Source organism: Culex quinquefasciatus, chromosome 2 (genome assembly GCF_015732765.1).
Source record: "Culex quinquefasciatus strain JHB chromosome 2, VPISU_Cqui_1.0_pri_paternal, whole genome shotgun sequence".
Classification (NCBI taxonomy): domain Eukaryota; kingdom Metazoa; phylum Arthropoda; class Insecta; order Diptera; family Culicidae; genus Culex; species Culex quinquefasciatus.
Genome location: NC_051862.1, coordinates 93,513,591 through 93,637,142, shown reverse-complemented (window position 1 = coordinate 93,637,142; position 123,552 = coordinate 93,513,591). Strand labels below are relative to the sequence as shown.

General features: G+C 39.2%; 3 protein-coding genes across 3 annotated transcripts; 1 reads left to right on the top strand and 2 right to left on the bottom strand.

Annotated features, from left to right (window-relative positions):
* The first annotated feature begins 2,786 nt into the window (after positions 1 to 2,786).
* Positions 2,787 to 11,564, top strand: LOC119766970 (integrator complex subunit 8). Its single transcript, XM_038253738.1, has 4 exons — positions 2,787 to 3,018; positions 3,076 to 4,485; positions 4,544 to 5,414; positions 10,899 to 11,564. The coding sequence occupies exons 1-4, from the start codon at positions 2,901 to 2,903 to the stop codon at positions 11,467 to 11,469; spliced, it is 2,970 nt and encodes a 989-aa protein (XP_038109666.1). The 5' UTR covers positions 2,787 to 2,900; the 3' UTR covers positions 11,470 to 11,564.
* On the bottom strand, positions 11,488 to 13,024 carry LOC119766971 (flap endonuclease 1). The gene is made up of 2 exons (XM_038253739.1): positions 12,899 to 13,024; positions 11,488 to 12,640 (listed from the first exon to the last, which is right to left on the bottom strand). Exons 1-2 carry the CDS (start codon positions 12,978 to 12,980, stop codon positions 11,574 to 11,576), a joined length of 1,149 nt encoding a protein of 382 aa, XP_038109667.1. The 5' UTR covers positions 12,981 to 13,024; the 3' UTR covers positions 11,488 to 11,573.
* Positions 13,025 to 20,735: 7,711 nt separating this feature from the next.
* LOC6051429 (MOXD1 homolog 1) lies at positions 20,736 to 121,250 on the bottom strand. The gene is made up of 6 exons (XM_038254823.1): positions 119,957 to 121,250; positions 36,956 to 37,108; positions 22,977 to 23,269; positions 22,235 to 22,913; positions 21,648 to 22,178; positions 20,736 to 21,527 (listed from the first exon to the last, which is right to left on the bottom strand). The coding sequence occupies exons 1-6, from the start codon at positions 120,260 to 120,262 to the stop codon at positions 21,357 to 21,359; spliced, it is 2,133 nt and encodes a 710-aa protein (XP_038110751.1). The 5' UTR covers positions 120,263 to 121,250; the 3' UTR covers positions 20,736 to 21,356.
* Between the last annotated feature and the right edge of the window lie 2,302 nt (positions 121,251 to 123,552).

Below are 123,552 nucleotides of genomic sequence, written 5' to 3'. Positions count from 1 at the left end.
GTAACCGCACTACTACACACTCAATCGCGAGTACCTTAGGTAGAAAGCCATGCACGCCGCGCAGCATTTCTGAGTGTGCCGCAGACACTGTTGCCAGCGATTTTCTGCACTTTTGATGCAATAAAAAACATTACCGGCAACAATGACATGCAATTCGAAGAAGAAGGTCAACAAAAACAAAACGTACGGTATGGGATTTGACAGCGCGCATTTGCCGAAAGTGCGGCGCGTCGTTTAGAGGCTGGTATGCCGCGTGTCCTTTTCGGGAATACGCACAATAAGGCTTTCTAGTCAGAAATTATTTACCAATACATTCAAAGTATGTTTACATTACAGCTGGACGATTGTTTGCATCAGGTTTCCTATCTCTTTCTAGCAAAAGTTTTTTGTCAGGCGACTTTTAGCTGGTTTTTTTGACTGACCGCCCGATATGTCAGCCAACATACTTCGCAGGGCTGTGACAGCTCGAGCTCGATCATTGTTTGCATCAGGACACTGTGACGAGAAGTTTGTCATTTTTGGGTTAAATTAAATTTTTTGCACTGGGCCTAGAAAGCCTTATACCCTTGGTTTCACCCACACTGTATCTGAAAATGGTTTCACCCCACTTTCACCCACACTGTATCTGAAAATTGCACTTTACTGAGTTTAGCGAAAATTTTCTTAAGTTCCCTAATTTTGATTCTAGTTTCACCCAGGCCTATACGGATTAACTGAAGACACAGTTCAGTTTGACAGTAAAGAATTACTGAAAATTCAGTATTGTTTGACAATTCGTCCTTACTGAAAATTCACTTCACTTTGACAGCTTATCAATTACTGAAAATTCAGTTTTATTTGACAAGTCTTTTTTTTACAGAAATTTCAGTTCAGTTTGACAGATCTTCGATTGCTGAAAATTCAGCTTTTCTTACATGACGTGACATTTTCAAACTTATGGCCTACCTACAATCACTTTACTTAGAAAATTGTACTTAGCGTAGGAATTTGAATCCATGCAAAGGAATGTGATCTTCCACAATGATAAAGTAAGCAAATTGGGTACTAAAGCCCTATGTCAATTTTCATGTACAACGGTAAAAAACACGATCAAAAACAATTTCTAATCACTTTTTTTTATTTTAATGCAAATTTTTTTTTTTGTCAAGACAACATTTTTTCGATGGACTAACTATGGTCCCCTTGGAACGAGCTGTCAAGTAGGAGCTTTTCTGTCAAGAAGGACCACGAGGTTAATTTTTTAAAAATTGATTTAAAAATCCATTTTAAACTCTTTGTGGTCATACAAAGGGTCATTGTACTCAGAAAAATAAGCTTTATCGCTGTAAACAATAATATCAGCAATCTAAGCTTCATTTTAGGACCCAATTGGTGACTTGACGTATGGTTTGGAAAATTTCAAAACCTACGGCAAGTTGACGTTTCTATATCAAAGGTAAACAAACAACTGCATAGCAACGTATAACAGCCCAGCAAGTTTGCTAAGTTGATTGTAGATGACGACAGTAAGTTACGTACTATTTCTAAGCAATTTATCTGTTCTACGCAACTTAACTATTCTAAGTAAAGTGATTGTAGATAGGCCATTACTGAAAATCCAGTTTACCATCTGTTATCCTGATTGGTTTCAGGAAACTGAAGTTTCAGCAATTTACTATTTAATGAAAAACTTGCTGAAGATTCAGTAGTGCAGATTTCAGTAAATTTTTACTGAAATTCAGTGTAAGAAAGTTGCTGTGATAGACTCACCAGCACCACCCGACCACTTGAATTTACGTTTAAAAAGTAGTGTATGTTTTTGAGGTGATTTTTCTCAATTTATGTGCCAGATTAACTGCTAAAATTGAGATCTTTTAGAACACATTTGGCCGATGACCTCATTCAAAGTTGTACTTTTAATCACATAAAACATTTAACTTAATTACTGTGTAATTTTTGGTGTAGTTTGACATTTACTCTAGTGGGGTGCCACTTCAGGTTTTCGAAGCGGATTTGGATCCGCTCCAAAAACTTGGGACTCGCTCTCTCTATTTAGCCGAATCTGTGTAGATTCATTCAGAGTGTTGGTTTACTACAGTAATAATTACAATTGGGTACTAAAGCCCTATGTCAATTTTTATGTACAACGGTAAAAAACACGATTAAAAACCATTTCTGATCACTTTTTTTCATTTTAATGCAAATTTTTTTTTTGACAAGACAACATTTTTTCGATGGATCAACTATGGTCCCCTTGGAACGAGCTGTCAAGTAGGAGCTTTTCTGTCAAGAAGGACCGCGAGGTTAATTTTTCGAAATTGATTTAAAAATCCATTTTAAACTCTTTGTGGTCGTACAAAGGGTCATTTTACTCAGAAAAATAAGCTTTATCGCTGTAAACAATAATATCAGCAATCTAAGCTTCATTTTAGGACCCAATTATTCAGAATTTTTGTTATAAAAAAAAAATAAAAAAAAATATTTTTGATTTAACTGTGCGCAGCTTGTGCGTGATATTAATTTCAACCCCCAAGATGGCTGCTAATGCTTATGCTAATCCCCCAGGAATATTCACTAACACGAACTTTAGTGAGTATTCGGACATTCAAAGTTAGCAAAATTCAAATGAACGAAATCATCGAATATGCTCCACTCTGCTCTGTATCCATTTTATAATTCTCTGCAGACTTTTACGCCGACTTCTTATTTGACCAGTCACACATCTTTTCATTGGCAAGTCTTTGGTAAAATTACGCTACAGAAAAATGTCATCACCTTTTAATCTTGAATTCAAAACAAAACAAACTCGCAAACGTCAAAATTTGTTTTGATCTCTTTCGCGGGGTGCGTCGTCGACACGGATTTTTCTCCTGAATTTTCGGAAATTTCTCCAAGAACTCGCCCGCTTCGGTGCCGCAACCATGGACGTGCTCAAACCGACACCGGTTCCACCTTACTCCGCGGACGAAACGGTGCTGTGGTTCGAATTCCTGCTGAAGCCCGCCCTGCTGACGAAACATCTCTCGAAGGCCGCACCCGGTACGGGTTTGTTACCTCCTTAGGTGGCTTGTTTTAACTAGTTTTTTGTTGTTGCAGATCCGTCTCCGACGGAGTTGATCACGCAGTTTCTGTCGATTGCGCCGGAGAATCAGAACCAGAATGAGTTGAACTCGCCGGAGGCGGACAGCATGAACAAGAACGAGGGCTTGAAGTACAGCAAGAAGCAGCTGGCGTTGAAGATTTTAGCGCTGAAGGTGGCGGCTTATTTGCGGTGGGATTTGGGGGTTTTGGAGAAGAATTTGCCGCTGCAGCGGCAGGTCCAGCTGTTGAGCGATTTGTGCAGCGTGACGGCAGGGAAGGCGGTCAACCTGCCGCTGTCGCTGGTGCACGAGTGTCCGATAATTGGGCCGGATGGGTCGCAACATTCGTTGAACTTTGCGCTGACGCTGTATCATCGGTGGGTGTTGAGGGCGCAGGTTATTCGGGGGTCGGTGGCCAGGTCGAACAAGCCGTTCGTGCATGTGGCGGGGGTCGCGGACACGACGCCTTACTCGATGAGGGACGATTCGTTTATCAACTCACTGGAGCCGTTTACGAACATCAGTATTGACTTTTTGAACCAGGTGATTAATGATGTCGAGCCGTTTCGGATTCTGACGTTTGACTCGTTTGTCGCGTTGGACGCCCACACGGACGGGGTTCAGCAGCGGTTCGATTTGGCCATTCCGATTTCGAAGGCGGAAATTAAGGCGCAGATTTACTACGATCTGTGTTTGTACTATTTGTACGTGCAAAAGTACGAGCTTGCCAAGCAGAATATCGTGTTGAGCAAACAAAATTTTGACCAGATTAGACAAGAGTACAGCGTGAAGCCGAACAAGGTCTTCTTGTATTGTAGCGTCGACGAGGAACAACTCCTCGGGTACATGATGGCTTGTGGGGTCACTGGAGAACCGGAAGGCTTGCTTCAACGGTTGAACGAATCTGTCATTAACCACTACTCGGACATTGTGGCGATTCTAAAAGAGGACAACATAAAACGGGAGATTCCAATGACCCAGCGGAAAATCCTCGAATTGAATGTCGAAGGTTTCGTTTCGATGGGAAGTCCCGAAGCGGGTACAAATGACCAGAAAGAGTTGGAACTTGCCGTTGTGGCGCTGAACGTAATTCGCCACGTGCTGGACGGCGACAACATCCTCGGCTCGAACGTGGCTCTTCAAAAGTACAAACAGCAGCAGTTAAAACTGATCGAGTTGATGCTCCAGTACGGTGACGAACAGTTTGACGAGTTGAGTCTGTCGGACCGGGAAGTGTTGAAAAGGTACTTTTTGCAAACGATCAACCTGATGAATAACCCCAGCGGGATTGAGCCGATCTTGAAGAGCTACCAGAAGCTGGTTTCGCCGCAGGAGTTTGACGACCTGAAGCGGCAAAAAGCCAAGGAGGACGTTCAGTTCTCCGGCATTGGCGTGCAGTCCGATTGGAGCGTTTGCGATTCAAAGTGTAGGGTTTTGTTTGTTTTCTTCCTTGATGCCTAGCTAATTAAAATTTTCCTTTTCAGTGATGCGCCTCGAGGTCGGCACGTTCGAGCGTCAACTAATCACGTGCACACATGCCAGCGGCGTCCGCAAGATGCTCGTAAAACTGGCCGGAACGAACCCCACAAAGCCACTGTGGAGCATCAACCCGAGCTGGTCGATTCCGATGCCGATGAAGCAGCTGCTGATGTCGCTGCAGCGTGGCTTTCTGCAGGACTTTGCCTACATTCTGGTTGGCAAATCGCGCGAACTCGCAGCGAAAAAAGACTACTCGGCGGCAATTGCGCTGTTGACGTGCTTGAAGAGCGAGACTACGCGGCAAGACTTGGCCAACAATCCGCTCGTGCTAAAGTTGGGCAAAATGGCCGCCTGGGAGGCGCTGCTCATCCAGATCCAGCAAGTCCTGGACGAATGGCCCAAGAAGCCAACCGACCAGGTCCAGTTCTTGCGCAACTGCAAGCAGTGCCTGAACGCGAGCACCAGCAACGACGTGGCGCCGCGCCCCAAGATCCTCGAGCACTGCGCCGTAATTCTGCTGAACCTGAACGACTGGAACAGCCTGCTCAACCCGGACAAGCGCTACCCCACGCTGGAACTGTGCGCCGCCATCGCCCAGGCCTACCTGGACATTGAAAAGTTCAAGGGAACGAAGAAGACGAGCCGCGAAGCGTGGGACCTGATCCTGCCGATGTTTGTGAGCCAGCAGTCGTCGCGGCAGCGCCACACGGCCGACACTTCGGGCATGCTGCAGCTGTTTTTGTCCAAGTTGCGCGATCCGCTGGTGATCTCGATCGTGCTGTCGCTGCTGGCCAAGCTGCACAACATTCTGAAGGACGAGACGAACCTGGATCTGAACGCGGAGTACATGTTCCTGTGGCCGACGAATGTGAACAAGTAAGTGGCGATCATTATTTGCGTTTGTGAAAACAAAATCGGTGAAAAAAGGCTGATTTCTAGGGGAATTGCTCTTCTATTACAGACGTAACATTCTAGGTCCTCCCAATAGTTTTGCTCTTAGAGGATTGGAGTGATAGACTTGGCTGTAACTGCTTTCATCGTTCTTCACATGATAAAATCTGCATTTGCAGCTCCTGGAACTGCTGCATGTGTTAGAGTAGCTGTTGTTTAAATGTAAATACTCTTCGTACACCTTATGCCCTGTGTACCTTCACGTAATATTGGCATTTTTTGGTCGAGCATGTGAACAAAAGCCTTGTTCTCCATTATCCAGCATCGCAGTTCAAACTCTACAGTTAAATCTGGAATCGTACATCCCGTCTTTCTGTTTCCTCGTAAAGCTGCAGTGTACGAAGCATAGTATAGTAAGACCCCAGAGAAAGTTGTCGAATCTTCCCTTTCAACCGCTAATCCAATTGTTATCGAAAGGACCATGGTTCTGATTCAAAGGACGATTACTTTGCCTACCACGTTATTTTTTCTTTTGAGTTTCAATTCCAAAAAACGCAACTTTGACGGTTTTGTTCAAATTCACAATCCAAACAGAAGTTTTTGACAGCTACCGTGATGCCAGATGCTCATCTGCAGTAGAATGTGGAAAAATCTGTAATCAATTTCAAAAGTATTTTTATCCGTCGTCACCCTTCTCAAAAGGTCTAAACCAAATTTGAGTGGAGACAAGAACTTGTCTAAAATTGTCGTGGTGATTATTGAATTCGATCGTAATTTCTCCACTTATGATTGAGATTTCTCAAATTTTTTGATTGTTTTGATTTTTTTAATTGTTTGAAATAAAAAAAAATAATTTCGATTTTTTTAAATATTTCATTGAATAAAAAATATTCAAAAAAAAAAAAAAATGGTATTACAAATTACGATCGTAATTTCTCGATCGACGATCGAGATTTCTCAACAGAATTAAATTTGAATTAAATATACTTTATTGAATCTTTCTTATAATAATTACATTTGGTTTACATAATAAGTGGTCAGCTGTGGCTCTTCAGCTTTAGTTTGCTTTTCGTGATTTAAACACTGTTCATTTTTATAACTTTAAAAGTATATGATTTATCATTTTTGTAACACTAGGTACAATGAGGAAAAAAAAATGTTAAGAAAACATAACCTAACCTAAAACTAACTTAATCTTACCATAAACTAAACCAATCCTTGAATCAAGGGGTATTCAGATATAGCACATTTTTCCCTGAATTTCAAACATTTTTCTTGAATCTTCTGATCCAACATTTTTACTTCTGCTAATTCATGAACCTCACTTGATCTTGTCCAGCCAGGAACATTCAAAACCATTTTGAGTACCTTGTTTTGGACACGCTGGAGCTTCAATTTATGAGTTCTAGCGCAACACTCCCAAACAGGTACTGCATACTCAATAACGGGGTAAATTATTTGTTTGTAAACTGCTAGCTTATTTTTCAAAGATAGCTTTGATTTTCTGTTAATTAAAGGATACAAACACCTGATGAGAATGCTGCACTTGTTCAATATTTTATCTACATGCTGCCGAAACAATAGTTTCGAGTCAAGTATGAGACCTAAATAGACAACTTCCTTTGACCAGGGTATCGAAACATCATTCATTTTAATCAAAACATCATCCTTTGGGACAAATCTGGCCGATTTGGAAAGTGGAAAAATGATGGTTTGAGTTTTGGCTGCATTTATGCGAATTTTCCAGTCGCCAAAGTATTCGGAAAGAACGTCAAGACCCTTCTGAAGACGGCCAACTAAATATCTGGTTATTTTACCCTTATAAATAACGGCAGTGTCATCAGCAAAAAGTGACAACACACCATTACCAGGAAGAGTAGGCAAATCAGATGTAAAAATATTGTACAGAAGTGGGCCAAGAATACTTCCTTGGGGAACCCCAGCATCAATGTTGAATAATCCAGAAGCAATCCCATTCAGAAAAACCTTGAACGATCTCTCCGAAAGATAGTGCTGGATAATTTTGATAAGATACATTGGAAAACCGTATAAATACAGTTTATGTATCAAACCATCATGCCAAACATTGTCAAAAGCCTTCTCAACATCCAACAAAGCCATAGCAGTTGATTTAGACTCAAGCTTGTTCTGCTTGATGATTTTAGTTACTCTCGTAAGCTGATGAGCAGTATTATGTCCCTTTCGGAAGCCAAACTGCTCATTCAAAATTATATTATTATCGTTGGTAAAATCCAAAAGCCTTGAATAGATGACCTTCTCAAAGAGTTTGGACAGACTACTCAAAAGACTAATGGGACGATAACTTGTTGGCGATGTTGGATCTTTTGAGGCTTCAAAATTGGTATGACTTTGCCCAGCTTCCAATTGGTGGGGAAGTAACCAAGTTGCAAACATTTATTGAAAATATTGGCTAGATGTTGAAAGAACTGATCACTCTGTTTTTTCAACACTAGATTAAAATGTTATCAAAGCCTGGAGCTTTCATATTTTTCATTTGTTTAACTGCAACTTTGACTTCCTCACCAGAAACATGGGAATCTGCAGGAAATTCAAAGGTAGAGTCATTGATTGTTGAAATACTATTGGCAACTGATGTTTCTTTACGGCTGGTCATGGAAGCGCCAAGATTATGTGAACTAACAAAATGAAGCCCAAGTGCATTTGCCTTTTCCTCGGATGTAATCAAAGGAGAATCCTCAACAATAAGAGGAGGAATAGGCTTTGGTTTGTTTTTAAGAACTTTTGAAAGTTTCCAAAATGGTTTTGAATAATTCCCAAGCTGGCTTACATGTTTTGAAAATTCTTGATTTCTGATATTGTCAAGTCGGTCTTGTATGATTTTGTTCAAATTGTTCACTGAAATCTTTTGTCATAGTCCCCAGTCCGTTGATATTGTCTCCTATAAACATTCCTAAGTCTAATCAAGTGTTTAGTATCTACGTCAATATCAGTTACCTTAAAATTAACAGGAACCTCCCGAACGTTGGCAGCCTCTGCTTGGTTGATAGCCTGCTGGATCACCTCCAGCGAACGATCAATATCAGCAGAAGTTTCCGGGTGTTGATCATAGTCGATGTTGCTGTCGACCACTTGCTGAAACTGCTGCCAGTCAACGTTGTGGTAATCTTTCCGGGTTGGTTGCCGCTGCGGAGTAACGGAAGCTCCAACCTCCACAACCACCGGATAGTGATCAGAACTCAACTCTTCAAACACCTCAGGATGAGCCACGTTCTCAGCCATATTGGTAATGAAGAAGTCGATGATTGAGTGATTCCCAGACCGAGCCACCCTCGTTGGACGATCCGGACTCACAACGTTGTAGTATCCGTTTTGCAGATCGTTGTGCAGAATCACTCCGTTCCGATTCCTCCTGCTGTTGCCCCAAACTTCATGCTTCGCGTTGAGGTCACCAGCGATGATGTACTTTGCGCTCCGCCGTGTCAGCTTCTGGATATCGCTCTTCAGTTTTGCTGCTGAACCATCTCTGGCATTCACCTGACGTGGGCAGTATGCAGCAATGAAGAGTACTGGGCCAACCGAAGTGGGAATTTCCACCCAACGGCCTCGATGATGTCCAGCTTAAAGTGTGGCAGCCGGCGTGGCTTGAGATCACGATGAACAGCGACAAGCACACCTCCTCCTCCAGAGGTGGTCCTATCGAGCTGCGTCGCGATCTTGTAGTTTTGCAGATAAACTTTTTCACCGGGCTTCAGATGAGTTTCCGTGATGGCAGCTACGTCGATCTCCTTCTCGCGAAGAAAATCCACCAGCTCTAAATTCTTCCTCCTAATGGAGCAAGCGTTCCAATTCAGCAGCTTGAGGGACCTACGATCCATACTGGATGACGAACGAGGTCAGCACTTCAATCTGCTGGGTCTTGGTTTTGCATCCACGCAGTGCAGCGGACATCTGTTTGAAAATATTGAGGAGTTCGGTTGAGGTGTAAAGATCATTACCATTTTCCTCAACTGCTGGTTCTTGGGTTGGTCTTGGCTCCTGGCTGAAGCCCGGTGGTGGCGGTCTCGGCTCCTGGCTGGAACCCGGCCGTGGATGATTCATCTCAGCTCTCTTCCTGGGATCCAACGGCAACGGTGCCAAGTTCGGGACCTGGCGTCGCGGTTGAAGAGGTGGAAAATTTTGCTCCACCAGGGCTGGAGGAGTTCTACGACGCTGAGGCTGATTCTTCGTCGATGCTTGCTGCCGAATTTTCACGAACTCAGCTCTCTTGGGGCACTTTCGGTCGGTTGACGAGTGCTCACCGTTGCAGTTGAGGCACTTCACCAGCGAATCTTGGATGCACTGGGATGTGATGTGCGCATCGGTACCACATTTGGCGCAACGACGCTTCAGGTGGCAGTTCTTACCTCCGTGCCCGAAACCCAGGCAGTTGAAGCATTGTGTGACGTCACGATGCACTGGTCGGTATCGCTCCCACGACACGATAATGTTGAAAACCGCTCGAATTGCCTTCAGCTCAGGAAGCGTCGTCGATCCCTTAGCCAAATGCAGCAGGTAGAGCTGGTCACGGTACTTGATGTCTTTGTTGCGTCGGCTCATTTTGTGCACGGCCAACACATCCAGTTTCAAAACTTTTAGCTCGGCAGCTAATTCCTCCACTGGCATGTCGTACAGACCTCTGACGACGATTTTGTACGGCTTATCCATGACGACATCATGGGTAAAGTACTCCGCCTCGTTTTCGGTCAAGTAATCCTTGACCAGTTGATAGTGCTGCCTGGATTGCACCAGCACCTTAAATCCGTCCTGACACAGACGAATGTTGCCTTGGACTTTCCCAGACTTGATGAGTTCAACCAGCCCCGCACGAAAGTCGATCGTTGCTGCTGATTGCCGCACATAAAAAGGAGGCAGTTTCTCCTTTCGCTGTTTCACTTCATTCTCCTTTGCTTCCGCTACCTGGTCCTCGTCAGGCAGTCCAGCGAACTTGTTGTTCTTCAATAGCTGCTCCTCGTGCGACGAAGAGTTCTCCTCCTCCTCATCCATCGGTACAGTACCGTCGCTCTTTTTCGTCTTTTTGCTGTTCGATGTCACTTCCAAAAGCACCTTCCTTTTGGAAATCCCCGGTTTTTGGCCATCAGTTGAGGCCTCAACCTTCCTTTTGGAAATTCCCACTTTTTTGCCTGCTTGAGCCGCAGGTAGGGCAATATTGCCGGCGTTTTGCGCCGGGACGCGACGAGTCATGTTGATTCAGACAACCTTCACCAACGAATGCTCGGATAACAATGAGATTTCTCAACAGTAAGATTACGATCGTTATTTCTTGATGGTAAGTCGTAATTTGCCGATGGTAGATCGAGATTTGTCGATGGTAAGTCGTAATCTCACTATCGAGAAATTTCGATCGTGAGTCGAAAAATTACGATCGTAATATTACGATCGAATGCAATAATCACCACGTGTATCGACTCTCTCCCTCTCTCCCCGCAGCCCCGCCGTCTACAACATCAAGGTGGTGTACGAAATGCTGAACCACCTGCTGGCGCAATCACTGCGCTTCTACCCCAACAACATTCCGTGGATCAAGCTGAAGGGCGACATGGAGTTTGCGAACCTGAACCACGAGGCGGCGATGCGAAACTACGTGGGCGCGTTGATCGCCGGCTCGGAGTACCTGCAGCGCCCACTGCTGGACGACTTCATCATCCGGCGAATGATCAAGTGCAGCTCGAATCTGGGCTGTTTCATGCAGGCGGCCGTGTTGTGTCAGTTTCTGGACGAGACCGACTACGGGCTGGCGTTCAAGAGCGTCAGCGAAAAGACGGCGAGCTTCTCGGACGCGATGGACTCGTATTATGGGTGCATTTGGGATCCGACGCTGCTGGAGTTTATCGTGAATTGGCACTTTAAGAAGGGTGAGCACAAGCGGCGGCTGCAGGCGATTTCGTACTTGAACCAGCTGGAGCTGAATGCGAACAACAACGAGGAGATTAAGCGGGAGGCGGCGGCGGTTCGGAAGACGCGATTTCTGCGATCGCTGGCAAAGCAGTACATGTTGTGAGTTTAGAAGACGAAGACATTTCGAGACAATGGTCAGTTTATTTGAGAAAACAAAAGTGAGTTTGGAAAATATACAATATTACGAGCGACACTTAAGAGGTAGTTTTATTTGGGCTTACGGCCCGGCTTGCCGCCGGACGTTTTGGCCTTCTTCGCGGCCGGAGTCTTTTTGTCCTCGGGCTTCCGCTTCTGGCTGGAGGACGGCGTTGACGGGAGCACCTTGAAGAACGAGTCCAGTCGGCCTTGCGTGGCGGTTGATTTGGTTTTCAGGATCTTTTTCGCACCAGCGCGAATACGATCCTCGTTGAACTGCCGATCTCCGCACAGGAACTTGACCAGACCCTCCTCGTCCGGTTCGCCCCACTTGAGCTCGATCTGCTCGGGGTCGGTTACGTCCGGCGTTATGAACAGTTCGCGGGCTTGTTTGTAATTCCAACCTTCCGGAACGATGTACTTCTTCGTGTCGATGTTCTCCAGGATCTTCTCGATCGAGCGGTGCTTGTTTATAAGCTCAATTGCCTTCTTCGGACCAATACCTCGTATTGTTTCGCAATAGTCACAACCTAACATAATGCAAAGGTCAATGAACTCGTCCCGGCTTAACTCAAATCCCTTCAAGATCTTCTCATAGTTGAACTCCTGCACCGGCATCTTCCTGGCCTCGCTGAAGGTCAAGTGCCGCAGCAGAATGCTAGAACCGAACGTCAACGCGTCCATATCCTCGGTCGCCGTAGCGTAGATCTTACCACTCTTGACCAACGCCGCGCACTGCGCCTCGGCCTCACACGGCGCATCCACGTACGGAACTCCCATCAGCTTCAGCAACTCTTTGGCCTCGTTCGAGTGCTGCTTCGTGACCTTCACCAACCGCCGGTTGAACTTTTCAATGTCCTCCGTGGCTCCCGCTTCAGTCGCCCGGTCCAGCGCCTTCTGCGCCTCGTCCCGCTTCTCCGCACGTTTCGACAGCTCCCCAGACTTCATATCCGGGGGCTTTCCGTCGAACACGTACACCGGCTTGATGCCGTTCTCCAGCAGCCGGATCGTCCGGTAGAACGTCCCCATCAGGTGGGAAGTGGTCTCCCCGTCCACCGACGTCAGCTGGGCGCCCTCGGCGCGCACCGCAATCAGGAACTGGTACAAGCACATAGAGGCATCGATGGCCACTTTTCGTCCTGCAAACAAACGAAAAATCGCAAATTAATCAACGTAAACTACTAATTCAATTCAATTAGTGTGTTATTAGAATAATTATTTAACTGAGATTAATTCATAGGCTATTGCAGGGAGGGTACACATTTCTAAGTTGAGATTTTGCTAGCTGAGTGCTGCTTTTAGGGATAATCCCACAAGAAGTTCTGAAGGTTCTCGTTGCCCTTTCGATGCTTGCGACGATGGTGTGGTTCAATCGTAAACAATGTTCCGAAACTTACCGAAAAAGTTTTTGATTTCGCCCTCCTTGACCGCGAACGGGGCCACGTCGGCAATCAGCTGGGACAGTCCCTTAATTCCCATGGCGAGAGATCGAAGTAACAAACGTAACTATTGAAAACAATTATAACAAGAAACAAGACACTTCATGAACTGCTGCAAAAGTGCGTGTGGAATGAGAAAACGAGAGAAAGCCGCGGTCGGCGATGATGTTTACGCGCCAAAAATAACAACAAAAATACGTCGTTTTGACGTTACGCAGGAAATGTTTCGGAGGGTTGAAGCATTTCAAAGGAAGGAAATTTTTCAAGCAAAGTTGCATACAAGCAGGCATCAAAGCTTTTCATGTGTTATGTTAGTTGCAGACCCATCAGGCGCAATAATTAAAAAGGTTGTAGTTTGTTTATGGTAAAAGTTTACAAGCAATGTTATACAAATCAACTTTTTGCAGCCATTTAGGGGCTTTTTCGTTGGCCCTTCTGAACCCGAAAGTGGGAATTATATTTAACCGATAAAATACTTTTTAATCATATAAAATACCCCTCTTGCCGAATAGTGTAAAATAGTGTAGAGGACAGTTGATCTTAAGGTCGTAGATGATTTCATTCACTCTTGGGGCAATGACTGTCAATGATGCTTCGGAATTCAGGGTCCAGAAATATTAAATTGAAATGAACAATAAATCACGATATGTAAAATACTTCTACTAACAACTGTAGTAAACACGTTTTTTTTTAATTATTTTATTCTACACTGCGGCCATCTTGACGATGGAAACTGAAAATGTCGTCAAACGACCATTCACTGCAAATTTCCAAACCAGACTGAAGACCTGGCCCTGGCCACGATCATTCCAAGAGCGCACACACACAACCGACTCTCTCGTGTGCATCGCAGCAATCGATGACTTTGTCTTGTCGCGCGCTCTCTCTCTTTTTCCTCAACGACGCTTCGCGTTGCGCAGCAGACAAGCGTGAGGCACTCACACTCAAACGGTCACTCACGCGTTGCTGGCTAATTTCACTCAGCAATCAACAACCGTCGAGTATCGACTCTAACATTTCAAACGGCCATACGTATATGTAGCATTTATGTTGCTTTGAATATTTCAATCGATGAAGTTATTTTGCTATATTGACTATCCTCGTCTTATTCTCTACATTCTCCCCCTTCTCTACTCTTTTCTGGTTATTTTGGATATTCCCATTTCTTTTAATCTGAAGTAGCAAAAGTTAATATTTGGTTGAAAAGTTACATAAAATTTCTTCAATTATATAGCATGATTACGTTTTTCTCACTAACATTAGCCCTCAAGGCGGCTGCTGATTTTTTTTTTACAATGAATTCTCATGCCTTTCCTGAATTTGAAAACGTTTGCTGTATATTGTTTTGGCTTTTTTTTTTATATTTTTTTTTGCATCTGTTTTTCATTCCAAATCAATCAATTCTCAACATTTCTCTTTTCTGTTGTCGTTCCAAAAACAATTCAGACGTTTGTAAAGAGTTTAGCCGTCCAGACTCATAAACGAACTAATTTTATTTAAACAATTTTTTTTTTATTTTACCTAATCTCTTCTCTTATTTTTTTTCCCATTCTCTTATTTTCATTTTCTGAATTATTTGATAATCTGAAATAGATTTTGAAATTCGATAAAATCATTGAGACAGTCCCTTTCTTTCCAATTTTTGCAAAAAAAAACTTAGTCCAATGATCACAATTTCAAAACTAATAGTTTTACATTTTCTCCTCTATATTTTATAGATCTTGCTTTTTCCTCAGAAAAAAAAATCGTTTCTTATATTCCCTCCAGAAATCCAGTTCAATAATAAAATATAAGGTGTGCTACATTTTTTTTTTAACAATCAGCAATCTTTTTTTTTTAGTTTTATTAAAGACACTTTACCATTACAGTGGCATTCGTGTCGTGATCAGCAATCATCAAAAATTTCCTTGCGCTTTAATTTCCTGTAGAAAAAAACCCCCTTTTTTCTCCGAATTCAGCACAGAAATTTCTAAACCCATTTCACATTATGTTGTTAGTATTATCTTGAAAAAATCTCTTTGATACAATTTCAAATAATTTGGTCCGTTCTTTCCCAGAGGAAAAATCACTTTTATTTCATTTCCTACAAATATTCACTTTAGAAACTTCCAAAATTATTCAATATTATTTTGTTTCTGATTTCTTAAAAAAAAACTTTTTGTTTATGTAGAAAAAAATACCTAATCCAATTTTACCGAAAAAATCAGATATACCACAGACAAACAGACTCGTTTATAAATCTAAGTAATTTTACTCCTTCTTTTGAGAAAAGAAACAATTCTTCTGTTCTTCTATTTCTCCTAGAGATTTAATATGTTTCGATTTCCAATCTACCATTTCTTTTGTTTTCTCCTAAAACATTCTTTTTTTTTCTCTTGCATCCTCTCTTAACTTTCTGTTTCCGTTCGTCGATTCCATTTGAACTTACTTTATTTTAATTTAAAGTGCTAATAATTCATAGATTCAATTATACTCTTCTCGAATCTTAAATCGATATTTCTTGATCAAATCGTAGAAGGAATTACTTCAAATTATCCAGAATATTAATTCCAGAGTTGTCGTAGTTAAAAAAATAAAATGTCTATTTTTTTTACAGTCAAAATTATGCTTTCTCGTGTTCGTATCGTTCTGTCAAATTGTTTTTTTTTCTTTTGTATTTTTTTTTATTTTACATGTTGTATTTGGCTTTTTTTTTTTAATCCTATTGTATTTGAAAAGTATTTTAATCTTTTTCTATTATTACTAACTCTTTGGTCTTGGTTTTTTTTTTATCTCCAGATTTGTTTACTGTTAAAATGATAATAAGCAATACATGTGTAATAACGTGTAACCTCTTTTGTTTCAATCATTCTGATTTTCATTTTATGATTCAAGAGTTGAATATATATTTTTATTCTTTTACTCAATAAATTTGGAAATGACCAATAAAACCCCTTTAAATTTTCCCTTTTTAAATCTGGTTACTTTTCTCTGGTTTTCTCTTATTAATGTATTTCCACTTTTTTCACGCTTGTACTCTCCTCTTTACTTTTGATCTGTTTTATTCAATTCACTGAATAAGTTATAGTTAATATTTTCATCTTTTTTTTTAAACTCCATTCATTCATTAATAATATCTGAATTCTGTTTTTTTTTTAAATCATATTTGATAAGAACTTATTTTTTGCATTTTTTACCACTTTTTTTATTTTTTTCTTTTTTTTCCTTTTTCTTTTCTTTCAAGTTTTTTTTTACTAATTTGATCTTTTTATTTTATTTTAATATTTCATCTCATTATTGTTATTTTTTTTTGTGACGCACAAAATTTTCTATTATTCTTTTGTTCGTATTTTTTTTTTGTTTCCATGATTTTTTTGTTTGGATATTTGGTAAGAATTTTTCAAATTCTTAACACCTTTTCTGTATGTTAACCAATTTTATTTTTTTTATATTTACAGTTTTGTTTTTTTTTTTTGAACACATACTTTCCTCTTTCCTTTAATTTTCTCTTGTTGTGATTTTGTTCATAAATTATATTAGATAACATTTTTTTTACGCACCAAACTATTCGTTATTTTTTTTTTGTTTTTTTCCTTGTATTTGATAAGAAGTTCAATAAGAGCATTCCTTTGTGGATTTTACTCTTCAATTTTGTTTACCTTTTTTTCATTCAATTTATTTTTCGCTCCAAATTTATGAATCAATGTATTATTTATTATTAATTTTTGCGATTTCTTGTTCTTTTTATCATTTTTTCAAATCAAATTTTATTTGATAAGAATTTGATAAATTTCCAAATTATTATCACCTTTGTCTATTTTACACTTTTAATTTTATTTATTTATTTTATCTATTTTTGCCGGTTCTTTTTTTTCATCTCTGAACGATGCTGTGCATGACCAACCAAACAAATAAAATCACTTTAATTTTCCTCTTGCTTTTAATTCTGTCATATTTAGATTTTGTTTATGGTTTGCAATTAATTATAGTTTTTTTTTTTTGGTGATACACCAAACATTTCTTTCTTTTCGGCAATTTAACAAAAAAAAGTCTTGGTTCCTTTTTTTATCTCGTTCTTCTTATATTCGATAAGAACTTCAATAAGAACTGATTTTCTCAATGAAAATAACTCTTCGATTTTTGCTATTCTCTTCTTATTAATTTTGTGTTCTGTCGTGCTTCTCTTTTCTGTCACTTAATCAATTTGTGTATGAGCAACAATTTTTCATAAACACTTGAACTCTTCTCTTTCGTTTCGTTTTCTTGTATTCGATTGTATCAATAAGTTTAAGTAAACATTAACTTAAAGTTATTCACTTATTCATCACATTTTTTTTTAACTCGTACTTTTCGCCATTTTATTTTCAGCCATTTCTCTAAACAAAATTGTTTCCCTTTTTTTTATCAAATCTTTCGATTTTCATATTTTTACCACAGTCTTTTAAAAAGCTTTTTTTTTTTTTTGAGTGGACAACCAAAAATTTTCAAAACTACTTTTACTTTCATCTTTCATCAATTTTCTCTTATTTTGATCTTTTTTTTTTAAATGTTTTCATTGCATTCACTGTTTTTTTTTTTGTGACGTTTTCTATCTTTCTTGCATCGCAAAATATATTTGATAAGAACTTTTCCATTTTCCGAATTCTTATCACCTTTGTCTATTAAGCTTAGCTGCTATTTTTTTTTAATCATTTTGTCTGAGCCATTTCGTGAATGAGCATCAAACTTCCTATTTTCTTCATTCTCTTTTGTTGTGATTTTCTTTATAAATTGTATTGAATGTTTTAATCTTAATCTCTTATATTTACGCACCAAATATTCTTTTTCATTTTTTTTTATCTTTTTCCTTGTATTTGATAAGAACTTCAATAAGAGCTTATCTTCAACTATTTTTCCATTTTTTTATCCTCTTTCCTTGTATTTGATAAGAACTTCAATAAGAGCTTATCTCCTTTGTGGATCAACTTTTGTTTCCTTTTTCCATATGTGCTATTTTCTTTTTTTTTTCATGATTAGCGGTGATTGAGGGCATACGCTCCAACACCATATTGATTTAATATTCATTACCAGAAAGATTCAACTTGTTGAGGCATACAACAACATTTGTTTTGTACAGTTGAGGCGTTCGTCAAACTGTTTTTTTTTCTTCTTTTTATCATCAGTACAGTTGAGGCGTTCGTCAAACTGTTTTCTCTGTTTTATTGTCAGTGCAGTTGAGGCGTTCGTCAACTCATAACTATCTCACTCACTTACCCACCAACTGCGCCATGTAGTAAACACGTTTTTTTTTTAATTATTTTATTCTACACTGCGGCCATCTTGACGATGGAAACTGAAAATGTCGTCAAACGACCATTCACTGCAAATTTCCAAACCAGACTGAAGACCTGGCCCTGGCCACGATCATTCCAAGAGCGCACACACACAACCGACTCTCTCGTGTGCATCGCAGCAATCGATGACTTTGTCTTGTCGCGCGCTCTCTCTTTTTCTCAACGACGCTTCGCGTTGCGCAGCAGACAAGCGTGAGGCACTCACACTCAAACGGTCACTCACGCGTTGCTGGCTAATTTCACTCAGCAATCAACAACCGTCGAGTATCGACTCTAACATTTCAAACGGCCATACGTATATGTAGCATTTATGTTGCTTTGAATATTTCAATCGATGAAGTTATTTTGCTATATTGACTATCCTCGTCTTATTCTCTACAACAACAAAAAGAAAACCATTTTTGATTGATATAGGTTATGATTCTGAATCAAGATTTGAATGTTTTTTTTTCTAAAACGAACATGGCCGCCAAATGGCCACCGGGTGTGGCAGAAATCAGGAAACGTACCACGGTGCGGACATCTACTCGGACCACTACCTGATGGGAGCAAGCATGCTCTCAAAACTGTAGACAACTTAAAAAAAAACGACGACTTACGTATTTCAAATTCCCCAAGCAAAACATTCTGACCCAGGACAGTACAGAAATTCTCAGCACGAAGAGTGAAAATGTCAAATTTCAGACAAGGGACTCGTATTCGGGCTGTAGTGGATGAATTTGGATGATTCAAATTGCAAGAGGTGGGTTTTTGTCCTCTATCTGACCACCATAAAATATCTCTCTGGGGTTTAAACCGGTTCCGGGACAATCCAGATTGTTTGACGTATTTGTACCGATAAAAAATGAAATCAATGTATTTTTGTTGAACAAATACGGTTGAAACTTGTTCAATAGAGACTCTTACAACATAAGATAGCATTTTTTTAAATAGTTGTTTATAAACTAATGTTTTGATAAGTTTAACTTAAAACAAATAAATTTAACCAATTTTTATATAAACTCACAAAACAAAGTTATCAGAAGTTCCAAGTTGCCACAAACTGGTTAGAGGTACTTGTATTAAACACAGAAATAACATTTCACAAAAGAATTCACTTAAATCGATCGGATTTTGTTCTTTTATTAGGGGTACGGACAATGATTTGACCTCCTTTTTTTTACTTTTTTCAGTAAACTATTTTTGTAATTTTTTAAAATAAGTTTTTTACAATAACAGGATTTTAAAGAGGACATTCTGCCGCGTCGATTGATGTATAAAACTTGGTGCCAGCGGCTACATGACGAGAAGAAAGCAGCTTATCCCAGTCACGAAATATTCTAGCAGAGCTGGTTCTGCCAGAATCCTGCTAGAACGGTGACATATTTCTGCTAGAATGCTGTAAGAATGTCCAGCTCTGTGAGAACTCTGCTAGAATCCTGCTAGAACGTCGTGATTGGGATGTGGTAAAGCTGAATGCCGCAACTGATGAGAACGTGGCGCATTACAAACAAGCGCTAAAACAGCAGAGAACGGTCTTCAAGCTTAAGAAGCGCCTGCTGGAAGACCGCGATCGCGCCGAAATGGAGCAGCTGTTCCGGCAGAACGAGACGCGAAAGTTCTACGAGAAGGTTAACCATTCCCGCAAAGACTATGCGCCGCAAGCCAAAACTTGTCGGGACGCCGAGGGAAACCTTCGTATGGAGAAAGGCGAGGTGTTTGACAGGTGGCAGCAGTTCTTCAACGAGCACCTGAACGGCGATGTAGCGCATGGAGACGGCTTTGAAGTGAGAGCACGAGAGGCACGATATGTAACAGGACAGTCCAACTTCTTGCTTATGCGGACGACATTGATATTATAGCGAGAGACCTAGAGACGGTGAAGAGGGTTTACACCGCCTTGAAGATGCAACCAAGACAAATTGGATTGGCCATGAATACGACAAAAACAAAGTACATGAGAGGGAAGGGCTCAAAGGACGTTGGCCCCCAAGCTGTGGATGGCGATGCGCTGGAGGAGGTGATCGAATTCGTGTACTTGGGTTCGCTGGTAACGGCCGACAACGACACCAGCTTAGAGATCCGGGCTCGAGCGCAACGCGCCACGAAGCTGACCCTGTACAAGGCACTGATTAGACCGGTGGCCCTCTATGGCCATGAGACCTGGACGCTGCGGCAAGAGGACGAACAAGCCCTTGGAGTTTTCGAACGGACGGTAATGCGCAGCAGGAGCACAGCGTGCACGATGGGGAAATCGGATCGAGGCGGACCTAAGAAAGATCTGCAACCTAGGAGACTGGCGAGCTGCAGCCCAGAACCGAGCAACATGGAACAACCTTCTTGATACAGCACGGGCACCGCGTATGGTGTTCTAAGCTGATTGGTATGGTATGTATGGTTGTAAAACTGTTCCATATCCTTGGGCATGTGAAATTAATGAAAAATATCAACTTTTTTAACGATCACTTTATTTAATGTTATATTATTTATAATACAAATCAGTAAACAGACACTTTTCGGTAATTTTTCGATACACTCTTTACTAGCATCTTATTTTTGTTTTCAGAAAAGTTTTAGTTCATTATTGTAATGATACAGTGACAAGCGTTAGTTTTATTTACATTTAAATATAAATGCTTAAAATTAAAACTACAGAACTATTTTTACCAGTAGACTTAACAGATACACCTTTGTGATGACATTTTATTTTATTTTACTTTCATACTCTGTTCATAATTATTTGTGATATGTTATGAGAGAGATCAGATATTTTTATTCAACAATTACATTTAACATTGTACTTAAATTTATAATTACTTGAAATTAAGAATAATTACGAAATTATCGATAAACGTTTCACTTTGGCATACATTTTTCCCTAGCAGATTTTTAAAAGAAAAGAATAAAACGAATAGAATTCAAATTAAATACAAGAGTTACCTTAGGGCAACAAATCAAGAGTAGATATATAAGCAAGTGTTTCGCTTCAAATAGTTTAGGGAATAAAAGATAAATAAATAGAACATTATATTATTCTTAGAGTAGAAGTTAAATATTCTAACAATAAATTAAGGTCAGACAAAATAATAAAGTGTTTCACAAACATGAAAAAGTCCACATTCTTCTCAGCAGAATCGCCTCACAAAGAACACCACCAGCAAAAGTATCAGCGCCTTCGTGGTGGACAGCTTACGGGCTTCCGACGCCTGGTTGAACTCCATAAACAGGTGGTACGGACAGTGACTGGGTGGCTTCACGAACGCGTCGAACGTCGGATACTTGAAGATTTCCGCAGCCTGCGTGAAAGGAAGAAAGAACAATCATTTGGTTAGTTTCGGTTGAAGGTAGATTTTTTGACAGATTATTTAAATATATCAGAATAATTCAATGAATATGCGTACGAAGGTTAAACTTACCACTGAAATCGACTCGTTGGACACCCTGCAGAACGTCATGTGCTTCCCGGTGAGGATGCTCTGCTCGACGCGCCTCGTAAAGAGCGGTTCCTGCCAGGGCAGCTGGTTCAGGTGGGACAGGAACGTCCGATCGTGGAACTCGACGGGGTCGGAGATGATCAGCTTGTTGAGAATCGACTCCTTGTACAGAATGTCCTCCTCGTCCACGATGCTGTACTCTTTGGCGTTCTGCAGCGCCCGGATGGCGATCTGGTTCTGCTCGTCGTCCACGTCACCGCCGGGGGCAAAGTTGGGGAACACGGTCGTGGGGAGCAGGTCCAGGATGTTCCCGTTGTACAGAAACAGGTTCTCCACGTCGGTCATGTTCATCGAGTAGAACCCAAACACGCCAAACGTTTCGAAGAACTCCTTGACCGGGGTCATGCTGTAGCACCCGGCCAGGTCAATCTTCGGGTAGTACGTTATGAAAGAGAGGCACATCTCCTGCTTGGTGGAATACCCGCCGAGAGTGGGTCGCTTCCGGCCGATGGTCTGTGAAAGATGGAATGTTTAGTGATCTGAAATGCCACCTTCCTGACAATTCTTACCTCATACGCGCAATCCGTAATCAGATAGTCCCCGGGCAGCACCGAAGTCTCGTTCTCCAGCTGTCGGATCTGCTGGAAGTTGTGGTCGTAGTTGTCGTCCTCGACGATCCTCGGCAGTTCCTTGCCATCCCTAACATGTCTCAGCTTCATCTTCCTGCCAGCCACGTGCGAATGCAGAGCCGCTGACACAATGTTAATCCCGTTCTCCGGAAACACCGCTCCCGTACAGGAAGGTCCACAGATCCCCACATTCCGGTACAACTTCTGGCCCGGTGGAATCATCTCGGTGTCCGAAATAGAAACTCCGGAGATCATCATTCCGGCGTCGTGCTGCCGAACGTGGCGCGTGTAGTGCATTCGGAATCCGGAATGGTCCAGAACACGCTTCGCGCGCGGATTGTCGTAGTGAACCTCCAACATGTAGTACTTGGCACCGCCCTTGTTGCCGCCAATCGGGATCCCGATGTGTTCAGGCAGGAACTGACCGGAAGCGCCAATGCCCCACGTAGCTACCGGAGTGATGCACGAGTCCCAGTCGCGGGGTGTGAGCAGATTGCTGTTGCAAACAGCACCGCTACTCTTGACCCAAACGTCCCACGAGTTGGGGTCCGAACCTGGGTAGGAGTTGGGCGAGCACTCGAACAGGGTCATGTGGTGGACGAGGGGTTGCTTGGTGGAACTGAGTAATGAGGAAAATGTGTTTAATTATTTTTTAATATCAGATGTGGCAATACAAACTCACCTCTCCCGCGTCAAGATCGCCTCGTAGCCGACGATGTGATGCTTCTCGCGCAGCGTCGGTGCCTTCAGGATCTTGCACCAGTACAGCGTGTCCATGCTGGCGTCGATCGACACGTTCTTGACAGTGACGTCCCACTGGCGAATTTCGTGCCGCAGGGCCGGATCGGCGCTCTTTTTGAACATCGGTCCGAGGAAGTGAATTGATCGGGCGCCCCGATTCTTGCCGTGATCCTTCAACTCGCCGTGGACGGGGTCGCGATCGCCGTACGACCACAGGACCTTCATCGTGTCCACCTGGGGAAGAAATTGGGTTGAATGAGGTATTGTTTCATTTAACTTGTTCAAATTTGAAATAAAATACATTAAAAAACTAGTTTCATCAAATTCAGTAAATGTTCAACTTAATCCAGGGTCACCGTTTGCACTCTTCTGAGGCGCAAAGCCCCAGGTATTGAGAAGGATAATATATTGCACTCGAAACCAGGTATAGCGCAGGTGAATTTATTTCTCATAAACGTCTCCACATTTCAACCTTGCATGAAACTAAACGAATTGTACTCTTGGCCTCTACACTACACTACTAGTGCCACCAAAGTTAAAAGGTGTCCAACGGAACAAATGTGACCAGGTCTGAGCTATAAAGCTATGGAAGGTAGTCTCACCCTTAACTTTACCCAGGACGACCATTAATGTCATAATGTAATAGTTATGGCACCGCCATGTTCTATAAGCATGGACCGGAAGAAGGGAAAAATCCATGCGACTTAGTTTGAAGTCCTTATTCCTTAGACCAGTGCAAGCGAGACACAGACAGAGGGAGTGTGAGAGATGAGTAGTTTTATATTACATTTTTATACCATTTGGACGGATTCGCTTAAAGGACTGTTTATGTTATAATGTTTGAGCCGGGGCTGCTGGCCTGGCCTGGCAGTTGAAGCCATGATTACACCCCTTGGAGACACGTTCGTTGCATATTGGCGACGACGGCCAACGCGGGGTTTGTGCATGGACATTAGGAGTGACAATGAAAAATGACCCATCCTTTGCTTTGTCTTTTGCAGTTTAGCACTGCAGCAATAAATGGACCAGGATTTCCTTATAAAGTGTTGTGTTATGTCAACGTTTTAGGATCGTATTAAGGATGAAACGATAAATCAAGTTGTTTGCATTGCTGACATAAGAAAAGTTCGAAAATATTGATATTTCATCTCAAACTTGTACACAGCAAAAAATCCGATGGTAAAATCGCATGCAAAAGCATGCACATCACCTTCGTCAAAATAAACACTTAATATTACACACTGCATGCACAATTTTAACAAAAACAAAAAAAAAGTTGCAACCGACGGGATTCAAACCCAGCACCAACAGTGGCGCCTTAGCCCACTCGGCCATGAGACCGATGAAATGCTGTAAGGATAAACGCATATATGAGCTTGACATTTCGGTCAAGTAGGTTTCCCATACTGACGGGCTACATATTTTAGGGTGTAAAATTACATAAAATTGCAAAAAATAATGCAATATTTGATAAGTTGGCAACCACCGCACTCTGTTCGCCCCTACGACGCTCAAGCCCACTGGGCACACGCGGGCTGCTGCTGTTTGACAGCTGCACTTCCGCTACCAGTCTGTGACAAAACCAAACGAGAATACACGCTTTATTTTTCTTTCCGCTAAGTTAACCGCGTGTTTTATTCCGGCCTCCCCGAAACCTCTTTAGGTTGTGGGCCCAAGTCGCGTTTTTCGGTCTAACGGAAAAGTGCGCGGAATCGTCGGGCGTCATGACGGACGCAAAACCCGCTCCGGTGCAGGTGCCGATGTTGGACGAGTCCAACTTCAACCCGTGGCGGCTCCGCATGCTAGCATTCCTGGAGGAGCACGAGCTCTTGGAGTGTGTGCGGACGAGTGTGGGTGACGTGGCGGAACTGAAGGAGAAACCGGGAGAAAAGCCGGAGGAAAAGACGGCTCGGATGAAGCTGCTGGAAAAGCGCATCAAGAAGGACCGTCACTGCCGTTCGCAGTTGATGGCGCGGATCAGCGATGCGCAAATGGACCACCTGGAGGAGGACATGTCCCCGAAGGACATCTGGGACAAGCTGCACAACATCCACGCGCGGAAGAGCGTCGCGAGCCGGATGCGGATCCAACGGCAGATCGTGACGATGCGCTACGATGGGGGAAAGCTGCAGCAGCACTTCTTGCAGTTCGAGAAGTTGATCCGGGAGTATCGGTCCGCCGGCGCGAAGCTGGAGGAGATCGACGTGATTTGCCACCTGTTCATCTCGTTGGGATCAGCGTTCTCCGGTGCTGTGACAGCGCTGGAAACCATGTCGCAGGAGGACCTCAAGCTCGATTTCGTCAAGAACCGGCTCTTGGACGAAGAGACGAAGAAGGGCATTGAATCGCCCACCCCGTCCCAGAGCGATGCTGCGTTTCACGGGGCGAAGCCGCAGAAGAAGCAAAAGTGTTTCGGCTGCAACAAGGAGGGCCACCGGGTGGCCGACTGTCCCGAGAAGAAGAAGCCGCAGCAGAGCAAGAGGAAGCAGAAGTCGAAGGCGAACGTGGCGGATTCCGGCAGCAACCGGAAGGAAGTTTGCTTCGTGAGCGAGGCGAACCCCCAGCAGGCGCGGACGCGCTGGTTCATCGATTCCGGTGCGACGGACCATCTAGTGCGGGACAAGGAGCTGTTCTGTGAGCTGCATCGTCTGAAGAAGCCCATCGAGATCGCGGTGGCCAAGGACGGTGAAACGATCCAGGCGGAGCACTCCGGCACGGTAAAGGTGGTTGCGGTTGTGAACGGTAAGAGAGTGAACTGTACGATCAAAGACGCGTTGTACGTGCCAAAGTTGCGCTGCAATTTGTTTTCGGTGCTGCGCGTTGAACAAGCCGGGATGCGCGTCGTGTTCGAAGACGGGAAAGCGACAGTGTACAGTGGTTCCGGAATCGTCGCGTGTGCTACTGTGCAGAACAAGCTGTACGAAATGAACTTTCTGGCTCGGCACGGTACGGACGATTCTTCGCTGTTGACGTGCGGTCGCGTGCGGAAAGGGTTCGTTCTCTGGCACCGTCGTTTTGGACATTTGAACGAGCAAAGCCTCAAGTGTCTGGTGCAGAAGGAGATGGTATCCGGACTCGATCTCAGTACCGCCGGGACTGACGATACCGTCGTGTGTGAATCGTGCGTCGTCGGCAAGCAAACGCGGAAGCCTCATCCACCGCGTGAAGGCCGTCGATCGTCGCGAGTGCTCGAATTGGTACACACCGACGTGTGTGGTCCCGTTTCGCCGGAGGGACTCGACGGGATGAAGTATTTTGTGACGTTCATTGATGACTGGACCCATTTCGTGATGGTGTACCTGATTCGCTCGAAGGACGAGGTCATGGAGTGTTTCGAGGAGTACGAGGCCTTGGTGACGGCGAAGTTCGAGCGGCCGATCTCTCGGCTGAAGTGCGACAACGGCGGCGAGTACCGGAACAAGCGTTTCGAGGGGTTCTGCAAGCAAAGGGGATCCGGATGGAGCCTACTGTCCCCTACACGCCGGAGATGAACCCGTTGAGCGAGCGCATGAACCGGACGCTAGTCGAGAAGGCGCGGGCGATGCTTGCTGATGCTGGCGTCGACAAGAAGTTCTGGGGGGAAGCCATGCTGACGGCGGCCTACCTGACGAACCGAAGCCCGACCGCTGCTCTCGAGATGAAGAAAACGCCGTACGAGTTGTGGGAGTCCAAGAAGCCGGACGTATCGAACATTCGTGTTTTTGGCAGCGATGTGTTCGTCCACGTCCCGAAGGAGTTGCGCCGAAAGCTGGACGACAAGGCGTGGAAAGGAACGCTCGTCGGGTACTCACACAACGGGTATCGCGTCTGGGACCCCAAGAAACGGACGGTCGTCACGGCGCGCGACGTGGACTTCGTGGAGTCCGTCGCGGTGCAGCAGCAGGTCGCGCAACCCGACTCGCAGTTTGTGCCACTTGAATCCGATGAAGAGAGCTGCGTCGATGACGCGAGCTGTGCCACCGATGGAGACGAGACTTCGGAAGACGAGTTCAGCAGTGCTGCCGATGAACCCGAAGCTGAGGAAGCTGATGGCAGCGGCCGACCTCAAAGACCGAAGAACCCTCCCGCTTGGCACAAGGATTTCGAGGTTGAGTACGCCAGTTTTGCACTCAACGCGATGAACTTCATCGAGGACATCCCGAGTTCGGTCCCTGAGCTGAAAAAGCGGGACGATTGGCACGAGTGGAGAGCTGCGATGCAAGACGAGATGAACTCCATGAAGCGCAACAACGCCTGGACGCTGGTGAAGTTGCCTGCAGGACGCAAAGCCGTTACCTGCAAGTGGGTGTTCAAGGTGAAGCGGGGTGACGCTGAGAAACCGGACCGGTTCAAGGCGAGACTAGTCGCCAGAAGTTTCACACAGAAGCCCGGGTTCGACTACACCGAGACCTACTCTCCGGTGGCGAAGTTGGACACGCTGCGGGCGGTGTTGGCGCTGGCCAACGAGAATCGGATGTTCGTGCACCAGATGGACGTGAAGACCGCGTTCCTGAACGGTGAGTTAGCTGAAGAGATCTACATGACCCAGCCGGAAGAGTTTCAGCAGGGGAATGGTCTGGTCTGCAAGCTGAACCGTTCCATCTACGGGTTGAAGCAAGCGTCCCGGGCGTGGAACGACCGATTCCATGGCGTCATCAGCAAACTCGGATTCGTCCGGAGCGCCAACGACATGTGTCTCTACACCCGAGGAGCTGGAGACAAGAAGCTGATCCTGGTACTGTACGTCGACGACATCCTCCTGGCCGGAACGTCGTTGAAAGTGCTGGAAGCGGTCAAGCAGAAGCTAACCGAGGAGTTCGAGATGACGGACGAAGGTGAGATCAAGCAGTTCCTAGGAATGCGTTTTGAACGTGACAAGCTGAAAGGAGTTCTGAAGATCAGTCAGCGCGACTACTTCGATGGCCTCCTGAAGCGTTTCCGGATGGACGACTGCAAGCCGATCTCGACACCGATGGAGCACCGGCTGAGGCTGGTGAAAGGAGAGGAGAAGCAGAGAACGTCGAAGCCCTACCGTGAGCTGGTCGGTTGTCTGACGTACGCGTCCCTCACAACAAGACCGGATCTCGCTGCGGCCGTGAACTACTTCAGTCAATTCCAGTCTTGTCCGACGGATGAACACTGGGTCCATCTGAAGCGGATGCTGCGGTACATCAAGGGGACACTGGACGTCGGTCTGGTGTACAGCGACGCGGAAGTGTACAGCGACGCGGACTGGGCGAACGACACTACCGATCGTCGTTCGATCACGGGCTGCGTGGTGAAGCTGTTCGGATGTACTGTCGGCTGGTTGACGAGGAAGCAGCAGACGGTGTCTCTGTCGTCGACGGAGGCGGAGCTCGCGGCACTCTGCACGGCGGCGTGCCACACTCTGTGGATGATACGCGTGCTGGACGATCTGGGCAAGCCAGTGGACTGTCCCGTACCGATGTTCGAGGACAACCAGTCCACGATCAGGATTGCCGAGGATTCCCGAGACTGCAAGCGCCTGAAGCACGTGGACACCAAGTTCCACTTCCTGCGGGAGCTGGTGCAGCAGAGGACGATCGAGATCGAGTTCGTGCGCTCTGCGGAGCAACAAGCGGACATCATGACCAAGGGTCTACCGGCAGCTGTCTTCAAGGATCTTCGCGCCAAGCTGGGATTGGAGGAGACGTGCTGTGATTGAGCAGGGGTGATAAGTTGGCAACCACCGCACTCTGTTCGCCCCTACGACGCTCAAGCCCACTGGGCACACGCGGGCTGCTGCTGTTTGACAGCTGCACTTCCGCTACCAGTCTGTGACAAAACCAAACGAGAATACACGCTTTATTTTTCTTTCCGCTAAGTTAACCGCGTGTTTTATTCCGGCCTCCCCGAAACCTCTTTAATATTTATATTACACCCAGGCCTTTTACACGCAGCTGGATTACTACTTTTTTAGCTGTGTACAATAATTTATTATTTTTTGAAATATTTTACGATACGTCAAATAAAAGTAACACCAAACATCCTCAATTTTCTTCTAAAAATGTCAGTTTTACAATTGTGACTCTTTGAATCTCTGCATTCAGCTTTCAAATATGCGAGTTGTGGCACTCCCAACGAACCATTTCTGCGGTAAACTTGTCACAGTCAGCCTGGCCGTTTTATGAAAGGAAATGACTCTATGACCAAAGGAGTCATTTTGCATCAATCTTAAAATGATATGAATATCTGAATGATTTAACTACTTTGACAAAGTTGCGGAAAACTGTTCTGTTCCAGGAACTTTGCCATTGTTGAGGGGAATGAGAATCATTTTTTAAAACTTATTTGCAACAAAACATAAAACCTTATATAGTATTTTCATCGAGACAATAATTTTAGAACGTAAAGAATTTCGATATTCATTTCCATAAATTCAATCTTTTAATGTGTCTCAAAAATATTTCTGACAAAAACTGAAAGCTCTGAACAAAAAATAAATGGGAAACAACAAGTGTTGTGCAAAAACGAATAAGGAAGGATTCAAGTTTATATGCTGCATGAATAATTCTTTTAAAATAAGAAAAACTTTATTTCTTTAAGCTTTTTTTTATTGCAGCATTCATTAAAATTCTGTGAGTTTTGCACATTGATTGAAACATGGGCTGGGCAGTTCTTTTAAAATATGTTTGACCTAAGTTTAAAAACTTAATGTAAATTTCCACATTCATTCAAAACTAGCAGTTTCTGAAATATAAAAAAAAGATTTTCAGTTTATTAATCGTTTGAATTAGAGCGTCCAATTTCCCGTCCCAGGAAAAAAATCCCGGGAATTCCTGGGATTTCCCGAAAAAAAATATTCCCGAAATTAAAGTGGAAGTGTATACATTTTCTCAACTATTTGGCACCAATGTTTTAAAAACTTGCAAATGAACTTAGCGAGAGAACTTAACATGATTTTATTCATTTCAATTTACTGATCATATTGAACAAATCAGTTCGTCTGAAAATGTCATGTAAAGATTTATTTCAGATAACATTAATTTCTGACAACTGGGAATAGATCTTGCTTATTTGTTAAACAGAAATAATTACAGTACTTTGGAGTGAAAATTAACAATTTTAATTTTGGTAACCGTTTATAACGAAAATTGGTATTACAACATTACAAATTTTGTAAATCGACGTCGTCGTGCTATCTTGTCGCACCCGCCATTTCGACGTTCCGAGAAAAATGCGTTTTAATGTTTGACCTTGAATAAACAAAAACGAAAACACGCAATATTTGGCTGACCATTAGATGTATTCTTGTCCCGAAGTTTGGTTGAAGTTGGTTGCTGGAGTCCCGAGTTATAATTACAAATGTTTACGATAGTCTAACTTGTACGGGCGTCAAACGCGTTCTGACCTAGACAAGACAAGATTGAAATTACTTTCACATGTAAAGTGACAAAAATGAATGGAGTTTATTCGGATTTTGTTGAATATCTCAGGATTGAAATCGAATTTTGGGGATCTGTAAAGGTCAAAAGGTAAGGCATTGTGAGCTGCACAAAATGGCGCTCTTAACTCAATTTGGTCCAAAATGTACGTACGACAAGTTAGCACGACGGCGAAGAAATGGGGTATTTACCCCTTCCGGCCATGATTATAGTCGAGTTTTTTTCGTTTTTGTTAACCGCAAGGTTTTGCAAGAAGAATTTGTTAAATATCATTCGATAAATTTAATATGAAGTTAAATATTAATTAGGCATTGGAGCTACCAAAGTTGTGAGCAATTCTCTACCAAAACCGAAAATGGTCAACAACTAATGGTCCGATTTTCAATGCTAAAACATGAAACATTCGTGAAATGTTCCGATCTTTTCGAAAAAAATATATTGAAAAAAATTAAATCAAGACTAGCATTTTAAATGGGCGTAATATTCAATGTTTAGCCCTTTTAAAATGTTAATCTTGATTTAAAAATTTTCAAAATATTTTTTTTGAAAAGATCGGAAAATTTTACGAATGTTGCATGTTTCAACATTAGTTGCTGAGATATCGACATTAGAAAATGGTGGGTGGTTTGAGTGAGACTTAGAAAACTTCAATTTTCCTGTTTCTTTTTCCTTAATCCGCTGTATCTCAGCAACCAGAGGTCCAATCTTCAATGTCTATAGCAAATGGTCACTCATGGTCACTATTTTTAAAAATCGAAAAACTGCAAACATTTCGCTAAAATCAAACTTTCGGTGGCTATATCTTGAAAACAGAGCCCTTTATCAAAAAATGTGTAAAGTACTTTTCGATTGGAAATTTCAATTTTACATTAAAAACATACGTCAAATTTGTTTTTGCATAAAGTTTATTTTTTTTCCAAAAATTACTATTTTTTTTCTAAAATTCATAACTCGCGGCAGATTTGAGCATGAGCATGGTTGACTGCCAATGAGCTGCTACTCCGTTATTGACAGATCAGCTGAAGTTAAACAATGAATCAAAAATGATCAGTGGGAGCCAACCATCCGTTCACTGTTTAGCCTCTGAAGATCCCTACTTTATTAGTCAATACCGGTGCCCTCCCAAGAAGCCTGCAGTTCAACGAAAGGGAGGAATGTTAGTCCGATAGTTGAAGTTGCAGACTCATCAAGCACATAGTTTTTCGCTATATACTTGTTGATACCGCTTGAGACCGTTGAATCCACAGCATCTCCTTCAAGCATCACGTGATTAATATTTTTTTGGGTTAGTAGGATAAGGTATTAGCTTTTCGATGCCTCCCGAGCTACGAAGCTATGGGGAGGACTTTCATAACAGACCCGTCGACGAGCCTTCCGAGCAACGATGCTATGGAAGGTCTTTCTAGTTAGCACACAAAATCACTCACACACAGTTATTTTGCTCCACTATTAACTTGACGATACAAATTGTCAGTGCGTCTTTCGATCATTATATAGAAATGGCTTTTTCACCGCAAACAAATAAATTTAAACACAATCCACCCGACGCCGTGCCTTCCGATTAACGATGATATAGGAAGGGCTTTGAAAATCACAATACAATAAATTAAGACACACACAATTCACAACAAAAGGCACACAAAAATAATCACTTTTCACTCCGAATATTTTTTACACCACCTTTACAAATTATGCACTCACCCCATACGAACATCGACACAAAAGCACACAAAAAAATTAACCTGAATAATCACGACTTCGCGTCCCAACTTCCAGCGCACCAATCCATAACTCGCGGCAGATTTTTTAACTATGAAGTTCAAGTTTTTTCAAAAGTTTTTTTTCCCCTAAAACATATCAAAAAATCTCGAAAATAAAAAAATACGTATTTTGGGAAATTGAGTTTTTGTGAAAAAAAGTTGATTTAAAAATCTGCAAAAAAATTTTCCGTGTACCTATTTTTTTCTCAATAGTCCTCAACAATACCAACAACTTTGCCGAAGACACCAAATTGAAAAAAATGTAAAGCGATTTTATGGATTTGGAGCAAATATTAATTTTACTCACTGTGTAAACACTTTAATAAACAAATTACAATTTAATATTATAATTTTTTTAAACCTTCAATGGATTCTTCACAACATACATTTCTGATAGTTTTTGCATTCTTTTATGGCTTTAATAAAACTTAAAAAAATAGAGTTTTGAATATTATTTTTTGTGAGTATTGCTTTTCTTCAAATAACAAAATTTGAATTCTTACATTATCACTCAAGATTGAAATTCGTGAATGATAAAAAATCAATCTGTGAGTATTTGAAGAGAGTATGAAGTTCTTGAAAATATTCAAGGCGGGAATAAATCGAAAAAGGATGAGAAGCACTGAAGTATGTCTGAATAAACAAAAATCAATTTCTATTTCAAATAAGAAGATAATAGAAACACAAATTTTGTGTGTATTTTTGTATATAATGTTATGCAATCCAATATTTAAGCGTTCTTGCTAACGTTAGTAGAAAACAATATTTTAGTTAAAATATATTGAAATAAATCCAAACCAAAATAATGACACAATTATGTTTTTTTTCCTGATTTTCATAATATGAAATATAAACAAATTAAAATATGCTAAATAAAAAATATTGAGGTAATCAATTCCACAATACAGTTGGCATTCATCCTTGGATAGTTCAAACCAGAGCTTCATTATGCTGTTTTGCACGAACTTTGTTTGCACTAGTTAGGTTTCAAATAAGCTTGTTGATTAAAGCAATATTCTACGAGTGGGACAAACATTCCTCAACCCCCCCTAAACCCTTCCGCTTCCTCAATGTACTCGACGTCATTTTCATCCCCATTCATCCAGACCAAGAGGCCAAGCACACCAAGACGCTACTCGTTAAGCACTCCTATTCGTCGCGCTATTTCCCGGGATTGGGAGACTTTCTTCCCTCTTTCGAGGATGCATGGTGACTTTTCTCGCACGGTGCCAGAGTTTATTTTCCCTGGCGCGTAATTCAATTGTGGGACGGTGGCAACTTCTGGAATTCTTCTGCGATCGAGACCAACCAGCTGGAATCAGAGAGAGAGCATAGAGAGGAAGCAAACCAGGAAACCGGAACTTGCTCAAGCGTGGGATCAAAAGTTTCAGCTCAAGAAATCACTTTCACGCGGACTAGAATTGGACCAAGTTTCTTTGCGCGAGTGATTCCTGTACATTCCGGAGTTTACGCTTGGATGGGTGTGAAGGCTTGAACAATACAGGGAACGTTTCCGGCTTCTTGTTTCGTTCCTTGGCCAAATAAGGGCGGAGATGTATAATAATTCAAAAGTTAATGAAGTAGTAGTTTGAGTTCAAACGTATGTTTATTTTATATCAGATTTAATGTGTAAATTTTATTATATCCCCGAGATTTGTGGTATATCAACCATATGAGGATCGGTAAGAGCAAAATTTAATTTAATGTTTAAAGTAAACAAATACAAAAATCATCACTTTTTTCGTTCATGATTTGATTATTCAAAGTCTAATACAAACCTTCGGATGATCTAAATTTAATTTTACATTTAAAAATAAAGTTAAAGGATTGAGATTTTTAATTACAGTTTTCGAAAATCATGTTTTTTTTTAAAATGAACCAACTTGTACCATGAATCAAAAGATTGGGGTTTTATTTGCGCAATTCAGTTTCTTGCGAGAAAAATCAAAATGAAAATTACATTGTTTATGGATCCCCCCTGACCAAAATTAGGAAAAAATCTGAGGATGGTGGGGTCCCACCTTGCCCAACCCTGTGAACGCTAGTGGGAGGAACTTATGGTGCAAAATGTGTTCTTTGGTCATAGAAAAAGTATTATTTTGCCTGAGCCACTGAGGAAAGGCTATAATTAGGCTTAGTGATTTTACACGCTCGAAAATTGCTAATTTCACGGGGACCTCAATTTCAAAACACCAAATTTCATGCAAATTTTGCGGAACTTGAAAAATGTTAAAAAAGCTCTGAAAATCCTATGTTTAAATCACAGAAACTACTTTTTATGCTTCATTATATATTATTCTTCGATAAACTAAAAAAATCTTCACTAAATTTGAATGCGACACATAAAAAAATCTTCCAATTTAAAAAAAAATTCCCCTGGTTTATGGATGGGCACGCGTATTCTTATTTACTGAACTACTCTTTTAATAATTCGACTAATAAAGCTAAAATGTTTTCGCTTATTTGCCTCTGTTATATCATTTTACATTTTATTGAATTTCATATCAAAGCAAGACTTAACAATCTTTTCTAATCAAATTGAGTAAAATAAATTGAATTTTCTGCGACATTTAGCCTATTAAACATATTTTTAAGGGTTTTAGCTCACTTTCCAAAAACTAAATTTAAAATCAATTCGCAAATATAATATTTTTTTTAACAAAATCGATATTTTTATTGTAAATGAGAAAAGAAAACTAAAAAAGTAGTATTTTTTAACTTTCACGTGAATCATCCACCCAAATAAACAAATATCGTTACAATTAAACAGGCCAAAACAAATTTATGTGTTTTTAAAATCCAAAGATAAAAAATACTCTTCATTTTATTTTGAATAAAACAAAACATGATTCTTTTAATTTCTTCCAAAATTATACCTTTCAAATAAAATAGCAGTAAAAATTTTAATACGGCGAATGCAAATTTTACTAAATTTAGTTAGTTTCTAAAAAAACTCAAAAATCTGAACATTTCTTCAAATGGTTCATATCAACTTGACATACATATATATTCAAGCTTTTTTATTGAAAACTAAAAAAAATATATTAAATAGTCTATTTGGATGAAATATTTATTAAGTTGTTATTTAAAAAAAAATATTTGGGAAAATTGATAAATTTCACGAATTTCACGCCGTGTACGAAATCGTCAAAAATCACACGAGGGTGTTCACTCGCTTAATTTTACAGTAGCTCATAAGATTACTTTTATTCCTTTTTGAGATTGATAAATTATTTTGAGAAAAATCGTCACATTTTCACACAAACATAAAATTTTACGGGATTTCATGGAAAATTCAAATTTCGCGGATTTCACGCTATCTGCGAAATCGTGAAATTTCACTAACCCTAAATATTACATTCAATATTATTAATATATAGTTGAAATCGGCCGATTTTGTAGAGAATTGCTCAATATTCTTCATCATACTGGTCATGTCTGTAAAATATCACCTCTTTCTTAAGGGGTTACATACATGTAGAAAATCACAAAATTTCATATTACAGAAAATTTATTAAATCCACTTAAAAGATGATTTTCAATCACTCCTAAAAGTTTCATGAAGATATTTCATGATTTAAATGAGTTAGAGACGATATAAGCTCAGAATTTTGCCATGCGCAAAACCAACTGTCTAACTTTCTGAGCGTTTTTCTCTGAACACCAAGTTGATTTACGGGTGCCACGATATCTCGAGATGGGATTGACCAAATTGGCTGAAATTTTGGGTGAAGACTCCCAAGACATGTCCCGTGTGCATGACGAAGCCCGATTTTAAAATTTTGAATTTTCAAAAAATACAAAAATCAAAAACTGGCGATTTTTTATATGAAAAACTGAAAAATATTTTTATCTTTTTTTAAATAAACTTTTTGAAAATCGGCCTTCGTCATGCACACGGGATCGGTTTAACGAGTCTTTACCAAAATTTTGAGCCGATTTGGTCGAAGCAATGTTGATATATCGTGGCACCCGTTTTCTGAAACTGCTAACTTCAAATAGCTATATTTCAGCAATGATACAACCAAATGTCTTCAAATTTGTTTTGTTAATAGATGAAAATGTATATTTTAATGCCCTGAAAACAGATTTTGAAAAAGTTTAATTGTGTGCTCAAACCGACCTCTGACATTTTTGCCGATTTACATGTATGTAACCCCTTAAATATTTCTTCAAATTTCGTTTTTTAAGTTCTTTCCAAAAAATATTTAAAAGTACCTTACTTAACAGTAAACAAATCTAGCTATATGTTTTTTTATAGGAAAAATATTGCCCTTATCAAATCCAGAATTAGTCATTTATCAAGGCAAAAATGGGAAAAACAACATTTTTCACTAATACCGCGATACTTTTCACCTGTCGAATGCAACCCGGAGCGATAAAATCGATTGAAAGTTGTTTTTTGTTGTTGAAAATGTGGGTTTGTGAAAATCGACGAAAATTTACGTTTTTTGGGCCCCTTATCACGGCGTAGGCCATCTTAATGATCAAACAAAAAATACAGGTCAAATTATTTCGGCCGAGGTCCTATTTTGAGTTTGATCGGAGAAATCGTGCTGTTTCCGTATGGAATTACTGATACAAAAAGAAGTTCATTACGGATTCTGTTGGAATTATCCAAAACATCTCTAGAGTAATAACTACCAATAAATAAATTTTCCTTTCAGATTTGTTGTTCACTTGTTGTTCACCACTTATTACCTAACACCCATGGGGAGCAACGCAAGAGAAAACTCTTCCACCCACCCCGGCCCAAACTTGGCGACGAAACTTACCCCAATAATCACATCGTGCGGATCGCACGTCTCGAGCGCCCGCCGGAACGTGACGGTGGTGTGCGTCAGGTTCTGGTATCCGCTTTCCACGTGGTAATTCTGGGTGTCGTCCTGAACCGGCGCTCGGCGACCGTCCTTGCCACCGTGGCAGTCCTACAAGAAAAAGAAGAAGAAAAGACAAAGTCAGCATTATAAGAAACCAAAATCGTCGTTAGCCGGCGTGAAATATGATTACCGAGACCGAAAATTTCGGGGAGAAATCACACAAATTACATATCCGACAGGTGTTTGCTTTCCGAACAGGACACGTGTAATGTGCTGTTGGTGGTTGTGTGTATGTGCGGTGTTCCGCACACAGGATGCAATTTCATGCCGGCGAGAAGGACCAACCAAGCTGGGACATCTGTTGTTTGTCCGTTTTTTTTTTGTGTGGGGACCTGCTGATGATGTTTGTGCGTACAGGCAAAATGCTTAAAAATAGTAACGGTAATTTCCTGCTTTTTATTACATTTGGATTGTTCGGTTTCCGTTTAGACCGTTAAAGATTCTTTTTTAAAGATATTTTGTGCTTGAAAAGTTGTAGTTTAAAATAGTAAGATTGAAAGATTTGATACATTTAGAAGATTTGGAGTGTTGATCAATCGATGCTTTGAATATCACGGAGTCACAATAAATCTCAATTTTTCGTGACATTTTGACACAATCGAAACAACGAAATCAAAATTCCCACGCTGCCGGCACCCCGCACACAAACAACCATTGCATGCAAATTGGGTTGACCGCAGTTGTGGGAGTGTCGAGCCATAGTGTGGTTGAAAGGACTGCAAACAATGATTTGCATATCGTCACCTTCACCTGTTTGCCTGGTTGGTCTTTTTGTGTTATGCCAATTCAACGAATTTTCATGCATTTTTTAAATATTTATTTCATGCTGTATTTGAGCACTGGAGAGATTTTGACAATTCCAAACTCAATTATAGAATTGAAACTTCAAATAAAACTAAGCCAACCACATAATCCGCTCAAACGGAAATTGCTCAGACATTCCATTAGGGATTCGTCAGTGGCTCTCAGGAATTTTAATATCAATAATGGTAGGCAAAAATCAATTATAACTTCATCCTGAGACAGCAGCGGCAGTGACGCCGTTACCGGCTTTCGAAGATTTACCTGAGCAAAATCTATATACAGACAGTGTAAATATAGCGAAGCAACCGTTCCGATAAAGACCTCCAGCCGGATCCACCCCCGGGATTCAGAGCCGATCCATCATCCTTGATTCTTAACGACTGCATCACTGCTGCCAACGCTCTGCCGCTTCAAATTAAATCTACCATCCGCCTCTACACTTCCACAGTCCTCACCTGTTTTTAGCACGACTACGGTATTCATTGGCGAAAATCAAATAGACGTTCTCAGACGCAGAAGGATGAGCAAAATCATGGAGCTGGATTGAACACTGAGTATGACGCTCCTTCTTTTCTATCATCTCCAAAAGATCTTCAGTGGTCTTGAATATCGCTCTCCGGTGTAAACCAGGATCCGAGAAAGGCGGGCACTACATCAAACTCTCGCCTCTAAAACCATTCTGTTTTACCCATCAAGGTGAATCCCGTACCGAAATGTGCCCAGAGCAGCAACTATCACACGAGGAGGCATCCATCAATTACGTCACCGATTGTGCCAACATGATTAAACATTTCATCCATCACTGGACTCTTATTGTTGGTAATTTAAAATAAATTTGAGTGACATGATAGCGACTGCTGACGCAAGAACCAGTTTATTTTTATCTCTATTAGACAAGAGCACATTCAAGCTCATGCAACAAATCTTACTCACTAGTAAATCTAGGGGAAATATACCCATTTTAAGCCTAATAAGCGGTCGTGTGTGAATGATGATGGATTATCTGGAGTGTTCCTTTAAATTTACTAAAACCAAGTCACTAACGAGTAGAGCAACTTTTCGTGAACATTTCTGTTTATTTTCACTTTTACTAAAAGTTATTCTATTCCTTTTATAAGCAGAGCTTCTTCCAGAGCTCTTTTGGGTCTGCTTAGTGCTGCCAAAATTGATAAAATTTTAAGCGAACACTCACGAAAAGTAGCATTTATAGAGAAAATTTCTTGGCATCACTGGCTCACTCCAACAGGCGCTGCTAGTGGTGTTGGTGGCCACCCTTTGTTCTTTATTTGCCTTCGCTTCTCGCTCGGTTTTGTTCAGCCTACGATTGGAATGGGTCGTAAAAATTCAAACGTCAAAACACTTGGCGCGTTTGTTTTTTTTATGGCGCTTGCTTATTATTTACATGTTTTTGGATTATTTTTCATGTAAGTGACTAACTAATGTTCAAAAGAACATGTTGCCGGTAGTTGGAAGCAATTTCATATCTTAAGCGCTTTGAAAACGTTAGCGCAAGGTAAAAGATATTGATGGCGACTCTCATCTTGCGTGTGGATGTGTGTGCCACCAAAATGATGAGAAATGGTCTCGCAAAATAGAAATTATGATCAAAAGTGCATTAAATTTGATCTTTTTGGCCAGTAAATGGTATAAATTTGCGTGCTTACTTGAGGCGGTGCTATTGCTGGTAAGTTTATAGCCTAAATAGTATTTTTGGAGCTTTTTTTTATTGCATCAAACTCTCCATATGACGAAGATATTTGATTAGAAAGGGTATATTTCCCCTAGTTGAAAGAAAGCATTGACAAGCAATATTGAAAAAAAAAAAAACTAGAAAAACTGATTGCAAAAGGCTTGATTGTGAGAGAAAGCAAAGTTGCCCACAAGAACGTCAGATTTGCAATACTGCACTCCACACCAGTGCACTGGAGCAGAAAGGAGCTTCTGCTCTCAAGAGCATAAGAATGTCAGCACTGTAGCCAAAGAAAGCTCTCAATCTTACATTTGTTTTATTTTCTCTGAAACTTCGCTTCGCTTTGAGATGGTGATTTTAGCGGATTGCATGCTGGATTTCGTCATGTTTAAGTGATGATTATTCAAGTCCTAGTTATCTAGGAATTCGTCGCCGTCGTGCTAACTTGTCGTACGTGCATTTTGGGCCAAATTGAGTTAAAAACGCCATTTTGTGCAGCTCACAATGCCTCACCTTTTGACCTTAACAGATCCCCAAAGTTCGATTTCAATCCTGAGATATTCAATAAAAACCGAAAATACTCCGTGCATTGTTGCTGCGTTTCATATGCAAGAAGTTACATTCTTCTCGTGCTATCTTCACACATTGATATAAATGCGACAATTGGCCAAAGAGATTTCAGGTCAGAACGAGTTTGACACAGGAACGAGCTCGACTACCGTAAACATTTTCAGTTATAACTCAAATTCAACCAAAATTCAGGACGTTGCACAGAATAACCAACCAAACAAAACGAGTTTGTTGTTGTTTACATCGCGTGCTCTCGTTTTTGTTTATTCAAGGTCAAACATTTATTTCGAACGTCAAAAAGCGACGTCACGGGTCCCCCACAGACCGTTATTATGAAGAAAAAAAATTCCACCCAAACCAATTGGACATGGTTCCTGGGACCATTCTGCACCTCTGGGCCGAGTTTCAAAATATTTGCCGGCAGAAATTTCGAATACGGTCAGTTTTAGTGTTTTGAGTAGAAATTAAAGTGAAATCTCATGTAAAATGCGTAGAAAAAGATCAAAGTTTCAATGTTTTAACTCCAAAACATTACTGGTTATGGTTTTAAATTGTATTAACATGTAGCAGAATGATATAATGATTTACAGCTCTGACTTAGCCGGATTAAGCCTGAGTGAAGTGACTTAAGTATATTATTTACAAGTTTATGCCTTAATATAAAAAAAACTCCTACATCAAGTGATTTTAAGTCAAGGAAAACTAGATTGCACAAAAATAACTTAAAATGGGGTGACTTTGAGCCAAGGGGTGACATTGTACCAATAAACGCATAAAGAATGCATTGATAAGCTTGAATTTTATGTTAATTTATTTATTTGTAGACGGATTAATTTGGTCTATTTATGTTCCCACAAAGTAATTTGATGTTATTGCTACGCTAATCTGCTTATTCTGTTTGAATAAAGCCTGTTGATTCATAATTAAATTAATTAAAATAAATTTAAAATCTCCTGGAATCCTCCAAATTTGAAAATGATACTCACATTTTTCAGTTCTAAATCAATTCCTACTAAAATCAATTAAAACAATCAAAATATTAAGGAAATACATTTTGTGACGTGGCAAGTTTGTGACATTGCAATAATAATAAAATTGTTTTTTTTTGGTTTTAAATCGTTTACAAATTTCAACCTTACGAATGAAATCCGGAGAGTACTCCAGCTATCATTTAGCTCTTATATTTTTGTTGTCTTGTGTAATGATTATACTTAGCAAAAGTTTAATGACACAACTTCCCACAGGATTAATATTTCAAACCAACCAATTATTTTTCAACATTTCAGTTAACGTCATAAAATAACATTTATAATTGATTTAATTAATGTTGATACACTCATAGTTAGAATTCAATAGAACATATTGTTGATCATCAAGAACGTTCACTAATAATGTATACAACAAAACAAATCATACTTCTGCCCAATGTGAAAACACAATAAATTTGTTAACAAGCTTGGCATATCTTATGGAAATATGAAAATAGTACAGTTAAATATCAAATCAAATCAATTTGTTCGCTCTACAACATTACCAGCCAAACCGGGGTGAGAGGCAACCACGTTTAACATTCTACCACCGAACCCGGTATAGTCAAGTATGTACAGGCGAAGTAAGTTTTCAATGTGACTTGTGTCCTAAAACTCTTGTTGGGGTCAAACGGCTTATGAACGGCTTATGAAACTAAAACTTTAGGTATTTTTTTCAGTGTTTCGTACTTATTGAACTTTTAATGGCAGAGGACAACATCTAAGAACAATATTTGCAACGATTATACTTTGCAATTCAAGCTATCTGGCTATTATAAAATCGTAAAATTTGGTACAATGTCACCCCTTGGCTCAAAGTCACCCCACTTTAAGTTATTTTTGTGCAATCTAGTTTTCCTTGACTTAAAATCACTTGATGTAGTAGTTTTTTTTTTATATTAAGGCATAAACTTGTAAATAATATACTTAAGTCACTTCACTTAGGCTTAATCCGGCTAAGTCAGAGCTGTAAATCGTTTTTATATCATTCTACTACATGTTAATACAATTTAAAACCATAACCAGTAATGTTTTGGAGTTAAAACATTGAAACTTTGATCTTTTCCTACGCATTTTACTTGTGATTTCACCTTAATTTCTACTCGAAACACTAAAACTGACCGTATTCGAAATTTCTGCCGGCAAATATTTTGAAACTCGGCCCAGAGGTGCAGAATGGTCCCAGGAACCATGTCCAATCATTGGTTTGGGTGGAATTTTTTTTTTTCATAATAACGGTCTGTGGGGGACCCGTGGACGTACGACAAGTTAGCACGACGGCGTCGAATTGATAGTTGGGAGCTGGGTGCAGAATAGTTGTCCGCAAAGCGGCCTCAATTTAGAACTGTCAAAGCGGAACCAATTTACTGTTCGCATAATTATACCAAGAAGTGGCAAGTATTGTGATCGATCTATAATTTATTTAGTCAGGAATAAAAAAAAAATTGATGGCTATTGAGGTATTCAAAGTCAAAACATCTTAATAAGAGGGTTGAAATCGAGATTGGCATAATTCGTCGCTAAAATTTTATAATCGCTATGTCTCACGCAAAACCTATGTTTATGACGCTCTTTTAAATGTTAGCGACGAATTATCAATAACTATGAATAGTACTTTCCCAATAATATTGGATAATCCTACTCCGATATTATCACTACACATCAAAGATACATAATCTCGGAACTTCCATTCGGTTACTCTTCTGATTCACGAAATTCCACCCACATTTGACACAATTTTTCATCACGTGGAAAACAGAAAAGGCCTCTTTTGGCCGCCTATCGTTCAGTCTACGAAGAAAAAAATGCGAAGCACTTAATTTTTCATCGAAAACATCAACATCAACAGATCCAAAATGTTTCATAATAATTCACTTCAGCAGCAAAAAATATGTCACGCTTGAGCTTGAACATAGCCTTCTACTTTGTTTATGTTTACAGCTGTAGTGCAGTTGTATTAGTGGGGAGCAGTGGGGAGCTTTCGAAAATCACGTTACGCATTCTGTCTTTTCAGCACCCAGGTTGGGAGTAGAACCAGTTCCACTTGAGCCAGATTCTCAACACCATGTTTATATCAACACCGTTCTTTAATTACCACTTTTTCAACAGGATAAGGGAAAATCTCCTCGATATCCTCAAGCAACAACGGATAAACAACATTCATATGATTTTTTAAGCTACTAGTAAAGTTTGAATAACACGTAAAATCTCAACCTTAAATCTTCAAATCCTGTTCGTCATTTACGAACCACCCCTACAAACCCGTGGGAACCAAATGCCCCCAAGGAAGCGTCTGAACTCATCCCCCAGTTCCCGTACCTTGAGATGGGATGAACCGGAACTCTTACTGCTACCTCCACCGTAGCCGTCAAGGATTTCAACCGGTTGGTGTTTTCCCCCATCAGAGCCGTGTGTATTTACACACACACACACCAACATCACTGGAGAGTGTTAGATGATGGGAAATCGGTAGCAGTGGAAGCTTCATTATTTTTCTACAAGACGAGATGAAGAGATTTTCCACTTGATCGAGTCCCGGACTCGATTTATTTTTTTTTTCTCCTGCAGTTTCCTTTTCGCCCCATCAGCTTTATTATTTAGCGCCCAAGAGGGTTATCAACGGAGAAAGAGAGAAAGAGTCCTTGAGGCGTTCACCACAATGGTTTGGAAAGTTTGAGTAATGAAATTTCCATAGTGGTAAAATCGGTTTAAAAACCGCGAACCCTCTTTGACTCTTCGATATCTGAATCAATAAAAAAGCGATACTTATCGATGGTATTGAAAAAAATTGCGCAAAAAAGTTTCGTCGCTAGACTACACTTTGGGCAATAACTTTGCCGTCGAACGACAAAAATTCCCCGTAAAACTTTGCCCTCATGAATCAAACCGGCGTTTTTTTCTTATCAGCGAACGACCATCGTTTAAAATTCGACTTTTTGTCTGCAAAGTTGTGCCACTGCTAAATGCATTTTATTGAAAACAAATTGCGAAACTATTTGAGTTTGCTTTGCAAGCGGTGTACTTTTGCTGTTCAGGGGGGAGCGTGTTATTTCTGTATCGAATTACACACTTGTTACGACTAATCTGCCAAGAAATGATGACATAAGAAGGAAAGATATTTTGATTGACATCTGGAAGCTTACGGCTTGGGGCGTTTGATGACGTTAATTGGATCGGACGATTTCTTCGCAGGCATTATGAGAGCTAATGCTTGGTTGTTTATTTGTGATATTGAGGATTTTGCTTTGCAACATCTTCAGTTACTTGCACATTATGAAATGAGTCATTGATGGTTTCTGTATTCAATATATTTAATAAGTTGTCAGGTGTATACCTGGGACCCTTTTGTATCGCTCTAAACGCTTTGGAAAACTTTTCAACTATTCTGGAATCACATTTATGATTCATATGTAGTGATGTCCCTGGAAATCCCTATGAACTATTTTTGACCACTTTTAAGATATGCGGGGTACTCTAAAACTCTCAGGAATGAACCATAGTCGTGACCTCGGCAGAGTAACATCTGTATTGCAATACACTTTGGGCGACCTAGAATATCCCAAATGTGGTCCAAAGAGTTAATAATGATGCCATCACTGAATGTGAACCTCCATCAAAATCATAGTAGAAGTGTGTTGCTACGGTGGTAAACCCCAAGAAAAGTGTCAAGCTAAGTTTCAAAAATTTTAACCAGCTTCAAGTTCTGTTTCATTTTATCACTTTGCCTGAATGTTTGAAAAAAATCTCGAAATTGAATTTGGTAGCAGTTTCTTTTACAGTTAAAAAAATGTTAAACTAAAAACATTCAAGTTATTCTTTTTAGAACATATTTTGACGATTTTACTTGTTTCATGTGACTTTGCAAATGTTAAAAATAGTATTTCTTGGTTCTACTTTGGCCGTGTTTGTATGTCAAAATAAGCAAGCAGATTTTGTGTGTGTCTCAAACTATAAAATTTTGACACGCTTTGTTGCGCTAATGGGATAAGTTCATGCTAAACAATGTGAAGACCCTCAAAACTCGAAAAAGTGGCTGGAAAAATATGAAAATTTCCAATGGCCAAAAGCTGATGAATGTTGTTTGTAGAATAGGTCTAAAACTACCAATAAAAAAACTAAACAATATAATTACTAGGATGTAACAAAAACGACTTTTGGCGGCCATTCATGGGTTTGTTTCGGTGGGCATACTGAGCCCAAATCCAAAATACGAGCTTGATTTGACGTTACAGGATCGCTTTGCATTTGAATTTTAAATGGGATTTAACCCGTAAAAAGACAATATTTCAAAAATATCACTTTGGCCACTGAAGCACTTATTTTCAACATCACTAGCCAAAGTACCGCAAAAATTGTCATTTTTGAAACACAGAAAAAAGTAGAATTTTGGAATGTTGAAACTTTGGTAGGTTGAATATACCTCTTTTTTAAGTAATTTTAGGCCGTTGCAAATATTTTTTGTAGTTTATGTCCCTCGGCTCTGACCAAAGTCGAGGGGAAGGCAAAAAAAAAATATAAAAATTGAAATTACAAGCCTAGGTTTCAACATTTGGATGAAAAAAGTGCTTTAAAATGCATTTTACAGGCGTACAGTTGCCTTCCAATCATTAGTTTTACAAATATCAAGGTATTGACGGAATATTTTTTTTCACAAAAAAAAAACTTTTCGTGGGACTATATATTGGTATTTTATGAAAATTTAAAAATGTTTTCAAAGGAGTTCAAACATGCTAAATATGATTATAAACGCGGGAAAATGTATTTTAACTGGTTTTCAGTTGATTAAACTTTAATTTTCATTAAAATTTTGAAGTTTTTCGAAAAATTATAATTTTTGTCAGACCAACTTTGAAGGGGGAATAATCTTTGCAACGGCCTTACATAGAAAATTTGTAAAAATGTCGACTTGATGAAAATTCACCAAAATCGAGAATAAAAAATGGGTTTAGAGTCGCCACCATAGTAAAACCCAAATGAATATAATCAGCCAGTACGAGGTTTGTTTCAACAAAAATTTGGTTGAATATAATCAACGCCGATTTTTCGTTGAAACAAACCTTAATTTTTTCAATTCCACAAAAATCTTTTGTTGTTTTGAAAAAGTTGCTTTGACGTTTAGCGTTGATTGAACAAAAATCTTGATTTTCAAATCAACAAAATGTTTTGTTGATTCAAATACGCTTTATTTTTCTGCGTGTGAGTAAATAATTTCAATGGAAAGTATCGACTAAGGAAAAAAATGTGTTCAAGCATATCGACGGTAACATTTCAAATAGCATCATATACAAAGGGTTTGTTCAAATATTACGTCCAGAGATTTTCGGGATTTCAGACCCCCCTCCCCCTGTCACGCACTTTTCCTATACCTTTAACATGGGCTGTCACAAACCCCAGACCCCCCCCCCCCCTCCCCTATTCATGGACGTAATTTTTGAACGAACCCAAACCATTCGTTTTGAGAAAGACGCATTCGAAAGTAGAGCATAATTTTTCAATTCCCATTTTAACATAAAAGCAAATGAAGATAGTATAATGATAACAAACGATATTTTATTTTTTGATCATTCATATTCAATAAAACTTTATTTAAGTCATTATATTTAAGAAAAAAAAAACATGTCATGGAACATGTCATTTTATGGGAAATTTAATGTACTTTTCGAATCTACATTGACCCAGAAGGGTAATTTTTTCATTTATAACAAAATTTTTCATTTTAAAATTTAGTGTTTTTTCAGACTTTGCAGGGTTATTTTTTAAAGTGTAACAATGTTCTACAAAGTTGTAGAGCAGACAATTACAAAAATTTTGATATATAGACATAAGGTGTTTGCTTGTAAACATTACGAGTTATCGCGATTTTACGAAAAAAAGTTTTGAAAAAGTTGGTCGTCATCGATCATGGCCGTTCATGGTCACCCGCGACAGACACGGACGACGAAACAAAGAGAAACGCAAAAAGTAACTTTTTCCAAACTCGTGATGTTTATGAGCAAACCCCTTATGTCTATATATCAATTATTTTGTAATTGTCTGCTCTACAACTTTGCAGAACATTATTACACTCTAAAAAATAACCCTGCAAAGTTAGAAAAACACGAAATTTTTAAAATGAAAAATGTTGTTCTAAATGAAAAAATGACCCTTCTGGGTCAATGTAGATTCGAAAAGTACATTAAATTTCCCATAAAATGACTTGTTTCAAAAAATTTTATAGTCGAGTAACGGAAAATGGGAGGATTTTTAAAACTTTTTTAGTGTTTTTTTTCGATGAAAAATACGTTTTTTCGGAATTCTGAGTATGCCATCAAATCGGGCGTCCAATTTTACATAAAAGTTCCTTCGACACCAAATTTCTATCTCATCACCGTTTCAGGCTGCAAATTATTGAAAAACACCTCTTTTTTTGCATGTTCAAAAATGGAAGGGGTCGTACCGCCCCTCCGTCACGAGATATCAAAAAACGGACCTCGGATTCGTGATCAGGGAGAAAAGTTACCCCTTAGGACAAAGTTTCACGCAAATCGAAGAGGGGTCGGCGCAACTTTTCCCGATTTCGTGTGAGTTGGTAGAGAATTACCCTTATGCTTTTTTTTCTTTTTTTTCGTCGCAAGGTTCATGTAGTCTTTTATTTGACAGTTTGACAGGACTATACAAACAAGCACTGCTGTTGCCAGCGCTTTATTTATAATCATTATTTAACCAACTTTACTGAAGTAACTTTTGCTCATTTTTGGTGGAAAGGTAGCTTATTAAGAGTACTTTCAGAAAATGCAGTAATCCAGAAAGTGTCATAATGTAGATGATGCCTTTTTAAATGTTGCAAAGTAATATAAAGCCAATCCGCGAAATAGATGAGTTCAAAAAGAAAATTAATGTTGCCAGTTGCCAGGCCATAAGAAATAATTTTGGAAACTTTTTTTTTTTAGTTTCTTTTAAAAAGGTTCAATAAATGAAATTATTTTTTTACCTTTTCAGTGTTGTTGAATACCAATAGCGTTTCGAAAGACATCTTAAAACCAAATAAAAAAAAATGGTTGTTGGACCTCTTAAAAACAATAACTCCATATTTTCTTGTTACCATCAACTGAATTGAATTAAATTTAGAAAACGCCATAACTTTTCCAAATCGGTCTAGCAAATCGGGAGCATTTTCCTCTCTAAACATTCGCTGATAAACTCCATTCGAACATTACCCGCGCCCATCACTTACGATGAGCGTTTCTCCATCTCGAATTCGAATCTCGCTGGATAGAGGATATCTGTTTAAATGGTACCTCCAACCATACAGCATGCAGCGCGTTGATTAATATCTGCAAACCGCGCTAGAATGAATTATGCACTTAATTGTGTAACCAACCAAAACCCAGCCACTTGGCCGGACTGCAGATGAACGATAAGTGCCAGCCAGTTTTCCTGAGGCTGAGGCTTCTGATGGAATTATCTGCGCTCGGCCCCACTCTCTGTAGAAGGAGGTCATTCCTGTAAACGGGCATGATTAAATGTAATTACAAATTATTGTTTGTGGCTGCTACAGTCCATTTCCAGTAGGACGCCGGGTATTGTCGGCGTGCGTGTGTGTTTTGTCGTAAATTATTCACTCTGGTAAATCTAAGCCAGGATGGTCTACACTACAACTAGGTGTTCACCGAGCAATTCCAGCAGGAAAACGCATTTACCGACACACAGTGTTGCAAATGAGTGATAGAAAAGCTATCAATAGATTATCCTTGCACAAAAAATATCCGAGAGTATAGCGGCCGTCACTATAGCTTGTGAGATCTCTTCTTGTGTCTCGTGATTCCCAGCGTATCATTCTCTCTCTATCACTCCTCCTCTTTTCCTCGATTACACTACTCGACAAAACAAAACTTGTGTCAACGGATTCACGATATCTCATCCGTTCCTGAGAGAAAAGGCATCCCCGAATCCGATGCAATCGACAGAATTTGATTTTATGTCCACGCGGACTGATGAAAAGTTGGTACATTTTTTAACATAAAAAATCGAACAATTTAAAAAAAACCATGCGTCTCCTCCCAATTATATGAGCCATCTACAAGAATATGGAAGCGCCTGGTGCATAGCCATTTCCTTTAAGCACAACGGAAACAACCAATACAAATGTATAAAAAAGTTGTCAAGTTCTCGGGGGGTCCACAGCTAGCATTTTTTGTACGATTATAAAAAATAAATATTAAAAGTTTAAAATTAATTTATTTAAAAAACATATTTTTTGATTTATTTGTTTACTAAAATTTTATGTATCTCAAAGATCTATGGGTACTTCGGGATGTCCATGGTCATCCAAGGACTGCCTGGAGTTAATATCTACGAGTCTACCGCCGTAACAAGCAAGAGGTCGTCGGTTTTTGACCCCGGATCATGTGCGTATAGCATCAGTGCATATGGTAGACTACTGTATGAATGTGTTGGGATGTCCATGGTCATCCAAGGACTCCCTGGAGTTAAGATCTACGAGTCTACCGCCGTAACAAGCAAGAGGTCGTCGGATTTTGACCCCGAATCTTGTGTGTTTAGCATCAGTGAATATGGTAGACTACTATATGAATGTGTTGGGATGTTCATGGGCATCCGAGGACTCCCTGGAGTTAAGATCTACGAGTCTACCGCCGTAACAAGCAAGAGGTCGTCGGATTTTGACCCCAGATCATGTGCGTATAGCATCAGTGAATATGGTAGACTACTATATGAATGTGTTGGGATGTCCATGGTCATCCAAGGACTCCCTGGAGTTAAGATCTACGAGTCTACCGCCGTAACAAGCAAGAGGTCGTCGGATTTTGACCCCGGATCATGTGCGTATAGCATCAGTGAATATGGTAGACTACTATATGAATGTGTTGGGATGTCCATGGTCATCCAAGGACTCCCTGGAGTTAAGATCTACGAGTCTACCGCCGTAACAAGCAAGAGGTCGTCGGATTTTGACCCCGAATCTTGTGTGTTTAGCATCAGTGCATATGGTAGACTACTATATGAATGTGTTGGGATGTTCATGGGCATCCGAGGACTCCCTGGAGTTAAGATCTACGAGTCTACCGCCGTAACAAGCAAGAGGTCGTTGGATTTTGACCACGGATCATGTGCGTATAGCATCAGTGCATATGGTAGACTACTATATGAATGTGTTGGGATGTCCATGGTCATCCGAGAACTCCCTGGAGTTAAGATCTACGAGTCTACCGCCGTAACAAGCAAGAGGTCGTTGGATTTTGACCACGGATCATGTGCGTATAGCATCAGTGCATATGGTAGACTACTGTATGAATGTGTTGGGATGTTCATGGTCATCCAAGGACTCCCTGGAGTTAAGATCTACGAGTCTACCGCCGTAACAAGCAAGAGGTCGTCGGATTTTGACCCCAGATCATGTGCGTATAGCATCAGTGCATATGGTAGACTACTATATGAATGTGTTGGGATGTTCATGGTCATCCAAGGACTCCCTGGAGTTAAGATCTACGAGTCTACCGCCGTAACAAGCAAGAGGTCGTCGGATTTTGACCCCGAATCTTGTGTGTTTAGCATCAGTGAATATGGTAGACTACTATATGAATGTGTTGGGATGTTCATGGGCATCCGAGGACTCCCTGGAGTTAAGATCTACGAGTCTACCGCCGTAACAAGCAAGAGGTCGTCGGATTTTGACCCCGGATCATGTGCGTATAGCATCAGTGCATATGGTAGACTACTATATGAATGTGTTGGGATGTCCATGGTCATCCAAGGACTCCCTGGAGTTAAGATCTACGAGTCTACCGCCGTAACAAGCAAGAGGTCGTCGGATTTTGACCCCGAATCTTGTGTGTTTAGCATCAGTGCATATGGTAGACTACTATATGAATGTGTTGGGATGTTCATGGGCATCCGAGGACTCCCTGGAGTTAAGATCTACGAGTCTACCGCCGTAACAAGCAAGAGGTCGTCGGATTTTGACCCCGGATCATGTGCGTATAGCATCAGTGCATATGGTAGACTACTATATGAATGTGTTGGGATGTCCATGGTCATCCGAGAACTCCCTGGAGTTAAGATCTACGAGTCTACCGCCGTAACAAGCAAGAGGTCGTCGGATTTTGACCCCGAATCTTGTGCGTATAGCTTCAGTGGATATGGTAGACTACTATATGAATGTAATGGGATGTCCATGGTCATCCGAGGACTCCCTGGAGTTAAGATCTACGAGTCTACCGCTGTAACAAGCAAGAGGTTGTCGGATTTTGACCCCGAATCATGTGCGTATAGCATTAGTGCATATGGTAGACTACTATATGAATGTGTTGGGATGTTCATGGGCATCCGAGGACTCCCTGGAGTTAAGATCTACGAGTCTACCGCCGTAACAAGCAAGAGGTCGTCGGATTTTGACCCCGGATCATGTGCGTATAGCATCAGTGCATATGGTAGACTACTATATGAATGTGTTGGGATGTCCATGGTCATCCAAGGACTCCCTGGAGTTAAGATCTACGAGTCTACCGCCGTAACAAGCAAGAGGTCGTCGGATTTTGACCCCGAATCTTGTGTGTTTAGCATCAGTGCATATGGTAGACTACTATATGAATGTGTTGGGATGTTCATGGGCATCCAAGGACTCCCTGGAGTTAAGATCTACGAGTCTACCGCCGTAACAAGCAAGAGGTCGTCGGATTTTGACCCCGAATCTTGTGTGTTTAGCATCAGTGCATATGGTAGACTACTATATGAATGTGTTGGGATGTTCATGGTCATCCAAGGACTCCCTGGAGTTAAGATCTACGAGTCTACCGCCGTAACAAGCAAGAGGTCGTCGGATTTTGACCCCGAATCTTGTGCGTATAGCTTCAGTGGATATGGTAGACTACTATATGAATGTAATGGGATGTCCATGGTCATCCGAGGACTCCCTGGAGTTAAGATCTACGAGTCTACCGCCGTAACAAGCAAGAGGTTGTCGGATTTTGACCCCGAATCTTGTGTGTATAGCATCAGTGCATATGGTAGACTACTGTATGAATGTGTTGGGATGTTCATGGTCATCCGAGGACTCCCTGGAGTTAAGATCTACGAGTCTACCGCCGTAACAAGCAAGAGGTCGTCGCATTTTGACCCCGGATCATGTGCGTATAGCATCAGTGCATATGGTAGACTACTATATGAATGTGTTGGGATGTTCATGGTCATCCAAGGACTCCCTGGAGTTAAGATCTACGAGTCTACCGCCGTAACAAGCAAGGACAATATGGGTAAATATTCAGAAGAGCAAGGAGAACGCTTTCATCAAGACATGAAAGATTTTGAAAAAAAATATCAAGGGCATTACGATGCAAATATGATGGCGGATTATGTCTGGAGTAAATGTGTAAAAAATAGTGGTATTGAATACAAACGAAAGGCTTGACGAGATCAATCAATCAATCGATGTTAAGTAATCGAAATATTCAATTGTGAACGATGAACAAAAATCCTTGCTTACCACTTAAGCCAAACGGCGACCTATTGTTTGTTACGGCGGTAGACTCGTAGACTCCAGGGACTCCTTGGATGACCATGGACATCCCAACACATTCATATAGTAGTCTACCATATGCACTGATGCTATACACACAAGATTCGGGGTCAAAATCCGACGACCTCTTGCTTGTTACGGCGGTAGACTCGTAGATCTTAACTCCAGGGAGTCCTTGTGAACATCCCACATTCATATATACCATATGCACTGATGCTACGCACATGATCCGGGGTCAAATCCGACGACTCTTGTTACGGCGTAGACTCGTAGATCTCAGGAAGTCTCGGATGACCATGAACATCCCAACACATTCATACAGTAGTCTACTATATGCTGATGCATGATTCGGGGTCCGACGACCTCTTGTTACGGCGGTAGACTTAATCTGAGTCCTTGGATGACCATGAACATCCCACACATTCATATGTAGTCTACCATATGCACTGATGCTATACGCACATGATCGGGGTCAAATCCGACGACCTCTTGCTTGTTACGGCGGTAGACTCGTGATCTTAACTCCAGGGAGATGACCATGAACATCCCAACACATTCATACAGTAGTCTACCATATGCACTGATGCTATACGCACATGATCCGGGTCAAAATCAACGACCTCTTGCTTGTTACGGCGGTAGACTCGTAGATAACTCAGGGAGTCCTGGATGACCATGAACATCCCAACACATTCATATAGTAGTCTACCATATGCACTGATGCTATACGCACATGATCCGGGTCAAAATGACGACCTCTTGTTGTTACGGCAGACTCGTAGATCTTAACTGAGTCCTTGGATGACCATGAACATCCCAACACATTCATATAGTAGTCTACCATATGCACTGATGCTAAACACACAAGATTCGGGGTCAAAATCCGACGACCTCTTGCTTGTTACGGCGGTAGACTCGTAGATCTTAACTCCAGGGAGTCCTTGGATGACCATAGACATCCCAACACATTCATACAGTAGTCTACCATATGCACTGATGCTATACGCACATGATCCGTGGTCAAAATCCAACGACCTCTTGCTTGTTACGGCGGTAGACTCGTAGATCTTAACTCCAGGGAGTCCTTGGATGACCATGGACATCCCATTACATTCATATAGTAGTCTACCATATCCACTGAAGCTATACGCACAAGATTCGGGGTCAAAATCCGACGACCTCTTGCTTGTTACGGCGGTAGACTCGTAGACTTAACCAGGGAGTTCTCGGATGACCATGGACATCCCAACACATTCATATAGTAGTCTACCATATGCACTGATGCTATACGCACTCGGGGTCAAAATCCGACGACCTCTTGCTTGTTACGGCGGTAGACTCGTAGATCTTAACTCCAGGAGTCCTCGGACCATGAACATCCCAACACATTCATATAGTAGTCTACCATATGCACTAATGCTATACGCACATGGTCAAAATCGACGACCTCTTGCTTGTTGTAGACTCGTAGATCTTAACTCCAGGAGTCCTCGGATGACCATGGACATCCCATTACATTCATATAGTAGTCTACCATATCCACTGAAGCTATACGCACATGATCTGGGGTCAAAATCCGACGACCTCTTGCTTGTTACGGCGGTAGACTCGTAGATCTTAACTCCAGGAGTCCTTGGATGACCATGAACATCCCAACACATTCATAGTAGTCTACCATATGCACTGATGCTATACGCACATGATCCGGGGTCAAAATCCGACGACCTCTTGCTTGTTACGGCGGTAGACTCGTAGATCTTAACTCCAGGAGTCCTTGGATGACCATGAACATCCCAACACATCATATAGTACCCACTGCATGATGCTATACGCACATGATCCGAGGTCAAAATCCGACGACCTCTTGCTTGTTACGGCGGTAGACTCGTAGATCTTAACTCCAGGGAGTCCTTGGATGACCATGAACATCCCAACACATTCATATAGTAGTCTACCATATGCACTGATGCTATACACATGATCTGGGGTCAAATCCGACGACCTCTTGCTTGTTACGGCGGTAGACTCGTAGATCTTAACTCCAGGGAGTCCTTGGATGACCATGAACATCCCAACACATTCATACAGTAGTCTACCATATGCACTGATGCTATACGCACATGATCCGTGGTCAAAATCCAACGACCTCTTGCTTGTTACGGCGGTAGACTCGTAGATCTTAACTCCAGGGAGTCCTTGGATGACCATGGACATCCCATTACATTCATATAGTAGTCTACCATATCCACTGAAGCTATACGCACAAGATTCGGGGTCAAAATCCGACGACCTCTTGCTTGTTACGGCGGTAGACTCGTAGATCTTAACTCCAGGGAGTTCTCGGATGACCATGGACATCCCAACACATTCATATAGTAGTCTACCATATGCACTGATGCTATACGCACATGATCCGGGGTCAAAATCCGACGACCTCTTGCTTGTTACGGCGGTAGACTCGTAGATCTTAACTCCAGGGAGTCCTCGGATGCCCATGAACATCCCAACACATTCATATAGTAGTCTACCATATGCACTAATGCTATACGCACATGATTCGGGGTCAAAATCCGACAACCTCTTGCTTGTTACAGCGGTAGACTCGTAGATCTTAACTCCAGGGAGTCCTCGGATGACCATGGACATCCCATTACATTCATATAGTAGTCTACCATATCCACTGAAGCTATACGCACATGATCTGGGGTCAAAATCCGACGACCTCTTGCTTGTTACGGCGGTAGACTCGTAGATCTTAACTCCAGGGAGTCCTTGGATGACCATGAACATCCCAACACATTCATACAGTGGTCTACCATATGCACTGATGCTATACGCACATGATCCGGGGTCAAAATCCGACGACCTCTTGCTTGTTACGGCGGTAGACTCGTAGATCTTAACTCCAGGGAGTCCTTGGATGACCATGAACATCCCAACACATTCATATAGTAGTCTACTATATGCACTGATGCTATACGCACATGATCCGAGGTCAAAATCCAACGACCTCTTGCTTGTTACGGCGGTAGACTCGTAGATCTTAACTCCAGGGAGTCCTTGGATGACCATGAACATCCCAACACATTCATACAGTAGTCTACCATATGCACTGATGCTATACGCACATGATCCGGGGTCAAAAACCGACGACCTCTTGCTTGTTACGGCGGTAGACTCGTAGATATTAACTCCAGGCAGTCCTTGGATGACCATGGACATCCCGAAGTACCCATAGATCTTTGAGATACATAAAATTTTAGTAAACAAATAAATCAAAAAATATGTTTTTTAAATAAATTAATTTTAAACTTTTAATATTTATTTTTATAATCGTACAAAAATGCTAGCTGTGGACCCCGAGAACTTGACAACTTTTTATACATTTGTATTGGTTGTTTCCGTTGTGCTTAAAGGAAATGGCTATGCACCAGGCGCTTCCATATTCTTGTAGATGGCTCATATAATTGGGAGGAGACGCATGGTTTTTTTTAAATTGTTCGATTTTTTATGTTAAAAAATGTACCAACTTTTCATCAGTCCGCGTGGACATAAAATCAAATTCTGTCGATTGCATCGGATTCGGGGATGCCTTTTCTCTCAGGAACGGATGAGATATCGTGAATCCGTTGACACAAGTTTTGTTTTGTCGAGTAGTGTTATGCGCTCTCATCGCTGAGTCTCTCAATCTCTCCGAAAACTGCAATGAGAGAACGCGAGATGGCGATTAGGAGCCGACCACGCATGACGTCCCGTTAAACTGCGTTTGAGAAATTGGTTTTGTGGCGGCTTTTGTGGTTAAACGCTGTTGCGGTAGGATGATCGTGGAAGCGGGAATGAGAGAGAAAAGAAAAATGTCAATCGCGAGTGAGTAAACACGAAAACGTGTTCGGCTCTGTTCGGCGCTGAGAATTTCAATGAGGAGAGAAGAGCAGTTGTATTTGAGGCATGATTATTCAGGCGGGATAATTGTAGTTGCTGAGAGCTGATATTTTGATATTTTTACAACCCTGCCGACACAATTGTTTCCTAACGCCTTGCTTTGCGTGTGCCAGGCAGCACCTTACCTGGGATGCTAATAGAGCCAACACGAAAGGCAAACAACAATCATTAAACCCCCAGCCAAGTTGCACCCAAACGAGAGAGTTGTGACATCTGGTGCGATAGCCGAGTTGTAGCATAGAATGTATCAACTACAGTTTTCAGCAAGAAAGCACTAGTGGTGTAGAACCAATTTCACCTGAACCAGTTTCTCACCGTCCATTACCGGCTGCACCCATCTCCACCGCGCTCCATAGGGACAAGAAAAGGGATTTAGAAGACGGGAAGTGCTGATGCTCCACTTTTTTAAGGGGATAAGGGAAAATCTACACGTAGGTTTCGCTTGGAGTTGGACGGTTTTTGGCAAGGTGAAAGTTCTAGGATACGCTCTAAGCAAGTGTTACGACCACAGAAATTTAGAAAATCAACCTCAATTAGTACAAGATTCTTACTTTTTAGTTAGTGTTTCTCATTTGGGTGCAAGGAGGGACGATCTTCTAGAGGATGGATGCATGCGAATCGACCTTATCGCGCCAGCAGCATCTCCGCTTGCTCTCTTAACCAATTTCGTACTTCCTGATGGCGCGGCATCATCCTATCCGACTTTTCTCAGAGCTAAGCGAAGATACCTTGGAAGTGCACTGTACGATTCCTCCAGACACTGACCCAGACGCCGACGTCGGAGATGGTGGCAAATTGTAACTAAGCAGTTCCTTCCTCTTCGATTTATCAACATTCTTCGCCCAACCGCGCCCGTCTTCACATATGTGTGTGCAAATTCCATTTTCAGTGTTTGAGCTCGAAACGGAAAAAGGGAGAGAGAGTTTAAAGAGCGATTCAACTCAACGGGATGCTCGGGAGCTTTTCCGAGAAGGAATAAGTTTGAATGAAATTTAATCATGAGTAATGTTCATTATGCTACACCCCGTGTGCAGATTGGTGTGTGTAAATTCGTTAGAAAACCCAGACTGTGTGGATCCGATTTCGGACGCGAGGGCAGAGATAAACAATGTCGTAAATTACCGCTGGAAAAAAAAGGTTGCAAATCGGCAGTATTTGGAAACGAAATTGAAATCTGTGCATTTTATTTATTTTTTGCAGGATTTTGTAAGTGAAGAAGTGAAGAAGTGAAGAAGTGAAGAAGTGAAGAAGTGAAGAAGTGAAGAAGTGAAGAAGTGAAGAAGTGAAGAAGTGAAGAAGTGAAGAAGTGAAGAAGTGAAGAAGTGAAGAAGTGAAGAAGTGAAGAAGTGAAGAAGTGAAGAAGTGAAGAAGTGAAGAAGTGAAGAAGTGAAGAAGTGAAGAAGTGAAGAAGTGAAGAAGTCTGTTATTTTGTTAAATGGGTCAGTTATTTCTTTAATTGAAAACCACCTTTTTCTGGGAAACCTGAGGTTTTACCCTGCAATTATCTCCATTCGTAGAAACCAGATGGAAGTTTATCCATTCCTTTTTTTTGCAGAAATGAGTCGTTGCAGAAAATATGATTTCAGCTGAAATTTCAAATTGGGTTTACTTCCAGTGATATATACGGTGCAAAAACAAGAATTTCGAGTTTTTCAGTGAATTTGTTAAATTCAGCCACTGATAACGTTTCATGATAACAAAGTTGTGATCATCTTCCATGATAACTTTTCGCTCAAAATATTAGCATTCCATCTGTATGCTTTCACATCTCAAAAGGTCATAAAGGAAAAAATGCGTTCCGAAATTCTTAAAAGTTCATCTCTCCGTACGACCATGGAACACCGAGCAATAAATGAGTTTTCTTATCAGGAGGACAAAATACCGGTTCCGATCTCGCTCATATCAGCAGACTGAACTTCGTAAAAGAGGTTATTATCAGTGCCGTCCCATCAGAGGACATTCTTTTTTCGTGAGGCTGACACGACGAATTTAAATTATTCACCCAAAAACATGCGTGCGTCATAATAATTATGATTGAAGCCCCACGTCGAAAGGTAGTCATTTTGGGGCCGTACCCGGGAGTGATACTTTAAAGATGTACCGAAATAATGATGACCCAGCCAACCGACAAGTAACAGGTTTTGCGGTCATTGGTTCTGCTGGAGTTGGCACAAAATGAATAAATGTCCCAGTTGTTGTTTGCGGTTTGAAAAATTGCCTTTATTTCGCCGGGAGGGGTTCAACTTTTTGTTTGCGTATAATAATAGTCCTGGCTCGTTCGAATTCCAGAGGCCGTTTCCCGCAGGAGCTCCCGGTTAAGCCCCTCACGAAATATGACTGGTAGCCTCCGTCTGGATGGGGACGTGAGGCAAAACCATTTAGTGGATAAATTTCGCAATCCTCGGTAGATCCAGGCGCATACCAGGAGGGCTCTACCCCGGAATTATCCTTTTAAAAATATGCCAATTCCGACCGGTGCCCATCACTACGAAACGATGCCACGAGTGTGTGTAAGCTTTAGTGGATTTCAAACATCCGTTTTGTGAATTGCCCAGGAGAATCTGCGGACCAGACAGCATCAGTTTTGGACGAGCTCAAATCCTGCTGGAACAGTGCATTAAGCCCTGTAGGGTGGAATGTCCTGTTGTGGAATCAAATCTTATTTGTTTAAAACATTCATCTTTGAAATAATAAAATATTTCGGACATTTTTCTTGGATCCAAGTATCCAAGTATCCAAGTATCCAAGTATCCAAGTATCCAAGTATCCAAGTATCCAAGTATCCAAGTATCCAAGTATCCAAGTATCCAAGTATCCAAGTATCCAAGTATCCAAGTATCCAAGTATCCAAGTATCCAAGTATCCAAGTATCCAAGTATCCAAGTATCCAAGTATCCAAGTATCCAAGTATTCAAGTATCCAAGTATTCAAGTATCCATGTATTCAAGTAAGAGTAGGAGACTCTGCACATCTCTCCTCAAATTAATATTTTCTTGGTTTAAATAATTAATTCTTGCATTTTTGGGAAATTTAATACTTGGAAAAAGTCCCAATAAACCACAACCTACTCTAGAACCCATTAAACTTACCAGACGCGGGCGAAGGTGCGCTCTCTCACCCCGCACAAAACCGGTTCGCACTTTGGCGTGGCTGCGCGCAGAAAATGACCAAAAATTAATAGCTTCGCCAGAAAAAAAAATGTGCAAGACAAGCGCACACAAAAAGTTAATTTGTTCCATTTTCGTGGCCAAGTCCGGCGTGGTTTTTGTAATTTTGGCACAAGCAACGCGAAAAAACAAAATTGACTCAAAGTCGACAAGAATTTTCGTGGTGAGTGCAACGGCCAATGTCAAGAACGGCTCGGAAATGGATTTGGAACGGATTTGTTGAATGGGATTTGAATTCATTTTTTTATGGGACTTCCCATCGCGTTCGGAATGATTCATTCGGCTGCGTTGCAATCGTTGCAGGAATTTAAATTATTTAATCCCATGTGGGAGAAACGATGGGCAACAACATTAGACACTTCAGCACATTCTATTGGGTGAGAAGTATTTGCATTTTGAGAAAAGATACTAAAAGAAGCTTTAATGAGAGCGGATATCATAAAAAATATGCAATGCAAATTTTTCCTATGCAACTCTAAAGTTTTCCACAATTTCTCCAAATGAATGCGCTCCGTAGGGATGGAGTTGTGTAATGTTATGTTATGCAATAGGGAACAAGTGTCAATAGTGAAAATTTGATTTTAAAAACCACTTTTTTGCAATTGAAAGTTCGATTAAAATACTTTGTTCGTTTTTTATGTAATAAGAATAAGGTCAATTTTAAAAACAATTTGGTAGAATCTAACTTTAGATAACCCTCCTTAGAATCTAATAGCAAGCGTTGGTCACGTATCTGATAGCTTTTTTTCTACTTGCTTCTTGCAGCACAACGACAACGACGCTATCTGCCCGGAAGTTACATCTATCCCGTTGAGCACTTTATTGCTCTTTCCTGCAATTTAACGTCACCGAGAGGTAAAACGAGCAACGCGAGCTCGGTTTTGGCTTCACGTGACGTCGACTAATGTGACGCAAGGATAAAATTTTCACCTGGACTAAAATAACGACAAATTGCGATGGGCGATGGTACATACAGATAAGCGCAACTCTGGCAGTACGATGGGGGAGAAAGATCGTTGCGAGTCGTGTGTAGACGGATGATATGGTATTTGATATGACCGTTTTCGTTCGTAACTATCGTAAGTTTTAAAACATGCAAGCAGAATGATCTCAAATAAATGTTTGTATATGGGTCATTATTTCCCAAGTAGTCAAATCCGACATCGACCTTCACCAGATCTGCTTATATTTGGCATGGGGGTTGTTTTTGGCTCAAAACGTACAATGTTGCCAGATTTTACGGAAGTAAAAAAAATCTCAGAAAATTTCAAGGCCTACTGTGCCCTAACGTGATATATTGAAGAATATAGATGGGTTTTCCAGGATTTTCCAACCTAAAAACTTGATATCTCAAGAATTCCAAAGTATTTTTGAAAAGGTCCTATAACCTATTGTCTTTCATATGTTTATAGGACCTAAAAAAAAGTCGAGAATTATTCAATTTACCCAGAGGTTTTATTGAATTTAATGTAAAAAAAAGCAACCGAATGCAATTGCCAATTTTCCCGTAAGTGCTGGTTCAAAGGGTGCAAAAGGTTAAAAATACATGCAACACAGCACGTAAGTATTGAGTTCGCCATTGGATTCTACATTAAAAATTCTTCGAATTTGCTTACTCAGAAGTTGAGTTTTTTTTAAAGTTATCTCTTTGAAAAAGGCATTTTGCAAATGAGGTTTTTCAAAAACCCTAACAAAGAGGGACCGTAGCACGGTGGACCAAATGTCATCAAACTTGGAGTTCTTTGTTTTTAGGCAAAAACAACCCGCATGCCAAATTTGAGCAGATTTGGTGAAGGTCGATGTCGGACGTGTAGTCACTTGGGAAGGAATGACCCATATATAAGGGTAATTAACCGCCAACTCACACAGCAGTTGCCCTGACCCCTCTTCGATTTGCGTGAAACTTTGTCCTAAGGGGTAACTATTGTCCCTGATCACGAATCCGAGCTCCGTTTTTTTTATATCTCGTGACGGAGGGGCGGTACGACCCCTTCAATTTTTGAACATGCGAAAAAAGAGGTATTTTTCAATAATTTGCAGCCTGAAACGGTGATGAGATAGAAATTTGGTGTCAAAGGGAATATTATGTAAAATTAGACGCCCGATTTGATGGCGTACTCAGAATTCCGAAAAAACCTATTTTCACCAAAAAAACACATAAAAAAGTTTTAAAATTTCTCCCATTTTCCGTTACTCGACTGTAAAAATTTTTGGAACATGTCATTTTAAGGGAAATTTAATGTACTTTTCGAATCTACATTGCCCCAGAAGGGTCATTTTTTCATTTAGAACAAAATTTTTCATTTGAAAATTTCGTGTTTTTCTAACTTTGCAGGGTTATTTTTTAGAGTGTATTAAAGTTCTACAAAGTTGTAGAACAGACAATTACAAAAGTTTTGAAAAAGTTGCTTTTTGCGTTTCTCTTTGTTTCGTCGTCCGTGTCTGTCGTGGGTGACGATGAACGGCCATGATCGACGACGACCAACTTTTTCAAAACTTTTTTTCGTAAAATCGCGATAACTCGTGATGTTTATAAGCAAACCCCTTATGTATATATATCAAAATTTTTGTTATTGTCTGCTCTACAACTTTGTAGAACATTGTTACACTCTAAAAAATAACCCTGCAAAGTTAGAAAAAACACGAAATTTTAAAATGAATAATTTTGTTCTAAATGAAAAAATGACCCTTCTGGGTCAACGTAAATTCGAAAAGTACATTAAATTTCCCATAAAATGACATGTTCCAAAATTTTGTACAGTCGAGTAACGGAAAATGGGAGAAATTTTAAAACTTTTTTAGTGTTTTTTTCGGTGAAAAATACGTTTTTTCGGAATTCTGAGCACGCCATCAAATCGGGCGTCTAATTTGACGGAAAATTCCCTTTGACACCAAATTTCTATCTCATCACCGTTTCAGGTTCAAAATTAAAGTCGTACCGCCCTCCGTCACGAGATATCATCGGATTCGTGATCAGGGACAAAAGTTACCCCAAAGTTTCACGCAAATCGAAGAGGGGGCGGGGCAACTTTTCCCGATTTCGTGTGAGTTGGTAGAGAATTACCCGTAAATAATAGTAAAAAAAAAAACACAAAAACACGTCAATATTTACTACCTTTAGCGTAAATTCCGTTTAATTTAAAAAAAAAATAGCAAATCGCTGTTTGGGATGCCACAGTGATCAATCTGATGATAGTCAATTTGATTGTTGGCCGGTAGCAGCAAAAATATCTAAGAACGTAATTTCGTTTCTTGAAAAAAGGTAAAAAGTTTCCCATATAGTGGAACTATACCCTTTTTCAGCCTATTACTATTATCGGCCTATCAGCACTTTGATCATTAATTATAGCTTTTATAAAGTGTTTTTGCCTGTTCCAAAGTAATAAATAGCTCAAATAAAAGTGAGCAAGCAACTCTCCATTGTTGATACATCTAAAAATGTTGATTTAATAGCGAAAATCGGCAAAAGTGATGAGAATCGGTCGAACGGCTTAGAGTGATTAAAATGGGTATATTTCCCTTACCCAGCAAAAAATTGTGTAAATTAAATTTTAATTTTAGAAGGTTGAATATTACCTCTTTTATGATGTAATTTCAACTCAATTTAGACTGGAAAAGTGACATTACACCAGAAAAGTGGTTAAATTACACATTTTTAGAGGTAAAATTACACTTTTCTGACATAATTAATGCACCCCTTCCCAGATGTAATATTACCATGATTTTTTTACTGTGTAAGTTAGAATGAAAAATAACGTTGAGTATTGAAATTCCCCTAGACCACCTGTCGCAATTGTAGGCAGTTGCAAAAAAATCGTTATCTGATCGGAACTTTATTTTATATGAAAAGTGTCAATATTGCACCGATATTTTTTTTAAATTGTTCCTTCACTTGCCAATTCCTTTGTTAGAATATCCAATTACATCAAAATGAACTATAGTACAAATCATAGTTGAAAGGAAGTCCAAAACTGTATTAGGTTATAAGAATTACGAAATTGTGAATTGATTATTTAATAATTAAATAAATTGAATTGAATTGAATATTCAGCAATTCCCCACGAAAACAGCATGATTCGAAAAAAAAGTTCTCCGATCGGGCTCAATTTTTTTCTGGGGGATCCTTGGCCGAAATAATTAGACCAGTATTTTTTTATTTGGCCTTTAGGGTGACCTACGCCGTGTTAGGGTGGTTCGAAAAAATGGCAATTTTCGTCGATTTTCGCAAAAAACACTTTTTTCAAAAAATCATATCTCCGCGCCATTTCATCCGATTTTAGCTGTCCTAGACGCAAAAGAAAGGTGATTAGTTTGGCTATTTGGGAAAAATAGTAAAAAGTTTCAAAAATCTAGCTTAACATTTGAAAAGGTCGTATGAAAACTTATAATGCTGTTTTGAAGGTCTCGGGACCAAAGAGCCTATGTCTGAAAATATTTTTATCGGATTCCTTGAAAAATTTCACATAACATATCAAAAAATGGTGATGTTATGTTTTCGATACCTTGAGATACGATTTTTTGAAAATAAAAACTGGATTTTTCGACGCGCCACGCGCAAAAATGGGAAAATGACGAAAACGGCAAAAAATCGGCTTTTTTCACTAAAACTGCGATAACTTTAAAATTTCAGCGATGACCGATACATGTTAGGGTACCAAAATTTTTGTAATTAAAAGACGCAACTTTTGGTACCATAACATCGTCGATTTCTTGCCGTTTTCGTCATTTTTCCATTTTTGCGCGTGGCGCGTCGAAAAATTCAGTTTTTATTTTCAAAAAATCATATCTCAGAGTATCGAAAACATAACTTCACCATTTTTTGATATGTTATGTGAAATTTTCCGAGGAATCCGATAAAAATATTTTCAGACATAGGCTCTTTGGTCCCGAGACCTTCAAAACAGCATTATAAGTTTTCATACGACCTTTTCAAATGTTAAGCTAGATTTTTGAAACTTTTTACTATTTTTCCCAAATAGCCAAACTAATCACCTTTCTTTTGCGTCTAGGACAGCTAAAATCGGATGAAATGGCGTGGAGATATGATTTTTAGAAAAAAGTGGTTTTTGCGAAAATCGACGAAAATTGCCATTTTTCGAACCATCCTAACACGGCGTAGGTCACCCTAAAGGCCAAACAAAAAAATATGGGTCTAATTATTTTGGCCAAGGATCCCCCAGAAAAAAATTGAGCTCGATCGGAGAACTTTTTTTTCGAATCATTCTGTTTTCGTGGGGAATTGCTGATTGCACTGTGTATTACGTTAGTTGTGACGGTTTTTGTTGAATATCACAGGATTGAAATCGAGTTTCATTGATCTGTGAAGACAAGCCAAGATGCATCGCACTTGAAAAAAGGATTATTTCTCGATTAAATTTTCAAAAGGCCCTATCTGCATAGGAAACCCATGAGAGATAGGTTGTTTTGAAAATTTAATATAGATTTGTGATTTTTTTAATTGTTGGAAATGGAAGAAACTGGAGTACATTGAAAATTAGAACGATGAAAAAAGGAATTTCTCTCAAATCTCCCAACTTTAACGAGTTTTGATTCCTCGAATCCTTAAAAGTTTCCACATCTGATTTCCATCGGTTGATCCAATTTTCCGTTTGCTTAAGATAACAAAAAGCAATTATGTACTTTGGCAAGTTAAAGGGGGCAACGCAAAAAAAGGGAAACCATTTGCAGCCCGGCAATTGCTCTCTGCACAAACTGTGACTGGTCTGAATTTAATTATTCTTTGAAGCTTTCCGTTTGACTTGGCGCGAGTCACTGGACAAATTTTCCAGAACTTTGCCTCTTTGTGGCACTTGACATCGAAAGTTCGCGCCAAAGTGGTTCAGTCGCAGAGAGAGAGAGAGAGAGAGAGAGAGAGTGCACTGGAACGTTTAAACTTTTGCCAGTTAAATTCGCGCAGCTGAAATCACGTCGTCCCGGAAGATGCAACCGGAACACCATTTCTCGGAACCCCTCGTTTCTTTCTGGTGGTCGACAAAAAGACAGTTCAAAGCAAACGTTGCTGCGGGGGAGTCATTAGCAGCGAATTTCCCTGCCTCCCACAGAAGTTGCAAGTTTGGTGACGGAAGCGGAAGTCCCATCCTCACCACTTAAAGGTCGAAAGGGTTGGTTACATTTTTCCCCCCAGAACTCTTCTGCTGGAATGACCCGGCAACAAACAGTGCAACACTTTGGGTAATTGTACCGATGGGTTTCGAGTTACACAGCTGTGTGGTTTTTTGTGACCGCAAGAGAGTCTCATTTGAAATTGAACCTTTTTGCTTAAACGTCGATTAAAAATTGATAGTTGGGACAGCTATTCGGTTACAGATTCTGGACTCTCCCTAAACCGCAACTTTAAAATATCTGCTTTGGCCGAGAGTTCCCTGGACCATAAAGTGAATCCATTTACAAGCAAAGTATATTTGAGGGGGGGGGGGGTGCATTTTTTGCATAAAATAGCCCATACTGCATGAACAAGGAAAACAAAAAAAAGTTAGTACAAAAAACAGCAAACCACAACGAGTCTAATGCTGTTAACAATCAAATTAAAATTGTGCAACAGACGGTGCTTCCGATGGTAACACGTGTGTGTACACTGTACATATTAGCACCACTCTATAAGACAAACGAGTATGTGAATATGGGATCGGAAGTTGTTGGACTAGCATCCAACTTCCATCCAAAACATCCAATTTCATTAACCTAATAGCTGAATATTTACTTGAATGTTACACAGCGTTTTGTGCCAAAAAAAACTATTAAACCGTTTTGAAAACTGATTTCTACTCTCTGCAATTCCGGATTCTGCAATCGTAAAGAAATTTATAATTTTGTTGATAAAATGTACCATTCTCAAGTCATAGTTAGTTTTGGGTATAGCTTATCGACTCTTTTCGTTTTTTTTTGCATTTTAGAAATATTTCTTTAGAAAAAGTACCTCCTATTTTTTTTAACTTTTCTTTCAGAGCCTTTGAAAATCGAACAATTAGTTTCTGATATACAGCCTCACAAAGAATTTGAATGTTTAAAAATGAGTTTTTTATGTGTTACCTTATTAGCCCTTTAATTTTCAACTGACGATATCTCGAAAACTATTGGTTTGATTTTCAATGTTAAAAAATTAAACTTTTACGAAATTTTCTAATCTTTTCATTTGACCGAGCCACGTAACCATGTGGTTACGCTTCCGTCTCGTAAGCGGTAGATCGGGTTTCAAATCCCGGCTCGGACCAACACAACTGGTGATTTTTTCTCCTGGAATTGATTGCTTAATAAAGGGAAGGTGGTGTGTCGTCATAAGCTGTACCTTATCCACACTGCGCATTGCATTTTAATTTTTTATCGGAAGGGAAAACCATCTCTTTTACATTTAGATTTTTAAATTTTTATTTTCTTTTTTTTTCAAACCAATACAAAAGCGTTAAAATTGAAATTTTGCTCCTGTCAAAAGATACAGCGTGATCGAATCCCGCCCGGTCACCTCGCCACCGATTTTTCGCGGATCTATAAATAGACGCACGGCTCCGTGATGGCAAGGCCGATTGAACCAGTTAGGGTATAGGTTAAGATAGAGGACAAAGAATAAAAAAAAAAAAAAGATAAGGCGTGCTCAATCTGGTCTAAAATGTGGTTTTCAAGCAAGGTTTGGACTTACGACAATATCTAAACATTAATATGCAATTGTCTGGAGAATCGATTCCCGTAAGCGCTCATCGAAAACTTTGACGTTTGTACCGCTCAAAAAGTTTTAATAAATATTTCGTTTTCTTTTTTTATGAAGCTTTTTCATCCTACATTTTTGTGAGAATTTAACATCTTAGGCTATTTGCACACAAAAACATCATTAAACTTAAATAAAAAATATCATAGGGTAGAGTAGTCATCAATGAGACACGGGGAACAATGATAAAATGGCTCTCACAAGTCGTAGCTTCAACCAATCAGGCTCATATTTGGGGGAAAGGTGTGTCTACTGGATACACATCTGCCATAATAGTGGCTTTGGTTATGGACGCTCCCTTGCAAAGTTATTCATTAATGTTTGATTCTGGGGTGTAAAAGTAAATTATGGACAAAAAATACTTTTTCGCTCGTAGGCTGCCATTTACACCAAAACTAATATTTCTTCAAATTTGTTTCGACGTTCCATAGGGATTGAGTTGGGCTACAATGTCCTTTCATTAGGTTTGGCAAAAATTTAGAATATACCAAGAATCCAGGGCTGTCTCATTGTTCCCCACTCATTTTAGCCTTTGGGTAACAATGAGACACTTTGATTTTTCTTCAATAAACTTTTCAAAATCTATGGAAATCTTTCAAAACATGAATTAAAAGTGATTTTTGGCATATTTATAGAGCTTTAACTTCATTTAACCAAAAATACAAAGTTATTTCGTATAAATATATGGATTTTACAAAATTTAAATACTTTTTAGAATAACTTTTGTTAATTAAAGTTTCATGTTGGCGAAATTGCTCTAAAATGTTCGAGGCAAGTCACCTGCAATGGAACAATACAAAAACATGATGTTTTACTAGAAAAATGTTGATTTTCGTAGAGTCTCTCATTGTTCCCCAGCTGTCCCATTGTTCCTGCCATTTGCGTCTACAATGAGACAGTTGAATAACTCTGGCTGTAGATGTCGGATTGATCTCATATTTTGGTCAATGTAAGAACACATTAAAAGAAAGTAAATGCAATAAAAAGCTCATTAAAACATGCTGATGAAAAAAATACAAAAATCGTTGAAAGTTGAAAACCAAAAATGTCTCATTGATGACTACCCTACCCTACCTTTGAACACTTTTTAAAAAACTACGAAATAATTTGCGAAAAACTACTCACTTGCGGTTTGGTTGGGCGTTTTAGAAAAATGCATTTCTGTAAAATGCAGTTTTCCATTTGTATTCACATGTACGGACTGTTTTCTCCTTCTGTATTAACGAAATGGCCCACTCTTCACCATTAAACAATAACAGTGCTGAAAAGTTCAACTTTTCAGTCTTTGTACCGAAAAAAAAAACTTTTCGATTTTGTTTTGGTTTTTGAATCGACCACGTTGGCGTCCGCAGGAAAACAAACGTTATACGGGAATCTCTGTATGCAACTATTTGCAAAACTTTAATTGATACTAAACAAATAAACGTTTTAAAATGTTTTCTTAGTAGTCTACCGACAGCGAACGTTATTTTATTTAAAATAGAGGAGGGACAAATACCTACTTGCAGTAAATTTTGTATTGGCCATACAAATATAAAACAAATTTAAAAATTTCAAACGCTTAAATTTTGTTGAGCTGTTTAAATTTTAAATAAAAAATATGATTTTCCAGCACAAAAAAGTCAATAAATAAGTTCAGATTGACTTATACTTAAGACTTCAGACAGGTTTTTAGAATAACACTCGAGCTAATTTACTTGGCATTCTGAAGATAGATAATGAATAACTAAGAAAACAGGTTTGAAAAAACATGAAAACAAAGAAAATAAAATAAACTTTGTTTATATTTCAAACGAGAGCAATATCCTGATTAATGATTCTTAGAATCCCATAGAATGACAGAGACTGAATTGCCAAAAGTAAGCTCATGTCAAACTGTATCCATGCCAATGAACGCTCGTTATGTCAAACGACCAAAACGACGTCGTCGTGCTATCATGTCGCACCCGCCATTTTGACGTTCCGAGAAAAACGCGTTTTAATGTTTGACCTTGAATAAACAAAAACGAAAGCACGCAATGTAAACAATAACAAACACGTTTTGTTTGGCTGACCATTCTGTGCATTGTCCCGAAGTTTGGTTAAAGTTGGTTGCTGGAGTCCCGAGTTATAATTAAAAATGTTTACGGTAGTCTAACTTGTACGTGCGTCAAACGCATTCTGACTTGAAATCCCTTTGCCCTTTGTCGCACTTACATCAATTTTCAGGGAGTGACAAGATAGCACGACAGGATTGAAACTTCTTTTATATGTAGAGTGACAAAAATTTTCGGACCTTTTTTGGTTTTCATTGATTATCTCAGGATTGAAATCGAATTTTGGGGATCTGTGAAGGTCAAAAGATGAGGCATTGTGAGCTGCACAAAATGGCGTTCTTAACTCAATTTGGCCCAAAATGCACGTACGACAAGTTAGCACGACGGTGACGAAAAGCTCTTCCCCTACCTCATTCATTATGCAACATTCGATCATCGTCGGGCAACGCAATTAATGTGAAATTGTCTGTACACGACTGCAATAGAGATTCAATTTCCGTTCCAAAAATAGTACCCTTGGAAAACTCATTGATGGTTCCGAAGAATTTCCTTCGATTGATTCTTCCGTGAAAAGATTTGAGTTTCCAGCAACAGCGTCAACTGCCATCATTTCTTCGCGGAAATCACGTTGTTAAACCCGAGGACAGTGCCTCTTTTTTTTCCCTGTATCTGATTATGTGATGTGATGTGGAGCTCACTTGTTCGCGTCATCGCGTTGAGATTTTCTCGTGTTAGTCAACGTGTGGGATGAGATTTTTGTTTGTTTGGGAGTTTAGATAACAAAAAGGTGCTCGTGGGAGTGATTGAATTTGGGGTACGCGTACTAAGAAAATTTCCCTATAGGATGCTTCACAATGTGTGGGACGGTGCAATTAATCAATTTTAGGTTTGGTGGGCTCCGCACCCACAACAAACGGTTGAGAGTAGAACGATCTTGAAATAACTGAGAGAAAAGTGATAATAACAAGACGGTTATGCTCTTCAAATGCAGATTTAACAAACATACACTAAATTGTGTTCATTTGTTCATTGAAACTTTTTACTGACAATCAGGAGTTTTTTGCTCTTACAATTTTTTTTACGATTTTTGATGGCTTTAATGATGTAACAATATGTTAATAAGGGTAGTGAATGCAACGATAAAGTTGTAATAATTATTCAACGAGTTAACAAGGTACACAGAGTTTCCGCATCCCTGAAGCGATTTATTGATTAACGTGTTTCGTACGGCATGTAATGACTTTTCAATGTTAACTTCTGTGTAACACCCGTCGCTCGAAACGTCAATCATGTTGAGCTGAACGTTCAATGAATTTGATGAATCACTTTGGCATTTGTGAAATTGCAAAACAGTCGCTGCGGTGAAAGTCAAAGTTCACTAATTAATCCCGCCCCGCAAGTGATCCACAACTCCGTAGTTATCGCACCAATTTTCCCCTGAAGAGAATCACTTGGCAGTAGCTTTTCCTGGATGTCGATGATTCTGCACGTGCTCTGCCGCTAGATCCGACTCCGGCTGCCAATCACGTACTTCAACGGTGTGGCATTCCGTCACTTCTCGCTTCTGGCTCCACATTCTCGTTAATTTTAATTTCTATCCTGATTAAACTACTCGCAGCTTGATATGAATTTATGCGAGCGGAATACCAATCAAGCCCCTCGCGGTGAGCTTCCTGCAAAAAGTCCGAAACGAGCTGCGAACGGACGAACGAAACTCTTGTGCTAAACCGTCGCAGTTTGTGGCTGCTTGAGCACGAAATTGGCACCTTGCTGGTGCTAATGGGACCGAAAAGGTCGTGACAAACGTGGGACAAACTCCGGCGAGTGCCCCGTGGTCAATCGCTCAAAAAGTTCAACCGAAACGTGATAAGATAGTCACAAACAAATGGAACGAGAATTACCCGAGCATGGGTAAGTAACAAGGGAAATGCGTAATAATACCTTTCTCTGGTATCAAAACCAAATTTTGGTATTCCTGGACCCTTTAAAATTTGTCTTAAGGATTATGCAAGAGCAAAATGTGGTATCATACCAATTTAAGGTATTGTTTTGTGCAAAATTGCAGAATTTGTCAATGGTCGAACACCACATTTTGGCATTCTTTTGGTATTACAGTATTTTATCAAATTCCTCTGAAACTATGGGAAAATTTTGACCAATTTTAACAAAATAATTAATTTTGCGCTAAAATGATGTCTCAAAGCGAATGCCTTCATTGAAAACCGGAAATTTCAAACTTGATTTTAAACATTTTTGATATACCCCCTGAAGAAATGACTTGAAATTGTGGAAAATTTTCTAAGTCAGGATAACCAAAACGTTGAAATTTCTCTAAGTCGGGATAACCAAATACTTTGAAAAACGAGTTAATCAATAGATTATTGAATTTTGGTGAATTTTAATCCTTTTTTTTCAATCTTGTTATTTTTCAGAATCTTTAAGAACTTCAAGCACAGGCCGTTCATCAAGGACAAATGAATTCGATGTGGTGAAGAATATCACTAAGAACAATATGGAATCATCCAGTGAGTAGATTTGCCTGTTGCATATGGATCATTTCCGTTTTTTCACTAACTGCAACTGCTGCACTAATAAATGACATGAAAATACCAAATTTTGGTATTACTTGTGCAAAAACCAGCGACATAAATGTGCCCTTGGTTGCCCAGTAATAGATGGTAAAATACCATGAAATCAAACCAAAATCATGTATGTGGAAGACCACAGGAATACCAAAATCTGATTTTCCAAGGGCGCGGGAATACCTAAAAATAAAACCATGGTAATACCAAGTTTTGGTATTCAAGCAATGTTCAAAAATCCAGAAGACCTCAACTTGGTATTGAAATGGTTTTATTTTGAAGTATTATTTTACCCTTGGAATAACATTTTTTTTTTGTAAAAACGTTTATTTAGATCATTTTGTTTAAATGTACATGTTTTTGTTGTTTTTAAAGAACTCTTTAACAAACTAAACTAACTGCGAAATCTAGTGATGCTAGAGTAAAAGAGCAATCTGGATCTAACACAAAATTTATATAGAAAATAAAAAGCTTTAGCGCCCTGCTTTTACTGTTAGCCTCAATATTGTTGAGCTCTGGTATCAAAAACAAATTGAAACTAATTCTTCGATTCAAAATTGCTCCTAATTTTGATTGAATGAAGTTCCATAGATGTCTCACTCGAGTACACTTGGTGAATTTGTGCTCCAGATCTTCCACGGCACCGAGACAATGTTGACACGTTCCACTGTCCAGTCTGTTCTGTCGGAACAGCAATTCAGCGTGTGGTATTTTCCGGTTGACCAGCAAATAGAAAGTAGTCTTCTCCGCAGATGTGAGTACTTTGCTCCTGATGTTGCGCCAGACTGACCTCCACGCTACAGCCGGGTGCTCGTTCATGATTTTTGGCGTGGTTAGTGTTCTCCTGAAGTACCCGTGGAGTTCTGTTGCAGTTGGTTGTCCAATCAGCCGTTGTGGTAAGTATGGCAGTTCTCGAGCTATGGCTTTCAGACACGGGTACAGCGCCGGAATCCCACTGAGGTTTGGTGGGTTGTCCAGCTGACTCACGAAGGAAGCTGCGAATGGCGTTTCGCTAGATCCTCTGATAAAGCGGTTTAGAATCAAAGCTTTGCTTTTCATCTTTGGCACGTGCAGGTTTAGTCCTCCCTCTGCTACCGGGAGAGCTAGCTGGTCAATGGATACCCGAGTCGGATATCTTCCCCAGATAAACTGGCCAATCTGGGACGTGACTTTGGCTATGCAAGCGTTTGGCATGCTAAGCACTGATGCCATATACCACAACTTAGACGTCACAAACAAATTCAAAAGAGTGACCTTTTGATGGATGGAGAGGTCACGTGGCTTGAAAAGCCACATGAGGTAGGACGTCTTCCGGATGGTTTCTCTCCAGTTCTCCTCGATCGTTCGTTTCAGTGAGTTGAAGTAGATAACTCCCAAGATCTTCACAGAGTCGCAAACCGTCGTCCAGCCCGCTCCTGTTGAGTTCACCCGCTGCGGTCCAATGTTCACTGCAGTTGTTTTCGCTATGTTCAGCCTGGCCCCCGAGCACAGTCCGAAGTCGTCGAAAGCCCGCTTGACTTCAGCCAGCTTCGTTTCGTCCACCAAAATGATGGAAATGTCATCCGCGTAGGCCACCACTAGCTCTTTGGGATGATTGCAAATAGCAAGAAGTTTCTCGAGAAGAGGATGAAGGAAAACGACAAAGAGCAGCATGCTAAGAGGATCACCTTGGCGCACAGACCTCTGAATGGGAAATTGAGCGGAGAGATTCCCATTGATGATTATCCGTGATCGGGCGGAGCACATCAGCCTACCAATCAAAGCCACCAGATTTTCGTTGATGCGCATGCTGCGCAACACGCTTAGCAGGTACGTATGGTCAACCCGGTCGAACGCATGGTCCAGATCGAACGAGATTAGCTTCCCAGTTTTTCGCTTACAGTTCAACTCCACAACCCTGTCCTTTATCGCATGAACAGCCTCGAAGATATCGCGTCTTGCGTTGGAGCACTTCTGACACGAGTTGAGGATTCGATTCTCGTTTATTATTCGTTCCAGTCGCACCTTCAGAATGCGCGCCAGCAGTTTGTAGTCGTAGTTCAGCAGGGTAATGGGCCTGTACGCTTTGATGGTTTCCAGGTTCGTTTTCTTCTTGCTCAAGACCACTACACCGTCCAGGAACTGTTCGGGGAACCCTCCCCGCAGCGCCTCGTTCAGGATCAGGTTGAGCTGTCGATGAATAATGTTGAACGCCTTGACATAAAACTCCTTCGGGATGCCATCACATCCTGGGGACTTCCGGGATGCACTCGTCTGGATAGCAGTGAAGATTTCTTCCGTTGTAATTTCTTCCATCGCACGGTTGTTTGCCTCCGAGTTCGGGTCCACTAGTCGATTACTTGGAAAGTCCCGGTTGAGCTGAACATCTTCAGCACTGTACAGCTGGCGGAAATAGTCAAAGATGTGATCTTCGACTTCCGCTGAGTCTTCCAGAAGTCTTCCTTGGTGTTTGATAGAAGAGATTGTGCTGTTCTTCTTGCGACCGGCCCGGTCACCTAGCTGGAATGTCGACAGCTTTTCGTCGCCCAGAAACTTGTCGTTCAGGCGCTCGAAGGCTTTCGAGAAATTGTTTTGTAGCAGAAGCATCTTTCCTTTTATACGGTTTATTTCGGGAACCATCGCTGGATTGTTGGTCAAGTTGTCGTAGGCTGCTCGGAGTTGTCCATACAGTAGTTCGTTCGCAACGTTGAACTGGCGGAAAGCTTCGTTTGTCTTCCAGCGGAAGAAGCTCTTTATTCTGGGTTTGGCACAGCGGATCCACCACTCGATCCAGCTGTTGAAGTTCTGTTTCTCTCGTAGCCAGCGATTCCATTTGAGCTCGAATTCCTCGAGGTTCTCTTCAGTCAACACATGCGCACGCATCGACCAGAAACCATTTCCGGTCGGCCGTCCTTGATCGGGAAGACAGCACCGCACTTTGAACGCCTTGTGGTCCGTGAACGACGTCACGAGATACTCCGCCGTGCGCAAGCCCGGTACAAATGCACCGGAAACGTACAATCGGTCAAGCCGGGAGGAGCAGTTCGGCCTGATGAAGCTGTACGCGATCTGATTTGCTTTCAGAACTTCCCACGCGTCTTTAAGTCCCAGGTTGCTGGTTAGGTTTTTAAGCGCCAAGCTGTGGTTGCTGGTACCAGTTGCGTCCTTCGAAGCAATCACGCAGTTGAAGTCACCGCCAAGAATGCAGTGGTCTGAGCAGTTTTGGAGGAAAAGGGGAAGCGTATTGTTGAACAGGCGTTCACGGGATGCGGCGTTCACGGTACCGGAGGGGGCGTATACGTTGCAAATGGTCACCATGCTTCGCAGGGTAACGGCAATGATACGCGTGTCGAGGCTGCGTCGAACGTTCGAGAAACGGATGTGCGATTTCAAAGCTATTGCTGTTCCTCTCCTACTGTCGTCCACGTTCGTTAAAACGTTGAACCCTGGGAGAGCTAGGTTTGGGTTTTCAACTTCTTGAAGTAGTATAATGTCAAGGTCAGTTGAGCGAATAAAGGTTTTCAGGGATTGGATCTTGTTGTCGTTCGAAATGGCATTAATATTGATGGTGGCGATGTTATAGGAGCAAGGCAGATTCATTGCAGTGGGAGCCGCAGGGTGCTAGGTGACTAAATTTTTGGCTTTTTTGGACGACCCGGTCGTCGCTTCTTCTTCACCTCAGTGAACTCACCAGAGCGCACACTTCCCTCGCTCTCAGTTCCAGAGATGGAACTCAACGAGTGCGTCTTCTTGAGGTCAGGATGAGGGATAGGGACAGGGATAGGTACAGGGAATTCGAAAGGACTCACCGACTCACAGCTAGCGGGGTCCGACACGGCCGGCATTTCTGCGTCCTCTTCCTCACACGGCAGCTTCGGGTGCGGAGTGTTGAGTTCTGCAGCATCGTCGGTGGCAGACGGGCTTTCGGTCTCCATTTCTTCGGTTTCTTTGTTGTCTCCTTCAGCAGCAGGTGCAGCAGGGGGGAGTGGAATGAGTATCATGTCGCTTGTGCTGGCGAGCTCTGACTCGTTAGGGCGATCGATCAACGCACCACCTTCGATGGCGGTCGCAACTGATCCAGCTGAGACCTCTGTCTCGCTTGCGAGGGTGTTCGAAACCTCGGACGACGTGCCGCCTCCGCTAGCTTGAGAGCCAGCTGAGTGTTCGGCAACGTCCGTCGAGCCGCTTGTCTGAACAGACGATGTACCGTCTCCGCTGATGTTAAGCGATCCATCAGCTGAGTGTCCGGTAGCGCTCGTTGCCGCTCCGCTCTGAGGGGCGTTGGGTGCCGTGCCCTTGCTCTCGGGTCTTATCGGTCGTTGCGGGATGACCGGACCGAGGATGGTGCCACTGAACTCTGGCAGCAATGTGTTGGTGTCAGGGGCAACACCGTTCAGCACACTAGCGTAGCTAGTTGAGGTTGATCCGCTCGCACTTTTCAGGCGGGCGCTGAGATCGGCTTTTTGACCGAGGAGTTTTTTGTTCTCCACGCACGACATACCAATGTGTTGGGTAAGCGTGCAGTGCCTACAGGTCATCGGCTGCCCTCTGTAGGAGATCAGTGTGCTCTCTCCTAGAATCGTTGCGAACGATTTAATATGGCGGCGAAGGATCATCTTCGCCACCCGGATGCCTGATGACATGCCACGGAGAGGGAAACCCTCTCCCCATGACACCTCGCGAATGCTGAGCACGTCGCCAAAATGGCGCAGGAACGCAACAATGTCGTCGTTCGAAACGTTTTCAGAGAGGTCATGGATCTTTACCTCCACTCCCCCGTCCTCCATCACCAAGCGCACCGTGACCTTGGTCTTGTTGATCTCCATCACGTGTTTGCCATTGTGCATAGCAACGGTGTCTTGTGCCACCTTCAGCTCACTACACTTCACATGTACGCAATTTTGCGCATGGTTCACCTGGAACCTTTTCACTTGGCCAACGGCCAGTCCTAGTTTCACTAGCACAAACTTCTGCAGTTCCTCAATGGACGGTCGTTTCGGAAAGTTCGAAAGGTCCACCTTGAAGGTGTTTTCACGCGATCTCACTTGAGCCATTGTTGCGAGTTCGGATGTAATCCGGATCGCAAATTAAAACCGGTCGTCAGTTGAAAACTGACGCTTAAACACGCGAAATCTGCACCAGCAAGTGGTGCAGATGGCCGACACACGCGAAAACCCAAAGCGCGCAGAAGAGCTCCGATGCACACGTCTTATTGCGTCGAGAGCCTGACACAAACTGAATAACATGGTTTGGTACCCAAGCAACACACTTTGTCAGATAAACGTATTTCCTAACAGGTTGTATAACCAATCCCCCTCGTTACCACAACTTGTTCTACAACTCCTGTGAACTGGAAAAAGCGCACTTTTTTCTGTTGTATAACTTGCCAGAAAAAGATGCAAGTTATCAGAGTAAGTTGTACAAATGTATTTGACAACACTGTGCTATCTAACAAGAGATTCATCGAAAAAAGGGGGCGTGGTTTACGGCTGTGCTGTCAAATCAAAGCGCACACTGGAAAGGAAAGTTAGATTGAAAACAGCTGTCTAACCGCCGACTAACTTACATGTAAACAAACGTTTCTTATTAGAATTTCAATCAACGACGAAGCTAATAAAAAGGTACGCTTGTTTCTGCAAGATTTATTTAAAATAATTTGAAATTGAAATTTAAAAAAGAGAAGCATTCATGGCGCGCATGTGATTAGTGAGAAATTCCCTGCATGGCGAACTTTTAGATTTTCCTTTTTTGGTGAACTTCCTCTTTCCCAAGATTCGATCCGATGACTTCGACGATTTGTTGTTATCTCCACGGCAGGTCCAGGCGCGCTTCCACATCTCTCCACGGGGCTTCATAGTAAACAAGCTGGCCCAAGCGTCAATAAGAAGGCTGCTGTCTGTTTTGATAGCTAAAGAACTTAACTCCAACGAAGGCTGTCATTGGAATTGAAGTTATATAAGTTTGTTTCAAGTCAGTTTTTATAACTCCACTATATAACTTCGTTATAACAAACCGTTTCAACTGTCATTTCGATTACCGTACCACGGAGTAATATTGAAAATTGGTATGATTTTGATTTGTTGTTTTCTCTATCATAAACTCTATAAGCTGTTAATTTTTATAGCATTTACCAGCGATATGTTCACAAATGAATCGGTCAACAATCAAAACTATTGCAATCTTCAATAAATAAACATTATTGAAACTCTAAATTCCTCATGTACAAATTTACACCACCTAACAACACGCAATGTCAAGTTGAATATATATGTTGAGCATCAGTTATATAATCTATTCTCCGATAACATTTGTGTAACAAAGCGAGAAAACCTAAGGTTATTTATAGAATGGTTGGCGTTTTTCAGCAGATGCCGTCACATGACAATGTTAGATAAGCAGTGAAACAAACAGTGCAATATTGTTTTTATTCAACAAACTGTTTTCGAGTAAAACATTGCAGATAAGGGAACAGCATCTTGGCATATCAGCACTTTGACGTTCAATTACAGCTCATAAAAAGTATTTTTAAGTGAAATAAAGTGATAAATAGCTCAATAGGAAGTGAGCAAGCAAGTTTTTATCAAAAGTGTTCCAAAATAAATTGTTTAAATAGTGAAAATCAGCAAATTGGATCGAGTTAGGAGCAAGTGCTTACCCTCCCAAACATGTGAAAATATTTCCTATGTTGTGTGTTAAAGTTGGAAAAGAGTGAAGTTGACTGTGTTGTAACACTTGTGTGGCACAAATCTCAAGAGTTACATAAGTCAGGTATACAAGTAGTGAAATAAACTGTTATTTAACTAACGTTGAAATTTTTTCTCGTATGTTGATCAAAAACAGCTGTCTAACTGTTATTCAACAGACGACAAGTTATGAGTGCTACTCGGGTATTGTTGTGCCCTTCCACATACAAGACTTTGGTATGATTTCATGGTATTTTACTATCTATTACTGGGCAACCAAGGGCACATTTTGGTCTCTGTTATTTGCCCAAGTAATACCATAATTTGGTATTCCCGTGTTATTTACCCCTGCTCGGGTAGGGCGAACTCCTTCTTAAAATCTTAATCTTTCGCGAAAATGACTTGTTGCTGATGCTGTGGACTTTAAGGTAACGCGTTTGATACTCATGATTGTACAATGAATAATAGGGTGGTCCAAATCCGGGCTCCCTCGGGGCTACCCCCTGAAATCGAAGATTGGCCCATCACTAGGCTAAATTCCAAATTTGAGCTCATTCTGACCACGGGAACCCCTTCCTCTAATCGCTTGAAGTTTTTATGGGAAAAATCATCAAAATGTATGGAGAAAAGCAACTGTTTCAGTTTTTAACATGTGGAAGGCGCAATAGTTATCCAATTCATTCCATTTCTCGGATGTAGAAACCTAATTAAATTTGAAAAAAAAAATCCCGAAGACAACATATGTTTAAGGGAGCATTCTTTTATTACGTAACGCAAAATTTTGAATTTTTTGGCCCCCTCCCCCCCACCCCTTCGTAACAAACCATAACAGATGAGCAATCCCCCCAGCTTTTTTTTTATGTCAACCAAAATGGTTTTTTTACAGAACTGTTCAAAGACTTCATAATTTTCAATACGGACTTAAGGGACTCCAAACCGGACCGAATAGAATAAATCCGGACAAAATTCGTTTAGCATAGCATAGCATAGCATAGCATAACGGGTCTGCACCACGCTGTAGGGGGTGCCACAATGGTCAATTCAATATTCTTAGACAATTTGATTGCTGCCCGGTACATCCAAAAATATCTAAGAACGTAAATTTCCACACTGTGCTCCAAGGCTACGCCCGTACAGTACCGTGGGGATTTGGGAGGGGATGTTTTTGTTGTTCACTAGTGGCAAAAGTGCAGGGATCCCATGCGACTTTTAAAAGTGAACGGAATATTTTTGGGAGGTTTGGAATGGGGGTTAGGGGAATTTCATCGGGCCGATGAAAATGGTTGAATGCGTAATGTATTAAATGATTTGGAAGTTTGTACGTGTAAATGTGAGTCTTTAGTGTATTATATAATAAGCATGTAGTTTTGTGAAAAAAATAAATGAAACATTTTTTTTATTATACAAATAATAAATATAATAAATTTTATAAATAAAATCAAGATGATTCCAGGAAGCTGTAAAAAAATAGCAGTAATTTAAAATATAAATGCTCCAGATGGTTCCCATGCTGTTCTAGAAAGTTTCGTTAATTTAAACAATTTGATCATATATGGTATGAGGAGATGGTATGTTACAGGAAAGGAAAAGGATAAGGAATAATATAAACATTTATATAAATCATATAGTGAGTTGATCAATTTACATGCAGACAGTAAAATTACCACAATCACTCACTCCATACGAACAGCGACACAAAAGCACACAAAGAAAAAATTAACCTGAATAATCACGACTTCGACTGACGCGCAATAATATTCAGTAGCACCAGGCCTGCAAAAAGTTTCCAACCCAGCGTACACATGAAGCAAACCAAAATGTCTGTTCACTGCTAGCATGTGACTGCAAGCCTACTTTGTCTATTCATCCACTGCCGCCTGACTTGTGCCGGTCGGCTGCTGGAGAATGAGGGACGTGAAAAAATGAGCTACACTCACTCAATTCGTGTCATATGACTGACTCGTAAAATCCTCTTTAAACACTATTTTGACTATTTTCAAACAGGTGAATGGTTGTAGACTGTGCAAAACACTTAAAACAACCATAACTTATATTCAAAATTACATATTCACGCATAAATACGAACTTTTTGTGTAAAAACTTGTTTCTTTATGTGTGTGCGTGCAACGTCGAATGAGCGTTGGTCGACTACTGCCTCGCATTGCAGCTGCTCAATGAGCTAGGGCACTCACGACTGCGTCGGGTTTGTTTATGTCACGGTTTTGCGGTTCAGTGAATGGATCTCAAAAATTCGTGTCAGCGTCGCCGAGTCAGGACCCCTGACATTTTCAGCACTGAGTAGCACAATGACCCCCCTCACCGCATGCATGATATGAACATGAACACGATCACGAATACAGCACAAAAAGAACACCACAAAAATCCAGCTTCACGGCACTGCTGCTCACGCGATACTCATCCGGACAAAATTCGTTTAGCCAGTGCTAAAAATTTTATGTGAAAAATTCACGTATACATAACGACTCGGAATCAAATTCTGAGCAAATGTCTGTGTGTGTATGTCTGTAAACCTGTGCACCGAAAAATATTAACTCGATTATCTCCGGACTGGCTGAACCGATTTTGACCATTTTGGACTTATTCAATCCATCTTGGCGTCCCACACAGAAAAAAAAGTGTAAATTTACCGGGCATGTAAACCGTGTTTCATACGTAAATATGCTTCTTTTAAAATTGAAACTCATTGTAAACGGTTGAATGTCATTTAAAGAGCCGTTATGTAAAATCAAATCCTACTTAATGATCAAATCTCATGTAAATGAATTTATGTTCGCCGATTTTGGGAAAAATGTAATCCTAAAAAGCATGTAAAATATAAATTCAATGCGATTTTTTGTACTGAAATGTAAAAAATCATGTGAATTTCATTTGTGAGATTGCAGCTGCGGATGACAGCTGAAAACAAAACAATCAAATAAGTTCGCTAGTGTTTGGAGGCAAGTCAAGAAAAAGTTTGACGCTCAAGTTTGTTGTTTATGTTGAAAATATGAGTGCAAAACACACAAACAATGAATGCTAGCACCAGGTAGTTGTTGTTATGATTAGTTGCAAAACTGCGAGCGTCTATTTTAAGAGATCAACTAAAGAACAGTTAAGTGGCCAATGGAACTCGTGCTGAACCAGAGTTGTGGAGTCCGAGCCGGAGTCGGGTCTATTCGACGTCCCGGAGTCGGAGTCGAAGTAGAATAACTGGAGTCGGAGTCGAAGTCGCCGGAGTCAGCGTATTTTGTTGGATTGGATTTTGTGCCTTCATCCAGCACAGTATATTCAAAGATAATACTACTGTGAGACTTATAACATTTTCCAGAACCTCTTAAGTAAGTATGAAATCTGGTTACACTCAAATTATTTCACAATTTCACAACTTGCAAGTAATTATTTATAAATAAACTTCAAGATCCTTACAGTTCAAGATCCGAGGGTCCTGTACAAGAAAGGCTAATCCCACTGGAGCTGATAGAGCTACCGGCAAAGGGCTTACCAAGGTTGTTTTCCGTTAATTTGGCCATGCAAATCCGCCCATTTGTCTTAGCTGCAATTTGTTAACTCTTGCTCGTTGAAAATCTGCTTCCTGCTTGTAGACCAGGAATTCGTACCGCTGGCAACCGGTTTCATCCTGCGGGGCTGTTCCGACGTACTCCAAAGGAATCTTCCACTTGGCCACCAACGGTGCAACTCGCGAGAATTGCCGATTTGAATATCTCGCTGAAGAATTACATATTTACAATTAAATTTTATTTAAAATTTTTAGAAATACTCTTACCAAAATTTAACTCAGACCTCCTGACTGCTTGGAAAACCGAGATGAGATGACGGATTTTGACGTTTTTCTTTTAACAGAATAATTCTCGTTTGTTTTTTCAAAAGGTCCTATGAAAACCCCTGTGACTGGAAATTTTACACATTTTAGAATAGAACAGCGTAATTACCAAGAAGGCCTAAAAATGGGTATTCGCATGCATGAATGCTTAACTTCTGATTTCTCTTAGAATCTCAATATGGGAAATATGCCTATTTCAATCATTATTCTATTCTCAGTCTATCATCACTACTTTAGCATTGAATTAAAAGCTTCCGAAAAGTGATTTCAGTTGCCAAATTCTGCTGAATCCCTAAATTTGTCTAAAGCTTAAGTAACAAAGTTAATGCTATGATAAGTTTTTAAAATAGCAACATTTTCACTTTCAGAAACCCAATTTATAATGAATAGATTTGATTAATTTAAGCAAAACCTTATAAACGGGCCAAACCCGAATTGTATAAAAACAGTTTGTCCTCTGCTTGGATGTTTTCATTAAAACGAGCAGGATAGACTCTTTGTTAACACCTCAGCTTTGGCTCATTTACAATGTTTTCTTGGTTTTTTTGTTGCACATTGCGTTAAATTTCAATATAGATTTTTGGGTTTTTGATACAGATATACTGACTCTTATTTTTCAATGTGGCAACCCTGCTTGTTTTGAAAAGACGACCCAGTGCCAGCCTCAGGGGGGAAGTCGACATTCGCGACCTTCGCGACATTCGCGCACGCAAGCTGTCAAACTGCAAAACATCCTTCACCAGCTCGCTGAGCCAATTTTTTTCGTGAAAATTTCGTGCTTTGTGTGCTAGTTTTGTATCACACATCCGTCATCAATGCCTGCCATCGCCAGTGAATTGTGCTTCGTAGGATCGTGGACATCCGTGGTGCAGATTCGCAGCCAAAAGGTAAAGTTCCGCTCAGACGGAGTTGCGGTCTAAAAAAACATTTTTGTGTTGGTTGCTGCAGGGGGTTTGAAGAAGGGTAAACAAAAAATCTGATCAAATTTGTTTTTTTTTTTTTTCCAGTTGTGGCCGATTCGTTGCATGCCAACATCGGATCATCTTCGCTGGGCTTGGGTGGTGGACGACACTGGAGCTGTGGCAAACACGAACGACGGAGCCACAATCCTACGACTGCTAAAAGTTGATCATCCGGCCTCGAAGGTGCACTGTAAGTTGGCCAAGTTGCAGGGCGTGACGTTCTGTGATCGAACCATCAGCATCCCCGCCAAGCTGCTGAAGAACCTAAAAGATTCACAACACCCATCCGGCTATCGGCTGGCAATAAATTTGACGCATTGAAGTGTGGTGGCCAAGCGAGTGCTCGAAGGCAAAAGTGGTTGCCGGAGGTCGAGCTTCCACGAGCAGCAGGCCATGGCCGAAAATTACTGCTGGTGATTCCAAAAACCTTCGCCAGAAAAACGCTGCCAAGGACGTCACCAATCTCATGAACAATGAACATGCTGTGCTGTGGGCCTGCCTCAATTCCAGCCAGATTGAAATCGACCTAACCCAGTTCCATCGGATTTTGTTTAATTCTACAGGTGTGCTTTTCCCCCATTTCCCCTACTTTTCATAGCTTTTTTGGATCTAAATACCTACTGATGATTATTATTCTTTTTTACAGTCGGTAACACGAAATTGTGGCTTTTTCAAGCTGAAGATGGGCAATCGTGGCAGCAGCTAGCCCAAATTAGCAAGCCCGCTCGTCGTTGGGGAGAAGTGCAGCAAGGAAGGACTCATAAGACGACATCGTCACTTCAAATCATTACCCAGATCCGGATGTCCGTGCAGCACGCCGGCCGGCCTGCCGTGGCCTACCGACGAAGCACCGTTCTGTCTGTTCCGGGCATGCTGCTGCTGGAGATATGCGCGAGGTCACATGATCACTATCTTAGCAGAGCTGAATTTTCCCAGCGTGAGGTGAGGTTTGACAGATGACGTTTGTTCCAGCGGATTTTTATTTTGTTATTTAATCTTCGTCATTTTCTAACTTATTCGTAAGAGTAGGATCTCAGAATCTTCTGGTTCCAACTTTAGTTTATATATTTCTCCGTTGAATCTAGAATCTGTCTAAAAAATATCAAACTCTTTGCCTTTTGCAGTTAAAATGTTTTACCTAAGTTCTTTTCTGGTTGAACAAAAACAATTTTAGAAAAAAATTGTTTAGTTTGATTAGAAAGTCATCTAAATGTGAGCATTACTAAACTGCATCAGGCTATAAAAGAATTTGAAAATTACATCAGATTCAAGATTCAACGGAGTAAAAAAAATTTTGACTTGTGTAAATTTACGTAGATTTCATCGGAAATTTACATGTTTTCGAAACGCTTTTTGTTCGGCACAATTACATCGGATGGCATTTAAATTTAAAATGAATCTGATGTAAATTCGCATCATTTATGACGTGCACTTTTGGTACATCATTAATGATGTAAATTTACGAGATTTTTTTTTTCTGTGCATAACACCCTAGTTAATATTATGAATTTTAGTAAAGTTCTTTAAAAGTAATGCTAAAAAACGATTTTGGCCAAAGTCCAGAAGATTGTAAAAAGGGTGGTTTTAGTAAACAATCCCGTCTTGTTATTTATTTTTAGAAAGGTATTTCAAAGACCATTCCAATGAGCACAAACGATTGAAGATCTGACAACCCTATCAAAAGTTATGGATTATGGTGACATTTGAGTACTTTTCCGAAGCCGGATCTCAGATATTTCGATTACGTCCGAATCCTTCATGCAACTCGTCATTAGTTGGATAATTGAAAGACCTTTCAAATTAGTTATGAGAACTAAAGTGCTTTTTGTCCACTTTTTGGAGGCCGGATATTATGCGACCCGTGAAATACGTTTTAAATGCACATAAAACGTTGAAGAACTGATAACTCTATCAGAAGTTATGAGCACTTAAGTGATATTTTAGAATTTATCAGAAGCTGGATCTCAGAAAGTTTTGCCCTTTTATTGTGAGGCGTAAAGTGATTTTCTGAAATAGAAAAAAAAGGATTTTTCCAATACATAATTAATCGTTCCCAAATTTTGTAGAGTTGCTTAAAAAAGAAATTAAAAATTGCGGCTCTGGTAAAAACAATGTCGTACACACAATCTAATATCAGCAATTCCCCACGATAACAGCATGATTCGAAAAAAAAGTTCTTCGATCGGGCTCAAAATTTTTCTGGGGGTTCCTTGGCCAAAATCATTAGACCCGTATTTTTTTGTTTTGCCATTAGGGTGACCTACGCCGTGTTAGGGTGGTCCCAAAAATGACCATTTTCGTTGAGTTTCTCAAAAATCACTTTTTTTTTCAAGAAATCATATCTCCGCGCCATTTAGTCCGATTTTAGCTGCCTTAAAAATTTATTTTTTTCACTAAAACTGAAAATTTCAGCGATAACCTATACATGTTAGGGTACCTATACATGAAATACGCAACTTTTGGTACCCTAACATGTATATTTCGCTATATTATTCAAGTTATCGCAGTTTTAGTGAAAAAAGTCGTGTTTTGCCGTTTTCGTCATTTTCTCATTTTTACGCGTGGCGCGTCGAAAAAACGTTTTTGCGAAAATCGACGAAAATTGCCATTTTTCGGACCACCCTAACACGGCGTATGTCAACCTAATGGCTAAACAAAAAAATAAGTCTCTAATGATTTTGACCAAGGAACCCCAGAAAAATTTTTAGCTCGATCGGAGAACTTTTTTTTTCGAATCATGCTGTTTTCGTGGGAAATTGCTGATATACTATATGAATGTGAGGAAGGCACCAACCACCTTAAGCATAGCATAGCATTGGTGTCTACCCGTAGTTGCTACTCCGTTTTTGACCACACAGCAAAAAAAGTAGTAAAATGACTGCGTGTAAAACTGCTTTGTGTAATCATTTTTATGTAATATTACACAGTTATTGCAGAACACCACTTTGCACTTTTGCCTAAGATCTTGTACACCCAAATTGTGTAATATCGCATTCGCGTCTTGTCTACTGTTGAGTTGTCAAAAGTTGCTCCCACCCGCAATCAAATCAAAACAAAGATTTGGTGGAGCGGCAAAATTTCAATTTTCTTCGGTCAAAAGCTGCAGTTCAGGTTGTTTAGAGAGTGGCGGTAAATAACTATTGTGGTGAGAAGGTCTTGAGCTAGTTTAAGCTAGTCAAAAACCGCTCAATAATCGAACCTGTTCCAGAACGAAACAAATGCGAAGAGAAGGCGAATTCAGTGCGTCTGTTCCCCGATTACATCAAAAATTTCAAGCTGAAGTTTACCATCTACCCGTCCCCGGAGGTCTCACCGGAAGAAAGTCAATCTGACCGAGCCCCGAATGCCTTCATCGCTACCATCTAAACTAAGCGCACGATCAAGTTCGTCGGCAGGTGCTCCACCGGATACGAACTTCTTTCTCCAACCGTCGACGCAGGAGGTGACCCCGCCAGAGTGCCGCGTGCCATTTGCATTACCGAGGCAACGTTTCCCAGCAAGAACCTGGTCTGGAACCGACCGTTTTCGATGACGTTTCCACCGGAACGTACCGCCAGCTTCATCACCCATCAGAGTGATCGCCGGCAAGTCGTGGACAACTTCGCCCGTTGCCACTGCACTATCACTGCTCATCGATTCAAATCAATTCATCGTATTGTAAATACAAATATGGATGTAAAATAAATTTATTATCAATCAAAACGGAACATTTGACATTTACTTTGTAGAGAGAGCAATTCGACACCTATCCCAGGAACCAAAATAACCAAGAGTGTAATATTACACGTTTTATGGTGTACATACAAAGTGTAATTTTAAGTGCTTTTTCTTACAAAGGTGATGTGCATGCTTTTGCATGTGATTTTACCATCCGATTTTTTGCTGTGCATGACCTTCAAAAATAGTCCATGGACCACAACAGATGAAAAGTAGGAACCAATCATCAACACTTCGCAACTTTGAAAGGACCCTATCATGCTGATCAATCGCGTCGCCAGCCACGACCAGTGGTAAGATCACGAGGAAGTGGATGGGAATGTTAGCCCGATACTTGAGTGATAAAGACCGCTTAATCGGGAATAAGAGATTCTTGTAGAAATTTCAATACCCCGCAACTTTGACGAATGCTGCTAAACAACTCAACAACAAAGTTTAAGAAATGTATTTCCTTTAAATCCGGAATCAACCTGCGAAACAATAGTGCGTAATTTCACATCCATTTACCTGTGCTACCAATTTCAGTGGTAATAGTTTTAAGTTGATAGCTTTCACCCCCCACAATTAATTTAGAGAAATTCTTCAAGAACGAACATTGCCATTCCGCCACTGCCAACGAATCTACAGGACGCGGAAGGAATTGGCTGTCTCGCGTCCTGTCCTATTCCGTCACCGGTGCTGCAGTTTCCAGAGTTGAAAAGACAGATTTGAAGATTTTATTGTGTCGCATTTGTCCTCGTCGTCGTCGTCGTAGTCGCCATCGTTTCGTTCAAGAATGGTGCTTGTTGAAGGGAAACTGTCTTCAGTTCTCGGGTACCCACTTTTCACCAAGATCACTTTCATCTCGCTTGTCGACAATTTCCAACACAATGAAAGGTGCGAGAGCTACAATATTGCAATTTTGAGTCGCGTTTCGTGAAGCTTTTGTTGGCAGTTCAAATAAAATGGCAGGATTACAAGGAATTACATCATGCGATTTGTAGCTTTTTTATTATTCAAGCTTTTGTGATTGATAAATAGGTCGTTGTTGAAATGCTGATTCGACTATCAGGTGGTTTCTCATTTCAATGCTGTACAAATTGAATAATATTTTGAAATCATTAAAATTTTCACGGAATCGCTGTGTACTATACAGTTACGTCTTACGGCTGACAAGCTGCGTCATAAGTCATCGAATCCGATTACTAATGCCGTACACGCCAGTTTTGGATGGAACAGTTCTACGATTGATAAACAGTAAAAAGTTATGAAGATTTATATTTGGTTGAATTTGTTGAGATTTGTCAATTCCATGCAATCAATTTAAACATATTTTTTTCCGATTTTGTGGGTGCTTTTTCCACTTTTTGGTCAATTTATGAAAATTTGTATTGCAAAAAAACGGATATTTTTTGAAAAAAAAAAACTTGTTATTCTAACAGTGCAAGTACAGTCAATTCATAGGTGGGTACACGACCAAACTCCATCCTTTGGGGTTCTTCGAACGCCATCGATCGGAGCACTTTTTTTGCCCTCACGGAAAAGGGGCAAGTACTTGACTGGTTTTATATTCAATCATCGTTTTACGACCGCGTCGGCGAATAGGCTCAGTTCCAGTTCGTCGATATGTGCCTCAGACTCAAGTACCAAGGCATAAAATATTTCCCTTCACAACATAATATGTTCTACACACATCAGCGGGTTTCAATGGTGCTTCCCAGAGGAACAGGTTCCCCGGCAAATCTCTAATGCATAAATGTAGCAGGTGGATTGATGGAGAATTTTTTTTCGAGTTCACTCTTCCCAGAAGTGACAACTTGCACCGGAAGTCGATGGCGGCGGCGCCTCGGGGCACTCACAGGTACTGGAACTCTCGTAATTATTCCCCAGAGAGAGAGGATCACCGCCCGGTGCCCGGACTAGACGCCGGTTTGTTCACTTTTTGCCACAAATTTATGTCGCTTTTTTGTTCTTGGCTTCAACTTTACAGCAACTGAATCGTTAATTGCGAAGTGTGTTTCTGTTTTTCCCGCCGAAGAAGAATGGCGATACAATTCCAAGCCGGTAGGAATTTTCCTTTTCGTAAAAATGTGTCGCGACAAACAGAATTTGGGACACGGTCGCCATAGCATTGATGTTTGTCGTTCGGCTCGCGGAGGAGGAATTTTAATTGAGTTTTGTTGGCCGGAAGGCAACAAACTCGGCTGGGCAAGAATTTATTTCCCGAAAAAAAAACAGTCCACTTGAGCAGATCAGCAGGTGGGGGAGTTTGAGTACACCAATAGGGTGTAATATGGTTGTATGGAAAAAAATAAAGTTGTCCAAATTTGGCTAGCACAGCAACTTTTTGGTTCCTTTTGGGGTCCTAAACAACTCCCCAAAGTTTGGGAACGATTGGTTTAGTCCTCACTTTGCGCAAAGCGATTCAATTTTCCATACAAATTTGTATGGGAAAAATCATTTTTTTGAATTTTGATATTTAAAAAATCCAAGTTTCACGCTATACTAAAACCGGATTCATATTCGGATGCTCCGGAATGTGCTCTACAACTTTCCCGAAGAGAGTATGGTGCTAACTTGCTCCTATAAAAAGATATAGCGTGTTCAAAACTCGTCTAAAACGTGTTTTTTGATCGAAAATCACGTTTTAGACGAGTTTTGAGGACGCTGTATCTTTTATAGGAGTTAGCACCATACTCTCTTCGGAAAGTTGTAGAGCACATTCGGAGCACCCGAATATGAATCCGGTTTTAGTATAGCGTGAAACTTGGATTTTTTAAATATCAAAATTCAAAAAAATGATTTTTCCCATACAAATTTGTATGGAAAATTGAATCGCTTTGCGCAAAGTGAGGACTAAACCAATCGTTCCCAAACTTTGGGGAGTTGTTTAGGACCCCAAAAGGAACTAAAATAATGCTGTGCTGGAAAATCGATTTTGATATTACACCCTAGTACACCAACTGTTGTCAAACGAACGGGGTCACTTTTTAATTTGACACCTCTTTTACACGGAGTTCACACAAACTACCAAACGTTTGTTTTGATAGTGTGCGTGAGCGCCGTGTAAAAAGTGACAGTTCGTCACTTTTTAGTTTGACTCTGACCAACCAACGGGGTACAATCTAAACAAGTGTCAAACGAAAAAGTGACCAACCACCGGGGGTTGAGTGTACCTCATAAAAAATGTTTCCAAATGATTTTTAAACAGTTCTAAAAACTTTTAGCAGTAGTTTGATTCAATCATAGCATATCCAGAACATAAAACGATGTTAAAAGGAACTATGTTTTTTCATTCTTCCGTAAATTAAGACTTCCTTTGAGATAAATAAATAAATAAAATAAAATATTTTGTTATTTTGTAAAATAATAAAATAAAATATTTGTTTAATTCCGAAAAACACCCATTGAGTGAAATTTTAAGTCAAATTTTCATGTATTTTGTCAATAAATCATTACTTTTCGAAACAAGTGCTGAAAGGTTCAACTTGTCAGCACCCATTTCAGTGCTGAAAAGTAGAACTTTTCAGCATTTATTTTGAAAAGTGTTGCTATTCGATTCTGTTATTTTTGGTACAGAAAAGTAGGCTATTTCGTCGTTCAAGAATGACAGGAAAAGTAAATAGTTTCACGACGGAATTGCAAAAAAGCTATTTGAAAATTCAAGCAAAACATGAAAAATTAAATAAGACCATAAACATTTGAAGAAATCTTCTTTTAAGATCAAATAAATTCAAATAAATTCAAATAAATTCAAATAAATTCAAATAAATTCAAATAAATTCAAATAAATTCAAATAAATTCAAATAAATTCAAATAAATTCAAAAAAAAAATCTATTTGAATTTATTTGATTTTTACTTTTATCAAATAAATTCATGTTCTTAATAATAAACGTGTGTCGAGAATTCGAATAAATTGAATAAATATCTTTCTTTAAAAAGCATTGGAAAGAATCTACATTTCTTATATTTTTTGTTTTCGTTATTTTACTTGTTGTATGTGACTTGACAATGCTTTGATTTTTTTTATGACGATATTTTGCTCTAAGAACATGTTTGCTCAAAATAAAACCACTCCTAGACACTCAAAAAAACATGGTTTGCTTTTAAAATAGTGATTGGTGATATTTTAGAACATTTAGGGCATTTACTCACTATGGTGTCCCACCGGATTGTAACAAATTTAGATTAAGCCTACCTGTAAATAAATAAAAAAAAATGTTTAAAAATAACGATGTTTATTAAGGCATAATTTTATAATAATTTTGATTAAAATTTACATGGTAAAATTAAAATTTATAGCACAACATCGTGTGAATCCCAAACCATCTCTAGCGTTGAAGTAACTTTAACACTCTTTAAAGGGATGCTCCATGAGGAACATCCCATGTATCTGAAATCACGAAATCATAATCGATCATGTTTCGCCGAACTTTTCAGGCAACGTATGTTTTTTGCGCATTTCAGCATACCCTTTTAACAGGGGCACACTAGCTTTTAGGAAAAGTTGCTCAAACTTTTTTGCCCAACCCATCAACTCTGCGCCCTACATGTCACAGTAACTTGTAGGATCGAAAAATGCCCTTTCTGTGGTGCCACCAGGGCGTGGATATTGCGACCCCAATGAGAAAGCAATTTTTCATCTTTTTGCACCCCAAAATAAAAAGTCCTCACCCTGTTGACGTGACACTAATCTACTGTCCATCAGGGATGTTTTTTTCACGACAGACTGGAAAATTGTCCCCGTTTAACGGACGCGAGCGCGCTGCAATTGGAGGATAATTGATGCCTTGTCTTGGGTCGAGGTCGTTGTTTGACTAAACGCGAGACGTCGAAGATTGATTCGCGCTTTTTGGCGAAAGTAGAGCTTGAGCAAAGAGTGAAATTCGATATATTTTGCGTGGCGGAATTTTGGGAGTTCCTTAATTAGTTCAAGGTATGGAGGGGGAGATTTTAGATCGCTTTAAATCTTCCAAGAATTGAAGGATGCTGAATATAGTTTTTGTACTCTTTATTCGTTCAACAAATGTGGTACCGCAAAGTTCAAAGGAAATTTCTTAGCTTATACAAAAGATTTGCTCATGGGGAGTGCTTTCGACATTGCCTTCCTCCATGCCAAGAATCCGAGATTAGGTCGCGCGTTCAAAAGGGAAGCCATCAAAACTTTCTGAATATCAACACAATCTTCGTCCTTCTTAGATCTCGTCACATACACACATACAGACACACATACTGCCGAACGTAAGCGGATAATCGCAAATATCCTCGCTGAAGGATACTCGAAGTCATCCTCCTCATGCTACCTTCCTTTCCGAGGGATTCGCCACATGTTACCACTGTATCGAGAGATACTTTGAAGGATCTATCTCTTCAACATGGGATGTTCTATGGTATAGGCTGATATGAACGTGAATGTAGGTACAAAGTAACAAGCAGAATCTTAATATTGTTTACCCAACAGAGTCGATGAGAGCGGGAAAGAGCTTCCATCTCATCACAGAAGTGATATATTCACACTGAAGTTGACTACATCGATAATACCACAGATTCTGAGGCAGTTCATGGTTGACCACTCAAGAGGAATATTACACTGGCCATGTTCTGGTAAACTTACGGGGATATCCGTACCGGACAAAGTACTTCATTTCCAAAGGATTCCCGAACCACTCTTTCATGAAATAGAGAGATAATGATGATGATTGCGAGTGTCCCTCCTGTGCGAATCTTTGTGCTATGATACGAAGAAGGTTCAATTAAGAGCGATGCCCTTTCTTTCTTTTCAATACACCTCACACACAAATGTTCTTTGAACATGAAAGCAAACTCATTAGCTTTTGTTCGGAATTGTTGCTGATTTAATGGACGCGGAATCGTCTTGGTATATCTCATAGTTCATCGTACTAGAAATCGAGTTTTAAGTGGAATCATTCACAAGCAAATTTAACCGAACCATGTTTGCTCACGGCAAATACCTACCCCTGAATCTGATTGAAAGCATTAGCTTCACATATTTTCACCCAGACCTGACATGGAAATCCCTACTTCCGCTGCTAATGCAATATCTTCACCCAACATACCGGATTGCTTCCCATGAAAAAAATGAAGAGTATTGGGTTAGGGAGCAGAGCACGGACCAAAACGGAAAACCAATAAGCTATTCGCATTTTTTTTCTACGTCTGGTGCCAGCTCCCAGATTTACTCCGACGTCAGACGACAAATCTGCGGTACTTCCTTTCGGCATCCATCGGGGCTGTCATGCTCTCCTGACGTAATAACAAATCTGTAAAAAAAAAGTTGGCGCCAAACGCCACAATCTTCACCTCTTACATATCGTCTTGATCTTGTCACACCTCGCTTTTTGACGTTTCGAGAAATCTCTCAATCCAACAGACCACACCACCGACGCACACACTCTGTTGACTAGTCCCGTCCCAAGAATCGCATCAATATCCGCTCTGTGTACCTCAAGGGAGAAGAACCGGCAAACCAGCGAGGAGGAAAAAAAACACGCGTCCTTGACGTGAGAGAATCGGCATCATCGGGCGTGTGAGACCCAAATCCGTGGACGTCGGAGCTGCAGACGCCGCCTCCCAAAAGGACAATCAAATGTGCCCGAATGTGGGGGGAGATGGTTTTTGGCCGCCGAGGATCGAACGACATCATTGGAGAAATAAGCTCTTAGTATTTTATGTGTTTGGAAAAAAAACTATTAACGAAATCAATTGCAAAATAGAATATTATGTTGTTCAGTTTAGCACAATAAAAAAAACCTTCTTACTTAACTTAATCCACCTTTGGGGTTAGATTTCCAAAAAAATGTCTACGTGGTTTAGAGATGGCCCCTATCTTTTTTATTTAAAAATCGAACTATTTTCGTTTTTTTAAATTGTCTGCACCTTTATCCATCTCTGATTTTTTTTTCAAAAAGCAGAGAAAATTTTCGTTTTTGAACTTTCAAAATCGGACAGTAATGAGATCAGCTATTCAATGATTTGAAATTTGTTAAAATTTGGTTATTCTAAGTGTCATCCAGTTACACTTTCTTTTTCAAATGAATATTACTTCTAATATGATGCAATTTTACCTCAATTTATTCTGAAAAAGTGACAGTATACCAGAAAAGTGGTAAAATTACCCCCTTCAGACATAAATTTACAAAAAAATCTTACATAAAAATGTACCCCTTCCTAGATGTAATATTACCATTTTTTTACTGTGTAGTAAGCATTGTAAAATTTCCAGTTCAAATATCAGACTACATTTGAAACTTTCTAAATATTTGTTTTTGGAAAAAATCGGGAAACATCTTTTAAGAATACCAAATTATTGTCTTTACTTTTCTATGGCTCAAAAGTCACGAGTTTTTTGTCCCCTAAAACATATCGATTAATTTACAAAATAAAACTACGGCTAATTTCCCAAATGTGAAAATAGTTATAAGGGACCACCCATAAACCACGTGGACACTTTTTCGGGGGGCCCCTTAGTGGACAATTGTCCATACAAAAAAAAATCTTTTTTGTATGGAGCGTGGACAATCGCCATACCCCCCCCCCCCCTAAAGTGGTTTATGGATGGTCCCATATAAAAAATCTGCAAAAAATCCACGTGCCTATTTATTTCTGGATAGTCCTGATCAACCTATAATTTGGCCGAAAACACCAAATCGATCAGGAAATATACATTTTTTAGAATATTTCACGAGTGACGTAGGGAAAAATATTTATGAGCAATTCCAGCTCAAATCAGGATTTTATCTGACACTTTTGTACCCGACCCTCTCCGATTTCAATGAAACTTTTTAGACATATTATCCTATGCCTATATAAGCCATTTTTGTGTGTATGGAGCCAATTGTACTCAAAATTGACATTTGAGAAGGGCGTAAGTTATTTAAATATTTTTGTATTTTGTAATTTAAAAATTACTGTAACTCAAAGCCGTTGCTTCGTATCAAAAAGTGGTCAAAGACAAACTTGTGAAAAAAATACACTGAAATAAAAACACACTGCTTTTATGAGATTTTTCAATATTTAAGTTTAAAAGTTAAATTTCAAGGTGATGTCAGGTTTGTTTTGTTCAAAAATGTTAAGGAAAAGACTCAAAAAAACCACCAAAAAACCTTTTTTTTTAACATTTTTATTTTTAAACCCGCTGTATCTTCACAAGGATCGGACATAGGACAATGGTCAATATGGAGACTTTTATGTGAAATTGTCTGGGAAATCGATTCCCACTATCGGATTTTGAAAATTTTGATGTTTAGAGCACTTTTCAAAAAAACAGTTTTAGTAATTGTTTTTTGTATTTTTTAGGAGAGATATACCATCCTGCATTTTTCGTGAGTCTTTATGTAACATCGGAGGCTATTTCCTCGTAATTTTCGAAGGAAAAAAAATCATGACATCACCTTTAAATTTAACTTTCAAACTTAAAAATTGAAAAATCTCATAGAAGCGGCGTTTATTTTTATTTTAGTGTATTTTTTCAGAAAGCTCGTCCAATTTCCTACAAGTTTGTCTTTGACAACTTTATGATACGATGCAACGGTTTTGAGTTACAGTAATTTTTAAATTTCGTCTCAGTAAAAATCTCTTATTTAATGTGACACATAGTCGATGCGGGCGTCAATTTTTAGTAATATTTCAAAAGTTCAGACTTTTGAACGGCATGCAAATATCATTTAATTGTCTTCAATTTTTTTATGATTGCTTTTTCCTAATATCATAAAGTCGTCATTTTTGTAATCCTTGATAAACTCAGTAATTGTGTGCACATTTTTGTACATCCGTTTTCAAATCCTAATTAGGGTAACTTATTTATATCTTAAGGGTACAAAGCAACCAGACAAGTTGTTGAAAATAGTTGAACTTTGGAAATAAATTAATTTAAAATATTGAAAATTTCGTTGTAATTATCCTTGGAAATATTAGCATACACGGAGAAAAAAGAGTTACCAAAATCGTGAACAAGCGTTCATGAAAATGGGAACCTGGAACAAAGTGTTCAAATCCCATGGTACGATTTTGAAAAACGTACCATAAAATTTGAACACTTTGCTCGTGGTTCCCATTTTCATGAACGCTTGTTCACGATTTTGGGAACTCTTTTTTCTCCGTGTAGGGGAAAAATCCAAAAATATATCGATAGTTCCTGTAGTTACAAATATACCAAAATGTATGTAACAAATATCTGGCTATTTCAGGCTCCAGGCTCAGTTGATGTGCACCGTTAATGGCCGTTGCTCCGAAATCTTCATAGATAGTTGGCAAAAGGCGTGTTAATACGGTGCCCGTTTAATTAAAGCTTCACAAGAAACTTTTATGACGTGATCGATCTCAAAACACGTTTGTCTCCAGAATACTTAACCAAATTGAAAAGAGACCATAGACAAACAGAACTGATATACTACAGTGGGAAGCTTTTTAGTACAAAGGATACTACACGCTTGTACATGTAAAAGGTTTTTCTTTTTTTCTGGCAACTGTTAAATTGTGCAATAGTCTGCACGACACTCAGTCCAACCATGCTGAGACTGATCAAAAAAAGTTGGCACCCTTTTGATGATGAAACATGAGGAAGTAGCGTATATCCTTCCTGTCTTTGCTCAAACAGAAAAAAGAGAAAACGCTTTTTCATCGCCGAAAAAGTAGTGGTGCCAAAAGTGGAAAGCAAAAAAAAAAAAAAAATCCGGCCCGTTTTTGCCTTGGTGGTTGTCGCCACCATGAATGGTCTGGTGCCCTAGAGATATATTTTTGGCACGCCCCAGCAGGATCAGGATGTGTGACAACGCGGCTGTTGGCGGAAGGGTTTGTCCTCGTTTCGAGATGTGTAGTTGGAGTTTGAACAACCGTGGGTGGTGAAAAATTGAAGCCAAAGTTGGTTCATTGTCACCCCCAGCGACGGTACTGTAGCTCTGTACATGACACCAGCACTATTGCGAGCGAGGCAAGATTTGGGATGGCATTCGAGCAATTAAGTTGCGAACTTCACTGTTTGACGGATGCATTTTTCTCCCCTTTTCGAAGAACGTTTTGGATAGTATCGCTACGAGAGCACTATTGCATCTGGATTGAAAGTGGGTAGTTGTTGCCTGGTGTTAGTTGCAACCGTACAAAGCGAGACATACTCTTGGACTATTAAATTAAAGTGTACACAGTTATTCAGTTTGTCATTTTTAATTAACAGGGAACTGACTGCTTAAATTGTGGGTCTCGTGGCGCAGGGGTAGCGGCTTCGGCTGCCGATCCCGATGATGCTATGAGACGCGGGTTCGATTCCCGCCTTATCCACTGAGCTTCTATCGGATGGTGAAGTAAAACGTCGGTCCCGGTTTCTCCTGTCTCGTCAGAGGCGCTGGAGCAGAAATCCCACGTTAGAGGAAGGCCATGCCCCGGGGGGCGTAGTGCCAATAGTTTCGTTTCGTTTTTTTTTGACTGCTTAAATTTCTCTAAACATTATAATTGCCCCTTTCCAACAATAATCATCTGTCTGATTTCGTCGGTTGATTCCGGCATCATAATGATTAATGAGTAGGGTGTAATTGTATCAACTTCTGCCTCTGACAAACAAAAAAAAAGACAAGAATTTTTATCTCCTAATGAAACCCTCGTCGGAAGTGTATGATAAGGGTAGACTTTTTTTTTTAAAATAACTCCCGATGAAAAGTGTGACTGCAAAGAATTTAAGATTCAAGTACTGAATTTTGCTGCGTCAATGTTTAAAACCCAAAAAGCATTGCTGATTTATTCTTATTTTGAGGAGATGATGCTTCAGCTCAATTCGAAATTTCATTCATGACTATGGATGGAACCATTCGGAGCAAACAAAACACCAAATGAAACACGGTGGGGGGTTTTGAGATTTTTTTTTTCGATTGATGGATCCAGAGCAAATACAACCATTTAAGTGTATTTCCATTCATCGATGGATGTATTTGGGCGAAACTTGAAGAGCTTCGATGTTCGAAATCTCATCAGACAGTTGAAAAAAAAATAAGCGTAGGAAGAAAAATAGAAAAACATAACATCAGATTCATCAATTTTTTCAACTTACGAGAAGGTTAAAGACACTTCAACCCAATTGTGTCAAGCCCTCTTAATCCGCAAGTGATTTTCATTTAATCAAAATTTCCACCAATTGAGCTTCATTGGGTATTGCCTCTGCAAACGACCATAATAAGCTTTGGAGGAGAAAAATCTTGCGAGCTTTAAACTTTCTTGGATTTGGGTGAACGTTTTCCGTCGTCATAAAATCTTTCAGCCATGGCTGATTGCGCGGAAGAAAATTTTGTTTCGGCAGAAGCAGCACTCGTTTCCATATTACTCGCTTGAAATGTTTTTTGAATATTAAGTGTGTTTGGGGCTATTTACCGGGCACTCGGGAGGGAGTGTAACTTCGTTACATCTTGAGTTGTGAATTTGCTTAAAGATCGAGGGGAAATTTTAAACGGCTGTTTTGGTTAGCTAAGCGCTTTCAATTTAGTTCAATTTTGTTATAGATAAAGGTCATAAAAATAAAGAAATCAAATCTGTCAAATTCATAGATTTTGATGACAATATTTTTTTTTATATTTAATAAAAAGCCTAAAAGGCTTGAGATCATGGAAGCTTGAAGAACATTAAACTTTATTATTTAAGTTTCAAGGTATTCAATAAAAATTGGTGTTATCCAAAAAATAAAAAAAGGAATGGCATCGTAAAAAAAGGATCTATTGACATAAAATTAAAGGATGTGAAGGCTTTACAAAAATTGATAGCTGCTTTTTTGCATGTTTTTGCGAGAAACCTTATCATATTAAATTGATATTAAACATTACAAATACATAAGTTTCACCTATCCAGCGAGAAAGAGATATTAAGGATCTGTAAACTCCGGAATAGAAGATCTAAATTTAAAAAGAATTCTATATCAATCTTTTGATTCTGAATTATTCAAATCCTAGTGAATTGTTATAAAAAATAACGATTGTTTTGCATCTAAAAGCTTGACCAAAAGAAACCCGTTCACTAATTATTAAGTCCAAATTTGAGCGATTCATAAGCTAAAGCGAGTGTCCAGATTCCGAATCAGTCTTTATCAGTATCCGGGATTCGAAGCACAAAAACTCATTTTAACTTTAAAATTGAGATTTTTTTTATAAAAGATATTTCTTTTAAAATTGACTGTTTAAAGTACATCTTAAAGATATTTGTACATTTCCATCTTATTGCAAGTTTTTTTGCTATAAATATAACAAAAATAATATGCTACTGAGTGTCCGGATTTCAAATCATGACGGCAGAGTTTTGCCTCCTCACTGAGGAAAGGCTATGAAATCACTCGGAAATTGAACTTCTTAAACACACCTCTTTTATATACCTTTCATTTTCTGAGCAAATGTCTCTGGGACATGATTTTTGTCCACACGAATTTCTTGGCTCTGCACAGTGGGAAGAATCATGGCAAAAACAGACTTAATTGATGCCGGTCAGTTAGAACTTTCAACCAAGAGTTTTATTATGTTAAAAATTTCGAGGAATCGATTGGTGATAGTGAGAATCCGCGGAAATTTGCGTAAGACCCGTTTTAGGTCGATGTTCCCTTTTTTTGGCTGTTTTTATTAATTTTAAATATGTTTCTTAAATGTTCTATGAGGTAAGTAACGTTTTTAATTAAAAATCCATTCATTTTGTCAACACTTTCTCAGACCCCCTCCAACCTTTCCTTTTGATAATATGTCATTTGTGGATAGCGCCTTATTTTCAATTTGTCATATCTCAGTCAGTTTTCGACTAAAAAGTTGAATTTTTGAGTGATTGAAAATAAACCTCATATCAGCACTTTGAATTTTTATTGTATAACATCAACATTAGGGTGGGTACGGATTTTGAAAAGTTCTTAGATCAAGTTCTAGTGTGGTTCCCCTTGTAGGGCATACCAATAGGGACTCTCACGCCAAATTTCGACTCATTTGGTTGAAAACTGGCTTGTCTCAAGCTGTTTGACATGTGGCGTCGCCGTGTTCATCAAGCATTCATAGCATGCTAAGGAAAATTTGATGCTTTTCTAGGGAAAACCGTTGGTTCCGAAAACCCCGGATGTATTGCCGTTGAGCTCGATGGGGGTTGAACGAATCGACCTGGTCTCTTAGGGAAAATTGTTCTCCAGACGATTCCGCTCATTTCTGGCCATCCTAGAAGTTTCTACATGTTTTCCCCAGGCCTGTAGGAGCGAATTAACGAAAATTCAAAATTTCCCATAGTAAATCCCATGTAAACTTGAACTCGCTTGAGACAAGCCAGTTTTCAACCAAATGAGCCGACATTTGGCGTGAGAGCCCCTATTGGTATGCCCTACAAGGGGAACCACACCAGAACTTGATCTAAGAACTTTTCAAAATCCGTACCCACCCTAATCAACATGTATATTTTTTTTTCAGCTTCACTAAAACATATAAAAAAAAAGAAAAAAATATCGAAGGAGGTAAATTGTGACAAAATTCAGTAATTGTAATATAAATTAAGTAAGAAGTTTGTTGAGAAAATCGGTTCTCGAGTCACATATTTTCTAATACTTTCATAAAAGTTTTATATGCACAGCCCACAAATTTTATCGAAGTATTGTAAAGACAAATCAGTGATACAAAATGGCTTATCAGGACAAAATGAATACACGGGTTGTCAAAAAATGTAACATTTTAAATCGCATAATAAAATTGCGAATAGCTTAAGAATTGCTCCACACCGAAAACGAAATTACTGTAATACCAATATTACACTTGTCTTCAAAATCTTCCACCCCACTCCGGAGCTCCAAAATTGTCTTAACACGCTCAAGCATTCAACAGCTGTGCCAACACGAACACAAATTAACATTTCAAGAGCATGGGAGCACTGAGGCTCTCCACCTTCTATTATTCAAATTAATTCCCGTGCACACCGGGCGACCGATACCCACACGTTGCTTCCTCGAAACGACGCTCTCTGTTTGGCGGTTGTTCCCACTGACTGACTGCAATACTGTTCTCCTTCAACGACCAACAGAAGAGCCGAGATTGGGCCGAGAGGAATTAAAAATTCATTCGACGATTATTATAATTGATTTTGGGTACAGTGCCTTTCAAAAAGTTTTGAACGAAATTTTTATTCTTTGAACAATTTTTAAAATTTGCCGTAGGGTTACGCATTAACGTTGTTTTGTTTCATCTGTGTTTTTGTAAGGTATGCAAACAATTTTGACAGTCACTGTTGTACCCAGAAGCCCAGTGATACCGTTCAATTGTTTGGCGTTAGACTTTTCTCTGTACACACAACACACAACACTCTCATAGAAGGTGGAGGGAGCAAGCACAACAAAAAAAGCACAACGCAAGAGTAGAATTCCAAAGCAAGGTGCTTCAGTGCGTTTCGTGGGCTCTCTCCCATCAAAGTAATTCACAAACATGCCAGACAGAAAAAAAGCGTTTTGTTGAACTGGATTTTTCTCTGTTTTATTCTATTTGGACCCGTTACACAAAACAAAAACGGCCGATGAACGGGGTGGCAACTGTTGAGGGCGGCGAGTGAGAGCTTTCATCGGAAATGTGCCCCCGGATCGCACATTTGCTTACAATGCGGCAATGGTAGGTGGGGGTGGAGAAAGGGAGGTGGGCGTCCAGCTTTGGATTTCGGACGCCATACGAATTACATTAGCGGATCGCACAAATGTTTGAGGAGAGAATAAGGTGAGCTGCAATTGACGCCGACAGCAAACGATTTATTAGGGAGAATTAAAGTCTACCGTTGGGAGATGGTAGTTCAGCAGTACAAAAACTGAGTAAATAAAAGGGCACGAAGAAGTGAAGAAGTGAAGAAGTGAAGAAGTGATGAAGTGAAGAAGTGAAGAAGTGAAGAAGTGAAGAAGTGAAGAAGTGAAGAAGTGAAGAAGTGAAGAAGTGAAGAAGTGAAGAAGTGAAGAAGTGAAGAAGTGAAGAAGTGAAGAAGTGAAGAAGTGAAGAAGTGAAGAAGTGAAGAAGTGAAGAAGTGAAGAAGTGAAGAAGTGAAGAAGTGAAGAAGTGAAGAAGTGAAGAAGTGAAGAAGTGAAGAAGTGAAGAAGTGAAGAAGTGAAGAAGTGAAGAAGTGAAGATGTGAAGAAGTGAAGAAGTGAAGAAGTGAAGAAGTGAAGAAGTGAAGAAGTGAAGAAGTGAAGAAGTGAAGAAGTGAAGAAGTGAAGAAGTGAAGAAGTGAAGAAGTGAAGAAGTGAAGAAGTGAAGAAGTGAAGAAGTGAAGAAGTGAAGAAGTGAAGTGAATTAACTTATCAAACTTACCGCCGGTATGCCTTGCGAGAAGAGATGCTACGGAACGGATTTTGTAAACGATTCTATTCATAGAATTTGATTAGTGAAGAAGAAAAAAGTGATGGAATGATATTAGGGCATCTTCAAGAATAAAACATTTGGGATAACCTCATGATGCACTTAGCCAAAACATCCAATCCAATCAATCCCAACAAAAGTATCAATGACAAATCGATCAGCCCACCCAGCCGAGCCAAAGCTAGTCCCACTCTATTGTAACATAATACTACCACTTGCTTCCAGGAAGAGATCCTTTCGACTGACGGAATCCTACATCTGAAGGACCGACTCCCCCGCGGGACTGGCGAAGCGAAAAAACAACCCTTTTTGCCAGCGTTTATCCACGTGAATAAAAATTCGAGCGATTCCACGGAGCACATAACGCTGGGCAACCAATGAACAAACATTCCAACCTCCACTCTTCTCGAACCTCGTCAGATTCTGCCACCCAAGATATGTATGCAGTTTTTATCTCATCTTGCCCTGTACGTTACAAGTAGGTATCTCGTCCCTTTATGCCAACAGCCGGAGTACGTAACGTCAGCCGGCAGGTTCTCCAATATGTGAAGCATCACTTTTCAACCCGGCCAGCATCCTGGAGGATGAAACTCTTCCGGTGCATTTTTATATAAGTTGAGTAAGTGGACCAATTTTTATAAATTTTTAAGAAAATATATTTAAAATTTATACAATTTTATCTCTCTTCTAATCTGTAAATATTCAAATCTTCAAATCTTCAAATCTTCAAATCTTCAAATCTTCAAATCTTCAAATCTTCAAATCTTCAAATCTTCAAATCTTCAAATCTTCAAATCTCCAAATCTTCAAATCTTCAAATCTTCAAATCTTCAAATCTTCAAATCTTCAAATCTTCAAATCTTCAAATCTTCAAATCTTCAAATCTTCAAATCTTCAAATCTTCAAATCTTCAAATCTTCAAATCTTCAAATCTTCAAATCTTCAAATCTTCAAATCTTCAAATCTTCAAATCTTCAAATCTTCAAATCTTCAAATCTTCAAATCTTCAAATCTTCAAATCTTCAAATCTTCAAATCTTCAAATCTTCAAATCTTCAAATCTTCAAATCTTCAAATCTCCAAATCATCAAATCTTCAAATCTTCAAATCTTCAAATCTTCAAATCTTCAAATCTTCAAATCTTCAAATCTTCAAATCTTCAAATCTTCAAATCTTTAAATCTTCAAATCTTCAAATCTTCAAATCTTCAAATCTTCAAATCTTCAAATCTTCAAATCTTCAAATCTTCAAATCTTCAAATCTTCAAATCTTCAAATCTTCAAATCTTCAAATCTTCAAATCTTCAAATCTTCAAATCTTCAAATCTTCAAATCTTCAAATCTTCAAATCTTCAAATCTTCAAATCTTCAAATCTTCAAATCTTCAAATCTTCAAATCTTCAAATCTTCAAATCTTCAAATCTTCAAATCTTCAAATCTTCAAGTCTTCAAATTTTCAAATCTTCAAATCTTCAAATCTTCAAGTCTTCAAATTTTCAAATCTTCAAATCATCAAATTTTCAAATCTTCAAATCTTCAAATCTTCAAATCTTCAAATCTTCAAATCTTTAAATCTTCAAATCTTCAAATCTTCAAATCTTCAAATCTTCAAATCTTCAAATCTTCAAATCTTCAAATCTTCAAATCTTCAAATCTTCAAATCTTCAAATCTTCAAATCTTCAAATCTTCAAATCTTCAAATCTTCAAATCTTCAAATCTTCAAATCTTCAAATCTTCAAGTCTTCAAATTTTCAAATCTTCAAATCTTCAAATCTTCAAGTCTTCAAATTTTCAAATCTTCAAATCATCAAATTTTCAAATCTTCAAATCTTCAAATCTTCAAATCTTCAAATCTTCAAATCTTTAAATCTTCAAATCTTCAAATCTTCAAATCTTCAAATCTTCAAATCTTCAAATCTTCAAATCTTCAAATCTTCAAATCTTCAAATCTTCAAATCTTCAAATCTTCAAATCTTCAAATCTTCAAATCTTCAAATCTTCAAATCTTTAAATCTTCAAGTCTTCAAATTTTCAAATCTTCAAATCTTCAAATCTTCAAATCTTCAAATCTTTAAATCTTCAAATCTTCAAATCTTCAAATCTTCAAATCTTCAAATCTTCAAATCTTCAAATCTTCAAATCTTCAAGTCTTCAAATTTTCAAATCTTCAAATCTTCAAATCTTCAAGTCTTCAAATTTTCAAATCTTCAAATCATCAAATTTTCAAATCTTCAAATCTTCAAATCTTCAAATCTTCAAATCTTCAAATCTTCAAATCTTCAAATCTTTAAATCTTCAAATCTTCAAATCTTCAAATCTTCAAATCTTCAAATCTTCAAATCTTCAAATCTTCAAATCTTCAAATCTTCAAATCTTCAAATCTTCAAATCTTCAAATCTTCAAGTCTTCAAATTTTCAAATCTTCAAATCTTCAAATCTTCAAGTCTTCAAATTTTCAAATCTTCAAATCATCAAATTTTCAAATCTTCAAATCTTCAAATCTTCAAATCTTCAAATCTTCAAATCTTCAAATCTTTAAATCTTCAAATCTTCAAATCTTCAAATCTTCAAATCTTCAAATCTTCAAATCATCAAATCTTCAAATCTTCAAATCTTCAAATCTTCAAATCTTCAAATCTTCAAATCTTCAAATCTTCAAATCTTCAAATCTTCAAATCTTCAAATCTTCAAATCTTCAAATCTTCAAATCTTCAAATCTTCAAATCTTCAAATCTTCAAATCTTCAAATCTTCAAATCTTCAAATCTTCAAATCTTCAAATCTTCAAATCTTCAAATCTTCAAATCTTCAAATCTTCAAATCTTCAAATCTTCAAATCTTCAAATCTTCAAATCTTCAAATCTTCAAATCTTCAAATCTTCAAATCTTCAAATCTTCAAATCTTCAAATCTTCAAATCTTCAAATCTTCAAATCTTCAAATCTTTAAATCTTCAAATCTTCAAATTTTCAAATCTTCAAATCTTCAAATCTTCAAATCTTCAAATCTTCAAATCTTCAAATCTTCAAACCTTCAAATCATCAAAACTTCATATTTTCAAATCAGCTCCTTTCACCCTAAAAAAACATGTTACACATATTTGCAAATGAGGAGCTGCAAAAAGGACCTCCGCCATGTTTGCACTTGTTGGCTCTTTTTACATGTACATGCGGGTGGCGGCTCTGGTACTGAGCGCGCGTTGGTCCGAGAAAGATAAAGAAAACTGGCACCGAAATGTGTGTCATTGCGGGCTGTAATCTGGGTTACAGACATTTTCTTTGCTGTAGATTTTGTAAAATTGCGGTCTGCTATCGACATTGACGTGTTGTGGTTCAGTTTGATGTGGTTTTTCCAAACTATGGTTACACGACTTTGATGCATTTACGAAAAAAATCTATCCGAGTAACTGTATACGTGGTTTGTGGATGGCCCCCATAGTTGAATGAATCATAGTTAAAATTACAACTTGAAATGCACAGCTAAAAGCTATAATTGCGTCTGTGTCTGTCGCGGGTGACCATGAACGGCCATGATCAACGACGACCAACTTTTTCGAAACTTTTTTTTCGTAAAATCGCTGTAACTCGTAATGGTTAAAAACAAATCCCTGATGTTTACATATCAAAATCTTTGTAATTGCCTGTCTACAACTTTGTAGAACATTGTTACACTCTAAAAAATAACCCTGCAAAGTTAGGAAAACACGAAATTATAAAATAAATTTTTTTGTTCTAAATGAGAAAATGACCCTTTTGGGTTAATGTAGTTTCGAAAAGTACATTAAATTTCCCTTAAAATGACATGTTCCAAAAAAATTTACAGTTGAGTAACGGAAAATGGCAGAGTTTTTAAAACTTTTTTAGTGTTTTCTTCCATGATTTTTTTTTGAATTTTGAGTACGCTATCAAATCGGACGTCCAATTTTACATGAAAGTTTCTTTGACACCAAATTTCTATCTCTTCACCGTTTTTTTTTCGCCTGCTCAAAAATGGAAGGGGTCGTATCGCCATTCCGTCACTAGATATCAAAAACGGATCTCGGATTCGTGATCAGGGACAAAAGTAACTCCTTAGGACAAAGATTCACGCTAATCGAAGAGGGGTCGGGGCAACTCGCCATAGTCTCATTATTTTAATGAAAAAAGTGTATTTAAATGTTTTTTACACTAGTTCAGTTGTTTTGCAATTAATGAATTTAAAAAAATGTAAGATTTGACGAAAACAAAAATTTGAGCGAAAAAAATCTTACATACATCGACAATTTTTTAAAAATCAAAAGAACGCATTTCTAATTGATTTCAGCTGATTGCACTGAAATTTTGATGTTTTTGATTTTTTTTGCTCCCTGATTTTTCGAAAATTTCAAAATATTTACACCAGCGTAATTTTGATGTCAACATAACTTCTGAAAAGGTATGCAAGTAAATAATTTTCCTCTTTTCATATTTGAGACCAAGTTTTGAAATTTTGGTGTAAACTAACATTTTTGACATAACATTAAATATCTATGTAAATTTACGCATTTGGACGATGCATCTACTTATCTTACTCCTAAAGTTTGGCGTCATTGAGATTTGCCAATTATTGTATATTTTAGTGTGGGATTCATTCTGCATTGTTTTTTTTTTATAAATAGAAAGTATTTGCCCTGCGGAAGTTAAGGCTATTCGAGGTGAGCAGTTCTCTACGGAATCGGTCTTTTTTCTTTAATTTTAATTTTTGTATTTTTTAATCCGGCTGAAACTTTTTTGGTGCCTTCGGTATGCCCAAAGAAGCCATTTTGCATCATTAGTTTGTCCATATAATTTTCCATACAAATTTGGCAGCTGTCCATACAAAATGATATGTAAAAATTCAAAATCTGTATCTTTTGAAGGAATTTTTGATCGATTTGGTGTCTTCGGCAAGTTGTAGGTATGGATATGGACTACACTGAAAAAATGACACACGGTAAAAAAATTTGGTGATTTTTAATTTAACTTTGTCACTAAAACTTGATTTGCAAAAACACTATTTTATTTTTTTATTTTTGATATGTTTTAGAGGACATAAAATGCCAACTTTTCAGAAATTTCCAGAATGGGCAAAAATCTTTGACCGAGTTATGATTTTTGAATCAATACAGATTTTTCAAAAATCGAAATATTGGTCGCAAAAATTTTCAACTTCATTTTCGATGTAAAATCAATTTGCAATCAAAAGTACTTTAGTGAATTTTGTTAAAGTGCACCGTTTTCAAGTTATAACCAATTTTAGGTAACTTTTTTGAAAATAGTCGCAGTTTTTCATTTTTTTAAATTAGTGCCCATGTTTGCCTATCTTTGAAAAAAATATTTTTGAAAAGCTGAGAAAATTCTCTATATTTTGCTTTATTGAACTTTGTCGATACGACCCATAGTTGCTGAGATATTGCCATGCAAAGGTTAAAAAACAGGAAAATTTATGTTTTCTAAGTCTCACCCAAACAACCCACCATTTTCTAATGTCGATATCTCAGCAACTATAGGTCCGATTTACAATGTTAAAACATAAAACATTCGTGAAATTTTCCGATCTTTTCGAAAAAAATATTTAAAAAAAATTAAAATCAAGACTAACATTTCAAACGGGCCAAACATTCAATATTACGCCCATTTGAAATGTTAGTCTTGATTTTAAATTTTTGAAAATATTTTTTTCGAAAAGATCGGAAAATTTCACGAATGTTTCATGTTTTAACATTGTAAATCGGACCTATAGTTGCTGAGATATCGACATTATAAAATGGTGGGTTATTTGGGTGAGACTTAGAAAACATAAATTTTCCTGTTTTTAACTTTGCATGGCAATATCTCAGCAACTATGGGTCGTATCGACAAAGTTCAATAAAGCAAAATATAGAGAATTTTCTCAGCTTTTCAAAACTATTTTTTTCAAAGATGGGCAAACATGGGCACTAATTTAAAAAAATGAAAAACTGCGACTATTTTCAAAAAAGTTACCTAAAAATGGTTATAACTTGAAAACGGTGAACTTTATCAAAAATTCACTGAAGTACTTTTGATTGCAAATTCGATTTTACATCGAAAAATGAAGTTGAAATTTTTGCGACAATATTTCGATTTTTTGAAAAATCTGTATTGATTCAAAAATCATAACTCGGTCAAAGATTTTTGCCCATTCTGGAAATTTCTGAAAAGTTGGCATTTTATGTCCTCTAAAACATATCAAAAATAAAAAATAAAAATAGTGTTTTTTTGCAAATCAAGTTTTAGTGACAAAAAGTTAAATTAAAATCACCAAATTTTTTTACCGTGTATCATTTTTTTCAGTGTAGTCCATATCCATACCTACAACTTTGCCGAAGACACCAAATCGATCAAAAAATTCCTTCAAAAGATACAGATTTTTGAATTTTTACATATCATTTTTGTATGGACAGCTGCCAAATTTGTATGGAAAATTATATGGACAAACTAATGATGCAAAATGGCTTCTTTGGGCATACCGAAGGCACCAAAAAAGTTTCAGCCGGATTAAAAAATACAGAAAAAATCGAATGACCGAAATCTCAGAGAATTGCTCAGGTACAAATACACAAAGAGCTTTTTTGTTCTTGATTGATGAGTTCAGGTCGTAATAAAATTGTAGATTAATGAACATTTTTAATCTTTATTGGTATCCATGCAAATGTTTATCATTAAATATCCAATATATTGTTTGAATGTCCTGAAGTCAAAAAGTGCAATTTCAGTGAGTAATTGATGCTAGAAGCAAAACTTCAAAAGTTCAGTCCAAAAAACATATTCGAACAAAAGGGTCAATTGAGTGTTTTATCTGGCACGATTGCCATGAGACCAGTGTGGATATCACTGACGAACCACTCGACGAAAACCCAAATGCAAATAAGTACTGAGCTCAAAAAACGGTCGGATAGCGAAAACAGAACCCAAATAAAACCCGTAAAAAAAATCTCTTCACATTTTATTTACCCTGCTTCGGCGGGCGAGCTTTGCTGTTTTTTTTCCTTTTCATAAAACGCTGATTTTTCAACTTATTGTTCCGCTCTGGAACGAAAAAAAAAGATCTTCCATGGGGAAACAAAACTGACCGTTCCTTTATGATTCGGCACTGTTTTCTTTTAATTCAATTACAAACCAGTTATTGAAACATCAAATGCAGATAGGCGGAAAAAATAAGCTCAACTTTTCTCTCTTCCACTTTATTTCTTATTCACGATTGAGTGGTGAGCTTTTTCGCTGCGATAGATTAAAAGTCACCGGTATGAAACAGGCAGAACAAACTTTGTGCAAAAACCGAAATATATTGCCTGCTGCTGGCCTGGTTCTGGGTTGGTAAACACGATGACGTTGAGTTACACGCAGATTTGGCGAACCGTCAGCCGGGGAGTAATTAGATTTGGCGAGATTTCCAGTGTACCCAGGCAACATCGGAAGACCAGACTGGAGTTTTATGGTGTCTGCACATGCTGTTGCCGCCAGTCAGGTTCCAGATCGCTGAAGCGAAACTCTCCGGCGCGGGGAGAAGACAATACCGACAACTTTGATAGAACTCATTGTGATTTATGTGAATTTTGACCTTCACTGGTGCGTAGTTTTGGTCTGGAAACATGAATGAAAGGTAGTTTTATGTCATGTTTGAAACATAAATTTTAATCTTGGAACCTCAATGAACACATAAGTGAGTTTCAATGACTCTTAAATGAAAGTAAGAGAACTCTCCTAATCATTTTAAAAGTTCAATGTACCTAAGAGAATCGCTTCTCGTTTTTATTAAAGTACTAAACTCTGGAATTGCCAATCCGAAAAAAATCTGTTCACCTTTTCTGTTTTGGATTCCAATCACAAAGTAACCAAAATAAACAGAGCTCCAGTATACAGATGGAACGACAGATAGCAATTCGGTTTTCGAATTTGCATCCAAATTGTGTACATTTCCCCAAATGTGTCATCGTGTCGAAACCGTATCTTGGGCTGGGAGTGAAATGTAGAACTTCCTCGGGACTTTCCTGGTTCTCTGTCAGGTTCAATCTTAGGGGTCGAAATTAGTCGATAAATCTTGTTGACGTGCCATCTTCTGCGGCTAATTAGTGTGTTAGTACAAATGTCTTACATTGTGGGTGAGATTTGGCGCCGTGATGACAGCACGTTACCTTGTTTTGTTGGGATGAAAATTGATAGCATTCGCTGCGTGATGCAATCAGTCAATTTAATTATTCAACATGAAAAATAATACCTACTTCCTCCTCTCACACACGGTGCGAAATCCTTCAAGGACTGAAAACCCGTAATTCGGCTCATGCAAAATCCGAAAAGCTTCACGCGCGCATTAAACAAAGTTACAACTTTTCAAAGGATTGTTCCGCCGTACGAGAATTTGAATGGGAAATTTCATCAATAAGGCGGTTCGAAAAGCGATTCACAACACATGTCGACGAGCCCCGGCGTGTGCTGCCTGGAGTGGGCTCAATATAATTTTTACTCTGGTGCGAAAACGTAGAGTCAAACTTCCTGAAGCACTGAATAGGGTAACTTTTTGATTCTTTTTGCTGTTTTTGTGAACTAGTTGTGAAATTGAAGATTAAAAATATTATTAGATTTTAACCATTTTGAACAACAAAAACTGGAAATTCTGATGCTATTAAGGCATTGGTATAAAATTAATTTTGACAAATTTAAGAAATTTACTGCAATAAAGGAAAAACGGCGTTACCCTCAAACATAACATAACATTTAAAAAATGAAATGTTTGGAATTAATTTTTAGTTGAAAAAAGTGAAATAAAAAAAGTTCTTCATGTACCGTAAACCGGGGTGACTGTGATAGGATTTCAATTTGTTTTTAGAATATTTTACAACAGGTAAGGTTTTTCTCAAGATTATTATTTTTAAAACATGTACTGGGGTAGACTACACAAAGTCTATGCCCTATTTCGGAAAAAAAGTTTTTTCAATAACGTTTAGAAAAATAGTTACGTTAAAATTCTTAGTTTTAATTCCGGGGTGACTTTGATAGTCATAGTTTTTCTTGTTAGAATCATATTCAAGATGTTCAAACTTTATTTGTACGCTAAATGTACTTAGAGATGGTATAGCTGATATAGTTTTTAAGAAAACAAAAATCAATTTTTATATTTAGTTAACTAAGTTTACAAGCTTTTTGACAAAATACATATAAATTTTAGGTAAAATTGTTAAAAAGTCGGAATTTTGCCTGAAATTTGTTTAAACTAGTTTTGTTTATAAAATTATCGATTTATATTGCATTTTATACTGAATTCAAAGCACGAATCACAAGTTTTCACATTTTAAATGAAATTTGTTCAACTGAAATTGCCTACAAATTTTGAGATTTTTTTTAATTGGGTCCTAAAATGAAGCTTAGATTGCTGATATTATTGTTTACAGCGATAAAGCTTATTTTTCTGAGTACAATTACCCTTTGTACGACAACAAAGAGTTTAAAATGGATTTTAAAATCTATTTTGAAAAATTATCCTCGCGGTCCTTCTTGACAGAAAAACTCCTACGTTCCAAAGGGAACATAGTTGATCCATCGAAAAAATGTTGTCTTGTCATTTTTTTTGCATTAAAATGAAAAAAGTGATCAGAAATGGTTTTTGATCGTGTTTTTTACCGTTGTACATAAAAATTGACACAGGGCTTTAGTACCCAATTGTGTTTCAAAAACACATATTATTTATTATTTACAAACTTTTCTAACCTTCTCCTAGTGGAAAATTGTCCAAAGAATCCGAAAATGCATTCCGTTTTCCGATTAAAAAACATGTTCTTTGAGAAAATCATAACACTTTGAGAAGTTTAAAATAATGACTTTCATCAACATTTTCTTAACGATAGTTAACTAACTTTTTAAACTTGTCAAAATGTTATGAAAAGTTCTGCTTGAGGTACTTTGAACACTTCTCTACCACGGTCAGTATGTTTCTAAACCATTCCTTACGTATTTTAATTGTACTCTCCATTTTGCGGAAAAATCGAAAACCTATCAAAGTCACCCCGTTTTACGGTATCAACTTTATATCTGAAAAGTCTTGATCAGGAAATTCTTTTTAGGACTTTGTTAGGTTTGAGATTTTTCAGCAAAATGAAGAGTACAAATTAAATATTTACGGATTGCTATGGAGTCACGCTGGTAGTCACCATGGTAGAGAAATGTTCACAGTACTTCAAAAAGAAGTTTCCATAAAATTTTGAAAAGTTACACCCAAAACTGGCAGCGCTAGTCCGAGAGAATGATGGTCTCGAGTCGAGAGAATAGTGGTACCATTCACGGACGCAGAGAACACAGCTCGAGATGGGCGATAGAACTATTCTCTCGAGGTTCATTTGCAAAAAAAGTTCATCCGTCAAACAAAAAACCAAAAGTGTCGACAACGGGAATCGAACCAGAGACCTTTGACAAACCAATCCAATGACTTAGCTGCCTCGGCCACCACAGTTTGGTGATCAAAGAGAAGTCAGAAGTCGATGTATGACACTTGTTGTTTATTGATTCAACTAACGAATGAACTCATTTGTTATGATGGTGTGAGTTGGTACCATTATTCTATCGATTTTGGCACTGAGCCCTCAATAAATTTTGAGAGAACGATTATCTCGACTCTGAATTTTGGGTGTAGTTATGTATTAAAAATTAAAATGTTAAAATGTTGATGAATACCATTATTTTAATATTTTCAAAGTGTCATGGTTTTCTCAATGAACATGTTTTTGAATCGGAAAACAGAATGCATTTCCGGATTCTTTAGACAATTTTCCACTAGAAGAAGGTACCGTAAACTGGGGTGACTTTGATAGTCCGGGGTGACATTGACAGAAATAAGATATGGCTACTAATTTTGATACATCCAATGTAACGGTCTATTTTTTGCATATATGTTCGATAATAAGCTATCCCTTAATGCTTACATACTCAAAATTCTGAAAAATGTTTTGATATTAATTTAACGGGCATTTGAAAAACCTATCAAAGTCACCCCGGGCTATCAAAGTCACCCCAGTTTACGGTAACATATGTTTGTAAATAATAAATATTATTCGTTTTTGAAATAAAAAATGTGAAAACTTAGTCTTTATTAATCTTAAACATTATAAATAAATACGATCGATTTTTTTTATATATACAGCTATGTTTTTGAAGTCAGATTTTTCTTAGGATCTATTGCGACCATTAAAGATATATTTAAAAAGGATAGAAAACTTGCAACAATATTCAATTTTAAAGAATTCAACTTTTTTTGAAGAACTGCTCACATTTGAAAAATGGAAAAACTCACAAAGAAAAGGTTGTTTAATTAAAAAAAACTTAAAAAATATTATAGAAGTCGACCTAGAACTGCTCATGTTTGAAAGAATGGAAAAACTCACAAAAATATTACGACAAATAAGAAAATGCTGTTTTTAATAATAAAATAAAAAGTTAAAAAATATTTTAGAAGTCGAACTTTTTTTTGGAAGAACTGCTCATGTTTTAAAAAATGAAAATCTTAAAAAAATGGTTAGGAAGTTATTCTGTTTATTTAATAAAAAAAAGATCATTACTAAAAAGATGGATAAACCAAGGATAACTCACAGAAAAAATCAGATTTGTCTGCAAAAAAAATTTTTTTCAAGAATTTTTTGAAGTTTATAATTATAATTATTTGTTTCATTTTTTCACATTGGACCTTCTGTCCTTTCGACGTTTTGTCCATTCGACCTTTTGTCCACTTACGATTTTTTGTCCAATCGACCTTATGTCTTTCGAACTTGTGGCATTCGACCTTTTGTCCATTCGACCTTATGTATTTCGACCTTTTGTCACACATCCCAAAATGGAATATGAATCGATATTTTTCCAAACAAAACTAGTTTTATCGAATTCTGGGCAAAATTGTGAGTTTTTAACAATTTGACAATGGGTCTGGGGGGTGAGATTGAGTCATAAAATTTCAGCATTTTTGTATGACCCAATCTCACCCCCAGTCCCAATGTCACCCCTGATGACAGAATTTTGTTAAAAAGCTTATAAACTTTGTTAACGAAATATAAACATTGCTTTTTTTTCTTAAAAACCTTAGTGATGGAAACCTTAGTGATGGTACATTTGACATAAAAATAAAATTTGAACACCTTAAATCTGATTTAAACAAGACTATCAAAGTCATCCCGGAATTCGAATAAAGATTTCAACGCAGCTGTTTTTTTAAACACTGTTGAAAAAACTTTTTTCAAAAATAGTGTATGGACCTTGTGTGGCCTTGTCCAGTACATGTTTTAAAAATAATAATCTTGAGAAGTTGGAAAATTGGAAAATACACCCCGGTCACGGTATCAGCCAATCGCAAAAATGTGGCAATGCTATAATTCATACCTTTTAAGCATTAAATGACATCATTTAACTTTTGTTGAAATTAGTTTTACAAAAATCATAATTTAAGGATTAAACTCGGCCATCCTAATCTTCCAGTCATCTGGCCTACCAAAAGTTGCTCTGTTGCTGATGCGAATAAAAATTCAGAAGCCCTCTCATTCCTGGCCCTGGATCGAGCAGATGCCACTTCTCTCCCCGTCATCATCCCCGCATTCAGCACATTTTAACATTTTATACATTGTTTTTTTTTCGGGGCTTCGAAAAACTTTCCCTCCGAACATATGCGGCAATTCTCTCGTACACATAATTATCCTGGTGGAAAATACCCATCACACACACACATACACACATGTGCTTCATCCTATTATTACTTTTCGAGTGTATCAAAAGAGGGCTGATTCTGATGCTGTGGAGGCACATATGCGCAACAGAGTGCCTCGGAAGAAGGTTTGTAAGGACGAATCTCTGGTGTAGGATTTGCGTTTCGAGCGGATTACAGGGGCTGTCGACATTTCAATGATTGCAGTTCATCTGGGATTACCAACTACTATGAACTAATGAAGATAAGAGAAAAAGTTGAGCATGCCAATGACACGTGTCTACATTTCAAATTAAGAGACCACATTCTATGCGCCTGATTGCCTGCCAGAAGACACCAGATATCCTCCGTCAGGAAAAAAGGGAGCCCTGATTGAACGTTGACGATGCAACGTGTTCAGCACTTTGCACCCGGCATCCTGTAAGCCCAAGCGACACTCTGGAAAGTAGTTTGGGGCGGCCTTTCCCTTCTTCCTCGGAGAAACAACAACGTGTTCATGTTGTTTTGAAAGTTTCCTCAACCCAGAGAGAGAGAGAGAGAGACAGTCACGTGGTTCGACGAAGAACTGCAAGCCATAATTGTGGCAACAGCAAAAGAAGGAAGTTCAACAGCATTCGATGGCCTACATGTTCCGTCGATGTACAGCTGCTGTCTTTATTTTCGAATGCCACCACAGGAAAGCAGCGACGACGACGACGACGACGACGTTACATCCTTGAAAGCAGAGTACTCTGTCTACCGGCAGCTGCTGGGCTTGGTGTTTTGGGGCATGAATAATGAACGGCAGCAGTCGTCAGTCAGTGGCGTAGTACGAGCTTCGAAAGGTTCTTTTTTTGGGTTGAGGGATACTTTGCGAACAAAGTGGGTCTCGTCCAGGGACCACGCGTTTGATGGCTTCGACAGCGTATTTTTGGATGAGCCATACGGCACGTGTAGAAAAGCATTTTTTGTAGCTTGATGTGCCCACCAGTTGTTGCAGTGAATAGGGAACTAGAAATTGAGAGATTTGCCATGGTCTGGAACACATTTGAAAGATTAATCGTTATTAAATTTTAATTAATTAACGTTGTACAAATAGTTTACAACGGATTTTCACATGTTTTTTTTTCAATGAAAGTTTAAATTTTTAGCAATTGTCCTCTGATTTTTAATCAAAATTCTGAAAGTAAGACAAAACATGAAATTAAATTTGCATTGGCCTTAGCTGTTTTAACAACAAACGTTACTTAATCCACCTTTAGGTGGTTGGTGCCTTCCTCACATTCATAAAGTCAATACATTCAGTAAAAATAGCAACATTCCCCCTTAACATGTTTAACAAATCAACTTTATTACTCATTTCTTTTGATAGGGTTCGCAGACCTTCAATATTTCTGGTTCATCGGCAAGGTCTGATAAAAAAACCTATCCAACGATAGTTCGCATGGAAGGTTCAGACAATATTTTTATCACAATATCTGAAATCCGACCTCTAAAAAGTGTATAAATAACTCTTAAGTGCCAATAACTTTTGATAGGGTTGTCAGATCCTTGATGTTTTAGGCTCATTTGAAAGGTCTTGTGATTTTCTAACTAGCGACGGGTAGCATGATGGACCTGGACATTATTTTCATTGAAATATCTGAGATCCGGCCCTCAAAAAAGTGTATAAATAACACTTAAGTGCTAATAACATTTGATAGGGTTGTCAGATCTTCGATGTTTTAGGCTCATTTGAAAGATCTTTCGATTATCTAACTAGCGACAGGTCGCATGATGAACCCGGACATCATTTTCATTGAAATATATGAGATCTGGCCTCCAAAAAGTGTATAAATAACACTTAAGTGCTAATAACTTTTGATAGGGTTGTCAGATCTTCAATATTTTAGGCTCATTGGAAAGGTCTTTTTAATACTTTTCTGAAAATGTATAATATGATAGGTTTTCTTGCAAAAACCACCCTTTTTACAATCTTCCGGACACACGCCAACATCGTTTTTTTTTGCATAACTTTTGAAGCACTTAACTTAACTTGCTGAATTTAAATAGAGACCTATGGGACCCCAAGACGGATCGAATGAGACTAATACGGTCAAAATCCGTTCATCCAGTCCGGAGATAATCGAGTGACAATTTTTTTGTCCACCCACCAACACACATCCACACATACATTTGCTCAGAACATGATTCTGAGTCGATATGTATACGTGAAGGTGGGTCTACGAGGTCGAATTAAGAAGTTCATTTTTCGAGTGATTTTATAGCCTTTCCTCAGTAAGGTGAGGAAGGCAAAACAGTAATATTTTTAAACAAATATTGTTTTTCCTGTGAATTTAGAGTCCGATTTAGATTTTTTTTTTTCGAAATTTGCAGCATTTATTTTTATATTCCAGTTTGCAATATTTGACCATTGATTTGGATAAAAGTTATTCCATGCATTTTTTTAACAAGAAGCCATTTTACATGATTAGGTTTTCTATTTTCTTGACTTCATACAATTTTGGGAGCTGTTCAGCCAAAATGGGTAGTTATGTGAATATTCGAGAATCTGTATCTTGAGAAGGGAATTTTTGATCTTCGACAATGTCATAGGTTATGGTTTGGAGTTATCAGAACAAAATAGGTTAGTGAAAAAAATCGAAATTTTCCAATATGTTTCATGGGATAAATGAGGCATAGAGTTTAGGATTGTGCGAAATCTGGTACCGAAAATATGACTTTTTGATTTTTTTATTTTTTTAAACATTGAAATTTATGTCAAACACAATTTAAAAAATCATTTTGAGAATTTTAGTTTGTTGTGCAATTTAAAAATACTATTTTAAGGAAAAGTCCTGCAAATTTATTTTTGAAATGCTTTGAAATATCCTACAAATTTCTTTGTTTGACCATCTTGATCGGATGGCTGGTTGGTGAGACACAACCTCTCAAAGTTTGAATATTGTAAAAAATGAGTTTTTCTCAGTTATACGTAATAAGCCCTCATTTTTGAACTCAGGACAACTCGGAAACGATTGGATCGATTTTTAATGAGAAAGAATGAATCTTTTGTGAAAGTTTTTGCTCTTTTTAATCAGAATAAAAAACAGTCTAATAAAAACATGTTTTTTTATTTATTTTTAATTTTGCTTAAAAATTCAAATAAGGCCGCAGCAAAAAAATAATTAGAGTCCGAGGGCAAAAATACAAATAAAACAAAATCAAAATTTCATTGGTTATAGACGTGCATAATAAATCGTCATCATGGATAACCCCTGGCTTGATTCTTAAGGTAAAAAAGAGTAACGGTGCCAATTTTGAGCCAAATCGGTAAAGGTTTTTTTCATACAAAAACGTCTTCTATAAATCGCTGATAACTCGTCAGGGTTAACTCGGATCGTTTTGTGATCTTCGAGTTTTGATTGATTCGACACATTTAACGCCACCTTTTAAGGAAATTTTGTTTTTTTTTGCTTTTTTCGACTTCGACGAACAAATTTCAATGATCAATATCAACCCTTAAACCTTAACCGATTTGGCTCAAAATTAGCACAGTTACTTTTGTTTACCTAAAGAGTCGAGCCAGGGGGTATCTCTTAAGATTTTCAAAAAAAAAACATGTTTCTTGTCACCTCAACGTGCAATAAACTGAAAACAAATTTTAAATGCATTTATTTTTTGAAAATATTTTTAAAAGTCTTTGTCACCCCCCTCTTCAAAATCGGACCAAAAATCATAGGGCATTTTTTTTTCAATTTTTAAAATGTCGATGGAAACTCAAGTGCAATCAGCTGAAATCAATTTAAAATATTTATTAAAAAATCCTTTGAACTTATGAAAATTTTCGATAAGTAACGCAAAAACTTTTTTTCCGCTATTTTTTTTTGTTTTCGTCAAATGTTACTTTTTTTTTAAACTAATGATTGCAAAACAACAACTAGTGAAAATGCATTTTAAAACACTTTTTCAAATGTTGAAACTATGGTTTGTTATTTCAATTTTCATATTTTTTTTGCCCTGCCTAAAGTTTTGTGAAATTTCGATTAAAAGTTCCGCAAAAAAAATTGTTGCCTCAAAAATGATTTTCTAGTGTATAATAGTGTGTTCCAAAAAAGGCGATGTGACGGAAACAAAAATCTCATTATAAAATGCTGATGAAAAAATACAAAAATGATTGAAAGTTGAAAACCAAAAGTGTCTAATTGATGACTACGCTCCTCTAATACAACACTTTAGTCATCGAAGTATTGAAGCCATAACCTGTAATTTATTTAAATTTTAAATTTATGTATTATTTTCTTGCTCGTCCTCTCGACTTAGGCCAAAGTCAAGGCACATAAACTTTTTAAAAATATTATCATCAGCAGTCAAATTACAATCCAAATTTTTAGGTATTTGAGAAAAACGCTGAAAAGATATGACTAGAGTTTTTCTACTGTATAGAGTGGTCAGTTTAACGAATTCATGAAAGTCTTATTAAAGTAATTAGTATTTTAATTTCGTGGCAAATATATTTTTAATTCCTGAATAAAAAAAGAAAAATGCGATGCACTGTCGATTCAGCTGTTCTGAAAATTAAATCGTCAACCAAATTTAAATGTTTTTTGAGTTTACTGAATTTGGATTTTGTTATTGGATGTCCTTGTTTGTGGTAAACATAATCTAGAACGAAAAGGTCTAAATTCAACAAACTTACCAGCACACTCGGCTTCCCGGTGCGATCGTCAACCCAGGCCAGCACCAGGTCCGATCCGCTCATCCGCTCCGACTTGTGCGAAAATCCCAGCCCTATAAATCCTCTGGTATTCACGGTCACCGTGAACACGATGTCCTTGTGGTCGACCTTCCACTCGAGCAGATACAATCCGTTGGCATCCATAATCTCCGACCGGGTCCACTTGTGCCGGACCGGTTCGATGGCCGTCGCCGCTTCTACTCCTACGGCGGCCACCACCAACACTAACGCCACCAGCACTGGCAGGTAATTGCTTAATTTGCCCATATCTATGGTTTCACTGGGCGCGCGAACTTTACCTTTGCTTTGTTGGGGCGCGCTTTATTATATTTTGATTGAATGGATTGGAAAATCACTCTCCCCCGCCACTACAGCCACACACATACACTTTTTGGCGGTGAGGATTTCTCACCGAAAAAAAAAACTTTTCAAAATAATTATAATCAAGCTCTATTTGGCTTGATTATAGCATTATCTCACTTATTCACTCACGCTAATTCAATTATTTTCCTCGAGGAATTAGCCGTTTTCCGAACTCAACACAAAACAAATCTTGGACGAGGTTAGGGAGAACTGAACTCCACACACTACACAATTCAAACGAAGCGCCAAATTCTTTGATTTGGCTCAAGAGGTTTCCTTCCTCACTCTCCCTTCGCTTTTGGATCCACGCAAATCCACACTTTTTTTCGAGGAGAGATATATTCTCACGATCCGTACAAGGAAGACTGCATCATCTTCGCCACACCAACCGTGGCTCAGGTAATAAATATCACTTCCCGTCACCCGAATTCAAATTATTCAAATGAATTCCAAAGCCGGAGGCTTCGCCGCTGGAGAGCTGTCCGGTGTCCGCTGAACCAGCAGTCCGTAGTCGTTATCGACTCTTCTTCTACCGATTCTGCTGCTGCTGCGACTGATTCTGCTGCCTGTGACGAAGGAACTGCATCGTCGTCGACGATTTCGGACGTTGAAGAGATAACGATCGCGAACTCCACCACGAAAGCCGGTTCTTGGATATGTATCGATTACCGGTCGTTACTGCAAGCCGGCCGGCCGGCAATCTTTTGGGTCGTCGCGAAAATAAGCGATAAAAACCACACACAGACACACACTCACGATTGCAGAAAAACTGCAAAAAAAATGTCCGAAATACGGCTAAGCTCTCTCGGCTAAACGACGACGTCAACCTGGACGACCTGGAGGGAACGAACGCGACGTGTTCTGGAAGAAGCGATCCGCGCGCAACGGACTCAACGCAGGCTCTGCGCTGTGGGACTGCTGTTGTTGCCTGGAATCGCACTCTCTTTCTCTTCTGCGCACCCGGCTTACCCACACAGAGACAGCAGCAGCATGGGCAGCATGGTCGCGCGCGTGAACATAAGCCGAAAGCATAAAACCGGCATGGCAGGGAGTGTGAAAGAGACGGAAGGAAAACATACACTCGGGTTTTTGCCTTTTTCTTATGGGACCTCTTGAGCAGTGCCGGCTGTGAAGAGTTTTTAGCGAAAATTTTTGGCCTCTTCTCTCCGTGTCTTTCAGTGCCAGTGCATCGGAGAGACCGTGGACGTTGTTGTTGCGCCAAGCCGGCAGGCTGGCCCATGCGGTAGCTGAAGCCCTTCGGGCCATGCTTCCTACCTTGGCACGGTGGGATGCAATGTGTGGTTATAACTAATCGAAACTTTGGATTATCGAATCACGAAAATATTTTTTTTTTCGGTTAGGTGTGACCCCTAAACTACGCTAGAATGATTTAAAAACTTTAAATCTAAGATGGCGGCAAAATGGCGGTGATGCAATATTGAAAAAATGCATTTTGTTTTTAAATAGGCAATCAACAACTCAAATTTGACTAAATGGGGTCACAGAACTCGAATTTTATGTTAAAAACAAGAAAATGAAAAAAAAAGAAAAATGTTTTGTTCGTGATTCGATTCTCCGAAGTCCCATACAAACCTTCGGATAATCGAACTTCAGATAATATAAACTTTGGATAATCGAAACTTCGGATAATCGAGGCTGGACTGTATTGATACCAGAATATCAAAATTTCAAAATTTCAAAATATCAGTATATCAAAATATTTTACCTATTTTATTTTTTTTATGTAATTCCATTGCAAATATTTTTCAAATTTTATGTCTACCCAACCCTTTAAAAAGATCTCAACAAATCAAGATAAATATTTCGTTTCCCACAGTGCGCAATGATGAGCTCTCGAGGCAAGTAAAATATTTCGTGTTTGTCTTCATATTGCCGGTGGGTCCACCAAGCCACGAGAGACGAACTTTTCAGGACCGGTGTGCCCAAAGTAAGAAGCAAAAAACAGTAAAAAATAAAAACATTTTGAGAACGACAGAGAAAGAGCGAAAGAGAAGGAGCAGCAGATGTGAATGCGTTTTAAACTTCGTCTTTCTCTCCTTCTTCTCTTCTTTGTGGCTCGCATAAATTAAGGTTCCTGAAAAACATTCGCGTAAAGCATAAAGCGCACAAAACTTTCGTGCAAGGCAATTACACAGACACGCACAAATACACTCGCACGGATGGCTCTAAAACACGACCGGTGATGAGAGGAGAATGGAGCAATTTGGTGATAATATAGTTTGGAAAGAGAGTGTTGGGTCGGAAACACAAAGTTTTTTTTTTATTGAAATATTGATGATGGTTCGGCGCACATGTCGAGGAATGCTTTTGCACAGATGCGACACAATGATGGGATTTGAACTTTTGTATGAGTGAAGATATTTTTGTGAAGTTTCAAAAACCGGCCTGAACGTTCCTTGCTTTATTTTTTTTTTTTCAGAACATTAAAAATGCTTTATGTTCTAAATGAGAATCAACAAACCTTTGAGTAAACAAAATTCAAAACTTATATATAACCAACAACTTTGTGAATGCCAGGATAGCGCCACACGGTTCTGCTTCCGTCCTTTCTTTCTTCCTCTCTTTTCGGCTTCATCTATTATTGAATCACATCATTCAAGTGTGTCTTCCGGTGGATCTCTTTGGTGTGTTATTAATATCCTTGCTACGAGCTATACGTGCTCAATACGTGTTTTGCATGAGACCACCAACGCGATTGAACCCGACTGTTGGCTGGTGCGGTTTGAAGCTTGTTTTTGTTTATTTATTGCGTTAAATGCGATTAAAATTCGTGAAATTTTACGTTGAACTTGTCTCTACTTTTTCTTTTTCTTACGCAAATAGCAGTTGCCCTGACTCTTCTCCGATTTCCGTGAAACTTCGTGGTACGACTCCTTAAATTTTTCTAGATTTTTATTAAGACGCGGTTTCAATGATTTTTAGCTCGAACCGGGAAAATTTATTTGATGTTAAAGGGACTTTATGTATAATTGGACGACCAATTTGACGGCATACTCGAAATTCCGTTCAAAACGTGTTTTCATCGAAACAGTTTTAAAACCGCTTGACTGACATGTCTCTCGATTTTTTCAGTTCAGTAACGGAAACCCGTTACTTAACTGAAAAAATCGAGAGACATGTCATTTTATAGGAAATTTAATTATGCTACTGTCAAAAATTGGCAAATATCATTG

What these genes read in the sequence shown, in the direction of transcription:
- LOC119766970 (XM_038253738.1), top strand. Translation starts at nt 2,901, where the DNA reads ATGGACGTGCTCAAACCGACACCGGTTCCACCTTACTCCGCGGACGAA. An exon ending in GAGCGTTTGCGATTCAAAGT is followed by an intron (nt 4,486 to 4,543) that starts GTAGGGTTTTGT and finishes TTTCCTTTTCAG; the next exon opens with TGATGCGCCTCGAGGTCGGC. An exon ending in TGGCCGACGAATGTGAACAA is followed by an intron (nt 5,415 to 10,898) that starts GTAAGTGGCGAT and finishes CTCTCCCCGCAG; the next exon opens with CCCCGCCGTCTACAACATCA.
- LOC119766971 (XM_038253739.1), bottom strand. Translation starts at nt 12,980, where the DNA reads ATGGGAATTAAGGGACTGTCCCAGCTGATTGCCGACGTGGCCCCGTTC. An exon ending in CGAAATCAAAAACTTTTTCG is followed by an intron (nt 12,641 to 12,898) that starts GTAAGTTTCGGA and finishes GTTTGTTTGCAG; the next exon opens with GACGAAAAGTGGCCATCGAT.
- LOC6051429 (XM_038254823.1), bottom strand. Translation starts at nt 120,262, where the DNA reads ATGGGCAAATTAAGCAATTACCTGCCAGTGCTGGTGGCGTTAGTGTTG. An exon ending in CGCACGATGTGATTATTGGG is followed by an intron (nt 23,270 to 36,955) that starts GTAAGTTTCGTC and finishes TTTCTTCCCCAG; the next exon opens with GTGGACACGATGAAGGTCCT. An exon ending in TTACGGATTGCGCGTATGAG is followed by an intron (nt 22,179 to 22,234) that starts GTAAGAATTGTC and finishes CATCTTTCACAG; the next exon opens with ACCATCGGCCGGAAGCGACC.